Raw genomic sequence first — 144,179 nt, 5'->3', positions numbered from 1 at the left:
CTAGGAGGTTGGAAGAGCATTGCAGTTGTTAAGGTGTTCTGAGTGTGTTTTTAGCACACTGATATGCAGTTATAAGGGTGTTTTGAATGGTTACCAGGGAGTTGCTATGCAGTTGTTTAGATGGTCTGAGTGGATCATAACACATTGCAATGCTGTTAATGTGATGTGTGTGGTTGCCAGAGTGTTGCTAGGTCATTGTTTGGGTTTTTGGGGTTGCTAAGGTGTTCCGTTTTTGATATGAGACTGTTAGGGTGTTCTGGATGTTTGCCAGGGTGTTGCTATGTGGTTGCTAGGGTGTTCTGGGTGGTTGCTTGGGCAATGCTATGTGGTTGCTAAGTCAAATATATTTTAGTCAGTCAAGTCATCTTTATTTGTATTGCACTTTTTACAATACAGATTGTTTCAAAGCAGTTTTACAGTAATAACAGGAAAATAATGCAACAAAGTTTTTGTTGTACAGCAGATCTAGAGGAAAATAGTGGCATTGTTCAGATTAAGTAAGTTTAGTGTTGATACATTTCTAAAAAAGTTATTAATTTAGTTCATTTATCTATACAGCAACTATGGAGAAAACAATGATGTCAACATCCAGCTCAGTTCAGTTCTCATATGTGTCAATGCAGGCAGATCAATAATATTGTTGGATATTCTGCTCAGATCCTTCCTTCAGTGTAACTGAGTTTTATTGTTGCCAAGGCAAAAATTATATAAGTCTGATTGCTTAGAAAAGTAATAACACCCGCTTCAGCAAACCACATAATTTGAGGCATCATTGATGTCCGCAGCACAAACAGTGCAGGTTGAATGCTTAGGGGTTTGTTCAAATCCGTAACCATAAGTATGAGCAGTAATAATAGTTAAGCTTGCCTGAGTCCATGTTCTCCTAAGATTTCATGCATTCCAGAAGAATGTTAATGGTGACAGTAACTGTACTAAAATAAATACGTGTCATGCTAAAGAGTTGATTCCTGTCTCCATTAGCAGCTTAATGAGAGTCAGTCAGAATCACAAACTGTAACGCACTAATCCTAGCCAAATCCCATGCATACTTGAGGGGCACTAGCCTGCTGATTCCTGGGCTAATGGGTAGAATGAGGGTGAGGGTACATTCCAGTGGAAGGACGGCCATTGCTCTTGGTCATGGCCTTCTCCAATCACCACCCTTTGGTGGAGTGATGCACGGGATCTATGCACGAGATAAGTTAGGGGTTAAAAGGCCTATTATGTCCTGTAATGCCTTTTGCTCACGCCATGGCCTCCAGAGGAATGAACTAAAGCTAAATCACAAAGATCTATGTGGGAAAAACTTTCAAGTGGACTCATACACGCGTTCATTCACACACAGAGAAATAAACACCTGACTCACAGAGAGGTTAAGGTGCTTGTGTGAGCACTTGGACGTCACAGATTAACAAACACACCGTAAAGCAACAAGGTGGAGACAGGCTCCTCGTCGAGTGCACTTTTTTTTTTAACTCCCCCCACAACGAACCGAGAGGAGGTTTACACCTTCTGGTACAAGGGACGTGTTTACACTACTCTAAAGCCTCCGCATATTTATTACCAGCAGCACGATCCCAGGTACTTAAGTGTCTGCGGACGGAGGGAGATCGGGAGAGAAAACAGAGCCACCACTCTGTGCTCACCGCTAATCCTCAGGCATCCCGCTCTGTTATCGAATAAGAGGGTCTGGATCAGGATGAGAATATATATATATATATATATATATATATATACACTCTAGGAATACAGCTAAATTCGAAACATTATACAAGCTACTACTCTTAATATTTCTGCAATCTATACTGTAGATACGGTAGTATGCTAGCCGCATGTGTGCGAAATTTCAAGACTTTTACTATTGCGGTAATATACATGAGATTGTGATAAACAACATTTCCAAAAGGTTATTCAATGAATTAAACATGCATCATGTTGGGGTCCTCCTATGACAAACCATGCAGTATGTTAGCTGTGGTGTCGGGGCACGGAGGTTTTCCGAGTGATTTTCATGAAGACAAACAGCCCCCTCTCGCCTCACACACACTCACACGCCTCTTCTAAGTATGCTAAGGAGAGCGGGAGATGGAGTTAAATGGAGAGAGAGATTGAAAGCGAGGGATGAAGATAAGTGGGACAGGATTAAGTTGTCTTGAGTCTGTCTGAGGGTCTACATGGCAGAATGGCAGCTGCTGAAGTGTTTATCAACAGGAGTCCTGCTCCGACGCTCTGTTTGTTTTCATCTGTATGCAGACAGCTCAGCAGTTCACACGCAGAGACGATCAGGAGGGCGCGAGCTGTTTGACACAGTTATATTGTCACTGACGGTGATATTCACATGCTCAGATCTGCTGTTATGTGATGTGATGTACTGTAGCTGTAGGTACACTTTAAAGTCCCCATGGAATCAACATTTTTGTTTTTTGATGGTACAATTCACAATGATACAATTCACATTTAGAAGATATAACCATTCAAAATTTACAGTCTCTCACTTCTGCCAATAGAGGGTATGCATTGACGTCACATTCCCGCTGGAACACGCCCCCTCAGCCAGGACTGAGTGGCTGCATGACTGGAATTAATAGGGGAAACCGCGAAAACGTGAGTAAAACAAACAGTTAAACTAAAGTTGGGACTTCATATGGTGTTCCTTGTAATTTACCCAACATCCAGTGATCCATGAATATTGACACACAGCCAAGAATCCAGTTTTCCTGACATTTGAGACTGATTTCAACGCTGGGGAAATACATAAAGCAAATTTGCCAGTGAACGCTTTATATAAATACAGGTAGGTCTAAATCCGGGTGATCACTTATATCAATGTTATATCGACTCGTTCAGCCCTAAAACTTGTATGGCTTTTGTCAGTGTTTTTTTTAAACTAATAATAATTATAATATTATTTTATGATGTTTTGATTTATTTCTGTAATTTGCTAGTTCCTTTTTTTTTTTTGCTTTTTAATCACCCCCAGGGGTTGAGAAATGTATTCATTTTTGGGTTTATTATTCATTATTCCACAGCTGGTCATAAAATCATGACTTGGACATGGCAGACTAACCTAATGTAGAATAAAACAGCTTCATCTTCATTGTACAACATCCTGTATTTGTCAACGGATATTTATTCACTCCTTTATTCGTAAAGCTCTTAAGTACTTACATTGAGACGCAAGTCCACATTTTAAGCTGTCAGGCAGCACACTGAAGCTTCTTATCTAAGGTGCCCCTTGCAGTGGTTTCTGGTCCTGCGGTCAGCATGGACAGTGTCCATATAGTGGCATGCAGCGATCAGCATTGGCCCTGCTGGGATAAGAATGGCAGCAGTGAGGTGAGGGTTGAGGAAGGTGACAGGATCCTGTGTGAACTGGCTGATAGAGGAAGCTATTCCTGCCCATTCCCACGGACTGGCCCAAAAAACATACGCTAGAGTGTCAGGCACGCCGGCATCACTGCTGACAATGCAGAAAGTGACAAGTGTGTTTGCTGCCACCTCTCTGAAGAGACGCAGCAAGGCCCTCACGTGTGCGTTTACGTGTACATGCTCTAACAGACATGCACCACGTGCAGTGCTGAAGCTGTGGACTCAAATGGCTGTTCTATGTAACCTCTCAAACTAATTTAATTGAGGTGCTGATGGCCTTTTCTGCACACTTTGATCATAAAATCTGGAAGGAAACAGAACAAAGCACTGACAGGAAGACAGTCACCATGCGGCCAGTCGATTGTGTGTGTTTGTGTTTTGAGAGGTGGTTGATTCTAAGCATCAGCACCTTTGAACTCTGCAAATATAGCATTCAAAGGTTTGGGGTCGGTAAGATTTTTAAATGTTTTTGAAAAGTGTCATGCTCAGCAAGGCTGTGTTTATTTAACAGAAATGCAGTAAAAAAAATAGTAATATTGTGAAATATTAGACTCTAAGGACATTTCTGTATTGATTTTTCACAGGTGTTTTACCCACATTTTGCATTGTTTTTAGGGTTAAAAGAAATGTCTGTAAACTTAACAGATATTTTTGTTTTCTTTTCAATTGCTTTTTTTCTTAAAAGTGTATTACAATTTATGCAAAGTGTAACTGTTTTCTATGTTAATATATTTAAAAATTTAATTTATTCCTGTGATGGCAAAGCTGAATTTCCAGCATCATTACTCCAGTCTTCAGTGTCACATGATCCTTCAGAAATCATTCTAATATGCTGATTTGCTGCTCAAGAAACATTTCTTATTATAATTATCCATGTTGCAGTTGTTCTGCTTAATATTTTTGTGGAAACCATTTTTTAAGACTCTTTAATAAGCAGTGTAAAAAAAAAAACCAGCATTTATTTAAAATAGAAATAATGTATAACACTATAAATGTCTCTACTGTCACTTTTGTACATTTAATGAGTCCTTGCTGAATTAAGAGTATTTTTTGCACTGTATCTTGTTTTTAGGTAAAAAGGTTTATTCTAATGTATGATTTCTGCTCCAGTTGATGTTGTTTTCTATTTTTAGTTCTGCTATTGGCACTAGAAAAACAAGGAGTGACATGCTTTGTCTGGCATTGAACTCGTGGTACTGGAGAATGGATGCACTGGCAGTGCGGGAATGAGCTAAGTGATGTTTCACTCTTTGGCCTGCCTTTTTGCTTTCCGCTCCCAGTGTCAGCCGTGGATAGCGTCCTCTCATTCAGCTAGTCTGTGGACAGATCCTCAGCCTCCAGACAAAACATTGTCACCCATCACAATTGACTGCAGCGGCCATGCCTCTACGGCAGACCGGTGTTTCGGTCCCTCTTTGGCTCGGCTCAAACCCCCAGCTCCGCTGACAGCTCCTCCTTTTGTCCATCACTCAGACCGCCACAAGCCACCCCTGCACGCAGGCCAAAGCGCAAACAAGAGGACAAAAAGAGAAAGGATGACACAGATATAAAAGCCCTCCCCCTGGCTTCCTTTAATCCAATTAGAGGGCTGTAAATTTGATTGGGGCCCTGTGAGTGTGCCTTCAGCTGTCCGTCATTAGCGAGTGGTGAGAGGGGGCTCATACCTCATAGCAGAGGTAAAGACTGAGATCAGAGCACAAGGAGACACGCATGTGAAAATGGAACCGCAAAGGACATGTTTGGATATTGCACACCATAAGAAAAAAAATCTGTAGAAAAACCAAAAAGATGCCAGGACATTATAAAAGTTAAATGAAAATTAATGAAAAGTTTATGGACATTTTCATTTAACTCTAAAACACAATGCAATGCGAAATTACAAAATGTGGGTAAAACACCTGTGAAAAATCAATATGGAAAATTCCTAACACAATCCAGGTGTAAGGTGCTGAAAAAATATGATTGTGAAAGATAAATATGAAATGTGTTATGTTATGTTAATTACTCACAGTCGCTTATAAAACAGAAATTAATATAAAATCTAACTGCTAAACTAATCTTATTTGGGGGGGGGGTATTATTGTGATTATCATTATTATTAATACATGTAATTTTACAAAAAAACAAAGCAAAACAAACAACAAAGCAAAAAAACAAGCAAAAAACAACAACAACGCAAAACAAAAAACTAAACAATCAAAGCTAAAAAAACAAAACAACAAAGCAAAACAAAACTAAACAAAAACAAAGCTAAAAAACAAACAAAAACAAACAAAGCAAAACATAGCAAAGCAAAGCCAAACGAAACTAAAAAAAAACTAAACAAACCAAACCAAAACAAAGCAAAAAAACAAAAAACAAAGCAAAGCAAAAAACAAATCAAACCAAAAACAAAACAAAACAAAACAAAAAACTAAACAAAAGCAAAGCAAAAAAATAAGCAAAACAAAGCAACGCTAAACGAAACAAAAACAAAACAAAGCAAAAAACAAAAAGCAGACCAAAACAAAACAAAAACAAAACAAAGCAAAACAAAAAACTGAACAAAGGCAAAGCAAAAAACAGAACAAAAAGCAGAGCAAAGCAAAGCTAAACAAAACAAAAACAAAAGTAAAGCAAAATAAATAAATAAAGCAAAGCTAAATCTGGGTTCTTTATATACTCTATAATATTACTTGTTTGTGTGGGTAATAGTATAAACTATTAATAATTAAACAAATAACATCTGCAAATTCAATAGTTGTAAAACTGTTGATTAAAATTATTAAAATGTTTAATTATTAATTAAAATTATTAACTTCAATTAGTTGTAAACCTAGCTATATAAAATTGCTGCAAATATTTTTAGTGTTGAAAACGTGGACTTCAGTTATCAGTATGCTTTTGTAATTTTGCTTTGCATATTGGTTACATCCCTTTACTATGGTAAAAATCACTGAAACACAAGGCCTTCATTATCATAGACTTGCATCTTGTATCACTGAATTCGACTGATTCTCTGAACTAAAATATAAACATTATCAGAAACGAAAAGACAGAGGAAACAACTTTGAAAACATCAGATCTGCCATAGACGAGTATACTATAATAATACTGAGGTAATTTCAGCCATCTTGTTAGTAAAACAAGACGAATTGATCAACATACAACTGCATTTATCCTTTGTCACACAAACACACGCGTCTCAGAGCGGCTTTGTAGGAGCTGGTGGATTATGGGGGTGGCGGTGGTCAGAACCTTGGACGCTGTGGTAACCAGGTTTGCTTGCCGCGCATACAACGGGACAGCAGGGCCCTTTCTTTAGGTCATTGTGTAATTATTGTGTCAGAGCTGCATTAGTCTGATGGCTGTCACAGGCCTGTCCTCAAGCTCTTAGGGTCAGACTAATGGATGTAGTTACAGTGGTCGGTAAACAAATTGACTGTGGAATCCATACAGGAAAATAAAAAGAGAAAAAGAGAGAGAGAGACCGAATGAGCAGACAAGAGTTAGACAATAGAGAGAATGACAGAAGAATGAATAAAAGGAAAAGGTAAAAGAGGAATACGCAGGAGGCAAGATGAAACAAGAAAAGACTAAAATCAATAGAAGTCTGCGGGATCAATAAGAGCAACATTTTCATCTGTAACAGGATTGACTCGCTGCGACCTTATATAACTATTCCCAGTGCATATGTTGAATAGAGGGAGTCCTGCCCTGGGGACGTGACTGACAAGACTGAAACATTCGACTACAATATGATTTGAATTGTAAAGAACAAATGACAAAAACAACTGATTAGCAGAGCTGTGCAATCTATGGAACTAAATTGTCCTGTGTGTTTGTTATTTTCATATATTCGCCATAAAAAAAATAAAACAAAACCTTTTACACATTTTCAATGACTGCTCACAATCTTTTTAGAAGTGGCATACATGCAATCCCATAATCACCCTTATCTGGTTTAAATAAAAATATTAAAAATAAACTGTGGTAACATATTTCAGTCATTTGTTTTTATATGAACAACTTGCAGTAACTACACAAATTTAAAGGTATAGATCACCTAAACATGACAATTCTATCATCATTTATTCACCCTCATGTTGTTCCAACCCTATGACTTTCTTTCTTCTGTGGAACATGAAGGAAATATTTTGTAGAATGTTGGCAACCAAACAGTTTTGGTTCCCATTTACTTCCATTATATGTTTTGTCCATACAATGGAAGTCAATGGGAACCAAAACTGCCGATATTCTTCAAAATATTTTCTTTTTTGAAATATTATGACAGAATTTATTATTTTTTTGGTTGTACTATCCCTTTAAGTCTTACAGTTGTAAGCTACATGAGTTTGATTCACTAAAAATAACCAGCTCATAAGAGTCATTTGTTTTAGAATCTGATTTGTTTTGCTGTGCCGTATTAATTTGAACTCCTATGATTCATTTGTGCAGGAAACCATGATTGTAAGGTCTGTGTAACAAAACAAGCAATGGCCAATCAAAAATAGCCCAAAAGTAGCCAAATGACAATATCCCAAATATTAAAACAACTCAAAATATGCCACTCCCATAATTAAAATACATAATACATTAGAATCCACTATATCATACTTATCAACACAGCTCAAAGGCTCCCTAGTTTTGTGGCCCTCCTTCACAAAACTTAACAAGCAGTTTTATCATTGGTAGAACATAAAATATTACATTACAAGCATTGCAGTCATACAGTTACGCAATATGTCAAACCTTTAAACCAGGCTGGCGGCAACCGTTTAAAGGGTACATAACATACACAGTTTCTGCCAGTTTCATGTTAGTGCCTATAGAGTAGTATTGCATCCTTCATGTCTCCAAAGATTTTTTTTTTATAGTTATTTATAAAAGACAGATATGCTGTACAGATTCTTTCCGGAAACAGCCGAGCTCGTGCAGCCGTGCAGAGGGCGGAGCTAAAAAGTCTCACACACACACACGTCATTATCCCTGGATAACTTTCGATTCACTATACGTTCGTGTTGTTGACATTTATATGCACTTACACGCCGATTGCCAACAAAACACAGACATTTAATGAAGTTTCGCTCACCGCTTGCGGTTTTGACTCATGACCGGGAACAAACAAACACACTTGCAGAACTCCATTTCTGCTCTGGAAAAACAAACTGCATCCACCTGCATTCCTTAACACTGGGTTATTTGTGACGCTAAACAAGGTTATCTTTCCCTCACAACCAGAAACACACTTCTTTAGAGACATTGTTGATTTCATGGTCTAAAAACAAAATGACAGCGCTGCCGACGGCTTCTGTAACCCGAATGAAGCTCGTTGATGGGCACGCTCTTGTTATAGTTCGGGTTGATGTGCACACACGCGCATATCCGGGAGAAGTGCACATACAACGTCATACTCAGCCAAACTCGAAAAATAACTTTCCGAAACTTGTTTGAATCCTGAAGGAGCGTATTTGGCACAGAAATACTCTGTCATACGTCCAACTCGTTTTTTAACATTTAGGCCAGGTTTAGCATGAGAATCCAACTCTTTAACAGTGTAAATAGACTGGTTGCTTTTAAGCCAGCCAACAGAGCAACAAACCAGATGTTATGCCATCTTAAATCAGCAGGGTGGATGAGTTTTCCATTCAAAATCACTGTAAAATGCTTGATAAACACACTTGTGACTGCACATTAAATTCAATACTAACATCTATCACCACAGCTATGAACTATACAGCTTGGCTGACAAAAAATATTGCCTTTATTATACATTTTATTACTTGGGCATTGGTATTTTTTTATCATCTTGCAGGTGCTTTTCACAAATGTTAAATCAAGTGGTCTGTTTCACGCTATAGATTCAGTAGAGATGTCGCAGTGCAGTTTCCGCATCATGGAAAAATGCAAGCATGAGAACCGCTCACAGAAACAAACATTCCAAAATGGAAAGTATTCTGAATAACAACTGGTCCTTGGTTCCCAATTGTATGACATGTGCGACCTATTGGCACAGAGAGTATTTGTGCCATAATTAATATCTGCAGTGTACTCTCCACTAAGGAAATCGCAGATACACTCAATCTTATCTTTTATTGGCTGGCTCCTCTCAGTCTTATCTTTTATTGGCTGGCTGCTCCTGATGAGAACCTATAAGCTGAGGCAGGCCTGTCCAACTGTCCTGTAGCAGATAAGTCTATCGCCACAGTCTGGGAAAGCAAGCCTGTTTCCACTTTCTCTGTCTCCTGCGCTTTTCTTTCTCCTCTAGGCCTCTTTCTCCTTCAATGTAGGGTATTTGTGGGGACAGAGAGGCTGGACAGGGATTAGAGTCTGCAGCGCTCGTACATTCATCATCGCCCTATGTGCTCTTTTGATCTCGCTGCGGAGCGACAGTAAGGCAAGATGTTCAGAGTCAGGAAGGGTTCCACAAATTAAAGAGACATGTAAAGAGAGGTCGTTTTTAATGCACCACTTTGTCTGACATGACCTGCTGGTTTATGAAAATCTGCAGATGAAATGGCATGCATAACATACGTACAAGTTGTATGCATGCTATTTTAAGGGCTCAACAACAACGATTCTTTTCCTGTTACTTCAGATTATTTTTGCCCTGTCAACATTTTCATTGGCCCCGAAACAAAACACTTATACATTTTTATGCATTTAAATGTATAATTTGATATATACATTTATACTTGTAAATAATTAAATAATCTTAAAAGTATTATTTACATTTTTTAAAGCCACAATATGTTCTTTTTCGCTCACATTCAAAACAAAGGCGCAGCTTGATGACGCCTTGATTTCGCAGAGCTTTTATTATGCCGCAGGCGAACGCTTCAGCTTTTTTCGGTTATCTGCATCGCTCATATTAGATACATTATTTGAGTGTGTTGAAATATATGTTATAATGCTCCTCTGTGCGTTCGCTCAGTGGCTACTATGAGAAACTTGTTGAACACTGCAGTAAGCTAGACCGATATTAGACATGGTACCCACAGTAAATCAAGAAAACGAGGTTTAAAGACTAAGGCCCTGTCCACATGAAGCCAGAGCTTTCCCTATCCGCTCTTTTTTCCCCCTCATTTTAAGAAATATCTGCGTACAAACGAGAGCTATAAAAACGACTCTATACACTTGTTTCATACACGAGAAATACACTAAAAATGGAGAAGAAGAGTTGTGGCTAGAAGGGGTACAGCAATGGTCGGAAGTGAGGCAAAATCTCACAATAAAATAACAATAAATAAATGTACTTACCAGATGTGTTTTATTAACGCATACACCTACCCCAACCCTAAACCTACCCTTAAAATAATGCAAATACAGGAATTAAATTACGCAATATTGATGTGTGCATGCCCAGTGCCCGTAGTTGTATCCCTTTCTAGTCTTCCCATGCAGGACGTGGTGTGATGACATCACTGCTTCACAAAATATACGGATTGGCTGTACACACGAAAATGCAAGGGTGTTGTTTTCAGATTTATCCAATCTGGGAACGCTTTCAAAAAATATTGGATGCTCCCAAAACGCCGGATCCGTGTGGACGAAACGCTGTACAAAATGTTAACGTATACAGCTAAACGCGTCTCCGTGTGGACGGGGCCTAAATGTGTTGAGCTATATAACAATGATTCGTTTTCTGCAGATTAATGTATCCAAACAGTTGCTCACCTGTCTAATAAAACACATAATATATTAAACTCTGCGGACCCTGTACAGGACATGACATGACATCAAGTTTATACTTTTAAATGTCTGTGGAGGATCTCTGACCTCATGTGGTAACATTTGAAAGCTTAAAGTCTCTTCTTTCTGGAGACATGCATCACTCTGGCATTGTTTTACACAAAGTAACTTATTTACACTAAATTACTCTGGGACCATTTCCGCCTGGATTTGGCCAACTCAAATTGAAAAGCTTCCCATACCCACATACAGTGGTCTAAATACACAATTTTGGTGTCATTTTACAGGAAACTCTTTGAAGTTACATAAACCACAGCTAAAAGTGATAAACATGTAAGTATATGTTGTCTAAGCTGTAATAACCACCCCCCAAAAAAGAGGCGCTTTTTGATTTTTTCGGTTATAATTTCATTTTTGAAAGTGTGTAACTCAGGCCCTGTGTGCTCTAGCACCCTGCAGACAGTTTTGGCTGTTTCCACTAAATTCCAGAAAATACTGGAAACAATATTTTTGTCTGGATCATGTATGCAAGATTTATTCAAATGAATCTGAATGGAGGAATATGACCTTTTTTATGTAATTTCCATGAGACACACGGACACGGCCCATGTCCTGGTTAAAATTGCTTATTTCTCTGGATTTAAACATTATTGGAAACATTTGGGATAATGTTGTAAGTACACAAGTCAACAAAATATATAACATTGTTCTAAACAATGTTTAAATAATTATTATAGACACTTCAGGGCTCAATAATAAGTTTTTTTTATAGTTCAGATTTCTTCTTGCCCTGTCAAGAATAGCCGAAAATAATCAATTTTAAAATCTTTTAAAATAATTTTATGCATATTTTTCATCAAATGTTAAGTTTTTCCTTAAAATAGGTAGAAATGATACATTCTATATTATACATTATTCAGAAAACTAAAAGACAACCATATATTCATAAACACTTGCTGGGAAATGACAAGTAGCGAACCAAATTCACATAAAACAGCAGAAGTGATTGCAGTGAAAAGACAATAACTTAATAAAAAAAGATTTAGCACAGAGCCATTTCAGTGCATTTAGCGTCTAGCTAAACTGGATTGGCATTAAAGTGGTGTTTCGTGAATTCACCCTTTAGTGTTACCATGTCAGAGATCGGTCAAGAGCAGACACCAAGTCTCATCCAATCAGTCATTGACCCCAGACCCTCAAACCCCCAGCCAGTGGAATCTGGAGTCAGGAGCCAAAGTTAATCCCTGGCTCTCATCAGGATCTCTAAAGTTGAGCTGGGCAGAGGTAATGTACCATGGTTTTGTCTCTCTCTCTACACTCACTGACATATGACAGAGCAGTAAAGAGCATCCTCAGCACTCATCTCCATAGCCCTAAATCACCCTAAACCTAAACAAGACATTCCCAACTCAAAGCCTTTTCACCACAGTAGCACCACAGTGCAGAGGGAAAAATCATCACGTTGGCTTTTATCCATCATTCCCCCTGACACCAATGCATTCATCCCCTGTCAATGATTGAATCAGTCAACATTCATATGTTCTTTACAACAGGGATTTTTAAGTGTTTTGATGCCAAGATAGGACCCATAAATATGACAATCCCCTTGCAAGAAATACAAATAAAATACAAATGTGTATTATGTGTGAGACATATATAGACAACTAAATTAAAGGGGCTATGTGTAAGAATTGTCATGTTTTAATCGCTTTTTTATTGCCAATGTGTGAGCATCTTGTAACAAAACTTACAAGACCTTGCGGACTTGCTATGAAAGCCTGCATGTAGACTAATTTGTATGTGAAGGACTCAGGAAAATCCAAAGGGTGTGACGTTTATGCACGCTCTCGAGAGCCTTTCCTCTTGAAATGAATGCTTATACAATATTCAGGATAATGCTGAAAGAGCCATTCTGTACTGTAATGTCAATATGTCATGCATTCAATTCAGATATAGTCTTTAGTCTCAAATATTTATAATCAAACTATCCTAACAGTGTAATTTAATTATCATCTGATGCCGGTGAATTGCAGAGCATGGGCAGACAAATCCACATTCGCTTTCTTAAAGGAACTGTATGTAAGAAATGTATTTCAATTAATCATAAAATCGCCCTGATATGTCACTAGTAGGGCTGCTCGATTATGGAAAAAATCATAATCACGATTATTTTGGTCAATATTGAAATCACGATTATGTAACACGATTATTTCACATGACTTTGGGAATGTGTTGTATTTATTAAAAATACACCTTTCAACAATTCAATTGAAATTGTAACATTTGTTGTACTTTTTGAACTATTAAAATAAATAATATAACATATATTCAAATCAAAGTATAAAAGTATAAAAGTATTCACGTAAAAATGATAACCACAAATAAATAAGATAAACAATTTGGTTCGGCTAGATATGCTTTTCAGGTACGTCTAACATTAGTTTTTAGGTACAGAAATGTATCAAATGTAAAATAACATTGCATATTTGAGTGCATAAATTAAAGATTAATCCTATTAAACTTACAAAAGCTATTCAATCAAGTGCAGTGAATGATGTCCTTGTCTTTTGTTGTTTGACATTAAGCAGACAGCAGTAAAGGCTACTGCCCCTTTAAGACCTAATGCTCGGATATGCGTCGTCTTTATCGACTGTATAAAGTTCACTTAAGGCATATACAGACTATGTCTGCTAGGATACTCATCAAGATGGACGTTGACATACGCTTTGTGTGAGTTTGTCCGTTCAAGAGCAAGACTTGAAAGAGAACTCAATATGTGCGCGCTGAGAGACGTGTGCGCGCTCTCAGATGAGACACATTTTCTCACAGCGCGCGCGGCTTCTCATTCGCGTCTTCTGGCACTAAACCCGGGTGATGAGGGGGAAAACGACTGGTCATATTCGAAAATATGACAGCACTCGCATGCATTGAACAAAGTTTACAAAGAGAGAATTATTTGAAAAATATTAGGGGAAAAAAGGACGTTTACACGGCACCCCTGCTCTCGTCAGTTTTTGTTTCTTTATTAGATTGTCATAGGTCACTCTGTTTAATTTTCAAGTGGTTAAACAAATTCGTGGTGTTCCCTTGCGTTGCAGCCACTAACATGTAGCAAATCTTGCACGTAGCATGTTTCTGCTCGTCGTCTGATTCCTCGAAGCCAAACTGTTCCCAGACAACGGAGTTGGTTTTGCCTTTTTTGCTCACCAAACGCTGCTGTAACTGCCCTCCTTCTGCCATCTTTACTCGCGCCGAGTTTTTAAACTCCAGCGGATGAAATGCACACGAGACTCACGACCTGAGAGAGATTGGTGGCTTCGAGAGGGGCGGATGAGCGCGTACGCGTTTCATTCAGAACGCAAGACCAAAATCGCAAAATCGAAATCGAAATTCGATTAATTGCACAGCCCTAGTCACTAGACATTAAGAAATCATGTTAATTTCAAATACTTATATCACTGACAACAGTAGTCCGGCCAGAATATTGTCATTTAAAAGTGAAGTTGCAGCCCTCAACTGATGTTGATGTTGACATGTTGTGTTTTGGCCTGAAGCGCCACTCTCCACCTATCTACCAATCACAAAGTCAGTAGTGTTTTGGCATCCGGGTTGCCAGCTCTGCTCCAGTTACCACAGCTGCAGCTACAAACTTTTTGGATAAAAAATAAAACTTTACGAAACCTAAAAGACCTCGTTATGAATCAGAAAAACGGCGTGACAATGAAAAAAAAAAACTTGCTGTGTAGGATTCGTCACTTGCCATTGGAAGCTCCTTGTAGCAGCCTACGTTCCTGCTGGATCCTGCAGCCTATCTGGCAACCTCGGGTCAGGGGGGAGGGGGAGAGGGGATACACCGCTCTACAGTAATTTGAAAGTGATTGCAGTACCAGTTTTGGCCACAATCTTACATACATTTCCTTTAACTTCAGTTTTCTCACCACTGTCATTTTTTGTTGTGTGTTTATTTTGTTATTGAGGAAAGTGCACAGCACATATTCACATATTCCTCTAAACGTTGTTCGCAACAGCGTCGGATGTTTGTTAACAGTATATAGCTGCAAAGGTGTTTCCAAAGTCTTTTTACTTCCAAGCAAAGAATGAAAAATAACTTTGCCATGAGTATATTAGGGCTGGACTGGTAATCTGGCATATTGGGCATTTTCCCGGTGGGCCGACGCACTTTGGGGCCGATAGCCTACAAGGTTATTTATATATTTTTTGCCACGGACTGGCCCAGCATACAGGGACAGCGGCCCATTGGTTTGTCTTCTGCACTGACAGGTCAAAGCGAGAGAGACCTCCCCTCGTCCATATTAGGCGTTGTTATTTTTCTCTTTTTTTGAGCGCATGGAAAACTGCAAAAAGCGAATATCCACACAGTGCTACCGCTGACGAACGTGTGCTGCGTTTCTGCTGCTCTATGAAGTCATGAACGGCACTTTGACTCTGAATTTTGTTTTATACAGTCGTGTGATATGGGAACATTACAGGTTCTGTGGTGAATCTAGCTGAAAACAGCCGCGACCATGTAAAATACATGACGAGGTAAATTGGAAAACGTACACACAACCAGTGTTGGTCAGTGTTGGTCAGTGCTAGATTTTTTGTTTTTATTGGTAAAACTTTTTTTCTCCTGCATCCTATTCTACCATTATCCAGAATGGCAGCACAGCAGAGCTGCGCCCTCTACTGTTCATGCGTTAATTTGCATTTTTACCTCAGCCGGGGGCTTATTATTTCAATTTTGGTATATAGATGGTCTTTACCGTTGCACAAAAATATAACTTTTTTATTATAAACAAAAACAAAAACAAGCCCAGCCCAGCCCAGGTGAGAAAAAGTAACGCAAAAGTAACGTAACGCATTACTTTTCTTAAAAAGTAACTAAGTAACTGATTAGTTACTTTTTAAGGGAGTAACGCAATATTGTAATGCATTACTTTTCAAAGTAACTTTCCCCAACACTGCACACAACCACAAACTTGTCAATCTAGCACCACCACACCTTTATAATAATTTACCTTGCAGCTACTTACAGTGAAGAAATATGGCGTTTTGGCAGAAATGTATTTATTAAAAATTTTGCTTTTATTACTTACATTAAATATTGCAGAATATAGATCACTTTTATAGAGGCTGTTTTCGTATTTTCTACATGTGTTCACAATATTTTTTATTCCAAATTCAATAGTTTATTATTATTTATTTATTTTAGAAACCCATGGTAATGAGGAGTTGTACCTGTGACTACCATGATCTTACAGTTAAATGAAACTTCAGTTAAACTATAAATAAAATTTCATTATGGTAATTAAAGGCTAATTCAACTCAATGTAAAGCCTGGATCCCATTAATTAAGGACAAAACTTTTTTCTCTTTAAATGTTTTATGAACTTTTTTAATAGTTCTAATGAAATTTAATTAAATGTTATTTTAATGAGAGCCTCATGAAAGATATCAGTGTCTTACATAAATTAGGTGTAAACTCGAAAATATTATTGTTTTTAAAGGGGTAGTTCAACCTAAAATGTGATCATTTACTCACTCTAATGTCATTACAAACCTGGATGAATTTCTTGCTGTGTGTTACATAAAATCATTTGAGTCTTTTTTTTTGTCCAAAATGATTTGGTTGCCAACATTCTTTAAAATATCTTCTTTTGTGTTTCACAGAAGAGAGTAAGTCAAACAGGTTTGGAACAACTTGAGGGTGAGTAAATGATGACAGACTTTAATAGCAGTAAATTCACTTTAAAGGCATCCTAGCTCAAAATCAGTTATTTACTGTCAAGTGCAATTCTGTGACAAAAGTGCAATATTAAATTTGTTAACTGCATTTGCAGTAAATTCAATAATATGCATCATTATTTGACCCTGTCCTAGTATTATTTATTTACTCAAATTTAAGGCAAAAACATTCACGGGGGAACTCATGGGCCGGATGGGCTGGGTTTGTCCAGAGCCGAATTTTAGCCCCAGTCCTGCCTTGAATCATGTTCAGTTTCGTGTGCACAAGTGTGAGCACTGCTTGCTGGCAGCAGTTCCCTTTCGTTCAGTCACTACGACGTAACGTTAGTGACTAACGAATGGGGGTTTCGCTTAGAAGCCTATCAACTTCGAGTTTTGAGAAAACGCCCAATGGCGTGCCAATGCCATGGGGCATGCGGAATTTGCATACGTAGCTCCGCCTCACTGCGTGAGTATATAAGGAAGTACGAGGCAATATCGCATTATGTTTCTGCTTTCGGAGCCAAGAGTACCTACCTCTTCACTCCTACAGCCTTCTGAGACTCTGTCAGCTTCTTCGAGACGAGCAGCTTTCCAGTCGGTGTTGGTGTGACGGCGCGTTCCAGTGATCGCATACTTCCTGCCTGCTGATCTGTGCAGTGGTCCGCCTGACAGCTGGTGTGTGTTTCCCTGGGCGCTTCGGCATCGACTGCAAGGTTTTCCTCTCACAAAAAGAGCTTGCGCGTGGCACGTCTTTTTCAAGACGGCTCGCCCGTGCACTTCCGGGTGCGATCGATTTTCCGCTGCTGTCTGAGGACGCATTCACTGCTCGAGCGTGTTTGGGCTTCAGCGCGCACGGGCAGTGTTTGCGGATGTGTCACGTTTCCATTACGGGGGCGTGACCATCGCGATGTCACGGTCGAGACTCAATGATCTCCGTGAGGAGAGAGAGTCCCCTCTGCCACACCCCAATCTACCGTCCCCGAGTGAGATGGTACTTTGGCTGGTGGCCAGGGTGACCTGAGGGCGGTGCTGTGGTATTAAGAACCCCGACGTTCATTCCTCGGGCCACACCCCCCTCTTATACATCGCTTCCGCGAGTGTTGGATTGAATCTACGGCCCGTCTCTGACGCCCCGTTCGTTCAGTTCACGCTCCGGATAGCAGTGAGATGTCGATCGCCGCATCCCAAGGTGGGCTGGAGTCCTTTGGGGATGACGATTAGGTTGTGCTCCGCCTCCGGGTGTGTCAGCACTGCCTGATCTGACCTAAAGTTGACAGCCATGTTATCTCGGGCAGCCGCGAGTCTCGCGCTGGTGTGGAACTCCGCCCAGTCGCGGGTGCTCGTGGTTGCGCGATTGGTTTTTGGGGGCGGCACCCGACAGCTGTTGGGCCCCGCCCCCAATGCCTTTCGCTCCCGGGGTGCATGAGGAGATCACGCGGTCCCGGAAGTCCCCGTGCTTCTCGCGACCGTTTGGTGGCCTCCTCCGCCTTCTCTGCCCTTGATGGGGCCACGGCCTAGGGTACACTGGGGCCCCCTCCCCCCCCACTGTTGAACTCTCTGTTGCGCACTACGGTGTCCACAGAGGGCTTTGACGTGGCGTGGTGTGGCTGTCCTAAGCACCCCCCCCAAAGCCTGTGGGCTCGTCTACTTCGGTGGCGTGGTCCCGCAGTGCTACGGGCAGGCCGCCGCCCCTTTGCACATGCACAAGGGTGGAGCCGACCCAGGGCTCTTCATTGAGCTGCGTGCCGCAACTGACCCCGCCCCCGGGCGGTGAAGGTGGCCACACGCTCCCTGGGTCGGCCGATGTCCACAGCTGTGGTCCGGGAGAACACCAGGCCTTACCTGGTGATGTGGAGGACGTTGAGCGGGCCCGCCTCCTCAACTCACCCATATCCCAGGCTGGCCTCTTCGGCGGCGCGGCTGAGAACTGCGCCCAACAGTTCTCGGCCGCCCCAGAGCAGACTGAGGCTGCAACACGTACTGCCCCGGCGGCCAGCTGCTGCACCAGCCGCCGGCCCAGTCGCCTCAGTCCGCTCGCCGCCGAGGGCGCCCTCCCTCTTCCCGCCCGGCCCCAGCAGCAGCCTTCACCTGGGCCGCGCCGTGGAGGTGGTTGAGGATGTCGCCCAGTCCGCTCCCCAGACTGGTTAAACGCCAGGATGGAGGTGGACAACTCAGAGATGGGTTCCAGTTCTTCCCAGGGGATGGTAGCAGGGCCTCTCCTTCCCCCGGTGGAGGGCCGGGGGAAAATCCTTCCGCTGCTGGCCCCCGGGCTAGCAGCGCTTGGGAAGAACTCATGTTCCTGTCTCTGAGCACCCAGAGACCGGTGATGACAGTGCGCGCCACCCTCAGGTCTCGCCACTCGCATCCCTCTCTGTCGCCAGCCCCCTGGCAGAGCAGACCCCAGTGGAACGCGAGTCCTTCCCTGGTCTCCTCTGTCAGGGCGCAGCCGTTAACCGTGCTCCGACCCGGGGACGCCCAACAGCCTCCCCTGTCCGCGCCGGTAACGCTGCCTCGCTGCCCCACCCAGGGTACGTCTGTCGTCCGGATGACCCCGTTGGTGCAGTCTCTGGAAGCCTGGCTTCAGCTTCCGGGGCTGTCCCGCTGGGCTGCCCGGACCATCAGGCTCGGCTACGCGATTCAGTTCGCGCAGGCTCCTCCCCGTTACAGGGGAGTCCGCTATACCATGACCGGGGCCCATGCCCCCGTCATGCGTGCGGAGATTGCCACTCTACTGGCGAAGGGTGCGATCGAGCCTGTCCCTCCAGCCGAAATGAGGTCGGGGTTCTACAGCCCCTACTTCATTGTACCCAAGAAAACCGGTGGGTTACGGCCAATCCTGGACCTTCGCATCTTGAACCTATCCCTTCACCGGCTTCCGTTCAAGATGTTGACTGCGAAACGCCTTTTCGAATGCGTTCGTCCGGACGATTGGTTTGCAGCGTACCAGTACGCAGCATACCAGTACGCAGTTCTCCCATTCGGGTTATCTCTGTCCCCTCGCGTCTTCACGAAGATCGCCGAGGCAGCCCTTGCGCCCCTTTGGCAGCACGGGGTCCGCATCCTGAACTACCTCGACGACTGGCTCATACTAGGCCACTCTCGAGAGCAGGTTTGCGGACACAGAGATCTGGTTCTCCACCACTTAACCCGTCTGGGCCTTCGGGTCAACTGGGAGAAGAGCAAACTTTGCCCAGTGCAGAGGATCTCTTTTCTCGGTATGGAGATCGACTCGGTCGCCATGTACGCGCAGCTTTCGAGCGAGCGCGCGCAGTCTCTGCTGACTTGCCTCCGACAAATCGAGAGCAAGAATGCGGTTCCACTGAAACTTTTTCAGAGGCTCCTGGGGCATATGGCATCTGCAGCCGCGGTAACGCCGCTCGGATTGCTTCATATGAGACCGCTTCAGCACTGGCTTCGCGATCGAGTCCCGAGATGGGCATGGCAGTCTGGCACGCTCCGGATCCAAGTGACTCGGGCCTGCTTACAGACACTCACCCCGTGGTCGAACCTCAGCTTTCTACGGGCCGGTGTGCCCTTAGAACGAGTTTCCAGGCATGTTGTCGTATCGACGGATGCCTCTGCCACGGGCTGGGGTGCCATGTGCAATGGACAAGCAGCCGCGGGCTCCTGGACAGGACCCCAGCGCCTCCTGCATGTCAATTGCCTCGAGTTGCTGGCAGTACGGTTCGCCCTGCACCGCTTCCGAGCGTTGCTGAAGGGTCAACATGTGCTTGTCCGGACAGACAACACGGCCGTAGTAGCGTACATCAACCACCAGGGCGGTCTACGCTCCCGCCGCATGTCTCAACTCGCCCGCCATCTCGTCTTATGGAGTCAGAAGCGCCTGAGGTCCCTTCGTGCTGTCCATATTCCGGGAGTCCTGAACCATGCAGCCGACGAGCTCTCGCGGTTTCAGCCTCTCCCGGGAGAATGGAGACTCCATCCCCGGACGGTTCAGCTGATTTGGGAACAGTTCGGCGACGCACAGGTAGACCTGTTTGCCTCCCACGACTCTTCCCACTGCAGCCTGTATTATTCCCTGACCGAGGGCACGCTCGGCACGGATGCACTGGCGCACAGCTGGCCGCGGGGCCTACGCAAATATGCGTTTCCCCCAGTGAGCCTACTCGCACAGCTTCTGTGCAAGATCAGGGAGGACAAGGAGCAGGTCCTTTTGGTCGCCCCGTACTGGCACGGCCGGACCTGGTTCCCCGAACTCATTCTCCTTGCGACAGCCCCTCCCTGGCCTATTCCTCTGAGACCGGACCTCCTTACTCAGAGACGGGGCACCCATTGGCACCCGCGTCCCGACCTTTGGAACCTCCACGTGTGGCTCTTAGACGGGACCCGGCAGGTTTGAGTGGCCTACCACCTACGGTGGTCGCCACCATCACTTCCGCTAGGGCAGAGTCCACTCGGCATGCCTATGCGTTGAAGTGGAACCTCTTCGTCACCTGGTGCTCTTCCCGCCAAGAAGACCCCTGGAAATGTCCGATCGGGTCCGTGCTTGAGTTTCTCCAAGAGGGGCTGGAGCGAAGGCTGTCTCCCTCCACCCTCAAGGTATATGTGGCCGCAATATCTGCCCACCACGATCTCTTGGAGAACAAAAAGGTAAGTCAGCACGACCTGGTCATCAGGTTCCTGAGGGGAGCTAGGAGACTGAATCCTCCTCGCTCTCCTCTCGTACCCTCTTGGGACCTCGCAGTAGTACTAACTGCTCTGCAGAGACCTCCCTTTGAGCCTTTGCGGTCGGTTGATATTAAGTTTCTGTCTATGAAGACGGCTCTGCTGACCGCATTGGCCTCAGTCAAGAGGGTCGGGGACCTGCAGGCATTTTCGGTTGACGAAGCGTGCCTGGAGTTCGGGCCGGCTAACTCTCACGTGATCCTGAGACCCCGGCCTGGATATGTGCCCAAGGTTCCCACCACTCCGTTCAAGGACCAGGTGGTGAACCTGCAAGCGCTGCCTTTGGAGGAGGCAGACCCAGCCTTGGCATTGCTCTGTCCAGTACGCGCTCTCCGCGCCTACGTAGACATGACGCAGTGTTTCAGGACCTCAGACCAGCTCTTTGTCTGTTATGGTGGAGAGCGGAAGGGAAGTGCTCTCTCAAAGCAAAGGCTGTCTCACTGGATAGTGGACACCATTGCTTTGGCTTACCAGCAGCAAGGCCGACCATGTCCCCTTGGTGTGAGGGCACACTCCACCCGGAGTGTGGCCTCCTCTTGGGCTCTAGCGCATGGCGCCTCGCTAGCAGACATCTGCAGAGCTGCAGGCTGGGCGACACCCAACACATTCGCCAGATTCTACAATCTCCGAGTGGAGCCAGTGTCCGACTATGTACTCGCCCCCCCGAGGGGCCGGTGATGGGCCAGGCTCAGGTGTCTTCGCTTGCTCGCCACTCCACTCCACGGACTGGATACGTGCAATATTTTCCTCAGGTGAGCTCCCCGAGAGCCCTGAGCTCCTCCCGCACTGTCGACGCCGACATCAGTTCAGTCTGCCCTTTCGAGCCCAGACCCTCATGTCCGGCCAGGTGCCCCATGTGCATGGTTCCCTCCGGCGACCCCCACATGTGTATTTCACCGTAAGTCTCCGCAGTGAGCGGGTTTCTTCCCTTGGCGTGTCCCCGCCACCCCTAGGGTTAAAAATCCACCTTCGGCTGGTACCCTAGAGATCTTCCATATGCAACCCTCTCCGGGTCATATGTGTCTCTTAAGTCCTCCCCACGGGTAGGCATCTTTGGCATTCCCTCACTGGGATATGCAGAGGTGCTATATAGCACCTTAGTCAAAGAACCGGTGAAGAACCTCTGAAGAACCGCTGAAGAACCTCTGAAGAACCGCTGAAGAACCACTGAAGCACCAAAAATGGTGCTATATAGCACTAAAAAAGGTTCCCCTATGATTACGAGCCAAGAACTATTTTTGGTGCCATATAGAACCTTTTTTTTTTAGAGTGTAGGCTCCGCTATACAATCCGCTTTAACGCATTCTCTGTGATGGCCGAAAAACCACGTCATGAAATGGGCTGACGGCGAATATGGCTGGGTGCATTGTCCTATTTGCCAAGTTTAAGGGTCCATAAAACCAAGTTCAAGGGTCCAGGCAGACCTCTAATATCATATCACTGCCTTATGTCCGCTTTAACACAGTCTCTAAGGCAGCCCTGAAACCGCTCAGTGAAATGGGCTGATGGAGCAATACCGCTGTGTGCATTGGGCTGATAAAAAGTGCTCAAATTTTGATTTCATTAGAGCAGTTCGTCTGTGTTGAAGGAAGAAAATAAGCATTTATTTTTCATAAGCACAATAAGCAGGCCTAACAAAAGCCAAATTATAATTTTTTACTGTACCAATGTTTTTTCATGAACCATTCAACTTGGAATATGACAATGCACACTGATCCTATTTCGATGCGCGATTTCATGGCCCCCAGTTAAATTCGTTAAAGTGGGCATAAGGCCTTGAAATATGACGCACTGCCCTACCCATAAAAATGATGCCCCCTCCTAAAATATAAAAAACACATTTATTAAGTTCAGGAAAGACACATTTAAATAATTGTTTTTAGACGTAAATAACTTTTTTGCATTGTCATTTCACTGAAGTAAATTGTGAAAATATTATCTGAAAAAGTTCTCTCAACTTGAGTTTTAGCAGCTACACCACACCACCTGTCTGATTTTCACAATTCCTTTTAATAATGCATAGCTGTTTCCTTCATTGGCCAAAACCGTTATCTCTTCTCTTAACTGTTAGCAATTAGTGACTGGATAATGGGTCCACGACCGCACCAGACACTCCTGGTCCTCATACACACCAAGCCTGGTTCTGTCAATGACGCACAATCAGCAACCTCATCCTATGAGTTTATGCGGCTGCGGTGCAGGTTGGGTGAGCAGGTGCAGCTGTCGGTAAGAGTTCTGTAAGAACTGGGTCTGCTCGTTTGTTTTGGACAGACAGGGTGTCATGGCCCTTAGGGCTTCACTGTCCAATATCACAATCAACAGTTAAAGCCACGTCTGTTTTTAATGAAGATGTTAAAGGAGACTTATGGGTATTATGGGGTATTTCCCTGCTGAAAAGATCTGCAAATGGCTCTGTGTAATAACAAACGCTCAGTATATCACAGCAAGTTGATCTTTTTGTGTTTAAATTAAACCCATGTGCTGGAATAAGCTGGTCTTTTCAGTAGGGTTGCTCTAAAGCAGAGGTTTTCAAACTGGGTTCCAGGGAGCCACAAGGTGGTGACCCCACAAAACTTTTATGAAAAATAAATGACAAAATGTTGACAAACAATTACATTCCACTAAAACAAATAATTAACTGAAGCATAGTTAACAAAACATTTCAAAATGTTTACTTTTGGGCCATGTCAATTTCAGCATCTGTGATTTTTTCCAAATTGTATGATCAAAATATATGAGCTCCATATATACAGTGGGGACTGAGAACAAGTATTTGATACACTGCCGATTTTGCAGGTTTTCCTACTTACAAAGCATGTAGAAGTCTGTAATTTTTTTTCATAGGTACACTTCAACTGTGAGAGACGGAATCTAAAAAAAATCCAGAAAATCACATTGTATGATTTTTAAATAATTAATTTGCATTTTATTGCATGACATAAGTATTTGATCACCTACCAACCAGTAAGAATTCCGGCTCTCAGACCTGTTAGTTTTTCTTTAAGAAGCCCTCCTGTTCTCCACTCATTACCTGTATTAACTGCACCTATTTGAACTCGTTACCTGTATAAAAGACACCTGTCCACACACTCAATCAAACAAACAGACTCCAACCTCTCCACCATGGCCAAGACCAGAGAGCTGTGTAAGGACATCAGGGATAAAATTGTAGACCTGCACAAGGCTGGGATGGGCTACAGGACAATAGGCAAGCAGCTTGGTGAGAAGGCAACAACTGTTGGCACAATTATTAGAAAATGGAAGAAGTTCAAGATGACGGTCAATCTCCCTCGGTCTGGGGCACCATTCAAGATCTTACCTCGTGGGGCATCAATGATCATTAGGAAGGTGAGGGATCACCCCAGAACTACACAACAGGACCTGGTCAATGGCCTGAAGAGAGCTGGGACCACAGTCTCAAAGAAAACCATTAGTAACACACTACGTGTCATGGAATAAAATCCTGTAGCGCACGCAAGGTCCCCCTGCTCAAGCCAGCGCATGTCCTTGCCCGTCTGAAGTTTGCCAACTTTCTGCAATAGTCAATAGCTACAGACCTCCAAACTTCGTGTGGCATTCAGATTAGCTCAAGAAAAGTGCGTATGTAGAGAGCTTCAGGGAATGGGTTTCCATGGCCGAGCAGCTGCATCCAAGCCTTACATCACCAAGCTAGCGCATAGCATTCGATGCAGTGGTGTAAAGCACACCCCCACTGGACTCTAGAGCAGTATTCTCTGGAGTGACCAATCACTCTTCTCTGTCTGGCAATCTGATGGAAAAGATGGGTTTGATGGTGCGGGCTGTTTTACAGGGGCTGGGCTTGGCCCCTTAGTTCCAGTGAAAGGAACTCTTAATGCTTCAGCATACCAAAACATTTTGGACAATTTCATGCTCCCAACTTTGTGGGAACAGTTTGGCGATGACCCCTTCCTGATCCAACATGACTGCGTGCGCACCAGTGCACAAGCAAGGTCCATAAAACATGGATGAGCGAGTTTGGTCTGGAGGAACTTGACTGGCCACCACAGAGTCCTCATGTCATCATGAAATATGCGCACCTGCACTGCAAAGAATGCTTTTCTTACTTTGTATTTTTATCTTGTTGTTTCCAGTCAAAATATCTAAAGATTCTTAAATCAAGATGCATTTTTGGTGGTGCTTTGGTGGACATGTGGCCTAGGTCTTGTTTCCTGGGGGGGGGGGAATTATTTTTTCGATTATACGAAAAAATAATCGTTTCCGTTTGCATTAGGATTATTTTTCTTACCCCACTGGCAGATAATTTTACTTGTTTTAAGTAAAATGCGCTTACTTTAGATTTTAGATATAGATTAAATGTATAATTTTTTTTATAATATTTTTACTGAAATAAGACAAAAATAACCTGAAAAAAGCATTTCTGCAGCGTAAATGAAAGAAATGGAGCATTTAAACACCACTAATGCTTTAAAAAGGGGAAGGAGACCGAAATAAACTTTACCAAAGAAAACATGCTCTCGACCAACGACGTAACTCACTGCTTAACTACCATAGTACGATGTATCGTTGAAGAAATCAACTAGTTAGTCACGACTGTTTATGAAAAACTTAGTCGCAAATTTGTCAATCAACCACGTTGGTTAATGATGTCACACAGGTGGTGGAATATTAACTTCTTTTATTTAATTAGTTTGAGATCGAATTTATACTAGATTTTTTGCTATAAATTACAGACATGGCATCCGAGGAGTAAATCTTATTTTTCTCAGTCATTTTGTTTTATTTCCAGATTCAATCATAGGCTCATTTTTACGTACTAGAGCACGTATGCACATGCACACTCTTCAAAAACTGTGCTTTAAATCTCTTGACAAACTAAAAAGACATAAATGACATTTGTATGTATTCGAAATAAAAGATATAGATTGTACTAAATGTCAGCTTGCTCAAGATAAGGATTTATTGAGTCCACATGACATGCAAACAAGAAACGAAGCTTGTAACCACAGGTTGAGAGATGGTTTGTGGGAAACATTGACTCGTTGAAATATGTTGATAACGACGGAACTTGCGACCATAGTTGGCTAATGATGCTTTTGGGAAACACACCCCTGGTTAGGTTCACAGTGTAAGTTACCATGGTAACTGACTCTGAGTATAAGTTACCTCTCTTTCAAAAACAGCCTTGATTTACTGTGCTTTCACAGGTTTGACATACCTCCCATTCTGAAACGGAAAACCCAGAGTTTCTCTCATTTCAGGGTTAACATACTCAGAGTTTTCTCTTAACCTCCTTTCTGAAACGGGCCCCAGGTCATGGGAGCTTTTGGTAAAATACATAGGAACTTACATGTTTACAGGCCTAAATAAAAATTCGGTTAATTACTTAATATAACATCTATCTGTCAGTTACAAAAAAATTCAGACATAATATTGATCATTACGGTGCACAAAGCTGACAGTACACATCATATTTCCTATCTGGAGTAGCAAACTAATTTGGTGAATGAGAGCACTTGAAACCCCTTTCACTATGATGTCAGGAGATAAAGAGAAATTTGACTGACTTGACAGAAGACAGAGGATGATGGATATGAGACACTGAAGCTGAGATGAAACAAAAGTGAATGACCTTCACACTGCCTTTGAGAGCTTTGTGAAACTGCCACCATCAGTGGCATTTTTTTTTTTTTTAAGTTGAAAAGTCCAACACTGGAAGATGCTAAAATATACATTTTCACACTTTGTTTACTCTGAATAAGGCCAAACAAGACAGGAGCTTAAAAACTTTTGATGACAGACGCACAAATATGATGATAAAATTAAAAATGAAAAACAAAAATTATAAATATACTGTTCAAAGGTTTGTGGTCAGTAAGGTTTATGTTTTTTAAAAAAGCCTCTTATACTCACCTGCATTTATTTGATCAAATAAACAGTAATATTGTTAAATATTAATACATTTTAAAAGAACTGATTTCTATTTTAATATATTTTTAAGTGCAATTTATTTCTGTGATGGTAAAGCTGAATTTTCAGCATCATTACTCTAGTCTTCAGTGTCCTTCAGAAATCATTAACATGATGATTTGCTGCCCATTAAACATGTATTATTATTGTCAGTGTTTGAAAACAGGGGTGCTTAATATTTTTTGTTGAAACATTTTTTTTTATCAGGATTCTTTAATGAACAGAAAGTTCAAAAGAATAACATTTACTTGAAATATATTTTTCTTTGTAACAAATGTAAACATTTCACTAGTCACTTTTGATTAATATAATGCATTCTTGCTAAATAAAAATATGTAAAATATATTTCTTTAAAGAAAAAAAAACATTTGAACAATGGTGTATATGTAAGTCTAGTAAGTCTTTTCGGCAAGGAAATACATAATACGCAAAATCTCACCCATCATCTTTTTTAAAAACAGGCCTGGGTTGAACAAAAGCATTCTTGATCTTTATTTTTATTTTTAAAAAAGCGTGTACCATTATTATACTTTTATGAATCATGGAGTTAATATTTCCCTGTAATATAATGTGTTAAATCAAAGAAGGCTTGATCTTGCTTTATCTTGCCAATCACAAATGTTGAGCGTCACATTTGCATAAAAAGGATGCAAGACTGATGGGGACCCTGCATGAGATGAATAAATCGATAACTGATTAAAACTTCAGACAGTCTTTTATACAAATACACAGTAAATGTCCTTTTACAACATAACTTTTATAATTAATCACAAACTTTGTGTCTTTTGTTGTTATTTGTGACACTTTTAACAGACAGAACACAGAGAGGAGACCAGAAATCATTTGGGGAGGAAATGAGATCACAATGGAGACTATATTCAGACCTACATCTTCTGAATGATCACTATGGATTAACATGTCACATGCTCTAACCACTGTGACAAGAGTTTGCTCCGTTTTCTGATAAATTTATATCTGAATCTGACCTAAATGGTGCCCACACTGGCCAGGGTGTGAGAGCCTGATGAAGGAAAGTTTCCTTCTATCAGTGCTGCTGCTTCCCTCTCCAGCCTGCCTGTCTCCCTCTTATCAGAGCAGACCTCCCCCTGCCGGCTCCTATCAAACCCTGCTGCAGCCATTCTCTAACCGTCTACCACTCTGCATTCTCTCTCTCTCTCTCTCTCTCTCTCTCTCTCTCTGGAATATCTCTCTTTCTTTTGTCTGCTGCCCCTCTATAGTTCAGCATAACACTGCAGTAAAGCTCTCGTCCTCTCTTTGGCTTTTCATAGACTCTCTTGGGATTGGCCTGGTGTCCGTGCCGCACTATCAGAGTGTGAGGGAGCGCTGTGGCTCTGCACAGTGTCTCAGAGCTGGAAGTGTGCGCACATACACAAATATATACCGGTTAAAAGTTTGGGGTCAGTACTTTTTGTTCTTTTTTTGAGAGAAATTTATATTTTTAATTCAGCATTAAATTGACCAAAAGTGACATTAGTGATGTTACAAACGATTTCTATTTCAAATAAATGCTGTTCTTTTGAACTTTCTGTTGAATATTGTTAGTTCATGTTAACTAACCAGGTAGTGAAACCAAGTGTTGTCAAAAAATCTTACCAATCTTACCCCAAATTGTTGAAAGGTATAGTGAATATATAAAATATACACCAATCAATCATAACATTATGACCTACATGGGCAACAATGGGCATAACATAATAACACTGATCATCTCTTCATCACAGCACCTGTTAGTGACTGACTGGGATATATTAGGCAGCAAGTGAACATTTTGTCCTCAAAGTTGATGTGTAGAAGCAGGAAAAATGGGCAAGCGTAAGGATTTGAGCGAGTTTGACAAGGGCCAAATTGTGATGGTTAGACGACTTGGTCAGAGCATCTCCAAAACTGCAGCTCTTGTGGGATGTTCTCGGTCTGCAGTGGTCAGTATCTATCAAAAGCGGTCCAAGGAAGGAACAGTGGTAAACCGGCGACAGGGTCATGGGAGGTCAAGGCTTATTAATGCACGTGGGGAGTGAAGGCTGGCCCGTGTGGTCCGATCAAACAGACGAGCTACTGTTGCTCAAATTGCTCAAAAAGTTAATGCTGGTTCTGATAGAAAGGTGTCAGAATACACAGTGCATCGCATTCGCAGTTTGTTGTGTATGGAGCTGCATAGCCGCAGACCAGTCAGGGTGCCCATGCTGACCCCTTTCCACCGCCGAAAGCACCAACAGTGGGCACATGAGCATCAGAACTGGACCACGGAGCAATGGAAGAAGGTGGCCTGGTCTGATGAATCACTTTTATTTATTTTTTTTACATCACGTGGATGGCCGGGTGCATCGCTTACCTGGGGAACACATGGCACCAGGAGGCACTATGGGAGGAATGCAAGCTGGTGGAGGCAATGTGATGATTTGTGCAATGTTCTGCTGGGAAACCTTGGGTCCTGCCATCCATGTGAATGTTACTTTGACACGTAACACCTACCTAAGCATTGTTGCAGACCATGTACACCCTTTCAACGGTATTCCCTGGTGGCTTTGGCCTCTTTCAGCAGGATAATGCGCCCTACCACAAAGCAAAAATGGTTCAGGAATGTTTTGAGAAGCAAAACAACGAGTTTGAGGTGTTGAGTTGTCCTCCAAATTCCCCAGATCTCAATCCAATCGAGCATCTGTGGGATGTGCTGAACAAACAAGTCTGATCCATGGAGGCCCAACCTTGCAACTTACAGGACTTAATGGTACAGGTCATAATGTTATGCTTGATCGATGTATATATTTATGTATATACTGTTTATATAATATGATTTATTTATAAAATGATATATTATATAAAATATATTGAACATTGTTATGTTAACTAATGTAGTTTAAGTAGTGAAACCAATTGTTGTCAAAAAAAAAACTTATCCCCCCAAACTGTTAAACGGTGTAGTGTTTGCTCACATATGAACATACTATTATACAAGTATTCTGAGAAACATCAAACTAGTTTTTAAACCACTTGAGTCTAGTTATCCACATCTACAAACACAGGCGGTAGCATTATTTAACACATACATGTTTCATCCACATAAACGAAAGCAGGAGACTTTATCAGTAGGCTACTCTGTAACCAATCCAAAGCAATCTCACTTCTTGTCACTGAACAGACAAAACTGTTTTGGTCACCCTGACAGAATTGTGTGGTCTTCCACGGATACCTTCATAGTGACGTGACCCTTTTGAATTTCACCCAGTCTGGTTTGATTTTGCTTACACACACATAACACACAAACGTCCCTTTGACCACCCACATTCCCTCCCCGAAACATGCTCAGCCAACAGACGAGAGCTGCCATGCTTCACCTCAGTCAGCGTTGAGCTGTCATCTTCATGCGTTACGTCACGTCGTGACTGTGGGAGCTCTGTTCTGCTCTGCACTTCAAATGTGTGAGAAACAAACTGATGTACATGTCTGCGGACCACCCTGCTTCTGTTCAGATAGGGCCAAGATAGGATAGCAAACCTAAAGCGGAGACTAATCTGTTGTATATTTGTAGCTCATCATAGTTGATAGGGATCCATAATAATATATTAGTCACATATACAAAATCATATTGCACCCTATCATCCATACAGCACTGTAGTTGTGGGATACTATAAAAACAGTATATAATATACACTACCTTTCAATAGTCAGTAAGATTTTTTTAAAGAAATTAATACTTTTATTCAGCAAGGATGCATTAAATTGATGAAGTGACAGTAAATACGTATATAATGTTAATATTTTTTTTAAATAAATACTGTTCTTTTGAATTCTCTATTCATCAGAGATTCATGAAAAACTGTATCACGGTTTCAACAAAAATATTAAAGGGATAGCTCACCCAAAAATGAAAATTATCCCATAATTTGCTCACCCTCAAGCCATCCTAGGTGTATAAGACATTCTTCTCCGAACATGTTCTTACAAAAAACCCATCGATTCGCTTCAGAAGGCTGAACTATCCCTTTAAGCGGCACAACTGTTTTCAACATTACAAAATCAGAAAATTAGAATGATTTCTGAAGGATCATTAAGACTAGAGTAATGACTGCAGGAGTTGTAGCATACACTGTTTATATGATATCATATGTGGCATTTTTTTCTAAATGGTATCCAGGGACCCCCAGAGGGCCACAAGTGGGTACTCGGGGACAATTCCCTGAAAACAAATATATATTTACCATAAAAAGAGCTATACAAATAAATCAGAATTAAACTTAAAAATGTTTATCTTAATTTGTATACATTTAACACTACTGATAATATTTTCCAGATATTTTGATTACCAAAATTATGTAATTTATCCAACAGTATGCTGTCTCTATCATATCTTGTTTACTATTTTCACTCATGCTATAATGCATCTGCATACATTAAAATATATTTACATTTAGGGAGGGGGTCCTTCAAAAGAAGATCGTCATATTTGGAATCCTTGGCATCAAAAAGTCTGAAAACAGCTATAAAGTACAATAAATGTGGCATGCCATCTAAACAGAGTATATCATAACTGTAGTTAAAGTTTACTATATTACAAAATTGTTTATATGGTGTTTTGGTCTGGTTACACAAGATGTTTAAAGAGATAGTTCACTCAAAAATGAAAGTTCTGTCACATGTGATTCCACGAGTTTGACTTATTTCTTCTGTAGGAACCAAAAAATATATTTTGTTTGGACCCAACATTCTTCAAAATAGCATCTTTTGGATTCCAGAAAAGAAAGTCATACATAATTATGACAAACTATCCCTTTAATTATCAACACATGACTATTTGCCATTCTGCACATCTAATCAAATCAATAGAGTTTGGGGAAATTGCAGATTATTCCCAGCGGTGCTGACTATGGCTCTATCCTTATCCTCTCCTTCCTCTTCCTCATTGTGCAGTACCTTTGCCCTGTCTATCTTTCTGGGCCAAGGAAGAGCGTGTCACCCAGTCACTCAGGGGGCTCAGATAGGCCTGGCTCCCTGCTAGGCCTGGGACGCGGCTTATCAGCCAAGCCTGGCTCCATTTGAGGGGGAGTGGGCCGACAGCGTCTCCACACCAGGCCTGAGCGCCCCCACCCACCATCCCAAAAAAATACTGATAACACAAGCCAGGGAGTGTGAGAGTGAGTAGTTCGCTTATAGTTTCCACAAAAATATTAAGCACCACAACTGTTTTTAACAACCAAAATCAGCATATTAGTATGATTTCTAAAGGATCATGTGACTGCAGACTGATGCGGAAAATTCAGCTTTGCATCAAAGAATTATATTTTTTAAATTTAAATGTAATATTTCACAATTTTACCATTTTCACTGTATTTTAGATCAAATAAATGCAGCCTTGATGAACATAAGAGACTTCTTTCAAAAGCATTAAAATAATCTTACCAAGCCCAAACTTTTGAACAGTATATTGCATCATATACAGATTTTTTGGCATGCAATCGATATGCTAGAATTTAAGTTAGTTGTAGCATAATATCTATCTGGCATGTGGCATTGTGACATGACCAACAAAAAAGCAAGTGTGAGAGAGAGAAAAGTTCATGTTTCGTAGCATCTGCTTACAGTTTATATCATTTTAAGAATGTTTCGGAAATCCATCTAATATGACAGAGCTTCAGAAAAAGGAAAGTTTAACCAAAGGAAATGGGATTGGGAGTAAATAGGTTAACCAACCATTACAAAGTATTCCCGTATTCTGCTATTAATACACTGGTGAAGCCATTTCAGTGTTGTCATTTCTCCGTTATACCTTCGGGCCATTCAGCAAGCTCTAACTTTATGGTGGTGCTTTTCATAAAATTAGCATCGCGTAATGTATTTCCTGTCTGACTCATGACTAGAGAGAAAAGAGGGAGTTTATTAGCCAATAATGCTGCGCCACTGCAGAATGTCACTGTGTGCTGTCAGGCCTGATTTCATTACCTTACAGGATAAGAAATGCACCGTGATATTGAGGAGAAAGTCCATCATTCGTGGAGGGCATTGACAGGCAGGGAGGAGAGCCAAGGAGCCTCCGCATCTCCTGGGGGCCATTTCCTCCTGTAATCTGTGGGACCCAGGCCGTTAGAGCATCCTTCCACTGGTTCGCTGTCTCTGATCCTGTGGCGCTATCATCTGCTTGGGCGTCTGTGGGCTACATGTGACCCCATGTATCTCGCACACATACAGAGATGCAGCCAGTCAGCTCATCTCTTATCGCCTCGGCCTGACGGCATCTTGAGAAGCTAACTGTCTACAAATATAGTGATTGCAGGATTTGTCAGCACCAGCCTTGTGGCCTGATATCCCTACACTCACTTAGGAACCGTTCAGAAGCACAGCTCCAGCATTTTATCTGTACCTCTATTGGTCAAGCCAATGTAACAGGAGAAGACATCACATATCAAGATATAGCCTATAAGCCAGTCCAGGCCAATGTTAATCTTGTCAGTAGCAACTCAATATTATATATTGCACTAAAATCATAGCCACTTAACCATTTAAAAGTTTGGGATCGGTAAGAGATTTAAATATATTTAAAAATGTAATTTATTCTTGTGATGGCAAAGCTGAATATTTAGCATCTTTACTCCAGTCTTCAGTGTCACATGATCCTTCAGAAATCATTCTTATATGCTGATATGCTCAAGAAACATTTCTTATTATCATTGTTAAAACCATTTTTTTTTTTTGTGGAAACCATGACACTTTTCAGAATTCTTTGATGAATGTTTAAAAAAAAAAGTAATTATTTGACAAAATCTTTTGTAACATTATAAATGTCTTAAGTCTCACTTTTGTTTCAGTTTATACTATGGGGCTGTGAATGCTTGAATCTTATTGGTTGACGAACGTTCTATGGGGTGCAATTATTGGCAGGGAAACGCGGCACGGCCAAAGTAGGTCCAGGCCGGTCCGCATTACAGTTCGATATCACTTCGCCAAATGATTTCAGTTGTTATTTCAAAGGTCCTTACAGCTTACAACAGCAAAAGAACCAAACCCCACAACGACAGGCAACAAGCAAATAAATATAGTAAACAATATGATAAAAATGAAAAATTATATGTTTTTGCCACAAAATGATATTTTAATATTTTACAGAAACACATACTCTCTATCTTCCGCTCTCTCTCCCACTCAAACACACACATACAGTACGGAAACACACTCGCACAGAAATGTGTTGTCAGCGCTGCTCTGACGATTTGATCAGTAAAATAGTTTAGCAACTTAAAAGCTACATGACATTTCTCACTAGTGAGGTAATAACGTCTCTGTTCTTGGAGCAGATAAACTTACAGTTTCGCTATTAGTAGAGACAAACACCGTTGAGAGACGCAGTGATAATGATGCAGGTAACAATCTCTCTCTCTCTCTCTCTAATATATGCATTAGTTTGCTATCAATGGCTGATGCCTCCATTACTAGCCCTAAAATGCAGTTTTTTAATGAGCAACGGAGGCTTGCGATTATGCATAAGAAATTAGTCCTACACACAAGAGCGTTTTAAGGACAAAAACCTGACAAATGTCTTGAAATAAATCATCTGAACAATGTTTTGAGGTGTGGCAACTGTAGTATAGGCGGAATAATTGACTCTGGGCCCTTGAATTATTGAAAAACAATGCACACCCAAGGTGTAACAGGTGTGCATTATTTTTCTAATAATTCAAAGGCCTGTTGTCAATTACTCCGCCTAAATAGCCATAGTATCAAACAAGACTTTTGGGGATATGTAGCACTGTATTCTGTGGGTGCAAATTTCTGTTTTCACTATTTTCATGTGGTCAGTTGTTATGCTCTGGTGAGGGAGTAATTGGGGTTTTTTTCTGAAGGGTTAAGGAGAGCAGGATTAACCCCTTGACAGACTGCAAGCTTCTAGCCCTCCTCCCCCTGCCTGACCCCAACACATGTACGCTGGGTCTAAAGTTCAAGGTTCTGAGAAAAGAGTTCAAATCCAAAGTCTGATAACACTTCCAGTTCAGAGACACCGATGCTGCTGTATATAAGAACCCAAAGGTTAAGGTCTCAGACATCTATCTGTACATTCATCCTCAGACCTGGAAAGATAAGGAGAACCCTCACACGATGTCTCCAAGGAGGCCTGATGGGAAGCAGATGAAGGTCAGAATAACCACAGTGTCAGATCGGCGGACATCATACAACCTTCAGACTTCATCACAAATATGATTATAAAATACTTTATTTCACTACAAGACCAGGGATCAGCTTCGTCTTCCAAAAGCAAAAGGAACTAGATGAAATATTTGAAGGCTAGCGATCCACAATCTAGTTTCTGACTGATGCAGCCTGAATCATAATATCCCCATGTTCATTTGCTGGCCAGAGGAGAACTGCCCCCCCGCTTGAGCCTGTTTTCTCCCAAGGTTTTTTTTCTCCATTCAGTCACCTGATGGAGTTTGAGTTCCTTGCCACTGCTGCCTCTGGCTTGCTTAGTTGGGGACACTTAAAATACAACAATATTATTGATCTGACTGCACTGACACTATTGGATGAGAACTGGGGTCCGTTCTTCATACGTCGCTTACTCAGTTAGCCGGATTTGATTGTTGACGATTTGGCATGATCTTAGATTGTTTGGTTCTTCGAAGCTCATCCTGGACTTGCTGTCATAGTAACAGGTCAGTGAGCTTAAACCTGCTCGGGAGCAGGCTTATTTCATGTAAACAGGATTAGATTGCATCTTGAGGTGATACTTAAAATCTGTCCCAGCCACTGCTACTTTATTACAAGAGTTCCTTACTGAACCAGGGGCAATAATAATTTGAAATAATAATAATATAAAAATGTATTTGAAAATAAGATTATAATGTTGTGTGTATAATACTATAGACACTTGATTGAGAGATTTATTTGTGATGGAATAATTAATACTGCCACGTAACAAATCAGCTTTAAACTGAATTAAAAATTAAATTAATTTCTAATTACAACATTGATGTAAAGGGTGTACAAATACTATAAAATCGTGAATATAAATAATTGGTAATCATGTTTAAAAAAAACAGTGCACATTTAATTTATCTATTATAACTTTTATGTTGTTTTGGTTTCCTTATAAGGTCCAGAAATTTTGTAATTATATGATGTCATTACGTTGCTGTCTTGCCGCCAGCCAATCGCTATATGGCTGATCGTGGTTTTGAGTATTGATGCATCTGCCCTCTTGTCTGGCCATCACCAGACCAAGCTCAATTTAAGATTGAACATTGGTCTGGGGAGTCTGCTCTGTATTTTCTACTGCACAAGAGACGTGATAAATGAGCATAATTCAAATGACTCTGTACGCAATTGGATAGTCCTTCAACCAATCAGACCACAAGAGGCGTAATCAACGGGCAACGACCCATCGCTTCTCTATCCATCATCGTGTTAAACCCGCCAGGTGGATAAGCCAGTCTGTGATTGGTTCCTGCAAAAGTGTAACAGAAGCAGTAGAAATTAATGTAAAGTTTTCCATACTGAGCTGCAGGGCGAAATCAAATCGCCAGCAGATCAGGCTGGGTTTACCCAGTCTATCTGCCCTCTTCAGTGAACACAGGAACGCGCAGTAATATCAGACAACTTAATCCAGATATTTTGATCCAATCCGCAAATTCGTTTGAAGAACCAAATTAGCCAGAGATCAGTTATCACGATTAGAAGATCTGGGATCTGTCAAATCATCTCAGATCTAAAGCGAGGTACGAAGAACGGACCCCAGAACTGAGCTGGACGACGACATCACTATATTTCTGCAAATCTGCCTTATAGATGAAACAAAATAATTTAATAATTGATGAGCTTTACAAAGGAACTGAATCGATATTGAATTGACTTCAGCTGAGCAATGACACTATTTTTCTTTTAGAGCTGCTGTACAGCCGAAATGAACCATTTGCATCATTGAATAATTTTCCTGTTAAATCACTGTAAAAGATGCTTTGAAACAATCCCTAATGCATACAGTGCTATATAAACAAAGGTGACTTGGGTGGTTGCTAAGGCATTGCTATGGACTAATAAAAATGATGTCATCATTTACTGAACCTCATGTCATTGCAAACCTGTATAACTTTCTATAAGAATTTTATTATATTATTGAATATTTTATCTCAGTTTTACCCATACATTGAAAGATAATGGGGTCCAGTGCTGTTTTGTAGAAATACATACAGGTTTGAAACCTTTCTTATTGTTAACTAAAACTATTAAAGCAAAGCTGACTAATAACTGACATAAAACAAATTTAAGATGAAGTACTGACAAAATAAAAGTGACTAAAATGTAAACAAATTAAAAGGATATAAAAATAAAAGGCAATTCAAAATATTAATAAATATTCTAAAAAAATAAATCACACTGGTTTCAAATGACATGAAGGTGCAGTAAAAGGGTGAACGTTCCCTTTAGCAATAACTTACAGGTACAATTCACTGTGTCTAATGGTTCTTTGTTCCATCCTCCTCATGTGAGGTCCTAATCCCATTCACTTGAATACTTGAATATGTGAACAAGTTGTAAAAATGCAACTCACATAGACCTTGTTGCAAATCAGCGAACTTATTCTACTTTTATATTTTGTCAGAGAGCCACAGGACGAGCAAAGGAGACATCTAGCAGTTTGTAATGGTGTGAATGTCGCAGTCTGTGTTTACTTCACGCCTTTCATGGAGTGCTAATGCAACCGGAGCATTTGACAGCTAAATGAGCCACGCTTGGGACATCTAGGAAGCAGTGACACTCTCAGCCCCATATGCCTGACAAACAGCGGTGGTAATGGACGCTGCCCAGGGGGGCGGGGGGCACGTAAAGAGTGGGTGGGGATTTCGCGATGACCCCCTGACACGACAGATGAAGGCCGTCTGCACGTTAACCAATTTCAGAGAGATTTTCTGCTCCAGTGGAGGCACGAGGAAGCCCTCCTGTACCTCGGCCTCACCTCCCCTCCTCCCTGTCTTCACGTCCCCCTTGGCACCCTCTCTCCCACCACTTGTCTTATCCTCTAAGTTTTTGGTTCTGTCCCTCCTCACAAAAAAACTCAATCATTGACTAATCAGCAAGATTTCCCCTCCAGAGAGAGCGCCCAGCAGGTGCATTTCAGTGGGGAAACGGGTTCAACGCAGCGCTCCCCAACACCCTTCTAGCAGTATTTTAATTGAGCGTATATTTAAACTAAAGAGAACATTTCATCATGGTAACAGAAGCTTGACCTCAGATGTCAGTCATGGGATCCCAGTGCATTGTCTGTTTCACACCTTCACTCTTGGTCTCACACATACACTTGATAGACTACAAAGGAACTGAGGTTACGCTAACTGAAATGTACAAAAATGTAAAAATCACATTCAAAATGTTCAATTTTAAAGCAGTGTCATTTTGCCAGACAAATGACCCGAGGTTATGCTAACCGACAAAATGTATAAAAATCACATATTAAAAAAATCCCATTCAAAATTGCAACTTGAATTTTATATTATGTAAATATTATATATATATATATATATATATATATATATATATATATATATATATATATATATATATATATATATATATATATATATATATATATATATATATATATATATATATATATATATATATATATATATATATATATATATATATATATATATATATATATATATATATATATATATATATATATATATATTTATAAAAAAAATAAAGACTACAAAGGAACTGAGGTTATGCTAACACTGTACCTAAAGTTTTTATATATTCGAAATTTCTAATAAAAAAAAAATTGCTTTCTGTCATTCTCATGATATCAATAGCCTGGTTTCCATTACAGATGTGAGCAAAACTTTTGCGATATTTTCTAAATGTCGATAAAATACTAGTGTGAAACATAGACTGTAAAAAAAATATGGACGTAGTGTCATCATGAAGCTTCGAAGCGTTATGAATCAGTGAGTCGATTCAGCAGTTGGGATCGCCAAAGTCACGTATTTCAGCAGTTTGGCCGAATCATGATTCGACTCGCTGATTCATAACGCTTCGAAGCTTCATGATGCATTGTTTTGAAATCGGTCATCACTATATAAGTCGTTATTTAGGGTTTTTTTGCGCACAAAAACTATTCTCGTCGCTTTATAAAGTTATTGTAGAACCACTGTAGTGAGATGGACTTTGTAACAATGTCTTTAGTACCTTTTATGGGTCTTGAGAGTGTACAGTGCATTGTGCCAATGGAGGCCTTTCAGAGCCTTCAGATTTCAACATCACAGGCATTTCATTTTTGGGTGAACTAACCCTTTAAGGCTTTATATAATGTAAACAAATGAGTTATAAAAAAACAATCACCCCCCCTCACAGTTGTCATGAAGGGCAAAATTACCTATATAGACCAAAATCACAATTTGTTCCAGGCTGTAAACATGTTTTTTTCTGCTGTAAAGTTGGGCATTTTAACATGGGGCTCAATGAGATTCTGATCCCTTTTGGAGCCTGTCTCTAGCGGCCAGTCGATGTATTGCAGTTTAAGTCACTTCCGTATTGGCTTCAAGAGAAACTGGGGGAGGTTGCCGCTTGATGTGAAATGATGGCATTTCCATTAACCAATGTTATATGACCAATGTGGCCAATGTTATGTGTATCCTCTCGCGATAAGTCAAAACAAAGCCTGAGGCTAAATTAACGTCAATTCAACTTGCATTAGCCTGGTTTATATTAGCTTTACCAGTTAGCTCATGCCAAATAGAAAGAATCTTTGCCTTACCTATGCTGTTCAGAACTGTGAGACAATTGGTCTCTGGCCAAGTATTTCGTCCATTAGGTTGCCGCCACCAGCACCGCTTTTGCAGAGAAGCCCTTCTCCCTCATACCTGCTTCGAGGTCTTGACAAATGATGCAGGTTTCTGTTGAAAAAACACCTCATGTGAGCATAAAAACTCTTTTGTGATATATGGGAGTTTTTGCAAAATTGACTTGTTCCCATTGGGCGTATATTCAATTCTCAATTTCAATTTGTGCAATTTGAAGGGTAATGCTGTCATAATAAAAATGAACCAAGTTGTATAATATTTACTGAAGGTTAAAAATAAAACAACAGAAAGTATTATCATTTGTAGAAATCATTATTTGTAGTGCAATATCTTCCTCTGAACACCCTGAACAGAGTAGCAGGAGTTCACAAGCTGTGCTAATACCTTCAAAAGCCTGAAATAGTTTTTTGTCCCATCAACACTCACATTGTGCTGTATTTGACCCCGTAAAGTGTATTAGGGCAAATCTCTGAGAAAATCTCTGCTAAATACTTAAGGGCTTCTGCATGAGACTGACATTGGTTGGATTCTAGGGGTAACAACACAGGGAAACAATGGGCCTTTATCAGCATCTCACTGATATCTCACCAAACATTTTAAAATGTTATGTTAGTGTCATGACTAATTCCACTTGTGTTATGCGTATGGTGGCTACACTAGCGGACTCAATCCGACAGCCTGCAAAACCCTACATAAATCCAGACTGAGCTCGATTAAACCTCACAGCACTTAAAATTAAAACAGTTCATGTGTGAAATAGTGTGTGAAATCCGCACACATAAACAGAGCCTTTTTTTTTTGTATTTTCACTTTCCCTAGTTCACCCCAAAATGAAAATTGTGCGATCCTTTACTCACCATGCTGTTGCAAACATGTAATTCTTCTGTGAAACACAAAAGGAGATGTAAATTTCAGTCTGTTCAAAACACAAGACTACATATGGACTACTTGGGTCGTTTTTGGGCCAACAGCCTGGGCCCAGTTACATAAACTTCAGGCACCCAAAAACTACAGGATAATTGGGCCGATTTTGGCCCCATCTCCCCTTCAGACAATCCTAGGTAAAGTCCCGATTATCTTGATGGTTTTACATATTATTTTATCAGATTTTTCTGTGGTGTGATGTGTGTTAAAAGTGACTGAATCTGCTCCGAAGACCTCGGGCTGGACCGATCAAAAATCGTAAAATCTCCAACGTGTTGAATATTTACGGTCAGAAATCCTGTTGTGTGGGGGAAACCCTGAGGACAAACACGCACGCCCGCTGTAGATTGAAACGTGGACAAATATATACCAAATCAAAAAGAGAGCTGACGGAAGATGGAAGCATAACATCCAAATCTTTTTTTTCGTGAATTTTCTCTAAAAAGCAGTCCAAACACTATTATCGCCATTTCTTATTCCCAGTCGTCAGCCATGTTTGTTTACTCTAAAGTCAAATTTGACCATGAGAGATTTTGCTAGATTTCCCGTGTTCATATTCTGGACTCTGGAATCTGTTGGCTTTCCTGGTCATATAGTGGCACTCCACACACGGTAGGAACAAAACTGTTAAATCTAAAAAATAAATGTATCGTCATGTTTGTGGTCTCTCACATTTAGAAAATTCTAAAAAGATTTAAAAAAAAATAGATTTAGTGTGGGCCAGCCTTTAGCCACTATGTTAAGACTGCACTTAAAAACTAGACCAAAAAGCAATTGTAATGTAATTTGTGTCACTTTTCTGGTTCAAATTAGACAGATCTTCATTTTTATGTAACTGACTTTAAAGGTGCAGTGTGTAATATTTATGAGGATCTATTGACAGAAATGCAATATAATATACATAACTAAGTTTTCAGTGGTGTAAAAAGACCTTACATAATGAACCGTTATGTTTTTATTACCTTAGAATGAGCCATTTCTATCTACACACCGCTCCTTACAGTGTCTCCTTACAGTGAAGTCGCCATTATGCGCCGTCAAGTTTCTACAGTAGCCTAAACGGACAAACTGGTCTACAGAACGCTAGCTACTCTATGCTGTCTCAGACGACAACATCTTTGTCCTGTGTTGGCCACCGTAGCTTCTCTATGTGCTTTGAAAGGAAGGGGTGGGTGGTTGCAATACGCACAAAATTTACACAGTGCACCTTTAAAGGGTTAGTTCACCCAAAAATGAAAATTATCCCATACTTTGTTCACTCTCAAGCCATCCTAGATGTATATGACTCTTCTTTCAGCCAAAAACAAACAGATTTATATTTAGAAAAATATATTCTGGCTCTTCAAAGCTTTCAAAGCCCAAAAAAGCGCACCCATAAGAGTAATCCATGTGGCTCCATTGGTTAATAAAGGCCTTCTGAAGTGGCATGAAACATCCCCTGTATTTTTCATATATAATATGGATTTGAAATGACCTAGGTGTGTACATGATGACAGAATTTAACATTTTGGGTAAACTAAAAGATCAGAATGTAAACTACATTTGAGACAGTCAAAGACAAAAGTGACCACACACTGATTTAGTGCTCAAGAAACATTTGCTATTATTATCAATGTTAAAAATTAACATGCTGTTTAATTGGGGGGGGGGTATTTGATGAATAGTAAGTTCAGAATACAGCATGGATATGAAATGTAATTTTTTTGTAACAATGTATAAGTCTAGAGCCCTGAAGCAGTGCAACCAGCAGTTCCTGAACCACAGCAGAAGACTGTGAGGGATAGGAGGGAAAGGCCCAGGAGAGACACAGCAGGGGGGCCTAAACAGAGCAAAGGTTAAATTCAGAAATACTAACAGAAGCTCTTTGCACATGCAGCACCTTGGCCTGAGCTGGGTTGAATATTAGCACCATGGCCCCTGTTCACATGCACCTCACAAATACTCCTCCTTGCTCTCCATCTTCAGAATGAACTATCATATTGAGCAGGGCACATTTGAGAGAAATAATGTTCAGACTAATTCTGCCTCTAATCTGTTCTGTATTTCAATGAATGTCCCTGCGACGCAGAACTGAGCTTCTTCCATAAACTAACGTGATTTGAATATATCGGGACAGCAGATTTTTAAAAACATTCAAAGGATTATTCTAGTAAAAATGAAAATACTGTGATGATTTACTCACCCACATATCGTTCCAAACCTGTACGACTGACTGATTTCTGTGGAAAAAAGCATAGAAAACTGTTATACATAATAGTATACATAATATATTTTTCTTTTGGAGCTTGACAGGCTGTGGTCACTATATGACCACAGAATAAAGAAAGTATAAACTCTTCTGAAAGCATGCAATAGCTTTATGTGAGAAAAAATTTAATTTAAGTAATTATTCACTGAAAAACTTCCCCTCCACTATACCTCTCATATCTCATTTGCATTTTAAAACTTGTTGAAATCATATCGTTAACTAAAACTATAGCTATTAAAGACATTTTTGTTATTTGAAATAAAATAAAAGTATTAGATGAAAAAAATTTAACTAAACAAATTAGAAATGTTAACATAGCAACTTACTGAAATAAGTTTAACTTGAAGCATCTAACTGGAAATAAAAAAAATAAACTGAAAAAAAAAATAAAACTAAATGGCAATAATTAAAAATAAGTTTAAAAAAAAATGACAAAAGCACATAAAAAAATGCCAATTCAACAAAATAAAATGAAAGCTGAACATATAAAAATAAATGCCAATTCAAAATATTTATAAAATGTAAAAGAGTAAATAAATAATACTAAAATAACAAGAACCTGGTGTACGGCATCATTAACATCAAATATAAAAGATGGAATATGTAAATGAGATCTATGGAAGGAAGATTTTAGTCAATAATGACTTTTTTTATTTTTATTTTTTAAATTTTTAAAAAACACTGGGAATTTAGCACATTTCAAAAATGTTTCAATATTATTCCTGTTTGTGTTCCACAGAAGAAGAAGAAAGAAATTCAAACAATCTGAATGAATAAAAAATGAGAGAATATTCATTTTCGCATAAACTAACCCATTAAATACAGTTTGCACACTTATCCCAGTGGTAAAATGTTCTTCGGTTTGTGTTAGTGAAAATCTGTGGAAGTTAAGAGTGAAGATCAGAAGCAGAGGTCAAAGTAAAGAAAGGACACCAAGTCAACGCCCATAGTTTAGAGCGTCAAGTACGATTACCACTTCAGTCCTTTTTGGAAATGTGATCACCGCTGGAGAGGCACAAGGGGGATGGGATAAAAGTGGCCGAGCAGAAACACAATTAAAGTGCCCCTTAAAGAGATGTTCGTGGGCTCCGGTCCCTCTGCAGTTTGCAGTGTTGTAATACTGGAGACCTGCTACTCTTGGTGGCTTTTATCACTGCACGCTTGTCGCTAAAACCCCAACAACATCGGTGTGATGTTGCAAAAAGGCTTTCAGCATCACAGGCATCCTCTCTCCGCACCATTCTCTGTCACACCCTTTCCCCCCGTGGGATGGGCCACTCATATTCTTCCTTCGCAAGTGTGTTAAACCACATTAGTACAGTTTTTAACCACCAGGCTTCTCTATTATTCATGGCTTTGGCAAAGTCAAACATTCCCATTTAAAGATTTTACACTTGTTTGACCAGGAGAATGTCCGATAGTCATGTACGGACAGGAGAGTATCTCAGAGAAAATGAGCGGAGGGGAGGGGAAGGACAGGCGCCGTCTCCTTTTTTCCTGCAGCTTCCTATTGCCAATGCGAGAGAGGGAGGAAAAGAGATAAAGAGAGCTGAAAGACAGAGGCAGTGAGAGAGATCCAATCACATCTCTGATGGGGACCTTTGAAGGTTGTGGGGAGCACATGCTGACCGGTGTGACCATGGAGAGACTGGGCTGCCCATGCCAACGCTTTTATCACACACTCACTCTGTCCCATATCAAACAAACACTCTCTGGAAGGACAGTGACGTGGGCAGCTATAGGGCGGCTCACTCAGGCGTGATTACTATAGTGATATTGAAGGGTTAGTTCACCCAAAAACGAAAATTCTGTCATCAATTACTCACCCTCATGTCATTCAAAACCTGTAAGACTTTCGTTCCTCTTCGAAACACAAATGAAGATATTTTAATGAAATCTGAGAGATTTCTGTCCCTCCATTGAGAGCTGCGCAACTGACGCTTATAAATGTTTTTAAAGAGATCGTAAAACTAACCCAAATTTTCTGAAGAGACACGGTCACTTTATATGAGGCGCAAGAACAAACGTCATTGGTTCTTGCGGAAGCTCAAACGTGATGTGTAGCACGAGAATGAACCTCATTGGTTCTCGCACGTCAAGCGAACATGCTTGAGTTTCCGTTTACCACTGATGTTGATAAATGTTTATATGTGAATATAAGCCTAAAGCCTAAAATATAAGCCCATATAAAGCGATCATGTTTCTTCAGAAAATTTTCTGAATTCGTGTGGATTAGTTTTACGATCTCTTTATGAACTTTTTGAAGCAAGTGGTAGTTGCGTAATGCGTAGCTGTCAATGGAGGGACAGAAAGCTCAGATTTCATTAAAAAAATCGTAATTTGTGTTTCAAAAATGAACAAAAGTCTTTCGGGTTTGGAATGACATGAGGGTGAGTAAATGATGACAATTTTGTTGTTGTTGTTGTTGTTGAACTAACCGTTTAGATTAGTGAATAGCAGTTGTTCTAAAACTTTTTCAGGTGGATGACCACTTTTATACTAAAACTGTAATTTTTAAATTGTAATAAATTTTTTAATGTAATTTATTCCTGTGATGCAAACCTGAATTGTAATCCAGTCTTCAATGTCACATGATCCTTCAGAAATCATTCTTATATGCTGATTTGCTGAAATAAACATTTATTATTATTATCAATGTTTAAAACAGTTGTTCCCTAATATTTGTGCAAACAGTGATCATTTTTTTTCACAGCTCTTGAAATAGAAATCTTTTGTAAAATTATAAAAGTATTTACTAGCACTTTTGATCAATTCTTTTATTATTTAGTATTTATTTAATTATATATGTGTGTGTGTCTAAAATCAAATGAATTAATTAATTTAACAAAAGAAGCATTTATTATTGATTAATCAGTTCAATTACAACTTTAATTCAACAATTATTTTTAATAAATCAGCCAATCACCTTGCCAATCACAGTTGTAGACAGTGAGAACAACTGTATTATGGTAATCGAGAAAGATGAATAATGTTTTAGAAAATTAAATACAAATAAAATCCAATTTTCTCAATCAAAAATATAGTTATCCTCTAATAAATTATTTAGCCACTCAACGCAACTCAAAACTACAACAATGAGCACAGTAGAAAGTAAGGGTGGTGTAAACTGAAGACAAATCAGTGTTAAAGGTCGAAGCCACATCCATCAGTGTTATTGGCACCCTGTTTACTTGCGACGTTGCACCCAGCGTTAACCAAACTATGAGCAGCACTCTGACAAGTTCTCACTCACTCACACAAGACTAATGACTTTAAGCCATTTTCACTCTTACTTGGGGCCGCCGCCCCCCTCTGATGGGCCCTGATACAAGCTGGAAGTATAGAGGGGTCTGAGGTGATGAGAAGGCAAGAGGTCAGACTCAAACTTCCTGGGTTGATTTATCCCTGCCTGAGCAAAGACACCTCATTCGTTTTCAGTCCTTAATGAGCCTAATCTGAGATACGTCTAACACCCTCTCCGCATTACCCCTCCTTCTCCTCCGAACACTTATCCTCTACAGTCCGTGCTCCCTGCACACACACCGCCCGATCCCAGGCCTGTCCCTAACAGGCCTGTCCCGGCCCAGGTCAGGGCAAAAAAAGGGTAGAGGGAAGGGGCCGTTTAGACGGTGGGGTGGAGGAGTGCAGCGAGCCGGCACTGCATTTGAACTTAACCTCTATGTGCCCCAAGACGGACGTGGCAATTAGCACTAGGGCTCAGCATCAAAAAGAACAGCGCAGCGTGAAGCTTGTCTAATTAGTCATATGAACTGGAGGCACCGGCTCGGCCAATGCATGCCTGTCAGCCCGGGATAGCTTGGGAAGGGCATGCCTTCACTTGGAAGCGAAGGGGGAAACTGGAAAAGCTTCTCTTCTCTACTTTTCTTAGAACCAGCCTGATGCAACAGGACTTATTTTGCTGCCCTAGAATTTTAAGGTCATTACTAACCATGGCAACTTAGTACAGCTGACTGAATGTTTCACTTTTCCTGTTGAGGCCTCTGAATAGAAGATGATTGTTGCATTTCACGCCTCTGGATTAATCCACAATATAATTAATCCACTTAATATAGGCCTAACAGGAATTTTAATGCTGACAATACAATTCACACTTCATGAGATAATTATAAAAAGGACATATGCATAAACAAACAACATATTATGCCTATTTTTTTAACTCTATACAAACACCAACAAAATTAACACCAAATCTAAAATAATATGACAGCAAAATAAAAATCAAGGGATTTAACAAATGTCCCAAAATTATTTAAATATTGTATCTGGTAATTCAAAATACTATATTGTACAAATCAAAATGAGTCAGCAACATATATATCCTATCTGAAGAACATGACATGTTCCTATTAATTACTAATTTAAATCATGACACTTAATTTACATTGGAGAGCACTAACATAGGCCTTAGTTAAACTAGGACAATGAAGTAGCTTTTATACACGTGCCTTAGAAAAAAATATTACTGGTGTGCAAAAACAATGGCACTGACTAGATGTATGCTAGACATTGGCTAAATGGGATGGAATTAATACCCCTATGGGTTCCATTTAGATTGGACTCCATCAACATATTCATAACAACATTTACGCGATGACCTATGTATAAATAATCACGGGTAGCACTACTAGCACATTAGTTATAATTTAGGCCTATTCCAAAGTAATTGTAACGTTTGGCTCACCGCCGTTCCCGTGACCCCGTCTGGTGTACAGAAATTATTAAAACGTCGTTTGTTGAATGTATATCATGATACAGCAATCCTCGAAATGTAGGCTATCCGTCAGGTGTGTATTTCAAACACCGTTCCTGTACGGTTCCTACTATTTTTGCTAGTAGGCCTATGTAATACTAGGCTAGCTTACATGCTTGAACGGTGTTGCCAGGTCTCGCAAGAAAACAACCACAGTGGTTCGATAAAACAAAGCCATAATAAGAGGGTTGCGTCATCAAAAAATAAAGCATACAAAAGTTGCATAAAACATAAATTAAAAAATGCTAAATTGTAAATTACAACGCAATATTTTATTTCAATAACTAATAAATAATTAAAGTTCACAAAGTGTGTGTGTGTGTGTGTGTGTGTGTGTGTGTGTGTGTGTGTGTGTGTGTGTGTGTGTGTGTGTGTGTGTGTGTGTGTGTGTGTGTGTGTGTGTGTGTGTGTGTGTGTGTGTGTGTGTGTGTGTGTGTGTGTGTGTGTGTGTGTGTTAGGCTACACTTTATTTTAAGGTGTCATTGTTACAGTGTAATTAAGTATACTGAGTAATATTCATTAACAACATGTACTTTCTATAAAGTTAGGGTAGAATTAGGATTTGGTTGGTGGTAAGCTGCATATGTAACATATGCAATAAGGACACTGTAAAAATGTTACCATATGCCTATAGCTATATATAATTAAGAGTGGTAAACTACATCCATTAATAATGGCATAATATAGTGCAGTTTCAACAGCAGGTGGGGATATTTGGCAACTACGTTGGTCACTTTCTGCCAAGCGCTAGCAAAACCCTGACTGTGTAAGGCCAAAGTCGCTAATAATAGGCTATGCGGTCATGGTTACTCTGCACCTTACGGGCACGTTTCGGGGGTTTGCTGTATCTTTAAAAGTCGCCTTTGGCCGGCTGGCACATGGGCCCCGAAAGTGTGAATAATATTCAGTAAGAAGTTACGCTAAGTGGGAAAGCTTTTAGCACATTATCCGCTGGCAATTGCAGAGTAATCTAATTTTTCCAGCCAAGGTCCCTTATAATATATCTGCAGCATTGGATTTGCATTCGAGTGTCGCCTTAATGGGTTTAAACGCTGTAGATCTGGGGCTCTTGTGTCTCTCCAGGCTCTCCAGAGAGAGTGACATTGAGGATGAGGCGATTCCTCATGCGGAAAAAAACACAAGAGTCAGCGCTTCTAGGATATATATTTATATACAGACTACAAAAGCACAGATCGATGGCGAATTAACAGGGAATAATCAAAAATAGATATGTTTAATGTGTTATTTATATAGCCTATAGGATGTTGCAACAACAACAACAAAATCAACATGAATCTTTAAAATAAGAAGTGCAAAAATCTCACTGCTACGACCAGTTGAGCTCTGGTTAGGCATAATAACCCGAAAGACAAGTGCTATATTTGTGGGAAACATGTTAGTTTAAATTTGCAGTAATGATTTCACCGAGCTTGATTGGCATACGCTTACTAACGTTAAGTGTTTGACTCGACAAAGGGCCTGTGTCTGAATGTTGGCATCAAGGGAGAGCGGTGGCTTGAGGTGGCGTCTAGACAGGATTTGTTCTTATCAAAAGTTCAAAAGGATAACACAGAAGAAGAAAGAAAAAACAGAAACGTAACTGCTACTAATCAGATAAAGAATGTTACTGAATCTACGAAAATAACAACATAAAATATATACTAATAATAATAATAATAATAATAATAATATAGCCTATAGGCTACTTTTTTACTGTTATCTGGTCAAATTAATTTATCAATTAATAGCAGTATGAGTGTTATAATTTGATTTTTTTTTATTCTTACAGCTATTATTTTTTACTTTAACAGAAGATTATTATTTTAACGTTTTAAACCGTCTGGATTTAAAATAAATACAATTAGTTAAACTGTGATAACATTTGTCTTCTTTAATTTCCTCACAAGAATTTAGGTGTTCATGCATGATGGAAGCTAATAGGCCCACATAACCAGCCTTTTTGTGTAGACAGATGTGACGTGTAAAACTGTGATGAAGTTTATTTAGCATTTTGACGGCTCTCTCAGGTCTGCCCATGAGATTTCCCTGATTGAAATCATAATCATAGCGGCCGGAATAGGCGAAATCGCCTTCTGACGTTGCGTGGTAACCTTGAAGCATCCAGTCACAAACAGTTAATAAATATTCATAAGTCACGCCTTCATGATTCGCCAGCTCACTGACACCCTCTCCCTAACGTCACTCTTTCAGCCAATCAGGAAGACAAACGCCACGTAAAGAAATGAGTATTCACGAGCCAAGCCTTCACCATAGTAGGATTTGTAAACAAACTCACCGTAGACATTGGAGTGCGTTGAAGAGCCAATGACCTGGAAGCAACACAACGATTGGCCGTGGCTGTGTACGACGGAGGGGCTAGTGAAATTAAGGAGACTGCAAGTGTCCCAACACTTGCAATGAAAACCTTGCTTGTGCAAGAGAACTAGAAGGTGACTGGAGCACGAGACACACAATGTCCCAGCCGCTTTGGAAGTAACAGCCTGTTGCAATCTTCTTAATCCTGACTCAAATATCACCTCGTAATTTAAAGTAATTTCGGGGCTTAATCTGGACGTTTGTGCTGTTGAGAATAGTTTTGAGCACCCGCATCATGGAGTACACCTCTTCCCCAAAACCACAGCTCTCTTCCAGGGCGAATGCTTTCTCCATAGCCGCACTCATGTCAAGTGGGAAATCGAAGGACAAGGAGTCGGAGGAAAACACCATCAAGCCGCTGGGTAAGATCTGACTCTTTAACGACTGAAAGTTTGGATGACGAGTGTTTTGTGTTTTGTTTTTGCACGTGAGGCACACGGTAGCTAACATCAATGTCAAACTAGAGCAGTATTTAGGCTATATAAAGACAAATAGCCTATATGTACATCGGTCGAATAAATAATTACATAAATAAAATGCATACATATTTACACAGGCTTGCAGCGCTCCTGCGGTCGTAAAATTGTAAATATTCGGGGGAAATTGGTGTGACCTGTCAATATGAGAAGTAATTCTGTTAAGCTAAATAAAAAAAAAAGATATAAACAAACATGAGATTAAAAAAGTTCGATTTTGTATTAGACCATGGTTTTGTAAAGATTTGTATATAGGTGAACCAACAAACGACAAACCATCTCATGCGCCTACCAGTTTGTTTTACATTTAACTTACACATTATATCGAAATAAGAAATGTCTTAATTAGATAGTAATATAAGATTAAAAAACATGAATAGTTGTGTTTTAATGTCCACTGCATTAGAATATTTTGTTGGTGCGATCTGTACAATTTGTAGCTAATATTACATTTCAGACAAATTAATTAAAATATAACAATAAAAATACTTTAATAAATCTATAAATAAATATAGGCTAAGCAAATAAAACACATTCCAAAAAATTTAATTAGTTTGGGTCATTATTATCTTACTGTTTGTTTTTGCTGTTTTATAGAGAATAGATGCACGCAATAGCATGCATTTACATTTCATTGCCTATTGTATATATTAGAATATATTCTAATGTTAAAGCAAATAATGCAAATGGTATTATGTTGTTCCTGTAGGCCTAAATGATTATTCGACAGCATATTTTATTAGATCTGTATCCCAGACTTATTTTGTAACACCAACTGCAACAGGCTACATTTTATTATTCATTGTATTTTAATTCTAGAACAATTCGTGGAAAAGTCGTCGTGCCACCCAAACCTCGGCGACCTGCCTTCGCTGGAAACCCACGGCGACTTCAGCGGCAGCGGCACCGGCGGCGGAGCTCCGTTATGTACCGAGCCGCTCATTCCGACGACCCCCGGCGTGCCCAGCGAGGAGATGGCCAAGATCTCCTGCAGCCTCGAGACTAAAGAACTGTGGGACAAATTCCACGAACTCGGCACGGAAATGATTATCACAAAATCTGGAAGGTAAAAAAGGCTGATATGATTGGACTTTTTTGTTTTAAAACAAGACGAATTTAGGCTATTCGCTTTTTAGGCTATTATTTTTAATTGGTCGGTTGTCTGAACGTCTGTTGTCAGAACCAGCCTACTTCAGTACATTTTTTGCATTTCTGTTTCACATAGCCTACTTTAACCAGTTTACTCTTTAAAAACCTTGTTACTCACATAAATGCCACTTTATTCTGCTTCAACAGGCGAATGTTTCCGACAATTCGCGTGTCATTTTCCGGAGTGGACCCGGACGCCAAATATATTGTTCTCATGGACATCGTTCCAGTGGACAATAAAAGATATCGATACGCCTACCACAGATCCTCATGGCTTGTGGCGGGAAAGGCAGATCCACCTTTACCTGCTAGGTAAGCTTTTCACATTTCGTGTAGGCTATGCGTTATTTTGCTGTTATTAACTTTAATAGGCCTATTCGTTGCTTTATAGCCTAATTATTAAATTGTGAACGACCGCTGTAGCTAACTGAAAAGAGAATCAATCATTACGAAACAGATGTGGTAAATGTGAACGGATAATTCTAACAAATGTATATTTAGCACGTTCTATTCTTTGTTGTTTTGTTTTTACGTAGGCCTATAAAGCGTTTATTAGAGAGTCAAATGCAAATCAAATTTTGTGAAATGTAGGCTCAATATAAGGATATAAAGCCAGGCTAAATTAAAACAATCGAATAATGCACATAGCTTAAAATGCTATAGCACGAATAAATCTAAATAAACAAACGATTTTGTTCTGTTATTATTGTACAGGTTGTACGTGCATCCAGATTCGCCTTTTACAGGAGAACAGCTATTGAAACAGATGGTTTCCTTCGAAAAAGTGAAGCTTACAAACAACGAACTGGACCAACACGGACACGTAAGTCAATCACGTTTAAATAATCAGTGTCCAATTGCGGCTTTACATTTTTATTCTGTGTGTAGGCTATATAATGTAATGTAATAAATAAAAACAAAACAATGTTTATCTGTAAATGTAAAGTGGCTTACACATAAGAGATTTTGCCTGTGAAGTCGTTTTCTCAATTGTGTACAGATACAGATTTATCAGTCAAAACTATACATTTTCATTACAAAACATTAGATTTTCAAGAAGCCACCATAAAATATATAACACAACATTTTGAAATGTGACGCTGGACCACAAAACCAGTCATAAGGGTACATTTTTTGAAATTGAGATTTATACATCACCTGAAAGCTGAATAAATGAGATTTCTATTGATGTATGGTTTGTTAGGATACAATATTTGGCTGAGATACAACTATTTGAAAATCTGGAGTCTGAGGGTGCAAAACTCTAAGTATTATATAAATATATCTAAATAAAAATGGCCTTTAAAGTTGTCCAAATTAAGTCCTTAGCAACGCATATTACTACTAATAATACATTTTTGATATATTTATGGTAGGAAATTTATAAAAATATCTTCATGGAACATGATCTTTAATTAATATCCTAATGATTTTTGGCATAAAAGGAAAATGGATAATTTTCACTCATACAATGTATTGTTGGATATTGCCACAAATATACCCATGCGACTTATGACTGGTTTTGTGGTCCAGGGTCACATATTAGGCTGATGGATCATAATATTGTTTTTTTTCTATAAATATATAATAGTTTTTAATGGTTTAATATAATAATATTTGATATATAATGATAATATGAATAATGATAATAGATATTTAAAATATGTAATAATTTATTAAATGCATAATACACTCCGGTTTGGTAAGGATGATATTAAATATATTGCTTTTATATTTATCTATATCACAAACTGTGATTAGACAAGTTTCTTTACCTTTATAAGTGATGCAATATAATCAACACACAATTATTGCTGTATATAATATAATATAATCAATACTGTTCTTGGCCATTTATTGAAATACGCTCTATTATATAACATATAGAGTCAGGTAAATGTATGTATATAGCAAATCACAATTTGTTTCTCATATTCCTTTAACAGATCATCCTGAACTCCATGCACAAGTACCAACCCCGAGTTCATATCATCAAGAAGAAAGATCACACAGCGTCACTTCTTAACCTAAAGTCTGAGGAGTTTCGTACATTCGTCTTCACCGAGACCGTTTTCACTGCAGTCACTGCTTACCAAAACCAGCTGGTGAGTACAAATCAACTAGTTTACTGATGTAAGACAACTGGAATAAATATATATATATATATATATTTCCCCATTGGCTATTTTTATTCTGCTCTAAACTATAGTCCTAATATTTTGGCAACAGCTTAAAATACATTCTCTTTTAACAGAACAATGTACTGGAAGACATCAGTCATTCAATGCAGCCTTATGTTTAATTTAATGCTCATGGCATCATGTGGGAGAGGAAAAGATCTGCTGGATTAATTTAGTTGTTTCCTATTTTCGCTACAGATAACCAAACTGAAGATTGACAGCAACCCTTTTGCCAAAGGCTTCAGAGACTCCTCCAGACTCACGGATATTGAGAGGTATGAGGAATTCTGCTGCTTGATTTCTGACCTGGGTTCAGTGCAGTGAGGGATTGCAGAGGGAGGGGCAGCTGCTCTGCGGAGTGAAGTGTGTGTGTGTGTGTGTGTGTGTGTGTGTGTGGTGGGGGGAACGTTCAGCGAAACTCATTAACAAGTGCACAAGTGGCTTTTCATTAGACTCTCATTAGACCTAGACGTGTGTGGGTGGGTTGGTCCAATGAAAGAAAGAAAAAATAAGCTAAAAAAAAAGGTGTGGCTCATGTGGTAAAAATAATAAATTAATTAATGATAAAATAAATTTGATTCAGGTCAAAAATATTGTTTATCACAGAATCAATTGAACAAAACTAAATTTAAGTTTTAGATCAGCTAGAAACGGGTAACATTTGCAGGTTAGCATGCTTTTAATATGCTATTTATTGTCTTTTTTTGGGGTTTTTTGTTTAATGATCTCTACATACCATATATTTTATATTTCTATACCATTTTTTAATCAAATCAATATTAATACATTTATATGTAGTGCATTTTCTTGTATATATAATATATTACTACAAGAAAATGCAACAGAAAAGCTATTTTTGCACTAGAAAAGCACTAATTTTCTGACCCAAGATTTAGAAGCAAAAACAATTGAATGGCCTAAAAATTCTTTGATAAAACTAGAAGTGACACATTTTGGCAATGTTCTCTCAAATTACACCGATAAAAGCAAATATAATGTTTAGATCAGATGGAATTAGCATCTAAAAGTAATAGTTGTAGGTTGCCCCGTTTTACTGTCATTTTTTTTATTTTTATACGTTTATGAATAATGCAGTTTTTTGGCCACTAGTAAATGTGTGTTATATGATCTCTAAATACCATATATTTTAATTAAGTCAATATTAATATATATATATATACTACAAGAAAATGCACAAGAAAAATGGTCAGTATCACTGACTTTTCTAACAAGATTCACAAGCAAAGCAATTGAATGACCCAAAAATAATTTGATAAAGCTAGAAATGCTGGAAATGACCGATTTTGGCAATGTGCTCTCAAATTAGCATTCCAGTTAAACATTTGCCAGCAAGTTCCATTTCAGACCCCCAACGAAAGAACAAGCGAAAGTCAATGACTGCCAAAAATACCACACAAAAATGCATCCTGCTCTCTCTCTCTCTCTCTTTCTCCGTCTCTCTGTTTCTTTTTCTCTTTGGAAGGGCTGTGAATTAGATCTGATCAATTGATCTTCAGGGAGCTGCAGAAATCGCATTAGTCTGGAGTCGGGCACTGCACTAAAACACAGCGTAATTCAATTGGGCCCCGTGACTGATTGAAAACAGCCACCCAAGTTGTAGGGCTGCGAGGCCCCTCTCCTCGGGAGCGCATCGCAGATAAAAACACACATATTTGTATTGCGCTGCTGACAGATATTGCACTTTCCTAACCTAATTGGGAGGCTAATGTGGACGCATGGCTCTTGTGATGCAGACCATCTCAGCCTGTCTGAGGAGTCTAATCTAACAGGAGCTAATGCACTTACTGCAAGGCTAGCAGACACACTTCTCTCTGTGTGTTAACATATTTTTATGTGCATGTTGTTCTAGCTAGTTTGAACTGATGCAGGGAACGCAGAACCTGCAGAGAGACAAATTGGATGTGTGATTTGTACCAATAAATTAGCATATTCACACCATAATGCATGGTTTAAAAAATTATAATAGTAAATAAAAGTTTGCTCACTTTGTTTGTTGCTACAACTAAGGAGTGTGAAACCCCACTCTGAATGTTTTTTTAAAAAGCTCAAATACTTTATTGTATAGCATATACCTTTTAAAGGAATAGTTCACCCAAAAATGATTTACTCACTCTCATTGTTGTTCCAAACCTGTATGACTTTCTTTCTTCTGCAAAGAAGGTTTTTATTGTATGAACAAAAACAGTGAAAACTTTCTTTAAAATGTGCTCATTTGTGTTCATTTTCGGATGAACTATCGCTTTAAATGTGATGCTTTGAAAAATAATGGTTCAGTTTTATTGAAATGCAATATATTTAGGCTATTTAACCACATCACTTGATTTTGTGTAAGCGGTTGTGAATATAGAGATATATTTTGGGCTCTTGTCTTTTGGTTTTGTTGTAGGGAAAGTGTTGAGAGCTTGATCCACAAGCACTCTTACGCCCGGTCGCCCATTCGGACTTATGCTGGTGATGAGGAGACCTTGGGTGAAGATGTGCACTCGGCACACAGTAGAGGTAAGAAAATCTTCCTGTAACAGTAAACTGTACGCTGTAAATTTACTTGAACTGTGGACATTTACTGTAAAAATAAGGTTACAATGTTTCCAGTATTACAGGATGTCATATTGGTGCTTGTATATTTTACTTTTAACTTATAACCATATATTTCATCAAGTGATATAATTTTACTAAAATCTACTTTTTTAAAATCCAGTGATAACTACTATAATAATACAGGTATAAAATAGAAAGCCATATGATGAACATTGCAGTTAATTGTATAGACTGTACTCACACATGAAGACAAGGCACCATGCAGGGTAACACACATGACACTAAAATAAAGCAATAAACGTTAACTAAATAATATAAAATGTAACACAAAACACCCTAATGTACATTACTGATAACAAAAAAAAGAAAAAAAATTATAAAATGGAATAAGGTGTAATGTCACAGTTTCAATATTGTTTATTACCATAAATTATATGGCAATTCATAGTTTTATTTCCATTTACCATAAAACAAGTAAATTACATATAATGCAAATGTTTAACCATTTAAAAAACAAAATTCACCGTATATACACTCTTAAAATGAAGGTTCGGTATTGGCATTGATTGTTCCATGAAGAACCTTTCCATTCCACAAAAGGTTCATTTATAGTGGAAATATGTTCTTCACACTTCACGCAAAAATTGTTCTTTTAGGAACTGCTCACTGGGTTCTTTGGGGAACCAAAAAAAATGGTTCTTCTGGGGCATTGTTGCAAAAATGCCTTTTTGGAACCCTTAACTTTTTTCATGTTATGCTGTAAATATGCTCCTTTAATGGTACAAATTATGCATTCAATTCTTTCCCTGTATAGGTTCGGCGTTCACTGCATCGGACAACCTCTCTCTCAGCTCCTGGGTCACCACCACATCAGGTTTCTCTGGCTTTCAGCACCCTCAGTCTCTGTCTGCCATCGGAACCAGCACGGCGTCCCTGGCCAGTCCTCTTCCTCACCCCATCCAGGGCTCTCTACCCCCTTACAGTCGACTGGGCATGCCTCTCACCCCGTCCGCCCTGGCCGGCTCCATGCAGGGCAGCGGGCCTACCTTCCCCTCCTTCCACATGCCACGCTACCACCACTATTTCCAGCAAGGGCCCTACGCCGCCATCCAAGGACTGCGCCATTCTTCCACAGTCATGACCCCGTTCGTATGATTCCTGCCACTTCAGCCTGATAAGATTTCCCTATCGCCAGCATGCGAAGACATACGGCACCCTTACACGCGCAAAACACACGCTTACACGAAAGGAAGAACCACATGTAAATAACATTGACTGACAGGGCATTACCTGACGACCCGGACGTGCTGCTTCTCGCAGTTGTGCTGGAGAAAAACACGGATTCTTATCATTTCGAGGATGAGTTTTTAGCATCGATAAGAGACTCAGAGATCTGTCTGACATGTTTATGCTACCTGTAACGATTCATCTCGCGCCTTTATCGCCGCTCCGAGCCAAATGAGGGAGAATGTAACTCGCTGAATGTTACACTGGACAACTGCTGTTTCTCATTCCCCATGATCCATCACCTCTTAAAGATATGATACGATATCTGTGGAGCTGCCAACCACTCAGCCCTCCTGTTCAAATTGTCGACACTAGAGGGCGCTGTGCTTTCTGAAAATACAGCAATACTGGATGGAAACATCATATATGTGGACTCAAAAATGTTGGACAGGTTAGTTTGATCTTTCTGGTCAGATAAGCATCTTCTTTGAAAACTGTTTAAGGCATTTCATTGTATTTCATATTTAAGTTGCTATTCTGTTCTCAGCAAGAAAAACTATAAATGAACGTAATTCTGTTCAAATGAGGGTGAACTGCAACTGATGTGAACCAGCGGACACTGTACAAGTTCCAACCAGGAAATCCAGTTTTGGAACTGGCTAATAGAAGAGCGAACACTCAGAATACTGATCATAGCCACTCACGGCTGCTTGCCGACAGCCAGCTTGCAGGAAGTCTACACCTGTAAATAATGGGCTAATTTTTAAATGATAGGCTCGTCTTCTCCAGGGGAATGAGGGAAATTGGGTGATTTGTGGCTGAAGTGGTCCTATTTGTACAGTCACATCGACGACAATTCATCAACATCCTGTAACTAAATCACACAGAAACAGCACTAGCCGTAATAGCCAGATGAAGAGGAACTGGTGCGTGTGCGTGTGTGTGTGTGTGTGTGTGTGTGAGGAAGTTAATGATGATGGCACTGTCTTTTATTTATCCTTCAAATTTGACCAGGACAGATGAGCATAAATACACAACCATCCAAACAGAGCCACACATTGCAAATAACGAGTCTGTGCATTTTAGGGTTCAGGGTATTTTATTCAAAATCAGTGTGATGTCAAAGGTAAAGCTGATAAAAACATGTGCCCACCATTTTCAAGCCTTTGATTTGTTATGAACAGACTGTACAAACAGTTATGTAGTTGCAATATATTAGCAAATGTTTTCTCTTTATTTTTTGTTTGTTTGTTTGTGTGTATTTTTAAGTCAGATGTCTCCTACTCATAAGGAGATGCCTGATCATTTTTGTTTTGATGCCTTTTTTAAGTGCAATATATTTATTTCAGCTATGAAAAAGATATGGCTAATGTAATATTTGAAGCAATGATAGATGTTATTTGTAAACAAAAAGAAATATATATCACCCCAAAATAATGTTGTGAGAGTGTGATTTTTACGTTTGCATTTTTGTTATATGCTGCCTTCCGCGATCATTGTATTAAGTAATTATACAATATTGAAATAAGGTTTACACTATGAAATTTGCATTAAAAAAATTAAACTTTTAAATTTAGTGCATCTATAATACTGTAAAATGATATCTTATTGAAAGCTTATCTATTTTTTTATATGATTGAAATGTGAGGAACATTAATTTAAGCATCAATTTACATTATATAATCAAAAAATACCTTTTTATTTACTTTTTTTTATTTATGTATATAAGTATATTCATTTATCTTTTATAAATGAATATACTTCATTTTACTACATTTGACGTTGTGAAAATGAACTGATGGACAGCAAACATAAATATGTGGAATTATTTCACGTTCTTTTTATTTAACATTACACAAAATTGTACAAATAAAGAGTCATGCGGGTCATAATGATTGCACAGATCTTCCAGAGAGGTTTTCATTCTGTTTTATAAACTCTAAAGAGGTTCTGTTCCTCTCAAAGACCTAATATTCTCTTTCATGGGAGCAAATTATGTACAATTTCCTTCATGAACATTTTACGTTAAATTCAGTAAGTCGGGGAGAGAACTGTCTCTGTGGATGTCTGCTTGTATTCATTCATAAAATCATTTTTGACTGAATGATTTTATGATCATAAATTCTTTGAAACCTGGGAGAGTTTAGGCAGTTAAAGGAATCGTTCAAGAAATTGTCTTCATTTTCAATGTCATTACTCACCCGTTCCCAACCTGAAAGCCTTTCATTCATCTTTGAACACACAAATGAAGATACTTTAATAAAATATGAAAGATTTCTGTCCCTTCAGCTACGCTATCATTTTGTCGCTTCAAAAATTTCATAAAGAGATCAAGCGGTCAAATCCAAATTTTCTGAAGAGACTTGATCGCTTTATATGATGAACAGATTGAGGCTTTTATTCACATATAAACATTGATCAGTGAACATAAACAGAAGCTCAACTGTACTTGCTTGACATGCGAGAACAAACGTCATTGGTTCTTGCTGAAGCTCAAACGTGATGCGTAACACAGAATGAACCTCATTGGTTCTCGCACGTCAATCGAACATGCTTGAGCTTCCGTTTACCACAACTGATGTGTGAGTTGATGAATATTTATATGTGAATAAAAGCCTAAATTCAATCTGTTCATCATATAAAGCGATTGTGTCTCTTCAGAAAATGTGGACTATTGATTGTGTTTACTGTAAGTAATTAAAATGAAATCTGAAAGATTCTCGTAATTGCATTGTATTAGGTCAGCTTATCTCCAAAATAACATAAATGGCATTTTGATCGAAAAGTATGGCTTTAAAACTAATATTAAACATTTTAATTATTTGGTATTGTAATAAATTCATGAATTTAGAAACCAATTTTCTGTCATTTCAGAATTCTTTTTAACAGCGCATTTATTGATTCGTTCAAATAAATGGATTTGCGAGCTAAATCCCCAACAATTATCCGCCTGTTTCAGACTAATCATACACAGAGGTGACACCAATTACCATTTATTATTCTGCATGCGTTATTTGTTTGGCAGGACGCTGTACGGCTGTAAGGTATCTATAGCATAATTCTAAAAATAACGATGGCCTCTCTATCACACAGCCATCACTATCATGGCCAAACCAACAAATCGATAGCAGGTCGTTAGTCACCGTTTCACCAGGAAGAAAAGGCACTTCTATCCTCTGATAAAAATCAGTTACATCCTTTGAAAATAAATAAATAAGCAAATAAATAACATCCAGTGAGAGGGTGATTGGATTAAACAGATAGGGGAAGGGCGGTCTGAAGTCCGTGAGGTATGGCTAAAGAAATTGAAAGGAACAGTTCACCAGGGAGTCCATTTTAAGGAATAAGAGTGTAATTTACACAGCAAGGACTGCCAGCTTAATCGAATGTAATTTCATTCAATTTTGCATGTTTTTCCCCCTCCCCGCCATGTTCCTTTAATTTGTCCGCAAGACAAAAAGAGCACATTTCAATGATAGGCAGGAATGGAAAACTGTCTGCTGTCTTTGCCAGTGAATTAAGGTTAACCCACATCCCTGTCAATAGAGTCCACGTTGTTTATTGCCTCTATTAAACACTGGTTAACCGTGGCAGTTTTAGTAAGAGTTTCATAAATGCCTCGCTTACTTTTATGTGAAAAAAATACATAAATAATTAGATAGTAGATTCAATTTCAAGAGTCTGAGTCAAACAAAACACTTCTTGAATACTTGGAACATGCTTACATTCAACTATTCCCTATTTAAGAATTTGTAATAGGCATATATGTTATGTATGTAACCGGGGCAGGAATAGCCTGATATTTGATAAATTCTCCTGGTGATTTGCCCTTATGTTTGCTTTGATTCAGCCGTGCGCTGTCCCCTTTAAGGGTGTGTGCATGCGCAGATGAGTGGGAGCGCGTCAGACTGAAAGAGAGCGCAGTTTGAGACAGAGTCACACAGAGGGAGTTCACACAGTTTAAATAGTCGATTAAACTTTTAAAGAGAGAACATTTCCAGTTTGATATTGACTTGTGAATCTGTGGTGATAACAGTCGTGTGATATTGTCGAGTGTATGGTTGATTTCGCTGCTCATACGAGTGTGGTGTTCCTGCACGTGAGAGATCTTCCGTGTGAAAGGAAATACAGAGACGTTGGGGAAGATTGAGCGTGAGTTACTCTGTAATATGTTATAAAAAGTTGTTGAAAGGTTAAATAACACGGTTTATTTCATATATTAATGCAACTTTGAGTAATTATTGTTCTTTATGCCGTGTTAGAGGGGAGAACAACCACACGTGATATTGCACGTGCACCAGCTGCCACGTGAGCTTTTTCTGTGCTTCAAAGTCTCAATAAAAGTGAGTTTTGATTATTTTATTTTCCTAAAGTGTTAATGTATAAGTTATAAAGAATATTTGTGCCTTTGTTCAAGTGTATACTATTTTTCTTGAGTGTAATTACTGTTTGATTTGAACAGAAGGGGTCAAACTGTGGATTATAATGTATTAATGTGGTGAAATGTGCAGATTTCTCATGTATACTGTTTTATTTCTTTCATTAGGCACATACAGGCCACTACCGTTGTTTTTGGCACTCATTTTGTTTGTTTCTGAGATTATCAATGTGAAAACCACCTTTTCATTTGTTTTGTTTTGCAAGACTCTTATTATTTTGTTTTCTGCACTCATTGGAGTCACTTTGATAGTTTATTTTATGCCAATTTTACTTATTAATTGGAATGTTTTTCTAAAACTGCTTTTCTCTTGAACAAAACATACATTAACGCTGTGTCTCATTTGAGGCTCAGTCAGGAATAAAAGAACCCCTTTTCTTTAGATGTTATGGCTGTGTCTTATTTGCTGACATAACGTTTGAACGGCCACATCTAATTTGGTACCAGGAGTGGGGTTTCCGTTTTTTTTGTTTGGGGATTGGTTTATTTTTGTGATAAGAGTGCTAAAATAGTAGGGTGCAAACAACGGTAGTGGTTAAGGGCGGCTGAGTGCTATAAGGACCTGCAGAATATTGTGTGCCATCCTGAAAAGAGCTGCAGGAGGACCAAGGGCCAGCAAACCTGGACTGCTGCAACGGAGGAGATTGTGAAGGACGGTGCTTATTGAACTGTTTGAGAACTGAGACTTTCTGCAACTGTGAGTCATGGACGCTGAGGACAGGGACGATGCAGCCTCCCAGGGTGAGGACATTCAGGGTGCAGGTGCTGCAGCTCCGGAAATGGACATTGAGGGAGGTAACCCCATCTCGCAGCTACAGTCACAGATACTGGAGTTGGGACGTAGACATGACCAAGTAATGTCAACGCTTTCTAACATGACTAATGTACCTACTAGATCTTATGTGTATATCCCAAGAGAGAGACAGATTGTACCTTTCAGTGGGGATCCGGGTAAAGATTGCCAAAATGTTGATGAGTTCATCGAGGAACTTGAGAGAGTAATCAGAGTTAGGGGTTTAAATACAGAGGATCAGGTGGATTTTATCCTCTCTCACTTAAGGGGTTCCGCTCTAGATGAAGTCAGGTTGTGTATGGGAGGGGAGGATAAGTTACCTCAAGACATGTTCTCCTACTTGAGAGCAGCCTTCAGGGAAAAGCGAAGCACCCCCCAGTTGTTACATGCATTTTATGCACGGAAACAATTGGATGGTGAAGATTTCCGTGATTATTCACACGCCCTGTCCTTGCTGCTCAATGCTGCACTCCAGCAGTCACCCCATATTGTTCCGAACATGCAGATGGCATTGCGAGATCAGTTTATAGAGGGGGTGAGGGATTCAATTCTCCGTAGGGAACTGCGTAAGGTGATTAGAGAGCGACCTCACGCTACATTATTTGAAGTCCGTGAGGAGGCCCTTATGTGGTGTTTGGAAGAGAGACCCCGTGCAGCTAATCTTGCTAGAAACCGAAATCTAGTGGGTGTGGGGGAAAATGTAGAGCATGCGAGAATGTCTGCGACCGTACCAAGTGACTTGAGTGTAGCCCTGCAGGAAGTAATTAATGTAATTACACAACAAGGGAAAGCAATCGGGGAACTTACCAATGCTGTCCGTGACCTCACGATCCAGAGGTCTGACTCAAGTGGTGAGAAACCTAGTAAGGCCAGGTTTAAGCCAAAATATACCCGTGATGGCCAACCCATTTGTTTAAGATGCGAGGGTGTTGGACACATAGCCCGGCAATGCACTGTGCCACGCTTCCGTGAAAACCCTGTGCCAGCTACGCCAGAGTCTCAGAGTCTTCAGGGAAACTGTGCGCCTCCATTGCGAAGAGCCGAGCAATGAGAGGTGGCACTGATGGCTCAAACAGTGGCACCCTTACCAAAGAGCGATTCCTGGAGCGTGCAGTGGGCAAGTGCCCAGAAGTCGAAATTCACATTGGGGGGGTAGCTGTCAGGTGCCTATTGGACACTGGCAGCAATGTGAGTACTTTGACAGAGAGTTTCTTTAAAGAGCATCTTCATGGAGAAGATAAAGACATGCATTGTACGACCAAGTGGTTGAAGATTACCGCTGCCAACAGGTTGCCACTTCCCTACCTTGGGTATGTCGAACTTGATATCCAGGTAATGGGTTTGACTATACCTGGGTGTGGGTTCCTGGTGATTCGTGACCAAGAGGAAGGGGCAACCGACTCAGCGGCCCCAGGCATACTTGGCATGAACATAGCGCAGCGCTGTAAACAGTTGATTCTGGCTGAGTTTGACAATGCTTTGGAAGGGACGTTGGATGCTGACTGGAGAGCCGCCTTTAACAAGGTGCAAGAGGCTATCCCAGTGGAGGCGACCTCTATGGTTCGGACAATAGGCACACATAAGCTGTATGTACCTGCAGGCTCAGTTGCTACAATTCAGGCTAAAACACACAAGGAACTGATTGGAAATGGGGGCTTAGGATTGTTTGAACCAGGTAATACATCATTGCCAGGTGGCCTGGTCCTGGTTCCTACATTGGTGTCACCTGGTAGTCGAGTGTTCCCAGTGCAGGTAGTAAACTTGTCACCAGAGGATGTGTGGTTGCCGCCTAAGTTGAAACTCGGGATACTTACCCAGGGTCGTCGCTTTGAGGGTAGCTCCTGCGAGGTTACATTCCATCGTATCTCCGCAGATCATGAAGAAGTTACCGTCTACCAGAGATCAATGACAGGGGTTGGGAGTGACCTGCAGTGTCCATTGGATAAAGTGCGGATAGGTGGTACCCCTACACAGCAGGCAGAGCTGAAGGCACTCCTGATGAAATACTTGGATGTGTTTGCCACCTGTGACGAAGACCTTGGTTATGCTGACCTGGTAAAACATGAGATTCCCCTGAAAGATGACCTCCCTGTCTCACAGCCATACCGACGAATACCCCCAAACCAATTTGAGGAGGTAAAGGACCATATCTCCGGATTACTTAAGAAGGGTGTCATCCGAGAAAGCTCCAGTTCGTATGCTTCTCCGGTGGTGTTAGTTCGTAAGTCTGATGGGAGTCTCCGACTATGCGTGGATTACAGGAAGCTGAACTCTAAAACTAGACGTGACGCATTCCCATTGCCACGAATTGACGAGAGTCTGGATGCTTTGAGCAAGGCCAAGGTGTTCTCATCTATTGATCTTGCGAGTGGCTATCATCAGGTGGCAGTTCATGAGAAGGATCAGAACAAAACAGCCTTCATTACACCATTTGGGCTGTATGAGTACCAGCGAATGCCGTTTGGACTCTGTAATGCGCCTGCGACATTCCAGCGTCTCATGCAAAGCATAATGAGTGATCTGGTCTTTCAAATGGTACTTGTATACTTGGACGATTTGCTTATCTATTCAAGTACATTTGAGGGACACTTGGTGAGGCTCGAGACTGTGCTAAAAAGGTTGAGGGAGGCTGGTCTAAAGGTAAAGGTGGAAAAGTGCCATTTTCTGCAGTCCGAGGTAAAGTTCCTGGGGCATGTTGTATCAGCGCAGGGGGTGTCTACAGACCCAGACAAAGTGAGTGCAGTGAAGCAGTGGCCGATCCCTAACACTCTAAAGGAGCTGCGATCTTTTTTAGGGTTCTGCAGTTACTATCGAAGATTCATTGAGGGTTTCTCTAGAGTGGCGGGTCCGCTTCATGATGTGGTTAACACTTGTGTTCACCAGGGGAGTGTGGTTCAGGCCAATAAGTTGTTCAAGGGCTCCTGGACAACAGAATGCCAACAGGCCTTTGAGCACCTCAAGGAGAAGCTTACCTGTGCGCCAACGCTGGGCTATGCGGACTTTACCCTACCGTTTGTGCTGGAGACTGACGCCAGTAACCTGGGATTAGGCGCTGTGCTATACCAGCAGCAAGGAGGAAGGAAAACCGTGATAGCGTATGCAAGTCGGAGGTTGAGGGGTGCAGAGCGAAATGACAGGAACTACAGCAGTATGAAGCTGGAGCTCCTGGCACTTAAGTGGGCAGTGGGGGAGAAGTTCAGGAGTTACCTGCTGGGATCGAAGTTTACTGTCTTAACAGATAACAACCCTCTGTGTCATCTCAACACGGCCAGGCTGGGTGCAATTGAACAGAGGTGGGTTGCACAGCTTGCAGTCTTCGATTTTGACGTGCAGTACCGTCCTGGTCGGTGTAACACTGCAGCCGATGCTCTCTCTAGAAGACCAGGGCTAGAGGGAATGGAGGTGGTAACTGAAGATTCGGAATACGACGGCTGTGTGGCTATTTGCAGCGGGCTCCGCACCGGAACGGCAGTGGAGGCTGATCTGTCAGGGCTAATGGAAGGGCCTAGAAATGGAGGGACGATACAGCTACAATCAGCCATCGTTGATCAAGGGAATGAAGAGGGACAACTCCTGGAGAATACCCCAACGCTACCTGGATATACGAAAGATGAGCTCCGTCAGTTCCAAGAGGAAGATCCGACCATCAGCACGTTTAAGTGTTTCTGGGACAAGAAGAGGAAACCCACAAAGCAGGAGAGAAAAGGCTTGTCTCGATCTGTGCGCTTGTTGCTTAAGCAGTGGGATAGAATCCAAGAGAGAGAGGGGCTGTTGTTTAGAGTCATTGACGATGTGTTCAATGGGGAATGCCGGCAGTTGCTGCTCCCTGCATGTCTGGTCAAGCTGGTGTTGCAAAGTGTCCATGACCAGATGGGGCATCAGGGCATTGAGAGGACGCTGGGCCTGCTCAAGCAGCGTTGTTATTGGGTTGGGATGAGTGATGCTGTGGATAAGTGGGTGAAGGAGTGCCAGCGGTGCGTGTTAGCCAAAATGCCGCAGCCGAAGATACAAGCACCTTGGGCCCCGTTCTTGGCGTCACATCCATTAGAGGTGGTTGCGATGGATTTCACCACACTAGAGCCTGCATCGGATGGGCGGGAGAATGTCTTAGTTGTAACCGATGTATTTACTAAGTTCAGCCAGGCGTTCCCCACCCGCAATCAGAAGGCAGACACTACAGCTAAGGTCCTTCTGAAGGAATGGTTCCTTAAGTATGGTGTGCCACAGCGTCTTCACTCAGACCAGGGGAGGAACTTTGAGAGTGCCGTTATTGCAGAACTCTGTAAGCTGTACGGGGTAAGAAAATCCCGCACTACGCCACATCACCCCCAGGGAAATGCGCAGTGTGAGAGATTCAACCGCACTCTGCACGATCTCTTGCGTTCATTACCACCTGAGAAGAAACGGAGATGGCCAGAGTACTTACCTGAGCTGGTGTACGCCTACAATGTGACTCCCCATTCTTCCACCGGTTACTCTCCATATTACATGCTGTTTGGAATGCAGCCACACTTACCAGTAGATGCTTTGCTGGGTCAGGAGACAGGAGGGGAAATAGAGCCTACCTGGTTGTCTGTCCATAAGGAACGGCTTCAGGATGCACACTCCAGAGCACGAGAGTATGCTGAAAGAAAGGCAGTGGACCGTGTTGCCAAACGTGAGAATGTGGTGTATTGTCCAGAGGTAGCAGTGGGTCAGCATGTGTATTTACGATATCGTCCTCCAGGAAGGAACAAGATCCAGGATGCCTGGGCTCCCACGGTGTATACGGTAGTTGAGGTGCATGGAACAACCTACACCGTGGAACCGGTGGGAGGTGGTCCTGCAAAAAGAGTGCATAGGTCAGACATCAGGCCCTGTCCAAGATCAGTCCCAGTGCCGATGCCTAGGAAAAGAGTGACACCTGTAAAAGTTCCTACCTCGGAGTTGGTGGAAGGAATGCCTACACTGGATGCAGAATGTGTGCTGGTGGAGGAAACCAGATGGACTAAGGAGGATCCAGTGGACGAAGTGCTTGGGAGATTGCAGCAGCCAGTGGTGCAGCCAGAGGATGATGCTGAAATAAGAGAAGTGGAGGACAATGATGGAGTGCAAGTAGATGATGAGGCGAGTATTGTAAGACAGTTCCCTCAACCCAAAACAGAAAGAAAGGATTCAGCATTGGATGTGGTGGTGAATAAACCAGTTCCTGTTCCCCGAAAGCCCAGGGCAGAGAGTGCCCAGGTGGATGTACCCTGTCCTTCACCACGCAGGACCCAGCGGCCTACTGCTGGGGTTCATAGCAATCCAAACAGGCTGCCTAAATCGGCTTGCAATTCTGTGTCTTTTAGTCCCGATGTTCTTTCCCAAGTGTTAGCTGGGATAGTTTTGTATACATCTGGAAAACTACAAGGAGTAGTGGATGATTAAAGCATGTTTGAAGTCATCGAGGACGTTGACTGTAGGCAGGGGAGAGTGTAACCGGGGCAGGAATAGCCTGATATTTGATAAATTCTCCTGGTGATTTGCCCTTATGTTTGCTTTGATTCAGCCGTGCGCTGTCCCCTTTAAGGGTGTGTGCATGCGCAGATGAGTGGGAGCGCGTCAGACTGAAAGAGAGCGCAGTTTGAGACAGAGTCACACAGAGGGAGTTCACACAGTTTAAATAGTCGATTAAACTTTTAAAGAGAGAACATTTCCAGTTTGATATTGACTTGTGAATCTGTGGTGATAACAGTCGTGTGATATTGTCGAGTGTATGGTTGATTTCGCTGCTCATACGAGTGTGGTGTTCCTGCACGTGAGAGATCTTCCGTGTGAAAGGAAATACAGAGACGTTGGGGAAGATTGAGCGTGAGTTACTCTGTAATATGTTATAAAAAGTTGTTGAAAGGTTAAATAACACGGTTTATTTCATATATTAATGCAACTTTGAGTAATTATTGTTCTTTATGCCGTGTTAGAGGGGAGAACAACCACACGTGATATTGCACGTGCACCAGCTGCCACGTGAGCTTTTTCTGTGCTTCAAAGTCTCAATAAAAGTGAGTTTTGATTATTTTATTTTCCTAAAGTGTTAATGTATAAGTTATAAAGAATATTTGTGCCTTTGTTCAAGTGTATACTATTTTTCTTGAGTGTAATTACTGTTTGATTTGAACAGAAGGGGTCAAACTGTGGATTATAATGTATTAATGTGGTGAAATGTGCAGATTTCTCATGTATACTGTTTTATTTCTTTCATTAGGCACATACAGGCCACTACCGTTGTTTTTGGCACTCATTTTGTTTGTTTCTGAGATTATCAATGTGAAAACCACCTTTTCATTTGTTTTGTTTTGCAAGACTCTTATTATTTTGTTTTCTGCACTCATTGGAGTCACTTTGATAGTTTATTTTATGCCAATTTTACTTATTAATTGGAATGTTTTTCTAAAACTGCTTTTCTCTTGAACAAAAACATACATTAACGCTGTGTCTCATTTGAGGCTCAGTCAGGAATAAAAGAACCCCTTTTCTTTAGATGTTATGGCTGTGTCTTATTTGCTGACATAACGTTTGAACGGCCACATGTAAAAAATCGTTTGGTGCTAATTTAGGAGAGAATGGGGCTAGCTGTCACACCTTTTTGCTTCACTGAATATTTGTCAGAATGGTTTGTTTTAAGTCCAATTCTCTATCATCTATCTATCTATCTATCTATCTATCTATCTATCTATCTATCTATCTATCTGTCTGTCTGTCTGTCTGTCTGTCTGTCTGTCTGTCTGTCTGTCTGTCTGTCTGTCTGTCTGTCTGTCTGTCTGTCTGTCTGTCTGTCTGTCTGTCTGTCTGTCTGTCTGTCTGTCTGTCTGTCTGTCTGTCTATCTATCTATCTATCCTGTCTGTCTGTCTGTCTATCTACCTATCTACCTGTCTGTCTGTCTGTCTGTCTGTCTATCTATCTATCTATCCTGTCTGTCTGTCTGTCTGTCTGTCTGTCTGTCTGTCTGTCTGTCTGTCTGTCTGTCTGTCTGTCTATCTATCTATCTATCTATCCTGTCTGTCTGTCTGTCTGTCTGTCTATCTATCCTGTCTGTCTATCCTTTCTGTCTGTCTGTCTGTCTGTCTGTCTATCCTGTCTGTCTGTCTGTCTGTCTGTCTGTCTGTCTGTCTGTCTACCTGTCTGTCTGTCTGTCTGTCTGTCTGTCTGTCTATCTACCTACCTGTATGTCTGTTATCATGTCTGTCTGTCTATCTATCCTGTCTGTCTGTCTGTCTATTCAACATTGCCAAACATTAACTGAACGCATGTTTGTCACTATATGGGGTCAGTTGTCACAATTGAAACTGTTTGCAAATTGCAAAATTTGAACAGCAACAATTATGAAACACAAAACAGTTAATTAAACAGCAATATACTGTACACACACACACACACACACACACACACACACACACACACACACACACACACACACACACACACACACACACACAATTACAGTCTTAAAACTCTCTAAACTGCAATTGTCAACACCGTAATACGTAAAAACATTATGAACTTTTTAGTTTTTCATTTACTGAAATTTTTGCAGAAACTGAAAATTACTGTTGCTTGTTCATTCATTTTAATACTTGTTCACATTCATTTTACACAATATGTCTTCCCCAAACACCACCACACTTTGCCAATTTAGCAGACATTACAAACATTGCATGTCAGATATTTATGGAATAGGCCTTTACATGCATGTTTGACAGATTTTGATAACTGAATGGACTGTTTTGCATGTGATGGCACACACGATTAAATCATTTTTAGAAGTTGTGAAGAGTTTGACAATTCAGTTAGTTATAAGCAAAGCAACAAGTCATGCCTTTAGTTGTGCAAATTGCAGAAAATGACACTGACAAAACACATGCAATTCAAATCTGATGTGAACAAGAGATTACTGTTCGGAGATCTGAACTAATTGTTTTAAGAGGGGGGAAAAAATCAAGAATTGAGCCATTGAGAAAAACTGTAAAAAAATAAAGGTTCCCACAGGGGGACTTCACAGTGATGCCATAGATAGAAGAGTTGTTGTGAATTATAATATAATAAATATAATATAATACATTATTATAATACATATAATATATACACACACATCACATTATTTTGGTAAACAAATATTGTAATTATTGCATTTAAACCTACATTTCAGTTAATATCTTCCATCATTATGTTGAGTCTTATCTGAACGTATTTCATTGTGACTTTGTTTGCCTAACAAATATTTCAGGATTCACAAAATGATTTCTATTTAAGATAATTTGATTCATGGTGTTTGAAACCCACAAAAACCACCTTTAGGGAAACACTAAACCTTCTAGTTACTCAACAGCCTTTGTGACAACTGAGCCGTGTGACAACTAGCCCCCGTCTCCCCGTATTGATAAAGTTATCAATCACATTTTTAATCCTTTATGTATTCCTGGAGAAATCCGCTTCAATTCAAGTGAAATAATTTCAACAACTGCATTTGTCTAGGTCTATCCAACCAAGGATGGAGTCATGATGAAATCATCGTCTGACAGACAGAGCCCTCCTCAGAGATCTGTTCTCCTGATAAGAGTTGTCCTACCTTGGGAAGAGGGACTATAACCCGATTTGTCCAGTTACTTAGTGGAGTCCGGGTGAAATGAGCCCAATAAATGTCTCTGTCATGCATAATTAATTGTGTTGTTACAATGAACCGTACAAAATCCATCTTCATTTGATTAGAGGTTTTCTGAAGGCACTGAAGTGCATGATGGTCTACTTTGTCTCAATCTCACCTCAATGTCTGTATATGACTGGACGGAGGGATGTAAAGGCTGGCTCTGGCTTTCATTTCCAAATGTAAAACGTAAAAATTCAGATACTGATACAAAAACACTGTATTCTTACCAATGCCATCCAAGTGTGCTTATCATATGAACAGAGGTGTAAAAAGTACTGAAAAATGTTACTCAAGTGAAAGTACAAGTACTGAATGAAATTTTTACTCAATTAAAAGTAAAAGTATCTGGCCAGAATCATACTTGAGTAAAAGTATGCCACATTAAAATTGTACTTGAGTATTAAAAAAGTAAAAGTAGCGTAAAAGTAGCAGCAAGAATAAAAAAACTAGAGATTCTTCTTTAAGCTTTTAATCTCTAAAAACATGAAGTTAATGAACCACATACAAGGTTTTATCCTGCTTTAGAACTGTTTGAATTTAATGTTATTTAATTATCAAACTATAAGACTACTACCTAATGCCAGTATGCAACATGCTACTCAAAGTTGTAAAACCCCGGGTTTAACTTAAAAGGATAGTTCACCCAAAAATGGAAATTTGAAATAATCTGCTTATCTCCAGGGCATCCAAGATGTAGGTGTCTTTGTTTCTTCAATAGAACACAAATGAAGATTTTAAGAAGTCGTATAATGCATGTGAATGGAAACAAAATCTATGAGAGTAAAAAAAAACATGCACAGACAAATCCATATTAAACCCCGCAGCTCGTGACGACACATTGATGTCCTTAGTCTAAGACATGAAACGATCGGTTTGTGTGAGAAACCGAACAGTATTTTTAAAAGTTTTTTACCTCGAATACGTTCTATGTCCAAAACACCCGTTCAGCGTGCCATCACTTCCGGTAAGTGAGGTCAATGTACACAATCTGGCGTAGAGATATGTGCGAGAGATCACTTCCGGCCCTCTGTCTGATCATTTGCCAGCAGCCATATCACCCTTTTGCCCAAGACTTGTTTCCCACTGAAGCTAAGCAGGGCTGAGCATGGTCAGTACCTGGATGGGAGACCTTCTGGAAAAACCAGGTGTCTGCTGGTAGATGTGTTAGTCATGAAGCTTCGAAGCGTTATGAATCAGTGAGTTGAATCAGCGGTTTTAATCGTCAAATTTCAGCAGTTTGGCGGTTTTTACATGCGATCCGAATCATGATTCGGCTCACTGATTCATAACGCTTCGAAGCTTCATGATGCCTTGTTTTGAAATCGTCATCACTATGTAAGTCGTTATTTAGGGTTTTTTTGCGCACAAAAACTATTCTCGCCGATTCATAGTTATTTTAGAACTACTGTAGTGAGATGGACTTTGTAACGACGTCTTTAGCACCTTTTAAGGGTCTTGGGAATGTAAAGTGCCATTGTGCCAATGGAGGCCTTTCAGAGCCATCAGATTTCAACTAAAATATCTTCATTTCTGTTCCGAAGATGAACTGAGGTCTTACGGGCGTCGAACGGCATGAGGGTAAGTAATTAATGACAGAATTTTCATTTTTGGGTGAACTAACCCTTTAAAAAAAATCCTAGGATGTCCTTCGGAAAAAGAGTAGGGGTGTAACCCCGGCATCCTGGCCAAATTGGCCTCTGTCCATTATGGCCTCCGTCCATTATGGCCTCCTAATCATCCCCATATACCGATTGGCTTCATCACTCCGTCTCCTCTCCACCATAAGCTGGTGTGTGGTGGGCGTTCTGGGGCAATATGGCTGCTGTCGCATTATCCAGGTGGTGCTGCACATTGGTGTTGGTTGAGGATATTTCCCCCTTCTATATGTAAAGCGCTTTGAGTACCCAAAAAAGCGCTATATAAATTTAACTAATTATTATTATTATTATTATGTACATTGACCACACTTACCGGAAGTGATGGCGAGCTGAACGGTTGTCGGACATAGATCGTTTTTGAGGTAAAAATATTATATAAATACTGTTCGGTTTCTCGCACAAACCGATCGCTTCATGTCTTAGGACATCAATGTGTCGTCACGAGCTGCAGAGTTTAATATGGATTTGTCTGTGCAGCTTTTTTTACTTTCATAGATTATGCTAGTAGTCATGTACCATTCTTATGCATTATACGACTGATAGACTGCAACGTTTGGAGTTAAAAATCTTAATTTGTGTTCTACTGAAGAAACAAAGACACCTACATGTAAGCAGATAAACATCACATTTTCATTTTTGGGTGAACTACCATTTTAAGCAGAAGCTGATTTTCAAAATTGTGAGTGTCAAGCGTCTTTTGGGGCTGAAATGCTATCTTGCAGTGCTGAAAAGCCTCTCACTCTAATTTCCAGGGCTGCGTTTCCCAAAACCATCGTAAGCTTAAGTTGATCGTAGAACAATTGCCACCAATGGTCTCTACGATCAACGTAGGCTTACGATGGCTTTAGGAAACGCAGCCCAGGTCAAGGTGCTGCATTGTGGTAATTGATGCGACATGACGTCACTTCCAAAGGACCAATTAACATGTCTCGCCAATTTCATGGAATGTGAAATGAAAATGAATCTCATTGGCAGAATAAATACATTTAAATTAAACATTTAAATTAAACTGGGCAGCAGCGCAATTCAATTGGTTTGGTAATAGCAAGGGAAAATAGAATGAAGTGATCTCCAAAAAATAAGTACTTTTTGACTGTAAATAAAATTGTAAGGAGTAAAAAGTACTTTTTTTTCTTAAAAAATGTAATGAAGTTAAAGTATTGATTTTTAATTGTACTCAAGTAAAGTAAAAATCCCCAAAAATAATGCTTAAGTACAGTAATCAAGTAAAATTACTCAAGTACTTTACACCTCTGCATATGAATCACACGAATATATTAAACGCGATAAATTCTTCCTCAAGGAGGAATAAATTTCATTATTTAATTAGAAATTATTGGGCTAAATATAGTGTATATACTGTAAATCACAGGGAAGAAGCATCTTTAAAATCTGTGCATAGTATGTATGTAGATATGGCGCAGTTTTTAAACCAGTGGCGCCCACTAGTGGTGCATCAGTTGATCAGCTGAAGGAAATGAAAACCACGTATTACGATAAGAAACCAAAACCTGATTTTATTCCAAAACACACCTTATTTCAATGAGATGCATATATTCATATCTGTAAATATTTACTATTTATTTACACACAAGGAAGAGAAAAATAGTTATGCACTAAAGTAACTGCATGATTCACTAAGTCTTATGGTCTTATGAGTTTATCAACCAGTCTTGAGAAGAAAAGTCTTTTGTAACAACATGGACAGCACATCCATGAAACCTCACCCGACTTATTGATAAAGGCGGGAAGAGAAGCGTTAGGCGATGGCATGTGGGGGGGTGGGGGTGGAATTGAACACCATTGAAGCAGCATTACAGATTTGCCAGGACATGGCAGACCATGTTGTACTTGTTTTTGTATTTTATTATTATTATTTTTTAAGTCTATTGTCATTTTTTCTCTTTTTACTGTCCACAGAGAATGTGGAGACATCCGAGTTCAGTTGGCAGCGTTTGCAGGTCCCTCAGGGATGAGGGAGGTGAAGAAAGTGCTGATGAACGACCACGCGGCCGACAAGAAGCCCGGCTGATGCGGGCCTGCGTTCATGGGATCTTCAGGACCTTCCTCCCCGCTGTCCCCCTCATCATCCTCCATCCCCTCATCCATCATACGCTCCTACAGAAAAACAAAAAGAAAAGTGATGGCTAAGTTTATTATGTTTTGGTTCACAAGAAAGTGTATACGTCTCATACGTATGCGTGTGTGAATGATATGACCATTTTAAGATTGGTATCTGCTGATAATTGTGAAATGTGTCAGTTTCAAACTCCTGGCGGTATTAATATATAATGAGCATTTTATTTGATTTTTTATTCTATACTATACACCAAAAACACAAAAGTTTGAGGGTTTTTTTTCTAAAAAAAAAACTAATACTGCTGATAATTGTGAAATGTGTCAGTTTCAAACTCCTGGCGGTATTAATATATAATGAGCATTTTATTTTATTTTTTATTCTATACTATACACCAAAAACACAAAAGTTTGAGGGTTTTTTTTCTAAAAAAAAAACTAATACTTTTAAGCAAAGATGCATTCAATTGATCAAAAGTGACAGTAAAGACAATGTTATAAAAGATTTCCATTTTTAAAGAAATGCTGTTCTTCTGAACTTTCCATTCATCAAAGAATCCTGAAAAAGTTATCAATTTCCAGAAGAAAAAAAAATTAAGCAGTATAACTGTTTCCAACACTGTATAATAATAAGAAATGTTCATATCATCATATTAGAATGATTTCTGAAGGATCATGTGACACTGAAGACTGGAGTAATGATGCTGAAAATTCAGCTTTGCCATCACAGGAATAAGTCATATTTTAAAATATCATACAATTTAAAAACAGTATTTTTAATTGTAATAATATTTCACACTACTACTGTATTTGTTGGTGAGCATAAGAGTCTTCTTTCAAAAATTAAACATTGTACAATCCCCAAAATTTTGAATGGTAGTGTATGTATATAGTGTAAAAAAATTTGCCAATATAAAATTACATTATTGCATGAGATGTACAAATGCACATAAAAGTTTAGACACACCAAACCCATGATCATGGCGATTTTCCAAATTTTAGAATTGAAAATTTGTTTAAAATAAACACAAATGGAAGTACGGGGATTATATAGAGAGATCAAAATTACAAATAAATAAATAAGATTTTAGTTTCAAAGGGAAATTCATACATGGACACAATATCTATGTCTACAAAACTGTTTTCATCTTTTAGGGCAATACATTTTTAAAGGGATAGTTTACCCTGAAATGAAAATAAAGCCATCTTTTGCTCACCCTGCTGTTGTTCTAATGCCCTGTGTCCTTCTATCCTTTTCGGACCTCAAAAGCAGAAATTTTTAAAATAGTCCTGGACGCACTCCTTCCTATAATGGCAGTGGATAGCAACCAGGCTAAAACATTACAAAAAATGTACAAAAGTATCACGCAATGATACAGTGAGACGCGCGCCATATATGGAAAGTGTTCAGGAGGCACACTATAAGATTTTGCGAGAAAGAAACCGTATTATTCAGTCAAAACACAGAGCTCGGCTGTTACTCTGAGCATGCTCCTGTGAGAGTGTCAGCACTGACTCAGCCGCCCCTCACGCAATGTTGTCATGATAACGGGTACACAATATTCACTTCAGGAGGTTTTATTATTAGTGTTATTTCTTATCATATACCTTATAGAAAAGACGAGTTGCGTTTGTTTCTATTGAGCCTGATCTCTCAAAATGGTGCATGTGTGTTCTTATCATGGGTCCATGACAACAGTGCGAGTTACAGTAAGCAGGAGCGCCGGCGCCTGCTGACGACTCGCACCCTCACAGGAGCACGTGCAGAGTAACAGCCGAGCTCAGTGTTTTGACTGAATAATACGGTTTCTTTCATGCAAAATCTTATAGTGTGCCTCCTGAACACTTTCCATATTTGGTGCGCGTCTCACTGTATCATTGCGTGATACTTTTGTACATTTTTTGTAATGTTTTAGCCTGGTTGCTATCCACTGCCATTATAGGAAGGAGCGCGTGCAGGACTATTTTTAAAATTTCTGCTTTTGAGGTCCGAAAAGGATAGAAGGACACAGGGCACTGGGACAACAGCAGGGTGAGTAAAAGATGGCTTTATTTTCATTTCAGGGTGAACTATCACTTTAAGTAGGGCTGTACAATTAATTGAAAAATAATCAAAACCGAAATTCAGAACCTCTAACCGTTTTAGTCACGTGACTCCGCCCCGTCAGTCACATCAAGTGCAGTTTGCAGGCACACAGAGAGATGCAGGAGCAGTTATCTTTGTTTATAGATGCCCAGAATCACTATAGTAACTGCATGTTTTACACACAGGTAAGTTAATTGCCGTTCTCATAGCCTACGCGCTGCCACACACACACACACACGCGCGCGCAAGCCCCGAAGCCAGATCGCTTTCACTTTCGTCCTCATAAAGTTCGTCAAGTAAATGCGTTTAAAGGCTTGAACATTTAAAGCGATTGTGCACTATTCAAAAACAACAATACGGAAAACGTATCCTTTCAGTGCTCAGCTTTTTTCTGTGACACAGAGAGCCGAGCCGTGTCGCGTCTCTGACAACGCACTCGCGCCCTGAAGGCAGACCTCTTTCACCTGCGTCCTCACAAAGCTTTGTCATTTATATGTGTTTTAAGGCCTGCCAGTTTGAACATTAAAGCGATTTTAGACCATCAGATTATTAGTATTATGTTGAACTAATGCCTAATATATTGTGACAAACGAACACTCAGACAGTAGCTCGCACATCACATGAAGATCGCGCGCAGAAACGCAGTGTCAACGCTGTCCTGTGACTAAAGTCACTAAAGTAGCTTAGAAAATCAACCGTTATAGGCATATATTTGAATACCTTTGAAGTATGTACAAACCACAGCTTCATAATGAATAGAGACGGTATGAGAAATTCACACACAATCACTCTCTCATTAATGCATTCAAATAAATGTAATGTAGGCCTACGGTGTTCATTTATCTGTATCTGATGTACAACAAGCCGAAATCTGCCCCATAGACAATAACTGCTGAAAGTGAACCGTTTCCTTCAATTATTTTAAAATAAAAAATTGGAAAAGAGCAAAATAATCGTTCATTAATCGTAATCGAGGTAAAATGTTCACTTTATCAAGGTTTTTATTTTTGGTAAAATCCTTACAGCCCTGCCTTTAAGTCTAAACTTTTGAGTTCAGACAGTATGTCTGCAACCTTAAAAATATTGGCCACTCTTACGAACCATCTCTTGCAGATCCTGATTTTGCTCAGCCTCATCTTGTGGACCGTCTCCAGCTCTTGGATTCTGCAGTTCTGCTCTAAAGGGAAACCAGCCAGCCTGGTGCCTATAGTACACAAACAAAGACAACCTATAAAACAATGAAGTACAAATATTAAACTTCCTAAAAGAACAAGTCAACTTCTGCTCATCAGGAAGCTTCTGTTTAGTATGTGACCTACAGATAAACCAGCAGCATGGCACCGATCACCATGACGAAGCGGCCGAATGAGGAATAGAAATAGACGATGCTGAGCAGGATGGCGGCACGTGACACGGTGTACATCCAGTCGAGCCAGTCTCGGTTGAGCTCATCGTCGTTCAACATGGCTCCTCCCTGAGCGTTCATCTGGATGTTGGGGTTGGCAGGACGGTCCTCAGGGGCGGGGTTGGGCCCCATAGGGGCTGCAGGTTCGTTAGGCTGAACTGGCTGTGTGGCGGGGCCAGCGCTGGGAGCTGGAGAAGGGGCCGCGCTGGACGCCCGGGAGGCTGCCATGGCTGCTTGACTGAAAGACAGAAGATTGAGAATGAAAGATTAGGAATCAAATAATGCACAGTGATGAGTTGTGCACATTAAAATTGTACATTAATTAAGAAAGTATAGCGGATCAATTTTGATTTCATGTTGTTTTTATAGAAAAAAGTGCCCAACCTTGAAGTTATCTACATTGATAATAATAATAATAAAAAATATTTCTTGAGCAGCAAATCAGCATATTACAACAATTTCTGAATGGTCATGTGACACTGAAAAAATTACGCCTTGCCATCACAGGAATAAATTATATTTCAAAATATATACAGATAGAAAACTGTTGTTTTAAAGTGTAATAATATTTCACAAGAATACTGTTTTTACTGCATTTTTTAATCAAATTATTCTGTATTCTGCATGAGACCCCTTTCAAAAATGTACAATTATGAAAATTATTCCAAACTATTTCCTGAAATCACAGTCTGAGAGGACTGATATACATTTATTCAGGGTCACACCTCGTGTCTGATAACAACTGGGCTGTAATAACTTACTATTGCACATAATAATGGCGGGCATACATCTGCTGCCACCAAAACATTTGCATCGGCATATACATAGGGTGGGCGGGGAAGCCAGCAGCAGGACCACCTTGCATGGGAAGAGGCATTCCTTCCGGCCTAAGTGGGACAACAAAAGACCCTTAAAACTCAACTCAATTCAACAGGTTGTGTCTCGAGCGGGAGTGTGTTATTTGTGCGTTTACCTCTGCATCACACCAGTAGGGGCAGGATTGAGGCCATGTGTTTGCACTGGATTCCCCCGGTGCCGTAGACCATCAGTGTTGGCTAGGGTTTCCTGACTAGGGATAGAAGATGAGGAAGATGGACCAGCACTGTCTGACGTCTGGAAATAAGAAGGAATAAGGGACATAATAAACAGCAAGAAAAGAAACCGCTCTTCATGGAATTATCCATTACTTTTTCTTTTATTGAATGTATGCATTGCATTGCTCTTCTAAGCACTCACTGAAGAGCTGGAATCAGTGGTGCTAATGGGGCTGCTGAAAGTGGGGGATGACGGGGGGCTTCGGGAAGCACACACCAGGTGGACCATGTGATATTCATCTTGCTGTTGGGGTTGAAGAAATCCAGTGAGTAGAGCTCTGGTCAAATACTGTTATACAATAATACATTAAGAATAATACGATATAAACAGCACTTTCTGCGTTATATAAAAAAAAAATAACTATACAAGTTGTCACTTGTCACTATACAAGTGTTATTGCATTCAATTTGTGCTATTTTTAATGACTGGTTGATGTAGAAATGCATCAAATGAATGTCTTTGGCAACTGTGTCATAGCTCAGTGTTTTTAAAATGCCATGCCAAGTAACAGAGGTAGCGTCAGATCTTTTATTCTGCATTGTGACAGGTGAAACTGAAGAAAACTGTAGTGCAGGGACTTTTATCCAAATTGTTGATTGGATGGAGGCAGATTTGAATGCAAGTTTGCATGTGATTGTAAGAAAGGACCAGGGTTTAAGCGGACTAAATGACATAGGCAATGGGATTGTGATTAAAAATGACTTTTTTTTGTTAAAAGGAAACTTGCATGGATTAATCGATCACAATACAACCTATAAGATGCATTTAGAAAAAAAGATGAATTTTCTATTTCTTGCCGACTTTAAAACAATTTCTTAGGGCTGCCCCTGACTAAAGATTTTTAGTCGACTAGTAGTCGTTCATTTAAGCCAGTGGTTGGCAACTGGCGGCCTGCCAGCAATAATATCTGGCCCACGCCCGCAGCCAGATTATTTTGATAGCGGCTGGTGCTGAAATAGACCTGTCATGATAGTGTAACGGAGGCCAGCTAGTGACAGCTTTGCAGGTAAATCTCACTGCTGTGACTTTAACAGTGAATGACGCTAGAGGTCGCAGCATTTACCCTCCTTGATAGAGCGTCCATCTCCCATGCAGAAAGACCAGGGTTCGCGCACCGCTTGTAGAGGGATGTGCGAACCAGAGAGATTACAACAGCAACAGATGCTCATAATCAATTTCTCTTTAGTGATTTTGCCTTCAAAAAAAAGTGTGAGAACATTTTTGCAGCAATGTGGTTTATTTTGGGATGAATTGATAGCTTTTAATTTGAAAAGTTCTGAAAGACATTCAAAAGAGTTTGTGGAATGGATCGCTAGACACGCCTCTAAAATAGCCGTCATGAAATGTGTGGCATGATAAAACGAACAGTGAACCATTGAAACCTTTGCTTATAACGCAGGGCCTCAGCACCAACACATGAACAATAACTCAAATTCAGCTTCCTTTTTATCAAAAATTATTGACAAGACAACCAGCAAAAAAAGGTGCCATGCTTTGTCTCGTGGTGCCGTCTGATATTATATTCTTTACAAACAGCGACAACTTCGTTGCAGATGAGACACACCAGCTTTACATTCACAAAACCAGGTAGGATGAACGCAGTTGTCTTTCCATTCTTCTTTGTATGCCCTATTTTCGTTGTCGACTTTCCTCTTTAGACTCTTTGATAGTGTAATTTTCTATTAATGTTCTATTAATTTTCTATTAATGAAACTTAAATGTTAACATCACTTCACACGACGTAATCGCGTACCTCCAGCAGGCAAACAATAAAAAAAATGCAGTTTACTATGTGAGGATGACAAGGAGAAGTAATGTCAAATAATTCAATAAGTTAGGCTCCATTGTGTAACAAGCAAATTAAAATACACATTTATTATTCACAATATGGAAAGATACAATAAAACATAAATCGTTAAGAGCATAACTCAAACATGCCATTAATGTGCTTATTGAAGTCCTCTTGTTTTTTTTAGTTATTTTTATCCATTCCCCATCTCCCACATGTGTGTTTTAGCAAGGCGGTCTGTGTTGCAAGTTGGTGAATGAAGATACTTAGGTTACGTGTCACTACTATTTTTTAACAGCTCACTACCAGTTACAAAAGACACTGAAACAGTATGACAACTGGCAATTCTAGTTGCATTTTTTTTCATCAATTAATTTCTTAAATTAACCCTTGACTATGTTCTGACACGCCATCTAGTGGCAAAACATTTTTTTGACCCGATGCAGATTTAAGCCATTAATCGACTAATTGCACATTTATATTAATTTAATTAATTAAATATACTAAATATAATGAGCCTTTAACAGGATAAATAATTAGACATAACATATATAGCCAATTCCACGCTCAAGCGCACACATAAAGCTTAAAGCAAAGGTATATGCGCCTAATAAAAGCACACGTTAAGTTGCTACTACTTACATGTTTCAAATGATAAGCCATATTTGAGGTCTATGGATGATAGGCAAAGTTTTGGATTTCCTGCCCAAAATACTGTAATAACCACAAAGCTCCGCCGTTGATGATCTGTCCCTCATGGATTGCGTAACTTCTCCATTTCCTGTGGAGTTTTTTTTCCCCCCTGCAACTAACCGACTAACACAATTTTGGTCGACTAAGCCTCTAGTCGACTAATGTTTAGTCGACTATTAGGGAGCAGCCCTACAATTTCCAAGGGTAAAATAACCCCAAGATGATGGGAAATGGCCCAATAACTGTTCCATCAATATCAAGATTATGATGGTGAGATACAAAAGATTTGGGATCTATAAGTAAAAAGGCAGTTTCAAAATCATTCATTAACAGTTTGAAACACTTCTCTTTTCTTGACTTGTTTTTGTGCATTTGATTTGATGTTTAAACAGAAATCAGAGATTAGGAGCGTACCCTTCTTAGCACATCCCTCAGCTGCAAGTGATCCTGCAGAAGTCGCCCAGAATAGACAAGTCTCTGGTCCTTGGATAACTGAAAGAGGAAACATAAACATGGACTTTATTTTTATTAAGCTTGTCTAAATGCAAGAAAGGCATTGAGTTTCATGAGAAAGATGTGCAATGAAATCCCAGATTAAAATGTCAGAAAGGCATGTTGAAAGTTAATCAGTAAATGGCAGCAAAGTATAAGGAACTAGAATCTGAACTGCACATATCTGCATGGGGCTCGGAGGCAAAATACCAGTAATGCCACCTGTTCTACAGGAATGTTCGGCATCTAGCTGCAATCTCCTGAAGTTAATGCACAATGTCATAGGCTTCTTCTGTGTTTCATAACTCAAAACCTTGCCTAAAATGATAATGCTGTGATTTACCATTAGAAAGCTCTTTAACAGCCATAAACAAACCTTTCTTGAAGAAAGAGGAATTATGACACGCTCAACAGCTTATTTCAGTTCTTGTGTATGAAAATAAGCATTAGTCCTTCTCAAATCTATGGAAATACCTCAAATACTGCACTAATGATTAGTGAGACACTAAACACTTGGTCATAGAAATAAAATGCTATCCTAATATGAATGTTATCGTAAATATGTTTGTTTTTTTCTTGGGTGAATGGCAACAGACATATATATATATATATATATATATAAAAAGATTAATAATCTTGATAATAAACTCACCGGCTTGCTAGGATACACTTTGGAGATGTGTTTTTTCAATTTCTCTACTGTCCAATTCAAAAAACAATTGATGGTCTGGTCATCATATTTCTGGTTGGGTGCCTTGATGACAAGAGTAACTGGGCTGTCAACTGTACCCTGGTCCATATTTCATAATAAAGCAGCTCTTGAGCTTTGAATCGGGGGAATCACACAGAACCGGTTGTCCTGTTCAAGGGATATTTTCCTTCCTCAGACTTGATTCATGGCTGATAAACTGTGAAAGTATCCTTCATGTTGCTTTCAGGCAGTCTCAGCACTTAACATTAGACATACAACTTAATGAGAGGAATGTGGCAGAGACAGGTGGATGTACTCAGTCAGCCTATGAAGAAAAACAGAGGGAGAAGAAATGTTACTCGTAAATTAAAACATGACACTTCCTTTTATATAAAATACCAGTTTTACATGAAAACATGCCTGTTAAATCATACAGTACATACTGGCACGAAAGCACTATGTGCTAGATAGGAATCTTACATAAATGTGGCAATTACACTGACACAAAAATTGCCAAATATTCATTTTATGTTAGATTTGTTCAAAAGTAACATCAAAATATTAATTTGCCCAAATAATCCCAGCAGTTGGATAAAATCTACACCTTCATATAGTGAAACTATTCATTATTTTACATTTGCATATATGATGATGGCAGAAACCTTTCAGTAAATGATCAAATAGCATAAAACAATGCGATATAAACTAATTAAGAAGAGAGTAACGTTAAATGCATTATGTTCGTGACAGTTACCAAGCAAAGGTTACAGATACAAGACTAGTACTAGCTAACTGAACACAGCCCTGCATCACATATAATGACCTCAGAATAACTGTTGGTTTGCTTGATCAAATACATGTATATAAATTACTAAAGTGTTCTTTTAAATATGATTGTTTATCCGTATATTAACAGTAAATACATAGAAAACAAACAAACATCAGACGATAATGACCAGCAGCTAACTAGCCTGTGTGCTACAGACTTCACACTAATCCCACAGATAGCAAGAACCCTGAATATGAGTTCATATAAAAATAAAGATAGTCTCTTGAAGGCATTTGAAAAGCAAACAAAAATTATACGTACCCGGGTACAAAATATCTTGCCCTAAAATTGTTTTCTTGTAAAATGGAGTCGGGCGTAACTCCGGAAATGTCGTCATTAGCACAGCAGAACAGAGCGGACAGTTCCGTACATATGGAGATGTTTCCACATACATGAAAAGTGCACGTGTGCACTGACCCCAGATCAGCCTTTCGATTTCGTTTTCTTATCGAATAAAGCTAGTATGGGGTATTGTTGGCTGTTCCTAATTCAGCATGAAGGCGAGGCTTCTTCTCAAAATGCCTGTTCATGGGGAAAAAAATATACCACACACCTGCTGGGAAACAGGATTTTGGCGAATAAAATATTATATTGTCACTAATGACATTAAATGCAGCCAAACATTGCAGCTAAACAATGTAGATAAGCAGTATGCTTATGTTATTTTCAGTTACAGTACGCGTATGTTATTTTGTAGATTACAACAGAATAGGTTCTCAATCAACCAAAATTAGTAGCCTAAATCTTAGTTTCTGAAATCATACTACTTATAGTACATTTCTGATAAAGAAAGTATGTAATGACACTTTAAAAATTTTAATCTAATTCTAAAAAAAAGTGTGTGGAGTTAACTTAACATTAAAAATGTAATGTTAAATACACATTATTAATACAGAATACAGCAAATTCTAAATCAACGTTTAATTTACAAACAAAATATTAAAATTCTTTTTGAACGAGTATTTCCACCCAATTTGTTTATGTACATTGTTTAAAACAGACAAAAAACTTAACAATAAATCAAAATGAGTAGGCCTAAATCACACTAAATCTGCAATCATACTGCTTATAGTACATTTCTGATAATGAAAGTTTCTAATGACGCCTTTAGAATTTTAATCTAATTATAAAATGTTTATATGAAAAATGTGTGTGGTGTTAAATTAACATTAAAAATGTCATGTTAAATACACATTATTAATACAGAACACAACAAATTCTAAATCAACTGTTTGAAAAAAATTTCCCCACTAACTTTACATGCACATTGTTTAAAAGAGTTTTTTGTCAAATAAAATAAGTAATTAAAATGACCTGAAACCACATTCCTTGTACTGCATTAAAGGTTCTTAACTTCTTAATGATGCCATTATAATTTTAATCTAATTATAAAATATATGAAAGATGAGTGTGTGGGAATGCTTTAATATTAAAAACAAATATAGAAAACAAAAATTTAATAGAAATAAGTTTTTTATTCTCACAAACAAGGGTTTACATTCAGAATAAAGACAGTTCTGAAATAATCAACATCTTGCGGTTCACCCCTAAGGACTCTTTACACTCCAGTGTAATTTTAGCATAAAACTGTTTCAAATTGATTGAGATTGCTTCAGTTTGTGTAAAACCTCTTGAGTGAGTCTTTTGCTATACTTATTAATCTTGTGATGTCCTGGCATCCATCCAAGGAGAAAGCGATGGAAATCTGTCCAAGCGAAAGTGAACATGCTTCGCCATTCTTTCTCCAGCTCTAGAAAGTTGGTCTTCATGTCCAAGGATTTCTCTGATAGCTCTGAAAAATAGTGATCCAGAAAGCCAGGGACTCTCTTTTCACACTCTCTCTCATCCATACAGCTGCCCAAAAAGTAAATCACATCCTTCATCCCACACCCTCCACCAACATACTGAAAATCAACAGCTGCAACCTGTAAACCATCCTGGGAGAAGCAGAAATTTGCTAGTTTTGCATCACCATGCAGGATTGTCTTGAAGCGGCAGTTGTTGAGGATGCCGTCTATCTCTGCAGCAGCTGCTTTGAGTTTTTGATCTGACATGGCTTCTAGCTCTTCAGGTCTTGTTTCTAAATGCCAATATGTGCCTATAGGCCAAAGTCCTTCAGGGTCGACATGAAGGAAAAGGGCATGAAAGTTGGCAATCCAGCTGAGGCAGGCCTTTATTTCAGCATCATTAACATAGGTTTTCCTCACCGGGAATCCTGCAACATCAAGGTCCTCTAAAACAATCAACTGTTCATCACCAAATGACTTGGCAGCAAGACAAACGGGAATTCTGCAGCGTTCATTGGTAGCGTAGTTTTGGTACCAATAAGTTTCTACTTGATAGGACCGCACTTTGCGCTGGTGAGATACGTCTGTGTTCCAGCCCCCTGGATGCTTCTGGTCTTGGGGAAACATCACATGTTTGACCACCACAGAGGGACGATCACAACCCTCCAAGTGGACTCTTAATATTTCTCCATACCCGCTCCACAAAGTCTGAATCTTTGCACCAATCTGCAGAGACTTTGCTCCACATGCTTTCAAAACGAGATCTTTGTGTTCCTGCTTCATTCTAGAGATTCAAATGAGCAGAAAAGTTGCTTGTATTATAATGTGTCATCAGCAGTAGTGTCAAGCTAGCAGTGAAGAAGCATTTATTAGGCTAGACTAGTAATGGAAAAAACAGATGTTAAAATTTAATCACATACACATTTAATCACATATTTAAATTTTGGCCTGAACTGGACAACAGAGATGTGTAGATAACGAAATCTTATTTACAGCAGTGAATGCAAATCATTCAATGTTTTGTCAAGTATTAAATAGCAAGTGAATTTTCCGATACACCTTTGTTTACATTTACCTTATATATCTTGAAGCGAAACGTGTAGTTCGGCAAAAGGATTATGAGAATGTAGGTTGAACTTCCTGCATACGAGGCGATGCATTCTGGGAAATGTAGTCTTTAGCTGATTGAACGCAACCTCGCTGTTATTTTGACTATTTTGTTCTTCATATTATTTCTCAGAAAAGATAATTGGATACCACGAGGGATTCTGCTAAGTGTGGTGGATAGTTATTGAAGGGAGGAACAAAATATGTCTAACTAAATAAGTCTAACTATAATTTCATTAAGTCCCTGAGTGGCAATGATGAGTAGCAAAACGTCCATGTTGCTCCTAATTAACTTCTACACGGCATTTTACGATCTACGATGACCTGGAATGCTGGGAATCCTCTAAAAGCTGAGTAAGAAACCCATAATTGTTTTGAGAAATTCCGATTATTAATGAAGCTAAAATAACATAATAATATAATGGCTTTGTAGAGTCAACTTGATTAGCTCAAGAATATGATTAGCTCTCTTTGTATTTTTCTGTTTGGAAAAACAGTAAAAGATGGAGAGTCTAGTAGTGAAATCGAATGAGGTTAGCAGACAGAGAGAGTAGCCTACTATCCATATAACGTTAGCACAGTTTCAGTCCATCAAGGGAATATCACATTTTATCAGGTGAGCACGAGTGATAGCACATTTCAGTAGGTTCGCTGTTGGCATCATTTTATTGAGCTCAATCAATCATTTTTTTGGGCTTGATTGGCTGTGGCCATGATATTGTATGATCTTGATCTTCTGCAGGTTTAGCCTCCACTAGGGGTCAGTCTGGGCAAGACTAGGAGGGATAGAGCCACGGCCACTGGGCATGCGCGCATCAATAATTGTGTATTTGCATTATTGTAAGGTTAGGTTTAGGTATTTCTGTCCAGACAGTTAGCTAATTGGTTTCCATCCAGCTTTATACCCTTATATTTACATTGCATACATTAAAAACATATCAGGACACTGCAAAGTATTTGATTTTATTGACATATTAATTAAACATGTACACTCTAAACAGTACCAGATTATGGGTTATTTTGCTTGTAACAATAGCAGAACCATTTTTGGTTCTAAATATCCTTTATAATAATCCTTTTTATAAGGTTCCATAAAGAACCATGCTTTGAAAGTGTTATAAGGACCTTAATGGTGTTATAAATAGCCTTACCTTTTTAATAATAGTTTATTTTCATTAATATATGTATCTTCATATGATTAATGTTAGTATTATTAATAATATTTCTATATTATTATTAATATTGTTTTTTTTAGTCCTCTATCTGCCTGATCAAATAATATTTTGTTACCTCTATTTGGGTTTCATATATATATATTTTTTAAAAACAGCATGTTGAGTCAATTAGGCACTTTTATTTTTTATTGACATGACAGTCTAACAACATTTGTTTGCTGAATACATTAATAAATAAAAATTGACATTGAACATGAGATGTAACGAAAGCCAAGTTCCAGTGAAATATCTTCACAATCCTCTATAATATTATGATGTCCTTCGTTGTGTGTATTCTGAGTGGCAGTTTCTCTCTGCTGAGGTTCATGACAGCATCTAAAATACACAATTAAGTTTGGAGTTACAGTTTGTCTGTACATTAGATTATGTAAAAACAATGTTTACGAAGACCAAAATTAGCAAAAATGAACAGTATGTGAGCCCTTTAAATGTTAAAAGGAAAAATTGATATTTGGTCATGAGATAGCTTTAATGTTTTGTGACTGGATAGGTTTAGGCATAATGTAGTAATCTAAAAATCTAACTATATGGATGGATCATGAATTCAATATCTCTTTTACTTTGTGGAGAAGAGAAGATGAGTATCATTATCTGAGCAGAGCTGCTTACACTTACAGTACATGTTCTGTAACAAAAAAAAAAGACATGATTGGTAGGAAACCAGTTACAGTCATAAAGAAGAAATCATTTACCTGTTTAGAGTGTCTTGACAGTCTGTTTAGTTGTATAATGTATAGCTGAGCTCCAGAAAATCAGTAATGAGGTGGCTTTGACAGTTACAGATTTGAAAAACAAAAAGGCGGGAATAAGGAACCCTAAACTCTAAAGGCCATTACATAGCTGCTCCGCAAGAACAGAGAAAAAAAGTTCTCGCTCCCTGGGCTACGAGAACAAAATTATTTTGTTCTCACAGGCCTGGTTTGGGAGTTCTTGCAGCTTGTTCTCGACACATCATCTGAGTAGAACTTTTTTCTTGTGGGTGTCCGAGAACTATTGTGTGATTGGTCAGAAAACACCTGCTTTTCTCGTGAAGTATGGAATCTCCTGGCCAGAACCAACTTTGTTCTTGTTCTTACCACCTCGAGAAAACAAACAAATGTCTTTGTTCTTGCAGAGTATGATACCAAGCTTAAAGAACCATTTCAGCAAAGGGTCCTGTTACTACATGTGAAGAACCTTTAAAGAACAAGCTTTTTTAAGAATGTAGGATATGTTTTAATCTCTTTAAGCAGTTATTTTATTTATTACAGAAACATGTGGCTATATACACAACACATATACACACAATTTTAGTTTTCCCAGCTCTCTTGCAGTACAAAAAGTGTGGCCTATTTGTTCATTTTCAAGCTTTCTTTGATTAAAAATCCCCTACATCTGTTTTTAAATGTATTTCTTTCTTTGCAAGAACAAATATTAGAATAACAGCTAAGGAATAGTTTTGATTGAGTAACTTTTACAAGATAGTTAATAATTAGTAAAATGCTTCTCAATCCAGCGGTGATCCGTACACTTCAACCTCACACAGTATAAGATAATCTTTCCGTCCTGGAATAACAACATTAATGTAACGTCCTTCCATCCCATCACATTCAAAAGAGGTAGAAAAACCAGCAGGAATGGAAGAGATTGTAGCACACCTGAAGAAAGAGTGAGTTAAGCATCTTGAGAAATTCTGAACCACTGTCCCATTCAAAGCAAAACACAGGACTAGATCAAATCAAACTGCAGTAATTCTGAGATCTTCTCTAAATTCTCTAAAAAGCCATATTAAGATGAATTCATTTACCTGGGATTAGTATTGCCATTGTTGTCCAGACTGTTTCCAATTCTGATTTCTGCCCCATTTAGTCTTGTAGGATCGCTGTCTAAAATGTTTGCAATTACCACTGAAAACACTTTGTGCCTTTTCAGTAAGTCCAGTCTCCACCAGGGATTGAGGTCTACTGGAGTGTGGGTACAGGATCCATGACTGAAAACACCATCTTTGTTCCCATCAATGGCATTGGCTGCAAAGCCATTTCCATGGAGGGAACTCTGTGTAGCTACTCCTCCTAAAGCCACATTTTCACCTACAGATGAGTTTAGAAATGGACATTGTTAAGTATAAAGTATTGTTTTATTTCAATACAAAGATTAGTGAGTGTGCCTCTCTTTTGATTATTTATTTTTGTTAGTGCCAAACTGACCATAATTGTTCATATTCTTACCATCAGGAGCAGGATAACCGTAAACCTCAACCTCGCAGAGAGTAAGAAGCCGATCACGACCAGGTAAGACCACATTGATGTAACGGCCTGGAATGCCTTTTTTCCATTTGAAAGTGAGGGATCTCCCGCCTGGAATGGATGAAATCTTTCCAGCCCTGTATACAAATGACAGCATATGGACAATATTTGATTTCATGTATGTAACCTTATCACATCGTTCTTTAAGTGATCTTCTCTTGAAAGACTTACAATGGATTGCTGTTGCCGTTGTTCAGCAGAGAGTTTCCAATGTGTATCTCGGCTCCATCAAGCCTTTCAGGACAGCAGTCTTTTCTGTTTGTGATAGTTATGGAGGTCACTACATTCTTGTCTAGTAAATCTAACCTCCACCATGGGTCATCTTGCTCTTCAGTAGCAGTACAGGATCCATGTTCATAATTTGAGTCACGATTTCCATCAATAGCATTACTGGCATGGCCATCTGCTGACCAAGGATTCTTGATCAGGTCTGATTGTGTGGCCTTGCCATATAAAGCGAGATTTTTGGCTAAAATTGACAAAGCATGGTCAAAATGTGTAAAAAAAACAAACAAACAAGTAAATTAATCAATCATAATAATAATAATAATAATAATAATAATAATAAAAAAACACTTGAACATATAATATTTTACTTTTGACATCACTGATTATTTCTCATGGTTTATTTATTTATATATTTGACTGTAAATTTCTGTATAGATGTATCCGCTTACTCAGTCTATAGGCTACAAAAAGCAATTTTACACTGCACCTTTATTGCCAAGGAAACAAAATCTTTTCAAGACACAGTCCTTTTGGGACAATATGCTCTGATCTTGAGCATTTTTTGAAATATGAAATGCTATCTAAAACATCTTTCACATTGTAAGATTAGCATTTTCAGCCAAATGTAAACAATTATGATTTTATAAAACAACAATAAACAATTCCTAAAAAAAAAGTCAAAGGGAACATAGAAAATTATAAAACCATAGTCCTGAAGACATTTAATGAATTCCTCATCAACCAGTGTTTATAATGTATTGTGAGTGTGTCTGTACAATTGAAACCATTTGTGTAGTTTAAGCTGTACCTTTAGCTGTTGTTGTGTCTGTAAAATAAGGCATCACAAAAATCCAAAGTAGGAAAAACATGTGCATTTCCATTATCCTACATATGGGAAGAAAAATTTGTTCATAGTCTTTTATAATTGTATAATTGGTTTACTGTGAAAGTTTGTTTTAATATTTAACAGAATGTAATTGGACTTTCCTATACTTGAATTTGATAGGCAATTAACTAAATTATGTAATTCGAATGAATGATAGCATGCACACAAAAACATAATCTGACCTTCATTTTGATTATTTTAAATAAGCAATTCACTCACCTGTATTTTTATAATGTACAAAACAAGTTTTTCTCATAGACAAGATGAAGTTTACTCTATGGGCAAAGGGGGCTCATCACCCTTTAAATAACAAAGACATTAATGGGCCATTAATAAATACACGGCAACATTTAAAGGCCTGTATGTTTTATCTAAACAGGTCATCTGAGATAAATGTGTTTTACCACAATTGTGATAAAATATTTATGGTTTGTTTGTTGAGCTTGCAGTAACTTTACAGAAACAGACAAATAAATAGTAATGATTTTCAGTTATTTTTTTGGTAATTTCCACTAATCATTAATTCATAAAGGATTTGACCTAATATTTCTTTAAGTAAGTAAAATAAATGTTTTAATAGCCTATTAACCTCAGGCAAAGAATGCTGTGCTGTTTTTTTCCTGTGACTTTTTATTTTTTTTCCCATAAAATCATGTTAATTACTCATTTAATTTAATAATTACTGTTTTTTATTTCACATAAACATAAGACACTACATACTTAATAACAAAATGATCATTCATTTTACAACATACAATTTTCACAACTGCATTACATTACAAAAAAACTTGTCCAATTTGTCTATTTTCCAGCATTCTTTGATCAATAGTCACCAAAATCTGTCTATACTTCCTGCAGCATGCAGTGCATTAAAGCTTAAAATAATACATGCCCTGTTTTGCAAACTCTGATACAGTAAATGTCTGGTTAAAGTAAAGCCCTACAGCCATCAATATTTTGTTTTCATATCCTGTTGTTTCAGTGCTTCTCAATCCAGCGGTGATCCATACACTTCAACCTCACAAAGTGTAAGATATTCTTTCCGTCCTGGAATGACAATATTAATGTAACGTCCTTCCATCCCATTACATTCAAACGAGGTGGAAAAACCAGCAGGAATGGAAGCGATTGTAGCACACCTGGAGAGTGAGATAAGCATCTTGAGATACGATACGACACGCATCACGATATTAATCAATTTGGTACAGCAGTTTTACAAAATTGCTTTTTATTTATTTTTTATATTTAACAGTGGTTTACTGAAGAAGAAGAAAAGTGTCTGTCCTTGAATTAATTAAATTATATCTAAAAGTTTATTGAAGATATTTCCGTAAATTATATAGGGAGCCCTTACTTGCACATTAATAGTAAAGGTTAACAAAACAGAGCCCAAACTATTCGCCTATATTCAGTTGCTATTTATTTTTAGGTATAATAATCAACACTCAAATAACACATTGTATGCAAACATGTAAACTTCACATAAGGCAGTTTTTGCATTAACTTCTAAATCTAATTATAAAAGTTTTTTTTCTCCAATTCGTTGTTGAAATATAATAATTTATACATTTTCATGACAGGTTTATTTAACATGAATGAAATAATCAAGACCTCACTAATATAATGAATATATAGGCTAATATACACTCACCTAAAGGATTATCAGGAACACCATACTAATACTGTGTTTGACCCCCTTTCACCTTCAGAACTGCCTTAATTCTACGTGGCATTGATTCAACAAGGTACTGAAAGCATTCTTTAGAAATGTTGGCCCATATTGATAGGATAGCATCTTGCAGTTGATGGAGATTTGTGGGATGCACATCCAGGGCACGAAGCTCCCGTTCCACCACATCCCAAAGATGCTCTATTGGGTTGAGATCTGCTGACTGTGGGGGCCATTTTAGTACCGTGAACTCATTGTCATGTTCAAGAAACCAATTTGAAATGATTCAAGCTTTGTGACATGGTGCATTATCCTGCTGGAAGTAGCCATCAGAGGATGGGTACATGGTGGTCATAAAGGGATGGACATGGTCAGAAACAATGCTCAGGTAGGCCGTGGCATTTAAACGATGCCCAATTGGCACTAAAGGCCCATTTATACTTCTGCGTCGAGAGTACGCCGTAGTGTACGCCGTAGGCTACGCGCGTAGCCGACGGCGTCGTGAGCATTTATACTTCTGCGCTGTTGTCTGCGTCAATGTGCAATTACACATGCAGACGCTAGTAGGCAGTGTCCTCGGGCATGTTGGTGTAATCAAGACAACAGCCGAAGAAGAAGCAGTTTGTTGTGTAGAATGTGTGCATTCATGTCGGATTATCAGCAGCAGTGAGAGAGCGGCTTTTCTTGCAGCTTGAGTTGTTGTATCTAATACAAATTAAGTATCTCTAGTTGATTAGTAAAGTTAAATAAGGCGATCTGGCGCTGGAATGCGTTTGTGAAATCATGCAGTGCTCGTGGCCGCTGTTTTCAGTAGCGGTGGCTCGAGCAATCGATTGCTGTTATGGAGACTTCATTCACGAAATGTACCCTAATGTGTCCCTTTTCTTGATATGCAATCACTGATTAACATCTTTGGTTTTAATGCGAAAATAAATAAACTATACTCAGCGGATCTATGTATTTATTTACTACCATAAAGAATCGCTGGACTGCAAAATATTGTGTTATAGCAGACGTAAGGAACTATCATCCCATTTCTGGACACACTCCTATCGCAGATTTTTTATTTATTTATTTACCTGAGGGAGGGGTTCTGGCAGACCAATCACAGCGCTTGCGGTCCGCGTAGAATTGACGCGTTGTTACATTTTTGGAGAGGTGCGCGTCAGGGTACGGCGTAGGGTACGCCGTATCCAACGCGTCTATGCGTAGGGTACGCCGTACCCTCTGCGTGCACTCGACGCAGAAGTATAAATTGGCCTTAAGGGGCCTAAAGTGTGCCAAGAAAACATCCCCCACACCATTACACCACCACCACCAGCCTGCACAGTGGTAACAAGGCATGATGGATCCATGTTCCCATTCTGTTTACGCCAAATTCTGACTCTACCATCTGAATGTCTCAACAGAAATCGAGACTCATCAGACCAGGCAACATTTTTCCAGTCTTCAACTGTCCAATTTTGGTGAGCTCGTGCAAATTGGAGCCTCTTTTTCCTATTTGTACTGGAGATGAGTGGTACCCGGTGGGGTCTTCTGCTGTTGTAGCCCATCCGCCTCAAGGTTGTGCGTGTTGTGGCTTCACAAATGCTTTGCTGCATACCTCGGTTGTAATGAGTGGTTATTTCAGTCAAAGTTGCTCATCTATCAGCTTGAATCAGTCGACCCATTCTCCTCTGACCTCTAGCATCAACAAGGCATTTTCACCCACAGGACTGCCGCATACTGGATTTTTTTTCCCTTTTCACACCATTCTTTGTAAACCTTAGAAATGGTTGTGCGTGAAAATCCCAGTAACTGAGCAGATTGGGAAATACTCAGACCAGCCCGTCTGGCACCAACTGCCATGCTCAAAATTGCTTAAATCACCTTTCTTTCCCATTCTGACATTCAATTTGGAGTTCAGGAGATTGTCTTGATAAGGACCACACCCCTAAATGCATTGAAGCAACTGCCATATGATTGGTTGATAAGATAATTGCATTAATGAGAAATTTAACAGGTGTTCCTAATAATCCTTTAGGTGAGTGTATAGGTCTTAAAGTCCACAGACTGTGCCTTCGCCTCTCTAAACTCCCCAACCACTGTTTCAACAGATGTGCCAAAAAGTTCAGATGGCGAAGCTGCCGCATGGAGGCTAAAGTTTCAAGTTCACCCAGAGATGCCTCTTCGTGGCTAACATTGCCACCATCGATCGGCAAATTGTGGCAGCAGTTTGATTGGTGGCACGGAGAGAAAGCTCTGCTACCGCCTCAGGGGAAGTCCCTAGTCCAGGTCTTTCGGCAGATCGGCCTGGTAACCCTGCAACACAGCCATTGTGCAGAGTAGCCCCGGCCTTACCTGCTGCCACATACGCTCTGCCATTCAAACGTGATGTCTTACGCAGCGGTTAGGTTGGTAGAGTGGGAGCCTTCAACATCGATGTCATCCCCAATGAGAGATAGCTAGCCAGCATCTCTTCAACTAGTGGCATTGACATATCCATGCTCGCGCATCCCCTCAACTCTAGCATAAATCGCATGCTGGAATGGTTGAATACAGGCTGAATATGGTTTCCTCCATGATCTTTATACCTCAGCGTGCAGATCGGGAAGAAACGAAAGGCTCGCGGGTGCTAACTGATCCATGGGGCACAAATGATTGTCCCCAATCCCTCGAAAAAAGGGACAGACTTTGTTTCTTCATAGAGAAACTCTCACAATGCTCGCATTCAATCCCCTCAAGGACTGAGCGAGCATGCTCCTCGCCCAAGCATATCAAGCATAGCTCCTGCGAGCCATCAAGTGTCAGATAGCGCTGACATGGATGAATGCCCTTTCTGAAAGCTTTCGCTACCATACTGCCTTTGACAAGTCCCAACAAACAAACTGCTCCTGACGACAAGAAAAAAGATGATGTGTACTACAGGTGCCCTATTTATACTCTGGTCGCACCAGTGGTGACGTCATAGGCTGTTGCCGGCCAATATTATTGTCGTTTTGACATGTGCTTCAGACATCGCTTATGCCGGAGGCATTCCCCATTAGCGTCCTAGGACGCAATAGGAGTTCCCTTTCGAAAGGGAACTCTGAACCACCATCCATATTCAAAGTAAAACATCAAGTCAAACGCAAATGAAGAGAACAAAAAATTTACAAACTCCAAATCACATTGTACAAATTTGTCTATGTCACATTGCAGTAATTCTGAGATCTTCTCTAAAGTCTCTAAAAAGCCATATTAAGATGAATTAATTTACCTGGGATTAATATTGCCATTGTTGTCCAGACTGTTTCCAATTCTGATTTCTGCCCCATTTAGTCTTGTAGGAGAATTGTCTAATCTGTTTGTAATCACCACTGAAAACACTTTGTGCCTTTTCAGTAAATTCAGTCTCCACCAGGGATTGAGGTCTGCGGAAGTGAAAGAACAGGATCCACGACTGTAAACACCATCTTTGTTCCCATCAATGGCATTGGATGCAATGCCATTTCCATAGAGGGAACTCTGTGCAGCTACTCCTCCTAAAGCCACATTTTCACCTACAACAACAGAATTCACAGTTTTGAATAAACTTGTCTTACAGACTAGAAATAAAATGTGTCTACAACATTACTAAATCTAAAATATCTGCTTATTTTTTTATTAGTGCCACACTGATCAAATCTTGACCATTTTTATTAGTGCCACACTGATCAAATCGTGATCATAAATGTTCATATTCTCACCATCAGGAGCTGGATAACCGTAAACCTCAACCTCGCAGAGAGTAAGAACCCGATTATGACCAGGTAAGACCACATTGATGTAACGCCCTGCAATGCCTTTTTCCCATTTGAAAGTGAGGGATCTCCCGCCTGGAATGGATGAAATCTCTCCAGCCCTGTATAAGAATGACAGCATAGACACTATTTGATTGCTTGTTCAAATGTAACCTCATTGCATCGTTCTTTAAGATAATCTTCTCTTGAAAGACTCACAATGGATTGTCGTTGTTCAGCAGAGAGTTTCCAATGTGTATCTCGGCTCCATCAAGCCTTTCAGGACAGCAGTCTTTTCTGTTTGTGATAGTTATGGAGGTCACTACGTACTTGTCTAGTAAATCTAACCTCCACCATGGGTCATCTTGCTCTTCAGTAGCAGTACAGGATCCATGTTCATAATTTGAGTCACGATTTCCATCAATAGCATTACTGGCATGGCCATTTGCCGCCCAAGGATTCTTGATCAGGTCTGATTGTGTGGCCTTGCCATATAAAGCGAGATTTTTGGCTAAAATTGATAAAGCATAGTCAAAATGTGTTTTAAAAACAAGTAAATAAAAACAGTCCTTTTGGGACAATATGCTCTGATCTTGAGCATTTTTTGAAATATGAAATGCTATCTAAAACATCTTTCACATTATATGATTAGCATTTTCAGCTAAATGTAAACAATTATTTCATAAAACAAAAATTTACAATAAACACTTTATAAAAGGTCAAAAAGGAACATACAAAAATATAAAACCAAAGTCCTGAAGACATTTAATGAATTGTATAAAAGTACAACATATAAATCTTAGGTGACAACTTGCCCTGATAAAAATATGATGCCATGACCAGTGCTTATAATGTATTGTGAGTGTGTCTGTACAATTGAAACCATTTGTGTAATTTTGAGCTGTACCTTTAGCTGTTGTTGTGTCTGTAAAATAAGGCATCACAAAAATCCAAAGTAGGAAAAACATGTGCATTTCCATTATCCTGCACATGGGAAGGAAAATATGTATATAAGATTATACAAAATCTGATAAATATTGTTTTATGTTTATAATCTGAATTTATAATGGATTTGTTATGAGAGTTTGTTTTAATATTTAACAGAATGTTATTGGACTTTCTTATAATTTAATTTGATAGGCAATTAACTAAATTATGTCATTCAAATGATAGCATGCACATGAAAACATAATCTGAACTTCATTTTGATTCTTTTAAATAAGCAATTCACTCACCTGTATTTTATAATGTACAAAAGTTTTCTCATAGACAAGATGAAGTTTACTCTAATGGGTTCATCACAAAAACATCAATGGGCCAGCTATAAATACACAGCAACTTTTAAAGCTGTTTTTTTTTTTTTTTTTTTTTTAATCTAAACAGGTCATCTGAGATAAATGTGTTTTACAGTTGTGATAAAATATTGTTTGTTAAGTTTCCAGTATCTTTACGGAAACAGACTATGTTTTTCAACTCTTTCTTTTGGTCATTTAATTTAAGTCATAAAGGTGATGTGCATTTTATTGCAGTGCACGAATCCACCACCTTTCCCTTGCATAGAGTATATGTATATAGAACTTCTGGCTCTGTGTGTCACACTCTGAGTCTTGATTTGAGCAGTTTATTACATGTGACCTTTAAGCAATCTGTAAAAATGCATGAAAAACTGAGCAAACCAACAGATTTACAGAAGGCTTTCAAAATGCCAAATTACAAACAATGTTGAAACCGTAAAGTCTACTTTAATGTGACATACAGTTTATATGGACGAATAATTGTTTACACTCATGTGTAGTGTTATTCTATTTTGTGCTCAAGTATAGGCTAGTGTTTTATTCAGTCACCATCATGAAGAAAAGTGTCTTCTGCACAGCATGCAGGTAATATTGCTGCAAGACTCTGTGGTTCTGTACATTTTTATATTTCATATATAAATTATCAATAATGTTACAGCATGTAATTGGACTTTCCTAATTGAATTTGATAGAGGCAATTAACTAAATTATGTCATTCGAATGAATGATAGCATGCACACGAAAACATAATCTGACCTTCATTTTGATTCTTTTAAATAAGTAATTCACTCGCCTAGATTTTATAATGTACAAAAAAAAAAGGTTTTCTCATAGACAAGATGAAGTTTACTCAATGGGCAAATGGGGCTCATCACCCTTTAAATAACAAATACATAAATGGACCAGCGATAAATACACGGCAACATTTAAAGGCCTGTATGTTTTATCTAAACAGGTCATCTGAGATAAATGTGTTTTACCACAATTGTGATAAAATATTTATGGTTTGTTTGTTGAGCTTGCAGTAACTTTACGGAAACAGACACATAAATAGAAATGTTTTTCAATAATATTTTGGTAATTTCCGCTAATCATAAAGTCATAAAAGATTTGACCTAATATTTCTTAAAGTAAGTAAAATATATATTTTTAAAAGCCCATTAACCTCAAGCAAAGAATGCTATGCTGTTTTTGCTGGATATTCCCAGGTTTGTATGTTTTCTGTGCCCAGCGTCCTTTGATCAACAGTCACCCAAATCTGTCTAGTATTTTCTGCAGCATGCAGTGCATTAAAGTATACAAAGGCTTAAAATAATACATGCCCTGTTTTTCAAACTCTGATACAAATGTCTGGTTAAAGTAAAGCCCTACGGCCACCAATATTTTGTTTTCATATCCTGTTGTTTCAGTGCTTCTCAATCCAGTGGTGATCCATACACTTCAACCTCACTCAGTGAAAGATATTCTTTCCGTCCTGGAATAACAACATTAATGTAATGTCCTTCCATCCCATTACATTCAAAAGAGGTGGAAAAACCAGGAGGAATGGAAGAGATTGTAGCACACCTGAAGAAAGAGTGAGTTAAGCATCTTGAGAAATTCTGAACCACCGTCACATTCAAAGCAAAACACGTCTGCATCAAGTAAAAGTAGTTCAATACAAATGACCAGAATAAACAAAAATGTACAAAATCCAAATCACAATGGCCCTCATTTATCAATCTTGCGTAGAAACGGGCGTATATATTGGCGTAAGATTATCCTTACACTCCTCTCACCGCCTGATTTATGAAGCTGTGCGCACCTCTGAAATCCAGGCGTACGCAAAACCTGCCCTTTTTTTTATTTTTTTTTTTTTTATTTTTTTTTTATTAAATGCATAAAGGAACAATAACAACAATTTTCATCATTGTCATACCACAATAAAGGAATAATACACCAAGGTACTTCAGTCAAGATTAATCTTCAAGTCCTTAAACACAGCCATTGTTCTCGTAGCTTTTACGTTTTTAGAAAACTCAATAGATTCAAAATACATTTTCACCTCAAGTTTAAATCTTAAAAAACTAGGTTTACCGTTAGAAAATTTACATTTATGAATGTGATATTTGGCTAACAGAAAAATAAGATTTATAAAATAAATATAATTTTTCTCTTCACCTTCATGAAAACCAAAAATTACATTTTTATAAGTAAATTCAAAATTTGGATTAACATAGCCTTTGATAAAGTCACACACATCACACCAAAATGTCACTGTGTGAGAGCAATTCCAAAATAAATGTAAAGTAGATTCAGGTTTCTCTAAACAGAAAGAACAGAGGGTATTAATGTCATTTTTAAGTCTTTTGAGATAGCACTTATCTGGATAAAACCTATGAATTAACTTAAAGTTAATTTCTCTCATTTTGTTGGTTATCAAATATTTGTGAGGCAATGTCCAAACTTTTTTCCAGGGAATATTATTTACAAAACCATTCCAGTAAGAAATGACATAAGGCACAGAAACAATCTCCTCCTGAAACAAGACTCTAATTTTCTTATTGTTTTTTGATTTAGATGTAGAAAGGCACTGTTTACCAACAAATGTTTTGCACAGATCCACCGAGTGATAAGAGGATGAAAAAGAAAATCCTTTATAAAGCATAAGAACTCCTTGTGGCACTGCATCAGCAACAATTGCAAACTCTTTTGGAGTAACAGGAATCCCATGCTTTACTAAGAACTCAGAATAATTACAGATTGAACCATTTTGATTAAAAAGTTGAGATACAAAAATAATACCATTTTTAAACCAACTATCAAAGAAAAGAGATTTATGTTTATACAGTAGGTTCTTATTATTCCAAATTATATATGAGTGAGGTGTAAAATTGTGTTTAAAAATGAGGGACCACGCTAATAACATTTGCCTATGAAAAAGGGATAATTTGATCGGGATTTTAATTATGTTATAATTACAGGTTAATAAAAATTTTAAACCACCTAGTTTGGAGAAAATAAAATTAGGGATCAGATTCCAGATAGAAGAGGGCTTATTAATACAATTCTTTATCCAATTTATTTTGAAGGTGTTGTTTAAAGTGGTAAAATCAAGAAAGTTTAAACCCCCCTTCTCAACAGTGTTCATAAGTACAGATTTTCGAACAAAATGAGTTTTATTCTTCCAAACAAAGTTGAGGAGCAATGTATCAATTTTTCTTAGAATGGCAGTGTCGACACTCAAAGAAAGAGCAGCGTATGTTAACCTGGACAAGCCCTCAGCTTTGGCTAGTAAAATTCTGCCCTTTAACGACAGATCTCGTTGGAGCCACATATTAAGTTTCTTTTGTGTACTTTCAATTAGTGAATTAAAATTTAATGGGCATCTTTCTAATTCATTCTTTGTTATAACAACACCTAAATATGAAACCTGATCTTTAATTTGAATATTACAAATTTCTGACAAATTACACACTTTGATGGACATCAATTCGCATTTTGAAAGGTTCAAAAATAAGCCTGACGCTTTGGAGAATTGCTGGATATACTCTAGTGCTAACGGAACTTGGTTGGCATCGTGCAAGAAAAGTGTGGTATCATCAGCCAACTGACTGATGAGTATTTGTTTGTCAGCAATAGAGATACCACGAAGACCACTATTAGAAATATAAGAACAAAATATCTGGGAAACTAGTAAAAACAAATAAGGGGATATTGGACATCCCTGTCTGATACCACGTGACAAGTTAAACCTCGGAGAAGTACCATATTTTAATTTGATTGTACTATTACAGTTGTAATACAAAGTTCTTATAGCCTTACAAAAATATTCACCAAAACCAAATTTTTGCAATGATTTAAAAATAAAATGATGTTCTACTGAATCAAAAGCTTTATAAAAATCCAGGAAAAGAATATAACTATTATGTTCCACAAAATCAGCATAATCAAATAAATCTAAAACTAATCTAATGTTATTTGTTATGTGTCGGTCCCTCATAAATCCAGATTGAGTCTCATCTATAACGCTGTCCAAACATTCTTTAAGTCTATTGGCAAATATTATGGCAAAGATTTTATAATCATTGTTAAGGAGTGTGATGGGTCGCCAATTGTCCAAATTGGTAAGATCTTTCTTTGGTTTAGGAATTAGTGTGATGACACCCTGCGTTAATGTAGGAGGTAAAGCTTCTTTATCAATACTCTCTTTAAAAACATTAGTTAGAAAAGGAGCAAGTTCATCAGCAAATAATTTGTACAGCTCCGCTGTAAGCCCATCACATCCTGGGGATTTATTGTTTTTCAAGCTCTTAATTGCACTTTGTACTTCCCCATAAGTAATAACGTCATCACAACACATTCTGTCACTTTCAGAGATAACTTTAATATAACTAACTGAATCTAGAAACAAATTTGTTATCTGCTCTGAACATATTGAACTATATAGATTTTTATAAAAGTTGGCACTAAAATTCGCTATATCCTTCGGATCTTTCACAATTTTTCCATCAACACATAACTGCTCAATTGTTGAGAGAGTAAAATTCCGTTTTTCAAGCTTAAAGAAATATGCAGAATTAAGTTCTCCTTCTTCAAGCCATCTTTTTCTAGATCTTATATAAGCACCCCTAGCCTTCGATAAGTATAAATCATCTAATTTAGTTTGCAAAACTGCAATTTCAGATTTTTCCTCCAAAGACATACAATTAAAGTTACGGGCTTGAGATAATTTCATGATCAGGCTGTCCTCAAGAACTCTTCTTTTTTTGGCTAATGTTGTTCCAACTTTCCTTAAATAAACACCAATCTCAAATTTTAGAAGCTCCCAATTGGCACAAAAGGAATTTTGAATTGTGGCTACTTTCCAATAGTTAGCAATTAATTCTTTAATTTTTTCCTTTACATCTGGTAATTCTAATAGCGAACTGTTAAGTTTCCACAAAGAAGCTTTGCTGTGGCCTGGTACACAATCTGCCGTTAAAGGGGTATTAATAAAAATAGTTTTGTGGTCAGTCAAAGGGGTACATTGAATGCCAACATTTAGATCAAAATTGGACATACATTTTGAAATGAGCCAATAATCAATTCGAGATTGCCTTGATCCATTTTTGTTGGACCAGGTAAACTCTAAATTGTTAGGGTATCTGTCTCGCCAAATGTCCACCAATTCAAATTTATCTATTAGCCCTAACAGTGCATGGCTAAAACATGCTGTCCTCTTTGGAGGATATCTATCCAAAGAATTATTAATTGATACATTAAAATCTCCTCCTAGTATGAAAAATGCATTAGGGAATTTATTTGACCAATATGTGAGTTTCTCATCTAACATTTCAAAGAAAATGTTATTATCCCGAGAAGTGTTGTACCCATATATATTTCCCAGAATTACTGTTTGTTGGTTAAGTGAAATCACTAATAAATGAAAGTGACCCAAACTATCTGAATCTGATCCTAATATATCCCCATTAAATGTATTTCTCAAAATGCTTACTCCAGCAGAGTGTTCAGTGCCATGTGAACTCCAAATATCGTTACCCCACTGAGATTTCCACCATTTGTAATCGTCTTTAGTAGAATGACATTCCTGAAGGAAACAGAAATCTGACTTGTGTTTTTTGGCGAACAGAAAAAGAGCTTTTCGTTTAACACTATCCCTGAGCCCCCTGGCGTTAAAAGATATTAATGACAATGACATGAACAACGAACGGTATAAAAGCAAAGAGAAAGAAAAAAAGAACACTAAAACAAAGTAACTGAGTGAACCAAAAGAGTACACCCGCTCAACGCACTTTCCTCAAAAGGAGCAAATACAACCACAAAAATGCTCACCCGGTACTAAAGTGCTCAAATTTAAGTTCAGAAAACAGAGCTATTTAAATTTCTGCTTTCACGTAGGAACCATTTCAAAGCCCAAATTAAAAAATAAAATAATAATAAATTCAACTAATGAAATCACAGCTTTTCAATAAGGATAACAGTGAGGGAGGCTAGTTGTTAGTACCGTTATGACGTAAATATGTTTAATATCATTAGGGCAAATAATTCCTAGAGTTATCGATAAGCATTCATCCCTCTTTTCCCCTTTCTTTAAGAGAGAAGGGGGAAAAAATACAGCAATGTAACAGAAATCCTAAGCAGATAGCTCACTAAACACTGAAAGAAACAGTTGGTTATGATTATACATTACTAGTGTTTTAAATAGGTCTGTTGGCAACATCTTTAGCGGTCAGTCTTTTACCCTCAATTACTGCAAAGGGACCATGAAAGCCAGCCCTCTTCCCTTCCTTTCTCGCTTTCTCTACAGTCGGCCATAGAAGAGTCCTTGCATCCTTGTCTTTTTGCGAAAGGTCCTCGAAGACCTTAATCTTCTTCTCCCTGAGTAAGTCGGAGGTTTTGGCGTCTTTCCAAACTTTGTCCCGCTGGGAGCGCGATGAGAACAGGACTATTATGCGACGGGAGGATTTTTCCGCAGCAGAGCGAGGCCCCAGCCGATGAGCGATGTCAATTCCGCTGTGCAGATCAGCAGCGATGCTTGGGGAAACCTGGCTAAAGACGTCGATGATAATCTGCTTTACGTTCTCTCCTGATTTCTCCGGGATACCAGCGACACGCAAATTCCACCTCCTCTTGTAAGCATCCAAGTCGTTACATCTGTCACGAAGTTCGACATTTTCTTTCTCCAATTTTCCGATTTTCTTCTCCATTTCGTCAGTTTTTTTCGTTCAAACACTTCACCTGTTCACTGTGGAATTCGAGAGAATTTATTATCTGTTTAATAGAGTTCGAGTTCTCAATTACCGTCTTTTCAACTCCTTGAATTCGGCGCAAAGTCTCTTCGTGCATGGCCTCCATTCTCTGCATGAATCTCATTAGCATAGTATCACTCACCGCCGGACTATCAGAACTCGGTTTGCTTTTTTTGGCAGGGTTAGGTTCAGGAGTATCGGGTAGAGGCACGAAACCACCAGACTGTCCAGCAACTGCATCCATTTCATTGTTTAGCATTCTCCTTGCATAACTGTGCATAGCAAGATGAGTTTCTTCTTTTTCTTCCATATTTGCAAGTCAGCACAGCAATTGTAGCAAAAGCACGTGGATTATGACTAGCTACTAGTTAGTAAAAAGTGTGCGTCTGCAAAGCTTAACTAAACTGTACAAAAAAGAAAAACAACTGATAAAGTGCGACTATTTAACTCATAAATAAAATGGCACCTTCAAATCAGTTCTGAACATGAACAGTTCTAAGTTAAACCGGGATTTGAGCAAAGTTTTTAAGAGCTACATCAAAACCGTCTTCTCACGACGCCATCTTGGCCCCGCCCCCCAAAACCTGCCCTTGATAAATGCCGCGGCTGAAAACGATCGTCATTAGATTAACACGCCCCTATATATTCAAGTCTCCGCCTCCCCCACGCCCTCATTTTACGCCATGGACACACGGAAGACGGCAATGAAGCAAAACTTCTCTGACGTGGAGATCGAGACCATCACCAGGGAAGTGGAAAAAAAAACAAAATTGTTTTATTTGGGAGTTTAAAGAGTGGGATTAAAGGCGCCCACAAAAAGGTGTACGGTGGAAATCCAGTTTAAATAGCTTTTTGGATGAGAAATTACCTATCACAATTCATTATTTTACAGCACGTGTTTTGAAATAATATGTGTACAATAGTGATGATGATGTGATGTGGAGTACCATTCATTCACATTAATATAATTGCATGACAATTTGTAAGATTCTTATTATTATTATTATGATTTGTATTATTAATGACGCTTATTGTTATTTAGAAGAAGAATGTCATTATTATTATTATTATTATTATTATTTATTTATTTTATTATTATTTAAAAGAAGAAGAATGTCATTTTTATTATTTTGTCAGTCTGAATTATTTTCAGTCCAGTCCGTGCGCAGCTGCCTGGCCTAACCAACATCAGGTAAAGCGCACAGGCTCGCAACTGGACGAATACATGCCTACAAATCAAATGCTTTGGTAAAGTCACACAAATTGAAGTTCATGTTGCACAAAAATAAACACTGAAGTTTATAATTAGGCCTACTTATTCGCACGGGATTAGTAGCCTATATGCGGGGACATCTGGTGATTTGTAATAATTGCAGAGAATGTCTGTGATCTTAATCCCGTGCGAATCGGCCATGTCTGTAATATGTAAAGTAAAAATTCCCCCGCAAATTACCATATTTCGCCGAACACCGAGGTGATAATATTAGTCCCGTGCGAATCGGCATCTATTTGGCCGGGATTAGGCCGATCGTATATAATTTTTGCAAGGTTTTCGTGTCCTGTGAGCATTTCTATCTTTATCTCTCACGAAGAATGGCGCTAGACTGCATATGTGCACCGTTATGAATTCATGAGCGGCCGCGCGGATTATAGGCTACTACTTTCACTTTAGAATGAGCACAATTTGGGAGTAAATTGCTTGAATGGTGTGTTTAATATTATTCTTAATGAAAAACACAAAAACAGAACAGTACAATGACAACTCGCTTAAATGGGCACTTTTACATTTAGCTTTGAAACTGAATCTTCCGCCGTGTTATTATAGGCTATTGCTTAGTTACGTTTTTAATTGCGTCTGTTCTCTAACTGAACGAAATTATTTGTATTACAATAAAACAATCAAAATGATATCGATACGACTGTTTATAATTTCATACAGCTATATAACGAAAAAACATTTTCAAGTAACATCATATCCAGGAGATAAGTCAGTAAATTCGAGTAAAATCACAGCATATCCCGTGCGAATGCGCCACGCAAAATTCAGATGTGGGGGAGTAATTTCTAAATCACACGAGGTCCCCAGATAATAGCCTACTTATCCCGTGCAAATAGGGCTTTATTTGTTGTTGTTGTTGTTGTTGTTTTTGTTTTTTTACAGTGGGTCATAATATAGCATATCTTTGTCAGTGCGTTTTGTGGTGTTAGGAATTGTTTTTCTGCGCATTTTCGCACTAACTCAAAACGTGCGTACACCACCTCCTGAGCTGGCGTAGGATTTGAGCGTGCCGTACGCCAACGTCCATATTGATAAATCTCAAAGTCACCGTGGTTTTGGGTGTACGCCAGGTGTACGCTGGAAAATTGGTGTACGCACTTTTGATAAATGAGGGCCATTGTATACCATTTTGTAGCCAAGTTAGCTATGTCACATTGCAGTAATTCTGAGAACTCTCTAAAAAGACACATTAATTAATTAATTTACCTGGGATTATTATTGCCATTGTTGTCCAGACTGTTTCCAATTCTGATTTCTTCCCATTTAGTCTTGAAGGAACATTGTCTAATCTGTTTGTAATTACCACTGAAAACACTTTGTGCCTTTTCAGTAAGTTCAGTCTCCACCAGGGATTGAGTTCTGCGGAAGTGCAAGAACAGGATCCACGACTGTAAACACCATCTTTGTTCCCATCAATGGCATTGGATGCAAAGCCATTTCCATAGAGGGAACTCTGTGCAGCTACACCTCCTAAAGCCACATTTTCACCTACAACAACAGAATTCACAGTTTTGAATAAACTTGTCTTACTGACTAGAAATAAAATGTGTCTACAACATTACTAAATCTATGATATCTGCTTATTTTTATTAGTGCCACACTGATGAAATCCTGATCATAAATGTTCATATTCTCACCATCAGGAGCTGGATAACCGTAAACCTCAACCTCGCAGAGAGTAAGAAGCCGATCACGACCAGGTAAGACCACATTGATGTAACGGCCTGCAATGCCTTTTTTCCATTTGAAAGTGAGGGATCTCCCGCCTGGAATGGATTAAATCTTTCCAGCCCTGAATAAGCATGACAGCATAGACACTATTTGATTGCTTGTTCAAATGTAACCTCATTGCATCGTTCTTTAAGATAATCTCCTATTGAAAGACTTACAATGGATTGCTGTTGCCGTTGTTCAGCAGAGAGTTTCCAATGTGTATCTCGGCTCCATCAAGCCTTTCAGGACAGCAGTCTTTTCTGTTTGTGATAGTTATGGAGGTCACTACATACTTGTCTAGTAAATCTAACCTCCACCATGGGTCATCTTGCTCTTCAGTACACTCTAAAAAAAAAGTCTCGTAATCATAAGGGAACCTTTTTTAGTGCTATATAGCACCAATTTTGGTGCTTCAGTGGTTCTTCAGAGGTGCTATATAGCACCTTAGTCAAAGAACCGGTGAAGAACCTCTGAAGAACCGGTGAAGAACCGCTGAAGAACCACTGAAGCACCACTGAAGCACCAAAAATGGTGCTATATAGTACTAAAAAAGGTTCCCCTATGATTACAAGCCAAGAACTATTTTTGGTGCCATTTAGAACCTTTTTTTTTTTAGAGTGTAGCAGTACAGGATCCATGTTCATAATTTGAGTCACGATTTCCATCAATAGCATTACTGGCATGGCCATTTGCCGCCAAAGGATTCTTGATCAGGTCTGATTGTGTGGCCTTGCCATATAAAGCGAGATTTTTGGCTAAAATTGATAAAGCATATAGTCAAAATGTGTATTAAAAACAAGTAAATAAAAACAGTCATTTTGGGACAATATGCTCTGATCATGAGTATTTTTTGAAATATGAAATGCTATCTAAAACATGTTTCACAATATAAGATTAACATTTTCAGCTAAATGTAAACAATTATGATTTCATAAAACAAAAATGTACAATAAACACTTCCTAAAAGGTCAAAAAGGAACATACAAAAATATAAAACCAAAGTCCTGAAGACATTTAATGATTTGTATAAAAGTACAAATAAATCATATGTGACAACTTGCCCTGATAAAAATATGATGCCATGACCAGTGCTTATAATGTATTGTGAGTGTGTCTGTACAATTGAAACCATTTGTGTAATTTTGAGCTGTACCTTTAGCTGTTGTTGTGTCTGTAAAATAAGGCATCACAAAAATCCAAAGTAGGAAAAACATGTGCATTTCCATTATCCTGCACATGGGAAGGAAAATATGTACAGTGAGGATAATAAGTATTTGAACACCCTGCTATTTTGCAAGTTCTCCCACTTAGAAATCATGTAGGGGTCTGAAATTGTCATTGCAGGTGCATATCCACTGTGAGACATAATGTAAAAAAAAAAAAAATTCCAGAAATCACAATGTATGATTTTTTAACTACTTATTTGTATGATACAGCTGCAAATAAGTATTTGAACACCTGTCTATCAGCTAGAATTCTGACCCTCAAAGACCTGTTAGTCTGCCTTTAAAATGTCCACCTCCACTCCATTTATTATCCTAAATTAGATGCACCTGTTTGAGGTCGTTAGCTGCATAAAGACACCTGTCCACTCCAAAAAATCGGATACATTTTTTTAATACGGTTTATGTTTATAATCTGAATTTATAATGGATTTGTTATGAGAGTTTGTTTTAATATTTAACAGAATGTAATTGGACTTTCTTATCATTTAATTTGATAGGCAATTAACTAAATTATGTCATTCAAATGATAGCATGCACATGAAAACATAATCTGACTTTCATTTTTATTCTTTTAAATAAGCAATTCACTCACCTGTATTTTATAATGTACAACAAAAGGTTTTCTCATAAACAAGATGCAGTTTACTCTATGGGTAAAAGGGGCTCATCACCCTTTAAATAACAAAAACATCAATGGGCCAGCTATAAATACACGGCAACTTTTAAAGCTATTTGTTTTTATCTAAACAGGTCATCTGAGATAAATGGGTTTTACCACAATTGTGATAAAATATTGTTTGTTGAGTTTCCAGTATCTTTACGGAAACAGACTATGTTTTTCAACTCTTTCTTTTGGTCATTTAATTTAAGTCATAAAGGTGATGTGCATTTTATTGCAGTGCACGAATCCACCACCTTTCCCTTCCATAGAGTATATGTATATAGAACTTCTGGCTCTGTGTGTCACACTCTGAGTCTTGATTTGAGCAGTTTATTACATGTGACCTTTAAGCAATCTGTAAAAATGCATGAAAAACTGAACAAACCAACAGATTTACAGAAGGCTTTCAAAATGCCAAATTACAAACAATGTTGAAACCACAAAGTCTACTTTAATGTGACATACAGTTTATATGGACGAATAATTGTGTTTACACTCATGTGTAGTGGTATTCTATTTTTGTGCTCAAGTATAGGCTAGTGTTTTATTCAGTCACCATAATGAAGAAAAGTGTCTTCTGCACAATATGCAGGTAATATTGCTGCAAGACTCAGTGGTTCTGTTCAGTTTTATATTTCATATATAAATGATCAATAATTTTACAACATACAATTTTAACAGCTGCATTACATTACACAAAACAGTGTTTTTCCATTTCCCACTATTCTTTGATAGCCACCCAAATCTGTCTATACTTCCTGCAGCATGCAGTGCATTTAAGTATACCGAAGCTTAAAATAATACCTGTTTTGCAAACTCTGATACAGTAAATATCTGGTTAAAGTAAAGCCCTACAGCCATCAATATTTTGTTTTCATATCCTGTTATTTAGGTGCTTCTCAATCCAGCGGTGATCCGTACACTTCAACCTCACACAGTGTAAGATATTCTTTCCGTCCTGGAATAACAACATTAATGTAATGTCCTTCCATCCCATCACATTCAAAAGAGGTGGAAAAACCAGGAGGAATGGAAGAGATTGTAGCACATCTGAAGAAAGAGTGAGTTAAGCATCTTTAGAAATTCTGAACCACCGTCCCATTCAAAGCAAAACACAGGACTAGATCAAATCAAACTGCAGTAATTCTGAGATCTTCTCTAAAAAGCCATATCAAGATGAATTCATTTACCTGGGGTTATCATTGCCATTGTTGTCCAGACTGTTTCCAATTCTGATTTCTGCCCCATTTAGTCTTGAAGGAACACTGTCTAATGTGTTTGTAATTACCACTGAAAACACTTTGTGCCTTTTCAGTAAGTTCAGTCTCCACCAGGGATTGAGGTCTGGGGAAGTGTGGGTACAGGATCCATGACCGTAAACACCATCTTTGTTCCCATCAATGGCATTGGCTGCAAAGCCATTTCCATGGAGGGAACTCTGGGTAGCTACTCCTCCTAAAGCCACATTTTCACCTACAACAACAGATGGTTTCCCATAAATTCATAGTTTTGAATAAACTAATTTCACACTGATGAAATCCTGATCATAAATGTTCATATTCTCACCATCAGGAGCTGGATAACCGTAAACCTCAACCTCGCAGAGAGTAAGAAGCCGATCACGACCAGGTAAGACCACATTGATGTAACGGCCTGGAATGCCTTTTTTCCATTTGAAAGTGAGGGATCTCCCGCCTGGAATGGAGGAAATCTTTCCAGCCCTGAATAAAAATGACAGCATATGGACAATATTTGATTTCATGTATGTAACCTCATCACATCGTTCTTTAAGATAATCTCCTATTGAAAGACTTACAATGGATTGCTGTTGCCGTTGTTCAGCAGAGAGTTTCCAATGTGTATCTCGGCTCCATCAAGCCTTTCAGGACAGCAGTCTTTTCTGTTTGTGATAGTAATGGAGGTCACTATGTACTTGTCTAGTAAATCTAACCGCCACCATGGGTCTTCTTGAGTTGTAGTAGCAGTACAGGATCCATGTTCATAATTTGAGTCACGATTGCCATCGATAGCATTACTGGCATGGCCATTTGCCGCCCAAGGATTCTCAACCAGGTCAGACTGTGTGGCCTTGCCATATAAAGCGAGATTTTTGGCTGAAATTGAAAAAGCACTATAATCAAACCGTAAGCTTTATGCGCATGTAATATCTATAGACACATAATAAGTGAGTAGGTAATAAAAGCTTGAACTTTTACATCATTATTAGCAAGGAGAAAACAGTTCAAAACGATGTCTTTTTTGGATAATATTACCAAAGACCCTTTAAGACAAATCATTTCACTCAGCGGCCATCTTTGAAACACCTCGGGCACTCAAGTGCAGCTCCTATCTCTTTGAACGGGGAAACATCAAATTCTCCAAAAATGTTTGCCAGGCTTAAACTAAATTTTGTTTTTAAACACTGGAATAATGACAAAAAAAAAGGGAATTTTCAGCCAGCCCGGAAAAAAACACTGCCACTTTCTATAGCAACCGGAACAGAAGCTGCAGTGATGCAATGACTTAAGTAATCAACGATTGGCTCTTTAATTTAGAAGAAGGGGCTTATTCGCCATATTGGGCGTTGCACTCTCCTATAATCGGAGTGCACAGTCTTCCAAAAAAGTAACTTTGAATATACTCTTATGTTATCAAACTTTATTTATAATAAAACTATGAAAAATGTAACATTTATGCAAGACAAAGCAATTCACCAAAAAGTTTGAAGGCAACACAAAAATGTGAAACCAGTGTCTACAATGTATTGTGAAGCATGTCTGCATTGTTGAACTTTACCTTTAGCTGTCGTCGTGTCTGTAATATAAGGCATCGCTAAAATACAAATCAGGAAAAACACATGCATTTCCATTGTTCTGCAGGTGAGAAGTAAAGAAGTTCAGAAACACAAAATTAAGCTTAAATTAAGCAAAATGACGAACAAAAACAAATAAACAAAGTTTCATTGACTCACCTTTGTTTTAAAAGCTACGGAAAAGGTTCTCCCAAAGACAAGATAAATGGACAAAGAGTGCTCATCACCCTTTATATAGGCCTATCAAAAAAACAAAAACCAAGGGGTCAGCTAACAATCAAAATCAACATATAAACGTGTGGATGCTTTATCTAAATCATCTGAGATAAATGTGAATTTTACAACTTTGGTCAATTTTATGAGATATGTTAAACAATGTATGAGCTTTCAGAAATGCTAAAGGGACTACGTGTTTTGTGGCTACTTAAGTGTTTCTTTGTCTGTTAAGATCTATCATTTAAGTTAAGAACGGTTAATTGAGAACAATTAACAAGATGAATTACAAGTTTTAAATGAACATAACCTAACTTACTTGAGACAAACAAAATCATAACAATTAAATATATTTTATATACCAAGAAATATTGCGGAAAAGGAATGAAACTGGAACTTGCAAAGATAGCAATTAAATAATGGTAATGGATTGCTGTTGTTGTTTTTAACTGAAAAGAAGAAGACTAATTTAAATGTTATGCAAATAGTGGCACTATACCATTTGCAGGGTTTAGAAACACTGAAATCTTAAAGAAATATTACACAACAACCAGTTTTACAGACATTGGAACTGAACCTTCAAACTTTGTCTGTCTCCATCCCCATATCTTATCTAAAGCTACATCTCAAATTGCCCATTGGCACATGTTTTATGAGTTTATGTGAGTTATGTGCACTGATAAAATTGCCCTTATTTTAGCATCAGCAGATTTTGCTCTTTTTATTTCATTTAGCTAAATAAATATCTTTGCATTCTCTGTTTTGAACAAACGCATAAATCAGAAAAATGTAATTAGTTTCAGCTGAGGTTCTGTGTGTTCATCTGTGCATTGTGTTTGCAAATAAACATTATTAGTTGGTTATGTACATTCCACTTGTTTTAAATTATTGTATTTTGAATCAATTTCAAATTTTTGATCACTTATTGCAAAATACTTCTTTCTTCAATCAATCAATCAATATTTTTTTTCTCAAATGATTAACTGATTATTATTTTAAGGAGGAAATAGCTCTAAAACTGAAAGCCTATATTAAAACTCAACAGTCACTACAGAGAGCTTGATTCGTCAGTATGACCTTGTATTGTCAGTCGATAGACAAGAGTCATAACTTGACAGAACATAGGGCAGGCAGTTAAGATAATACTTGTTTCATAATAACATTTAATGGTGATGTATTTTATGCTTACACTGCCATACACAGGCAGAACAAAGTAATTACACCTTTTGCCAAAAATGAGTTGATTGAATGACTGAAAACCGGGTCTCTTCTATAAAATGGCTTGTTTGTTGAGTTTATTGTCACAAATTATTATGTTTACTATGATGAATAAACAACCCTGATGCTTCTGATTAAGTTCCGCAAGACCTTTTACTATCTACGATAACCTAGAATGTTGGGAATCTTCTGAAAGCTGCGTAAGAAAACATTTTCAGAAATTCAGTTTAAATAAAGTATAACATAATAATATAATGGCTCTGTCCAGTTAATATGATTAGCTCAAGACTAACAGAATGCTGCCCTGTTGCCTTTTGTAATATCTTAACAAATACCTTTTGTATTATTCTGTTTGGAAAAAGAATAGACGATAGAGTTATGCCTAATAACACAAGTCTATATCAAACAAGCTTGAACAGACTTATATTTGTAATACTTTTTTTGTTGCATGAATGTTTTTTTGTTTGTTTTTTTCAAATCGACTTAATGTCAAATTTACAGGGATTGGAATGTTGGCCTACAGTTTGTTACATTTTAAAGGTAGCTCACTATCAGTATGTTTCAGTTCATTCATGGAGCATCACATTTTTTCAGTGATAACATATTACAATTGATTGCTCTATAGTTATTTTCTTGAGCTCCATCAATCATCTCATGTTTTCCATTCTCTTGGTTGGTGATGGTCATGATATAGTCTTCTGCAGGTCCACCCTCCAAAACAAGCAAATAGTACAATATTGTGTGGGTGGAAGTGGTGATGTAAATAGGCTACATAAAAACATATGATGTGTTATATGCATAGAGGATCCAAAGGGAACACTATAAAAAAAACGTAAAGGGGCACTTCAGTGCTGGGAAGATGAATGTATATTTAAACGGTGTCATTTATGTAGTAGAAATGGGAAATTATTTTTGAATTTGATGCCTTCTAGACTGAGAAAAGACAGAAAATGTATTTTTGTCTCATATGGATGAAAGACAACAACTCCCAGAATGCACTTGCTTCGCTGCCCTACGAGGCCACTCCCTACACCGTCGTTTTGATATTCATAATAATACAATAATTTCGTTAATTTAGAGAATAAACACTACAATTAAAAAATGAACGTGTCTTTTCAATAAAACGCTGCAGGAGTCAGCAGGAGACGAAGTAAGATCTGAGCAGAGCTGAGGTAAGCGCGACAGTCATTCTCAGCGCGTGTCCAGTCTGGCGCGTTTTCTGATCGCATATGGAAAGCTAAACTTTCATAGGAATTCATTGAAAAGTTGAAACACTCACTTTGCTCTGCAACGCTCCGGTTATGAATGCCCGAGGCAGAACCGAGCGCATTTACATTCTGTGCGTGTGATCTCTCCCCTGTGATAACATGCGGAATAGCTTCATCTACTGGCTGTAGTTTTTAGCCTCTGGCCAAAACAACCCTCCGATGACGCAAAATGACGATATTTGCGTCATCGGAGGATTTTTTTCCCCCAGAAATAAAATGCATTATTCTCTCGTCTCAGGGGGATATGAGGGGGGAAAGTACCACCATTCAAATATACTACGGGGTTTCTACTGATACAAAGCTTAATGCTAAATCACAAAGTGACCCTTTAAGTATGTGTAGGATCACATTGTAATCACTAGATGGCACTACTTTCTTGTACTGGACTGACAAAAATGATTGCTGGCTCTAATTTCACTCGCATAATGCGCATTAAACTTTGATTTATATTATAATATTTTAAATTTAAAATGTTTTATATCAGAATTCTCTGATTAGGAATAAACATTCTGCCCAAAACATATTTTAATTTAACTATTATAAATTGGAGAACAAAATAGAATGTAGTCTTATAATTGTATATCCTCTGATATGCCAAAGAAATATGTTTTTGTTCTTACATCTCGTCTAGCTTGTTACACTCATGAGGTCTCGCGAGATTTCCCCCAAGCAAGCAACTACTCCAGCGTCGGCCGTTGCGCAGGCGCAGTGTTGTTTTAAAACAGTTTCCACAGACTAGCCTCTATCGCTAATAAAGAAACAATGGCGACAGCGGCGACTGCAGCGGGCGGAACGGGCTCCGGAGGACCATCGGCCGGCCAAGCGGGAGCCGGTTCTTCAATCGGACGGAAAAAAGACGGAGGGCCGTCTTCCAAATATTGGGAGAGCTCGGAAACGGTGTCTCAGTTGGAGACAGTTCGGCTCTGGATCGGGAAACATTATAAGAAGGTCTGCGGCTCATGAGGCGCCCGTTGAATGGGGGCGCGCGCGCATCACACAATAGCTACAGAAGCGGCACGCGCGCTTGATATAGTTTATTCGCTATTATAGTCGGTTATTCGAATAGGTCGAAACAGAGTGGTGGTGCAGATGTTGTTTAGGTTCCGGGCTGGATTTGTAGTCAGCGAGTATTGTTCTTGTGTAGTTTTAAACGGCAGTGTTGTGGACTGTTGAGTTAGCTCGCGTGCTAACGTTGGAGACTGGGATGCGCGATCTGCTATAAGGATGGCTCTGTTTTAAAATCTGGTAAAATACTGTCTTAGTTTTCAACATTTTGGGGACACGCTCTGCAGTAAGATCCACTGGTCAACATCTTAAAAGTCAGAGGACATTTAGTCCGCATCACGGACCCTCGGCTGTTTATGTTGAAGTTTGTTTACTGACTCTTCAATGTTGATTAATTAGAAGTATTGTTGGTACTATGGTGTAAGATTAGTTGCCTACATATGGTACTAAATTACCATTGTTATTAATTATGTCATTTGCATGGTACTCTGTTATGTCAAGAATACCATGGCATTAGTAATGGTAACGTACTGCGTCTCTTTAAACCATGACATTTTGTTAGTGTGCTATTTAAATCAACTAATTGTTATCCTTTGCATATATGATTCACTTCAATCTCTTTATTGTCCAGCAATAGTGTTGTGTAATGCCAGTTTGTGGCTGAAGTTTATATATTTTGCTTGTTTAGAATTGTTTTCTCAGATATGTGACCCTGGACCACAAGACCAGTCAGAAGGGTCTTTTTTTTTAAATTGAGATATAAATATCATCTGAAAGCTGAATGAAGCTTTCTATAGATGTATGGTTTGTAAGGATAATATTTGGCCGAGATACAACTATTTGAAAATCTGGAATCCGAGGGTGCAATCAAATCTAAATATTGAGAAAATCGCCTTTAAAGTTGTCCAAATTAAGTCCATAGCAATGCATATTGCTACTAATAAATCTGATATATTTACGGTAGTAAATTTACTAAGTATCTTCATGGAACATGATCTTTACTTAATATCCTAAAGATTTTTGGCGATAATTTTGACCCATACAATGTATTGTTGGCTATTGCCACAAATATACCCCTGCGACTTATGACTGGTTTTGTGGTCCATCCATGGTTACATATTTGTATGATTGCTTAAGATCTAAATAGTTTTTGTCCTTGTATGTTTATAAAATAAAGCAACATGACTGTTGAATACTTGGATGTTTCCAATTGAATTGCTGGTATTTATTTTGTCCTTTTTTTCTGCAGTATGTCCAAACCGACTCTCCTACAAGCAAAACTTTGGCTGCGCTGGTGGTGCAGTTGCTACAGTTTCAGGAGGATGCATTTGGACGTAGGGTCAGCAATCCTGCCCTTACCAAACTACCCGTGAGTCTGGATTTGCACCATTTACACTTAATGTTGTTCATGTTTCAAGTCTATAAGACACTTTGTTAATCTTCATAACACAAATTAATAGGGGTGTAACGGTACACAAAACTGACGGTTCGGTACAGCAGTTTTAAAAAATGGCTGTTTATTTATTTTTTTATTAGAAAAAATTGTCTGTCCTTAAATGAATTAAATTATAACTAAAAGTTTCTTAAAGATAATGCTGTAAACTATATAGGGAGCCCTTACTTGCACATTATTACTATAATATTAAAGGTTAACAACAGAGCCCAAACTATGAGCCTATATTCAGCTGATATTCATGTTCAGTTATAGGATAATCAACACTCAAACAACACATTGTGTGCAAACATGTAAACTTCACATAAGGCAGTTTTTGCATTAACTCCTAAATCTAATTATAAAATTATGTTTTTTCTCCAATTCGTTGTTGAAATATAATCTTAGTGTCTGTCATTGTCATGACAGATTTATCTAAACATAGCATTAAATAATCAAGACAGCACTGTGGACACTGAATGACTTCTGAGGTAAATGATGCTGCGTGACATTGTTTACAAGCTGTTTGACGTCTTCCGCGATTGAAACACTGAGCGATTAGATGACATATGATATGTTTCAGTAAGTGTTATCCTCAACATACCGTAAGATATTAATTCATGTTGCATGCCGCGGCCCCTTGAATTGACGCGCCTATACAGTGATCAGTCGTCACATTAAAGAGTGTCAAAATGGCATTTATCGTTTGAATTTTGTGATAAAATGGACTACTTGAATACTTAATTTAAGTAGTCTACTGGAATAGTTAATATGTTCGTGTGGGAACTCGGATTGAAGTGTGTTCCGCACTTAAAACAAGCCGACTGTTAACTGTTAAAGATTACATTCAGAACCGTTCGGTACACATGCGCACCGAACCGAAAGCCCTGTACAGAAACGGTTCGGTACGAATACGTGTATCGTTACATCCCTACAAATTAAGATATTCTTTGTGAAATCGGAGCGATTTCTGTCTCTGCATTGACAGTCCATTCATCATAGTTCTTAAAATGTAAACAAACGTAAGCCATATTAATCGTGCGATTAAATCAAAGTATTCTGAATAGGTATATAAAACAATCTGATGAACGGATTTAATTTCGGCTTTTATTCACATATAAACTGTGATCAAAGCACATACAGCTCTGGAAAAAATTAAGAGACCACTTAACATTGAGAAATCTATGTTAAGTGGTCTCTTCATTTTTTCCAGAGCTGTACATAGAGCACATTAAATATGGTAAAAAGAAGCTGAAATATTATCACTTGAAGCACAAGAACCAATGAGGTTTGTTTTTGCATGTCACACAAGCCTGTTTGAGCTTCCACGAAAACCAGTGAGGTTTATCATGCATCAGTCAAGTCTGATTGAGCTGCCGTTGACCATATTGTGTTGATCAATGTTTACATATGAATAAAATTAAATCTGTAAAGTCTCTTCAGAAGACTTGGATTAAATCGCTCAATTCATATTCAAAAGATTTATTTTAGGATCTTTATGAACCTTTTGAAACCTCAATTTTGTTGGAATGGACTTTCAGTTGAGAGACCGAAATCTCTCAGGTTTCATCAAGGTTAATATCATCATCTTGTCTTGTGAGTTTGGAACAACATGAGGGACAGTAATTGATGAAAGTATTTTCATTTTTGCTTGAACAATTTCTTTTAAAATGGTCTTGATCACACTTCTACGGAGCCCCTAAAGGGACGTGGTGATGGAAAAAATTTAGGATGGGAGGAATTTTTTTTGCGTTCCCCCGAGAAACTTTGCGTTCCCTCGCGATATTTGCTAATAATGTCCCGCTGTCAGTGTTTCAAACAGCGTATGTTAACAATTAAGCGGTTAGAGTTTTATTTTGAATTTGGGCTTAATAAATAAAGTATAAATAAATAAATACAGTCAGTGCTTAGTTCGTAGTTCAGTAAAGTTGGCAATGTATTCACAGATTTGAACTTCCCGGATCAATAACTTGAGCTAAAAACGTTGATAAAACACAAATGACACCTCTTTAACGTACGAGCTGCAACCTAATTTTCCTCAAAACGAGCCTAATATGAGACCAGTACAAAGGGACCGTCTGCAAAGTGTAAAATCCGAAAAGCGTTACTAAAAAATGGGCAATAACAATGTTACACATTGTGTCTCCAAATTCAGTTTACACATCAATGCTCTCCTACTACAATATACTAATACAGTATACAGTGTAATACAGTATACAGTCAAAATCAGTAAGCAATTATCATACAAAAGCTATGGTTTCAACCACTGTATTTTAACTGGGTACCAACATAATTTGTGTAAAGAATAGGCCTATAGCTATGTGCTATTACTTTTATTATTTTTGTGCTATTACTTGCCAAACTAAGCGTTGCAGTATAACCAGCAGGAGAGTGTGATGTGTGAACTGAATTTGGTGACAGTAGGCTACAGTGCATTTCAGTGAAGTAAGCTGAATATTTTACATAATAAAAAAAATCCTAACAATTATGCAAAAGCAAATTTTATCAAACTAAGTGTTTTTATCAAACTAAGTGACCATTGATGTGTAAACTGAATTTGGAGACACAGTGTGTAACAATGAAGTTAATGACTTGTAGTAGGCTAACGCTTTTCGGGTTTTGCACTTTGCAGACAGTCCCTTCGGACTTGTTTCTCAGCCGCCTTCTCATTTAGAACAATTTATATTATAAGGCTCGTTTTGAGGAAAATTAGGTTGCAGCTTGTTGTCTACGTTAAAGAGACATTGTGTTTTAACAACGTTTAGCTCACCGAACACATTGAAATAAGTACTGACTGTATTATAGCCTAGCCTACTTAAGTCCAAGTTCAAAATAACTTTAACCGCTCCATTGTTAACGTACTGAGCTGTTTGAAATAGCCCGCGGGACATCTATCTTTGCGAGGGAACGCAAAGATTCTTGGGGGAATGCTAAAGATTTGGGGGGGGGGGGGGGGGGATCCACCACCATGTCTCTTTTAGGGGCTCTGTATACTTCTTCTATACCATCCATTATTTGACGCGAGACACGGTTAACGTGCAATGCCACATTTTATGGTCCAATTCTGCAGAAAGGGCAAACTAATTGTATTGCTGTTGAATTTTGTTTCTGTCATTCTAGGCAAAGATCTTTCTGGACTTCAAACCTGGAGGAGCCCTTTGCCATATTCTGGGTTCTGCATACAAGTTCAAAAGCGAGCAGGGCTGGTAAGTAGAACCTCAGAAAAGGTGAACAACAGGGTGGGGATAATGAATCACAGTATGTGATTCTCAGTGTAATGCTAACAAGATAATGCTAATATGTTTAATATTAATGTGCCTGTATTTCTTCAGGAGGAGGTTTGATCTGCAGAACCCATCCAGAATGGATAGAAATGTGGAGATGTTCATGACTATTGAGAAGACTCTTGTTCAGGTAGATATCCTTGTCTGTGTGTCTAAATATATAGGCTAATTGCGCTCAATGAAAATGTACTTCTTTGTGTGATTTTTGTTATTTTTGTTCTTCCCAATCCTGAATATGTGGTTACAATCGTGGTTCTCATTCTTGCCTGCAGAACAACTCTTTGACCCGACCAATTGTGTACATTGTGTCTGACGTGGAGCAAAAACAAGCCAATAAGCTCAAAGACATCATTAAGAGACATCAGGTAAAAAAAAAAGATCAATTAGGTCATTTTTTAAATTCCATTGTTTGTTCTGCACTTCTCTGATCTGTTTTGTTTTACTTGCACATCTAGGGAACCATCACTGAAGATAAGTCAAAGGCCACTCATATCATTTACCCCTCCCCAGCCCAGCTGGAAGAAGGTTGGTGTTTAAATTTTTTAAAAATGGTATTCAACCTGGTTTTATTCACATCCTTCTTCAATCATTTTGTTTAATTTGACACTATAATTGGTGTTTCATGAGATTACCTTGTGAATTCTGCTTTTCAGAGGAATGGCTGCGTCCCGTCATGCGCAAAGACAAGCAGGTGCTGGTTCACTGGGGCAATTACCCTGACAGGTTAGTAGGACTGCAAATTATAGTGATCAGGGGATGGATCAGCCAAAAATGTATATTCTCATTTTCTCACCCTCATGCCATCCGTGATGTATGTGACATTCTTTTTTCAGATAAACGAAATTTTTTTTTTTTTTAGGCAAATATTCCATCTCTTTGAGTCCATATAACGCCACTGAATGAAGCGAAAAGATAGGTGTGTGCAAGGCAAATACTATGAGGGTTTAGGGGGTGATTTCGGTTTCAGCCCATGTCGTTTCAAAGAATATCACAACGGTGAGCGAGCGTGTCGTGTATAAACTCCTCCCCAAACGAACGAGGCGCGCACGCTGTCAGCGGAGGCGTGCGTTGCGGAGCCAGACGAAAGTATAAACAAGGCTTAAGGCCCTTTCACACCGGACACGTAACGAAAAAGCGAAGCAGAAAAAGCGAATATTTCGTGTGCGAATAGTTCGCGTCAAAACCATTCACATCAGCCGCAACGCAAGTTTGCAACGTTTCAGAGCTCCAACATTCCAAAACATTCGCGCCGAAAGCTGAGAAAACACGGACACTTCCTCATTCAGTGGAGACGAGCTTTTCATTTTCTTTAAAAGACTGAAAAGAAGGTTTTGGGAGCACCCAGTCTAAAGAACAGAGAGTCTGAAGGAGAGTATGCTAATCTTGTACAGGAGCTAAAACTTTATCTCGGCCGGTTCCGCACTTACTTTCAAATGTCCGAGGGACAATTTGAGGAGCTCCTCCAGAGACAGTAGCACCGCATCTGACGGGACACACACACACTTCAGGAACCAATCGATCCGGAGCAGCTGTTTCCAGCTATGCTTCCAGTTGAGTCACAATGTAAACATTTAAGTGCCACAATCGTACTGACGGAAACACATTCACTTTCTATAGTCGCGGACACAATTAGGTTAGAAAAAAATCAACGTATTGATTATAATATCGTAATCTGTAGCCTATAGTGGGCAAACACAGCTGCATCTGTACAGCTGTAAACACAACTACAGCTGTAATCTCGTGAGAAATGTGATACCTGGCAAAGGTTAATGTTGATTGAATGGCTAGTGACATCAACTGGACATTTCGTCACCTTTGTTTCCTTGTATGTGATTGGTTTAAGCCTTTTCTATCGCTGCGAGTGTTAAAAAAAATCGACATAGAAACGAAAAAAATAAACGTCGTTTTTTCGCCGCAGCACATTCGCGTTCAGTGTGGAAGCTCTCATTACACCAACAGCTGATCAAAAAATAAAACCATTGCGCGTATTATTCGCGTGTCCAGTGTGTAAGGACATTTAAGGTGGTAAAACCAACATTATGAAGCTGCAGACTCGGAGCCTGCTGCATCTACAGTCCCGCACCCAGAGTCCCGCATTCTCAGGCCCCTCGTTTTTCGAGACAGCGCCTCCTGCTGTTTGGAAGATCGTATAACACCTTCACACAGAGTCCCGCATTCTCGGACTCCGGATGCAATATAACGGTCTCGCTTCTTTTAAAGTTTTTCACATAAATAAACACAAAATAATAACAAAATAACATTTGCGTTCCCTGCTCAGTGCATGTTCCAAAAAACACACTGTGTTCTCTGAATAACAAATTACCCAGTAGTTATTTTTTGAGTGTGGGTGGTAGGCTAGCCTAATCGAAAGAAAATTACTGATGGAAGAGATACAATTACAGATTGAACTATCTTATTATCAATATTAATATTGTGTGATTATTATATTGCCTCAATGTTTTTCAAATTCCAATGTTTCTTTCAGTTCAACCTAATGGTCTAATTAACATATACCATGCCATTACAAACGTTTTTTTTTTGATATTTTGAATGCAATGCAAAGCTCAAAACTCAAATAAGAATAGACAAAACACCAATAATAAACAATTCTGTACTTTATTTAACGATCACCTAAACATCATGTTGCTGTAAAAAGGACAAAGAAAAGAAAAAAGTAAGAGAGAATTTTGTTAGTGACTTTACTTTTCATCTTCAATTGCATAAGGTAAAATAATAACTTTACTTTCTGGTAGGTGACTGTTTTTTCATTCGTTTGGCAATCGCTCTGTCAAATTCCTCGACTTCACTAAAATAATTGCCATTGTCAAAAATATTGTGTAATAATAAATTATATATTTTTTGCAAATGCAAATTACAAGCATATCTAGGGTTATAAGTAAGGCCACTGAGGAACACCTCCTCAGCCTCCTGCCAGGACAATGCCTGCATCTCACATAGGCCATGAATGATGGCCTGTCCATATAAATTAATTAATTAATTAATTAACATATAAAACATTGCATATATGGCAATAATAGAAACAATCCAATTGACAAACATGTTTGGGCCCACCTCAGGAAAAGAAAACTACAAATTAACTCCACTTCATCTGTGAAGTTCAGTTGAGTTTTAGACTTAACCAGCAGAGCTTTGAGGGGTTCAGAACGAATGTCTGCTGTTGCTTATTGTCCTTGTAGACTGGCACACGTGGCTTTGGAGGAAACCACTTTGGTTTCCCATTGAGAACATCCTGTGGGGCAAACAAAGTGTTATTTTATATACATAATTTCATATTCATATTATATACATTTATATTTATATTCATTATATATATGTGTGTGTATATATATATATATATATATATATATATATATATATAATTTCACATATTTATATATTCAGATACAGTTATTTCACCATTTGCAGGAACCTTCATATCAACAACTTCATATCACAGTTTAATTAACATGGATTAATTTTAATATGTAAGTTTTATAAGTATAGGCTACTCATTTAAGTAGGCTACATAAATTATATAAAGTAAAAAATTACTCCATTTGACATTAATTAATTCAATTTATAGTTTTAAGATAAAAGGTAATAAAAAAAAAGGTCAAACTGTAAATCTGATTAAATAATGAATGATGACGTTCTTTGATATTAATACACTCACACTCAATGTATTTAATTGGTCTACCTTAATTTTAATCGGATTTTACAATGGCTTGTCTACAAAAAGTCTGCTAAGCTATAAAAAGTATTTTCGGGAAAAAACTATCTTTACAAATATTAAATGAGCTATTCATGTTGGTGTCGATGAGCTATAAAGTGGTTTGATTAAAAAATAAATGTGTTAAATAAAATTGATACTCACGTTTCGGCCTAAATCCTTCACATTGCAATTGCATTGTTTACACGATCCAATTTGATAGAAGGCGCTGTCTCGAAAAACGAGGGGCCTGAGAATGCGGGACTCTGGGTGCGGGACTGTAGATGCAGCAGGCTCCGAGTCTGCAGCTTCATACTACTCGGTAAAACAAGTTTCTGATGGGGACGACGGTTTTGCAAATTGTGCAGATGACCTTGGTTTGTCAACGGTCAGACTTATAAAATCCCCAAAAACTGCCTTACTGGCGAGCTGACTTGTTTTCCTGATTTATCAACAATTTCCTCGCTTGCTGCGGCACTCACTTCACGCTGGTTCTGTTACTGAAGAATCCAGCACGAGACCACGATATGACGCAACAAAACATGATACTGTTACATGATTGGCTGTTAGCGTGTCACTCCCTACGTCGCTAGGTTACCAGTGTCACTCGTGCCTTTGTTCATGAAACCAACTTGCTTCTTCCAACGAAAAAAAAAAAAAAGATTGAACGTTTTATTGAATGCATTTTTTATTGATATCGATGCATCTATCGCGATACATATCGTTATCGTTTTATCGCCCAGCCTTATTCTCACGTGAAATTCACACGTCACAAAGTCCCCCTCAAGAACGCTCGTCAACAGTAGACCAGAAGCGGTGGTTTAAAGTTAAGTTTTGAAAATATTTGAAATATTAGTATTTTTCTTACGTCCATCTACGGTTTTGGTTCATTCAGTGGCATTATATGGACTCACAGAGATGGATTGTTTGGATCGTAAAACATTGGGGATGGTGTGAGGGTAAATGAATGGAGAGAATTTTCATTTAGGGGTGAACTATCCTTTGAGCCCAAAATATAAATGATCATGTTGTGGACTAATATTGCTCAAACAGAAAAGGAGATATTTACATTTCAAGTCATCTTATAACTTTTTGTTTGTTTCAATCTGCAGTTATGACACATGGGTATCAACAAGTGATGTGGATGGAGATGTTGAGGATCCGCCAAGTTCTGAGAAACCATGGAGGGTAAGACCGTTACACCATGTCTACACCGGATGCAAGCTGTACAATCCGATGTGACGAAAGACAACATAACCCATTATAATTAGTGATGTTGTCTACACTTGATGTGGCGCGACGCAACAAATCCCAGACTGTAAACTGATGCCTCGTTCTGTTTATGACGTACTGACATGAAGGACAAATGCTTTGCAACAGTCGCTTTGTCGCATCCAGTGTAGACCGCTTCGAGCTGTTGCGGCGTGACGTGTCGCGTCCGGTGTAGACACACACACACAGTGTTATAAGTTCCAAATTCACAGTTTCAAAAGCCTTACACTATGAAGCCTGCTCATATTGTAAGCTATACAGTCAGATTAAATTTTCCGGCTTTTTCTCAGTAAGCTCTGTGATTCCCTCAGGTGCATGCTAAATGGGTCATCGACACAGATGCTTTCAACGAGTGGATGAATGAGGAAGATTACGAAGTGGATGAGAACAAGAAGCCTGTGAGTTTCCGCCAGCGGATCTTTCCAGGGGAAGAAGTGGTAAGAGACCCTTAGACATGTGCTAAAGTGCTAAAGAAATAGATATGGTACACATTTAGATTTGTGTTGTGTGCTAAGCCAGACCTTTGAGGTCTTTGCAGGGTTTGTTCTGTCACTGTCTGTCAATCATCCTCTAAAGCTTTTCCTCGCTGCCTCACCCTCACGTACCTCACCTGCCCACCCACCCAAATATCCCCTCAGCAACCCCCTCCCCTTTGTGTGTAAGACCGTTCCATTCTCTCATTCTCTCGCTCTTTCTCTCATCCTTCACACCTCCATGGTTCTGATCAGTCTTCCCGTACACCCGATCGTAAGGACCGCAAGTCCCTGGTTGGCGGCAAGAAGAGGAGACGCTCTCCATCCCCACCCAGCACCCCTGCGGAGTCTCGCAAAAAGGGCAAGAAAGGGTAATTATCTGCTAAAGTAATAAATGTATTACTATGCCGTTTATTACTCTCTTTCAAAAGTTTGGGGTTGGTAAGATTTTTTTTATGTTTCTGAATGATGTCTCGTATTAAGGCTGCATTTATTTGATCGAATATGCAGTAAAACTTACATTGTGAAATTATTACAATTTAAAATAAGTTTATATTTGAATACATTTCAAAATTTAATTTATTCCTGTGAAGGTAAAGCTGAATCAATCTTCAGTGTCACATGATCCTCCAGAAATCATTGTAATTTGCTGATTTGGTCCTCAAAAAAACTTTATCATCATTGAAACCAGTTGTGCTGCTTACTATTTTTGTGGAAATTATGTATTTAAAAACAAAAAAATTTAAATAGAAACTTCAGAAGAACAGCATTTCTTCGATATAGAAATTTTGTAACAATGTAAAAGTCTTTACTGTCCCATTTGAGCAGTTTACTGCATCCATTTGTCTCAAAGTTTAGATTATGCAAGTACAAACTATATTTAGTCATGATCACTTTAAGTGTAGCATAGTCTCATTCATTCATTTACATAAAAAAACAGGAATCCTGGAGCACAGTGGAGGCGCCGTGGACATCAAAATGATGACGAGCAGGATGAAGACCTCACAAAGGACCTGGAAGATCCCTCCCCTGTGCCAGGAATGGAGGAAGTTACATTGCCAAAAAATGGTCATTCTTCTTTATTAATAATAAACTTATCTGAACCGGTGGTGTTTATTTCTTGAACTGTGCAAGAGGCAATTGAAGAACTACCACCATTGTACTCTTGATCTTAACCCCAGGTTACCTGAGGTGACCTTTCCCTAATATCAGTAGTATGCTTAGTCATTTTAGAAAGGCGTCTGGTTGATGAGCATTTACTTGACATAATTTGCTGAACTACCCTTTTTTTGTCATGTTTCAATGCAACTATTTTAAAAGCCCTCTGGATACATGGCAATTCATTGCATGGCTAAAATAGACACTCTGGATATTACATGCTGCAGCCCTACTTTCATTGTCCTACTTTACACTGAAAGCTTTTAAATTGTATTGTATTGGAATTGTTTGATTCTTCATCTGCTCTGCTTGATGTCCTCTGCTTTTCTGTCTGCAGTCAATCAGAAAAAGGACAGCGAGAACACACCAGTGAAGGGTGGAACTGTTGCAGATTTGGGTGAGTATTTTGCTTCTGATTTGTTGCAGGAATAAATGTGATTGCTGCTTAAATATACATTGTCAAAGGAAATGCAAATGGTCACGTTCATTTTGTTTGCTGTCTTAGATGACCATGAAGATGATTCGGTAGCGTCTGGTGGCAAGGTAGGTTCTCTTCATACTTTAATCCAGATATAGTCCATCGTCTCTCTATTATTATATCAGATGCACAGCATTTGGGGACAACAACCCTTTTTTTTAACCTATAAATTCTTCTTTTTTTATATATATAGACTCAATATATGACTTAAGTGCCAAGCCATTTATAGTGAGCCAAATTGTTCTGAGAGTGTTTACAAACTGTAATTGACAGGAGGATGATGAACAGAGCAAAACCGAGATCAATCGTCTGATCGACTCTGAGGACAACGTGACTGAGCAAACACATCACATCATTATCCCCAGCTATGCTGCCTGGTTTGACTACAACAGGTATTGAATTCCTCCTTCCATGTGCTGAAATGTTGTCTGGAGAAATGTGTTGAAATTGTTATAGAGCAATGGTTCTCAACCTTTTTTTACTTGAAGACCCTGCATTGTCCAAAACAATATTCAAAGACCCTTCATATAAGCAATGATATTTCCTCCAGTATGATTTGCTGTAATTATGATGCTGCTTGTTTTCAAACGTTTATTAAGCTGGGAGTGTCAGTTTCAAGGACTGAATATATTTTAATTTAAACAGTTCATACATTTAATTAGCTTAAATTCAAAATTCAATCCTTGGAATCCTGAAAAATCCCCCTCCACGTTCTCCACATTTTGGATGTTAAATGAGTTGTGAATGTCTTTGCATATTCACATATTTTTTTGTTCTTTTTCCTAGTATACATGAAATTGAGAGACGTGCCCTGCCAGAGTTCTTCAATGGCAAAAACAAATCTAAGACTCCAGAGATGTAAGTTCCTACCAGTCAATTTGTCATGCACACAAGCCTTTTAATTCACATTAATATCTTACATTGTTACCTCAAGCTCCCATGTTTTTCTGTGGTTCTTCTGCGATGCATGCATGTTTTACTCTTCCGACTGTCATGCTCCGTTTATTACCTCTTCCTTAGATATCTGGCTTATCGTAACTTCATGATTGACACATACCGGCTGAATCCTCAGGAGTACCTGACCTCCACCTCCTGCAGGAGGAACCTCACTGGAGATGTGTGTGCGGTCATGAGGTCAGAATTCTCATTTATTCTCTCTGTGTACCATCTTTATATTATGCAGAGAACGCCTTGCATAAAATTAATTGGGTTAATTTATTTTATTATATCGATTTTAATCAATATCCGTTCTTAAATCCTTATAATCTTTTTGTCTGTGCTGCTTTCAGTTGATGCGTAACACATTAAATCCTGAGTTTTGTTTATTTTAATCAATCTGTAATGAAAACCATTATATTATAGCCACGGTTTATACTTCAAAAAGCTATCTGGAGTAAAAATGTTATATATTATTAAAAATGTAATTTGTTTAATTAAATGTTATTTGAATGTTTTGTATTTGTTTTACCTTTTTTAATATCAATGTACCAACTGGGTTCCCTATAATTTACAGTAGATTATTTTATTAATATTTTTAGAAATATTGACGTACTGTACCTGATTATATCCAGAAGAATTGATATTGAATGAGATATCGAATCACTAGCTTGTGAATTGAATCAAATTTGTGTAACTACACAGGCCTGTTGTATATTTATCTATTATTTCTCTCAGAGTGCATGCCTTCTTGGAGCAGTGGGGGCTGGTGAACTACCAGGTTGATGCTGAGAGCAGACCCCTCCCAATGGGCCCTCCACCAACCCCACATTTCAACGTTCTAGCTGATACTCCCTCTGGTTTGGTGCCGCTGCACCACCGCCCCCCACAGGTCAGACTGGGGCGACTTTCCTATTAATTCCCAGAAGGCACAAGCTTTCTTGTGAGATAGTTGCAATAAAGTGTCTGCTATTCTTTTCAGGTTCCCCCTGCTCAACAGATGCTGAACTTCCCAGAAAAGGGCAAAGACAAGCCAAGTGACCTGCAAAACTTTGGCCTCCGTACAGATATTTACTCAAAGAAGAATCCCAAGGCAAGTCACAATCCCTGTGCCTGCTGCCTAATACTTTCTTTTACTTCATAGTTTCTTGATGTGATCCATTTTACTCTTTTGCCTTGCAGGGTAAAGGGGCTGCAGGTGGCAGAGACTGGACTGAGCAAGAAACGTTGCTTCTGTTGGAGGTGAGATTTTGAATAGTCTAAACCAAATCATGGGCACCATAAACCTCTCAATATTCTCCTTTCTTAAACATTTTCTTGTTAATAACATTATTTAAACTGATTATTCCAGGCTCTGGAGATGTATAAGGATGACTGGAATAAGGTTTCGGAGCATGTAGGAAGCCGTACACAAGATGAGTGCATCTTGCACTTCCTGCGGCTACCTATAGAAGATCAATACCTGGAGAGCTCTGAAGCCTCGCTAGGCCCTCTGGCTTACCAGCCGATCCCCTTCAGCCAATCAGGAAATCCTGTCATGAGCACAGTTGCGTTCCTTGCCTCTGTGGTCGACCCACGTGTGGCGGCAGCTGCTGCCAAAGCTGCTCTGGGTATGTCAAGTTTTGACCCATATGGAGCATTTAATAGATATGTTTCTGAGGGGCAAGATTGAGTTCGTAGTATATTTTGTGATGTTTTCATCCACTGTGGCCAATTTAACTTGTGTGAGAAAATGGATCTCCATCCCATGTGTTCAAGAGAACTGAATCGGAAAACCTGGGAAATGTGCGTAAAATATAAAAAAAAAATATATTGGGGCTGCAATTGGGGAAGGCACTGTGGCTCTTACTTGTAGGCATAAATTACTCTGAGCACGCAGATTAAATGCCATAAACGCTGTTATGTTATCTTGCGTTCAGAGGCAGATGCCTGGTGTTTGGGAACGCAATCGTGAGAGACATGTCTAGGTGGTAATTCTACCCTACCATTCTGATGACAGACATTGGCTCAGGAATTTTAGAAAGACCAAACCAACATTTGAGATGCTGTGCAAATTGGTCTGCTGGATAGTCTGGTTATGCCATATCAAAGTCCCATTTTTCTGATCACATGATCTGTTTAGGCAAAGTTTTTTTTGTTGTTACATGTAGAGGGATTTATTGAGTAAATGTTTCCATTTATAGTTTATGCGCATGTAGTCTTATCACATAAAAATCGGCTCAATTGAGCTCATAAGTTGTTTTTTTCATGAGCTGCTTGGTGTTTTCATCTAGAATTTTTAATGATATCCCAAAGATGGCATAAAAATAGGTGGATAGAAACGGCCTTTGTCAATGCTTGTATTTTAAGATTGTATTTCTGACCATTGCATTTGTAGAGGAGTTCTCCCGTGTGCGTGAGGAGGTTCCCACGGAGCTGGTGGAGGCTCATGTGAAGAAAGTGCAGGAGGCCGCACGCAGCACAGGAAAAGTGGACCCTGCGTTCGGCCTGGAGAGCAGTGGCATTGCTGGCACAGCCCCTGAGGAGCCAGAGAAAACAGGTAGGAAATTAGGTTTGGGTGGGGTAACAATATTTTTGCAATATTGTTTTTATTGCGGTATGTAAATGTGTCCGCAGAGCACAGTATGTTCAAATTGTCACTTTAGATTGATTGAAAAAATTCATGAATGAGAGAGAAAGGCGTGCATGATGTAAAAAAGAGTTAAGTGCAGTAAGCCGTGAAATACATTGACACCTGAAGTGCGTGCACTGAAAACCGCCTCTTTCAGACAGCATGTGATCCCAAATTCAGTTCTCTCTCGTGGCTTTTTGCTACTACTGCCTGCATCACGTCGGAAAGGTCACACTAGATAACGTAATCCGTATCGCGCCGCAGCGCAAGATGAGCTATTTAGTTTAAAAAGTATATACATTTTTATTTGAAAATGACCAATCGGTTTGCTAGATAAGACCCTATTCCTCAGCTGGGATCTTGCAGAGCCTCTGAAGCCCCTCGATGCCCTTTGAAACTGCATTGATTTGGACCTTCAACCCGTTGGTTGCCATTGAAGTCCATTTATATGGAGAAAAATCCTGGAATGTTTTCCTAAAAAAAAAAAGTAAAAGATGGTAAATTATCAGGAAATCTTCATTTTTAAGTTTTAAAGTCACAGGAAATCACTCACTGTTCATGATGAAATAACTTCTGTCAATCAATAAGAATTTATTCATACTTTTAAAGGTTTTGCTGTTTTTTTACATTTCTGTGGAATTTCATAAAACGTGTTAAATAAACCTACTGTACTTGAAAAACCTAAAAAAAATTATCTTTGCTGTATTTTTATTAAAAAAAAATCTATTTGTTTAGGACAGGGGTGCTCCCTTTCCTGCAAAGTTCAGCTCAAAGAACATCACTGAACCTGCTAATTGAGATCCTCTGGAGCGCTTGATAATTACAGACAGGTGTGTTTGCATCAGGGCTGGATCTGAACTTTGCAGGAAGGTAGATCTCCAGGATTGGGCACCCCTGGTTCAGGACATTGTTTGCTGCTTTGTTTTTTTTGTTTTTAAATAACGAAAATAACTAACTATATTATGATGTATTTACATTTTTCATTTTGTGAAATAAAATGTTGGTCATATTGCCCACCTCTAGTAGGATTCGGGAAGCTCTGATAGGCAGGCTTTCAATCTTACCTAATTGTGCCAGTGTAGTTGTAGCTCCTTCCACCAGGTGGCATTAAATCAGTACTTATGAACAAACCAAGTCCTGTCAAACCCAGTGACCCTGATCAGCTGTGCGTAGATTGGTCATGATCATTTAGACATGATTTGAGTTGAGGAAAAAAAAAAAAAAGATGCACTCCTTTCTGAAAATTTAAGAAGCAGTACGAGAGCACATTTACTGTGCGCGTCATAACAGTACTGGAGGCTGCATGTGCGACTGCATACAATGGTAGCCGATGGCTTTAATGCAGCGCTGGCAGATGGGGCACAGACATGGGAGGGGTTGAAACTGGGTCAGTGGAGTGACCTAATGCTACATGGTTTGCCACTGCAGGCTTTGCCACACGTACCTTATTAAAGGCTCCAACGTCATATGTGCCATAACATTTTTCAGCTGTGATGATCGAATACCTCATAAGGTCATTTTTTTTCACCCAGTTTCTTTTACTTGTCTTCTGTGTGCTGTCAGGCTCTTTAGTTTGGATTATGGAATGTGTGGGTTCGACAAAGAAATCGCTATGACCATTCACATGCATTGAATGCATTGGTGCAAAGTGACAGAGATAACTCTTATATTGTTACATTTGGATTTTAAAGAAATGCTGTTCTTTTGAACTTCCTATTCATCAAAAAATCTTGAAAAAATCTATCGTAATTTCCACAAAAATATTGGGCAGTACAACGGTTTTCAACATTGACAATAAGAAATGTTTCTTGATCAACAAATCAGCATATTAGAATGATTTCTGAAGGATCACGTGACACTGAAGACTGGAGTAATGATGCTGAAAATTCAGTTATGCCATCATAGGAATAATTACATTTTTATAATGTCTAAAACTGTTTTACTGTATTTGATCAAATAAATGCCTGTTGATCTAATATTTGGATCAAAAACAAAGTAAATGTGCATTAACTTTCTAATGTCTGCATTTATAAAATAAAAATGTATCAATTGTGAACTCTTTGTAGGCTGATATGGGCCACATTAAAAAGGTCATATCAGTTTGAACAGAAAATAGTGTTTTACTTCATCTGAAGTACTTTTTAGGTTATATTTCTTTGTCTTTATGTTCCTTTTTTTTGTCCATTGCACTCCTCCATCTGGCATTTGATGTTTTAAGCAATGTTTGTTTTCCTTTACTCACAGAACCTATAGAAACTGAGAAGATGGACACAGACTCTGACTCCCAGCAGCCTGATAAGGTCAGATTTAGCTCTGCCACCAGTATTCAGATGTCTACTACAGTGTCATGTTTACTGGTTGATTGGATTCATATCAGAAGGGATAATCATTTACTGCACTATTTAGATTCCTCACAATGCACCCTTTTTATAGTCTGTCTCTCCATATAGTTCTTCCAAGTTTGCGTTCTATACGGTCGTCTGTACCTGTACTTCATTTGCATTTCACCAGTCTCATGCTGTCTGACTCATGTCTCGCCATTTCCTGTCTCATCTGTTGCAGGCAGAGGCGAAGGATGAAGCGGAGAAGCCCAGCGAGTCTGCAGAAAAGCCTACAGAGGCAGAGAAGGAAAAGAATGAGACCACAGAGAAATCTGAGCCACAGGAAGAGGAAGAGAGTGAGGGAGTAGAATCCAAGACAGCAGGTACAGACACTGACTGCCACAGCGGCACCGAATGCTCATGGGCTTGCCTGAAATCTGAGACAAGCCTACTTCATGCCTTTTAAATTGAGCTGTGATGCTTGTGCATGCGATGGAAGATTGAGTGCAGTTGCAACAACACCCCTTTCAATGGAAGACTTAACATGTTATTTATGCAGATGTTATAGTACTAGAGATGCACCGATACTAAATTTCCTGACTATTCAGAATATCTGATGATACAGATAGTTGGATTTTCTTAAGGGAAAAAAATCTCTCCCAAATAATGCTGCAAACTATACAGGGAACCCTCTAACTTGGTACTTTACTATAATATTAGAGGTTAGAATGAACAACAGAGCTATTAAATTCAACTGCTATTTATTTTCAGATATAGTAATTACACTCAAATAAAAACTGAAATGTTTGTGCGCAACTCTATTACACATAAGGGAGTCTTCATAAATACTTGTCTTCATGGCAAATTTATTCAAACATGCATGTATAATTAACAGTAAATAAGCTTCTCTAGTGTTTTTTTATTTTTTATTTTATTTTTACAAACTAACAAACTTTAAACATTGTGAGGTAAATGCAAAATCAAGTGACATTTGTTCACAAGCTGTTTGTCATCTTTCCTCGCGCACATGGCATCCCCCTCGACACGGTTCTCATTCGTGCCTGCAAATGTTTGCACTATAAAATCCTTTTTTCCCCCTTTTTTTTTAACTATTATTTTATAGCCTAGCAGTTTTTCATAGGATGGGCAGTTGAATAGGAACCCAACCTCGTTATACTTAATAATAAATATATTTGCTTCTACTTAGTGTTCCCTGCAAAAGTATTCTCTGGGTGCATTCACACTTGTCATGTTTGGTTCGATTAAAATGAACCCAGGTGCGATTGCTCGGTTAGGGCGGTTCATTTGAACATATGTGAACGCTGCTATCCGAACCCTGGTGCACACCAAACAAGTGGACTGAGACCGCTAAAAAGATTGCTCTCTGTCCGCTTCCAAACAAACTCTGGTACAGTTCGATTGATATATGAACACAACACGGACCAAAGACATGTTAACAAACCAAAGACATGTTAACAAACCAAAGACAGGACGTGCAGTCACAAGATGCGACGATACAAGTCAGCTGATTTGACGACGGTGAAAGATCGGTGTATCCAAAATGAGTAGAGGGCAAACGTGGAGCAACGAGGAAGTAAAGTGCCTCATCAATATATGCAGATCTTCGTTTCTGCAAACAACGGAGGAAATCCTGTTTCTGCTTTGAATGTTTTGAACATTTTATGAGCTCTTCGTGAGTTCTCAGCTGGTAAAAATAAAACTATGTACACGCATAAAATGATGGCGTTTAATCCAGCACACAGCATTGTTTTGAATGTTCGGTAAAGAAGCTCCGTCGTGAAATATACGTCATAAAAGCCGACCAATCAGGTTGTGACCGTATTCCTATGCCTTTGGTTCTGTAACTTTAGGTTTGCTGTTAAAAATGTCTGTGTGAACGCTAAGCGGACCAGGACTATGTTTTGTTTTTGTTTTTTGGTCCGGACCAAACGAACCAAATTACAAGTTTGAACGCACTCTGTCTAGAGCGCACAAAGTTGCACAAGCTTATATGGAAGAAGTGCATGCCTGAGCTTGCATTTTGGGTTAAGCTGCGTTGGTTTGACATTGTGGAAAATAGAATAATAGAATCAAAATGTATTAGCCTTTTTACCCGTTAGGGATGTGACAGTGAGAGAATTTTCCCTCACCGGCACATTGCAGTGCTTGTGAACGAATGCAGCCGTGCGCAGTTTGCTTTCGGTTTGACAATTTGGGGACGGGTTGCTTGAATTTTGGGTTCATTAGCCTATTATTCTTAATGAAGAACACAACAACAAAACAGTAGCTACAATGACAAACTCCCTTAAATAGGTGCTTTTACATTTCGCTCTTTAAAAAAAAATATGATTGAGCTTGGTCTGGTGTTAGCCAGACAATATTTAAATGTCTTTTTAGACCCTGGTTTCCTGGAAATATATTAACAAAGCAATTTGAAAAATAAAGTATTTGGGAATTTAATTATTTTCCTGCAATTGTCATGGAAATAAACTATAAAATATCTAATTATATAGTCTGTTTCATTCTCAGCTGTTAGGCCTGTTGGACTAATGACCCTGTACATTTTTATGTTTCAGAGAAAGAGAAAGAGGAGGACATGGAGACCACAGAAGAAGGGAAGGAGGGCGAGGAGGAGCAGGAGGAAGGAAAGAAAAAGCTTGAGTTGGATATCGGAGAGGGCAACATCGCCACTGCTGCTGCTGCTGCCCTGGCTTCTGCCGCCACCAAGGCAAAGGTAATGCATCCCAGAGATGTTAATGTTTATAAATTTTTAACTTCCTCTGTTGGCACCAACACAAACTGTGTGCTTTGTGCAGCTGTTTCCAATCAAAGTGTTGGTGGTCAACTTGATTTTGTGCATTCTCTTACTTGGTTTTTCTGTGTCTCAGCACCTGGCTGCAGTGGAAGAGAGGAAGATCAAATCTCTTGTGGCCCTGCTGGTAGAAACTCAGATGAAGAAGCTGGAGATCAAACTCCGACACTTTGAGGAGCTTGAGACCATCATGGACCGAGAGAAGGAAGCCGTAAGTATTGCTGACTATTTGGGTAAATCTGGCTGTCATGAACATGTCACTCCAAAATCCGAAATATTAATAAAAAAATTGACAATTAAGTGACCTATCTCCCCCAATTCTCCTTAAAATTCACTGTATTAAACTATATATTATGTTTGAAATAGCATTTTTTTTCCGTCTGTCTATCTCCACCATTAAATGATGACTGACGCTTTGTTGTAATTTAATCCTCTGCTAAATATAGTCAGTACATTTGTAACTTTCTTCCCTCATGTGAAGCAGTGTTGCAGATTTTTAATTAGTTGTACTGAGGCTGTGATTTACACTCCCGTTTACACATTATTTTGATAGTTTTGTCTTTTGTGTAAGAAAAGGGCATTCTTGGAAATATATTTACAACTACTAATTTGCATAGTTAACGCATCCTCTGAATTGTGCTGTGCATTGTTCTTTTTTTGTCCTGTAATCTTTTGTCTGCACACCAGAGGCACTCTACACAAGAGACTTGAAGAGCTCTGCAAAATGCTTAAGCAAATGTAGCTGAAGATAGTAACCCAATTTAGCTGCTGTAAATAGTGTATGAAGGATGTCTTTATATAGCCCAGCGGTACTTACAGCGTTCATAAATTCACTGAATATACCTCTGACTTTAGTTAAAAATCATGTTGGTAATGTTTGCCTATGCAAGCTCGGTTCTGGGAGGGCCACAGCCCTGAAGAGTTTAGCTTCAACCCTAATTAAACGCACCTGATCCAGCTAATTAAGTTCTTCAGGCTCATTTGAAAACTACAGGTATGTGTGTTGAAGCAGGGTTGGAACTACACTCTACAGGACTGTGGCCCTCCTGGAACTGTTCTACACCAGTAGCTTTCTATTCTTTTATTTGGCATTATGCTCACATTTATATAAAACAACCAGGTTTAGATATACCAGATGTTGGCTACATCACTCAAACAAATAGATCCGATTAGAGTGCTTGCGAAATAAGTGCAGGCATTCCGTTCTAATGATTGGATCTGAAAAACAAATCGAAATTGATTTCTGAGGGTTTACTCACACGTACACAATTTAAACTTTCCCTCATGTGCCATCAAGCTAGGAGTTGATTTTACAGGAGTTATTCTCTTTTTAGCTGGAGCTCCAGAGGCAGCAGCTCTTGACAGAGCGACAGGCATTCCACATGGAGCAGTTGAAGTATGCCGAGATGAAGGCTCGTCAGCAGATGGAGCAGCAGGCAGCCGCACAGCAGAACGCTGGAGGACATCATGGACCTCCTACACACGGCCCACCTCCAGGCATGCACCCTGGACACCCAGGGCATCCCGGACACCCCGGCCCTGGATATCCCCCCATGCACCATACCATTGGTCCCCACCATGCCACTCCTACAGGTCAGAACTTAGCCTCATCCTCTGATTTATGGTGTAGTAATGTAGTATTTAGCAGGACATATGGCTGCGTAACATACAATTTTAGATATCAGTGAAATTTCACAATTCTCAATGCCAAATCTGTCTTAAACATGTGCACAACGCAAATTCTTTTTTGCAGCTTAATGCCCAGTACACAACATTTCACGGCAATCACATAACATGTTTGACTGATTTGGGTGTTAAATTTGGGCTTTTAATAAGGGGCATAAGCACACTGCTGAAGGTGCAGCACAATAATAGCTTTATCTCGATTAACTAAAATTAAATTAATCTCACAGCCCTAATTATTCTCAAAGCAGTTTTGTAGCACATCAATACGTCTCTTTAAGTGTCTTTTGTTGCTTCATACAGGACCAATGGTTGGACCAGGCCAGCCCATGCCAAGTCAGCCTATGCCAGGCCGAATGATGCCTGGACCACCCCCTGTTGGACCCCCACAAGGTGGCATGCCGCCCATGATGGGACCTCGACACCCTGGACCACCCAACGGCATGTGTGAGTATCCGTTCTGTCACTAGCTCCAGTCCTCTTGTTCCTCTGTATGGCACATTTATCCTGGGCTGTGTTTTTGAAACTGCATAATTTTCTCCTTTATAGACCCAGGTCCTCCTCCTCCAACCGCACAGCCTGATGGGATGCCCCCTGGCCCAGTGGGAACTCCTGCATCTGCGCCCCCTCCTCGTGCTGCTGAAAACTAAATATTCCCGTCCCTGTCCCCGCACACATGTACACATCTACACGCAGATACACATGCGCATTCAACTCAGATTAATCCGGGATACCTGCAGACCTGCTGTTGTCGCCCTCTGTAGTTTTGCCTTGCTGATGGGTGGGTCATCTCTAAATCCTCTCTTTTTCCCCGATGGAGCTGAGCACTCGCCACCTCACCTGTAAACATTCACACGCTCAGGGCACAAAGTCAAGGGTGCTGTCGTTCCAGCATCTCTTGGCTAGTAATAGCACTGGCTTCTGTTCTTTCTCTCCTCTGTGTTTGTGTTAGAAAGCGTGCTGCAGGCTCCTACGTTTGAGGAACATCGCTGCTGGCGTCCGGCTTCTCCCTATAATGTGACCGATAGAATCATATGTGTATATTGTGCTAATCCACGTAAGCTAAATGCTCCAAGATCGAAATCACACTGTAGCTACGAGCCGTCTCCTCCATAGATTCGGAGCCTGTGGCGCGCAGAGAACCTTTCCACTGCCTTACGCGTTTGTGGTACAGTATCCATTTCAGCAGGGTTTCCGGTGGCTTCCTTGAGCTTCCTTTTAGTATTTACATCATCATCTAGTTGATAATCTACCTCGCCGGTGAAATTGTATTTAATCTGTGCACAGTGTGTAAAGCAGACTTGCTTTATGGTGCTCTGCTTGGTCAGTCACGCTGTGTAACTGCGTAACTCACACCGACCGAGTGCTCCACTGTCCAAAATGTGCCCCGAGTACTGTATCGTCGAACGAGAGCACACCAAACTGCTGTTTTTAGAGATGTACCCACACATGCATTAACCTTTTTTGCTTCAAATACTGTGCAGATGTAGAAACACAGACAGACAGACACACACACACACACATACGAAAACCTCCGTTTTTGTTCTCTCTGAGAATGCTAATGGAGGTGTATATGGTATCACACTGAAGTGATGGAGGAACTTTGCTTATCTTAGGTGTAGCTGGCCTTTTGTGCTCCTCCCTTAGGTGCTGACAGAGTAGCTGCCCTGCCTCGCTCTACCTCTCTCACTTTACTACCTCTCTTCTCTCCTTCTCTCTTTCTGTTTTGGCTGTTCTCTCTTTTTTTCATTGTGTGTGCGCCCATGTGACTGCTGCATTACTGCTGTGTGGAGGCTGTCGTCCTCCTCCTCCTCAGGTGAACCAAGCCCTCACTTCAACATGGCCCGCCCCGCTACACTACACACACACACACACACACACACACACACACACACACACGCGCGCTGATACACGCATTTCCTCTTCCAAAAAATTCCAGGCTGTATATCACAGGAAAACACATCCCGATCCCCATATATATCTTTTATTGCTTTTTATTTTATGGTAATGTATTTTTAAGAAAATAAAGTTTGTGTAGACTCAGTTATCGCTGTTCTTGGAAGTTTGTAGCTTTCTCTTTTAATTTTTACCCGGCACATTGATACTGAGACCTGAACACTGTCTAAATAAAGTGGGTTTTTGTTTTTCTAAGACTGCTTTGTTTCAGTTCTAGCGTTTTTCGTTATGATGTAGAGGTTTCTAGGAGTTCGGTTTAAGTGTATGAGAATCTCAAAATCAAAAGGAAAAAATACTGCATTTTAAAGTGTTTTTTAGGACCATTTATATTTTTTTGCATTGTGATGTATTCATGGCTTTATTTCTAATAACTGTACGATTAATGTTAATTGTACTAGTTTCAATCCTCATGAATGGTTCAGTAGTCGGTTTACAATTGCTCATCATTTGCTCCTAAATGCACTTTGGCAAATCCTGCTCTGTGAGGGAAAAACATGTAGGAATTATAACAGCCTCATGAAATGTAATCTCTAACCCGTATAATCCGACATGTGGAGGGCTGGAACGTGTAAGGGCCGGGTCACACAAAATGTGTTTTTGCTGGTAAAAACACAAGATGCAAGTCGGTGAAACGAAAAAAGCGAAAGGTCAAGAGATTTATATATTAAAAAAAGGTTTAACTTATTTTAACTTGAGCACCGTATTTTTAGAATGTTGTCATGCGCGAGATGATGTCTGTCTAGCGCGTGTTTGCGTTGAAAAACCGTGGCAAAAGTAGAATAGAAAAACGTGTTCTGTGTGAACGGCCTGATAAAATGGCTGTGGTGGATTTATTAAAGATTGCCTATTTAAAATAATTACCCATTAGTGGTTTGACCCCTAAGGAAAGGGATGTTTGCAATGACTAAATGTAGTTGATTTTTTTTTGTTGTAAAACTACAGGAATGACAACACAAGATTGCTTTTAATAGTTGTTAAAATCTGGCAAGTAGAATTCATTAGACTAATTGTAGCCTGTTTGCAGTTCTTACGTAACAACTTGGCACAATAATACAAAAAGTGTTTTCATACATGCTTCTATCTTACATGATTCTGTTTGGATTTGGATAATCTGATTGTGGTGGCAGTTTCAGAGGTTTTACTACATTTATCCTTGATCTGAAAAAAAGAAAAGAAGTCATCATTATAGACCCTTGTGCTTTGGGATGGGAACTGCAATTATATTGTTTTTGAATTAGTGATGTTTGGTTCAGAACAACCAATTTTGATTGAGATTATATAATTTTTTACAAGGGAGCAGATCCAACCTAATCTTGTTTCAAAATGAAAAGCTGATTATGATGTTTTCTTATATAGATTGGATTTTGTCACCTTGGTGTTTGAGCACCTCACTGCCTCCATGTGGAAAATTTACAGCTGTTATTTACGTTTGGTGTAATGATACCAGATGTGGCCCAGGTCATAAAATTGTGCTTGAGGTGTACCTAAATGCCCAGTGATTTTGGGGGATATCAAACACCTCCACTACGATACAGACTGGTCTTGCTGCCCTCTTTGAGAGGCCTTATGCTTTGGTAAAGAATAAAGATGAGTACAAGGCACAGATTTCCCTATTTGTTGTGACAAGGTGTGGCTTCTTCACTAGTTTTCACTATCATTTGTTTCATACTGCCTGAATGAGAGTAAATGGTGGGAAATTGTATTTTCAAAGAATGTTAATGCTTAAGTGAATGTTAGAGCAAATTGGTGATAGACTGATTAATTGATCAATATCAGGCCACTTTGAGATTATCGGCATCAGCCAAGCTGGAGAAATGGTCATTTTGAAATTTGGTCAAATACAATAAAAACAGTAATAGTATTACAGTTTAACTTAACTCTTCTGTTTTAATATATTTTAATATGTAGTTTATTCCTGTGATGACACAGCTGAATTTTCATCATCATTACTCCAGTCTTCAGTGTCACATGATCCTTCAGAAATCGTTCTAATATGATGATTTGGTGATCAAGAAACATTTATCAATGTTGAAAATAGTGCTGCTTCATATTTTTGTGAAAAAAGTGATAGTTTGTTTCAGGATTCTCTGATGAATAGAAAGTTAAAAAGAACTTGAATTGTATTAACCTCAATTTATCTATTTAGGGGCCGTTTACACCATTTTAAATTTAAAACCGAAAACGTATGCGTTTTGACCGCTCATTTACACAGCAACGACGTTTGAAAACTGGTTTCACAGTGCAAGTTTTTGAAAACTTTACCTTTTATAGTCGCCGTGTACACTAGAAGAACGTGAATTTGTGAAAACGGTGATGTCATGCGCAAGCGTATTATGCGTGTGGTGTTTCTTTAAAAAGTGACATCGCCAACTACTGGCCTTGCATGATTAATACAGCGTTTTTAATAATTTTTGCAGCTCCGTGTGAATGGGGATCGTTTTGACAATGTTGTCATCCGTATGCGGAAAAATGTTTCCATTTCGTTGTCCTGTAAACATACCCTTAATGTGTCCTGGGGCCCGTTTCAGAAAGGAGGTTAAGTGAAAACTCTGAGTATGTTAACCCTGAAATAAGGGAAACTGGGTTTTCTGTTTCAGAATGGGAGGTATGTCAAACCCCGAAAAAGCAGGGTAATTCAAGCCCGTTTCTTACCATGGTAACCTAACCTGGTCAGGGGCAGGTTTTCATTGGTAAACCCAGAGTTTCTTTCAGTCTCCTCCCCTTTTTAAAGCGTCACCGGTGTTTAAATACTTAATTCATTTATTCAAACCCCACAAATGCTTTTCTTACTGAGTATTTTGGTTGTATTCCAAGTACAAATAGCAAAAAAAAAAAAATTTAATCTAAAGTAAGCAAAGTTTACT

At 38.9% G+C, this 144,179-nt stretch overlaps 7 protein-coding genes and 1 pseudogene across 11 annotated transcripts; 2 read left to right on the top strand and 6 right to left on the bottom strand.

Annotated features, from left to right (window-relative positions):
• The first annotated feature begins 50,481 nt into the window (after window positions 1–50,481).
• On the top strand, window positions 50,482–60,403 carry tbx20 (T-box transcription factor 20). Of its 2 annotated transcripts, none has more exons than XM_079836212.1 (8): window positions 50,482–50,892; window positions 51,826–52,072; window positions 52,303–52,467; window positions 52,870–52,978; window positions 54,102–54,260; window positions 54,534–54,610; window positions 56,743–56,855; window positions 57,709–60,403. In XM_079836212.1, exons 1-8 carry the CDS (start codon window positions 50,766–50,768, stop codon window positions 58,047–58,049), a joined length of 1,338 nt encoding a protein of 445 aa, XP_079692338.1. In that variant the 5' UTR covers window positions 50,482–50,765; the 3' UTR covers window positions 58,050–60,403. The 2 variants fall into 2 exon arrangements, with proteins under 2 accessions (XP_079692338.1, XP_079692337.1); XM_079836211.1 differs by having other exon boundaries at window positions 50,571–50,892; window positions 56,740–56,855.
• A 14,772-nt stretch (window positions 60,404–75,175) lies between these two features.
• On the bottom strand, window positions 75,176–85,334 carry herpud2 (HERPUD family member 2). Of its 2 annotated transcripts, none has more exons than XM_079836210.1 (9): window positions 85,094–85,334; window positions 83,965–84,328; window positions 83,235–83,312; window positions 80,480–80,581; window positions 80,217–80,356; window positions 80,005–80,130; window positions 79,158–79,481; window positions 78,940–79,042; window positions 75,176–75,794 (listed from the first exon to the last, which is right to left on the bottom strand). In XM_079836210.1, exons 2-9 carry the CDS (start codon window positions 84,109–84,111, stop codon window positions 75,618–75,620), a joined length of 1,197 nt encoding a protein of 398 aa, XP_079692336.1. In that variant the 5' UTR covers window positions 84,112–84,328; window positions 85,094–85,334; the 3' UTR covers window positions 75,176–75,617. The 2 variants fall into 2 exon arrangements, with proteins under 2 accessions (XP_079692336.1, XP_079692335.1); XM_079836209.1 differs by having other exon boundaries at window positions 78,940–79,066; window positions 85,094–85,182.
• A 956-nt stretch (window positions 85,335–86,290) lies between these two features.
• Window positions 86,291–87,761, bottom strand: pkdc (protein kinase-like domain containing). The gene is made up of 2 exons (XM_079836225.1): window positions 87,695–87,761; window positions 86,291–87,403 (listed from the first exon to the last, which is right to left on the bottom strand). Exon 2 carries the CDS (start codon window positions 87,400–87,402, stop codon window positions 86,425–86,427), a length of 978 nt encoding a protein of 325 aa, XP_079692351.1. The 5' UTR covers window position 87,403; window positions 87,695–87,761; the 3' UTR covers window positions 86,291–86,424.
• Window positions 87,762–90,447: 2,686 nt separating this feature from the next.
• LOC307139235 (uncharacterized protein) lies at window positions 90,448–92,355 on the bottom strand (the record flags this gene model as incomplete). Its single annotated transcript, XM_079838124.1, has 5 exons — window positions 90,448–90,598; window positions 90,748–91,030; window positions 91,169–91,323; window positions 91,418–91,715; window positions 92,283–92,355. The coding sequence occupies 5 exons, from the start codon at window positions 92,353–92,355 to the stop codon at window positions 90,448–90,450; spliced, it is 960 nt and encodes a 319-aa protein (XP_079694250.1).
• A 993-nt stretch (window positions 92,356–93,348) lies between these two features.
• LOC307139234 (uncharacterized protein) lies at window positions 93,349–98,710 on the bottom strand (the record flags this gene model as incomplete). Its single annotated transcript, XM_079838123.1, has 5 exons — window positions 93,349–93,499; window positions 97,268–97,550; window positions 97,737–97,891; window positions 97,989–98,280; window positions 98,677–98,710. The coding sequence occupies 5 exons, from the start codon at window positions 98,708–98,710 to the stop codon at window positions 93,349–93,351; spliced, it is 915 nt and encodes a 304-aa protein (XP_079694249.1).
• Window positions 98,711–100,479: 1,769 nt separating this feature from the next.
• On the bottom strand, window positions 100,480–108,886 carry LOC307139233 (fucolectin-like; annotated as a pseudogene). Its single transcript has 3 exons — window positions 108,712–108,886; window positions 108,281–108,562; window positions 100,480–100,630 (listed from the first exon to the last, which is right to left on the bottom strand). The product of its transcript is annotated as a fucolectin-like (transcript).
• A 2,106-nt stretch (window positions 108,887–110,992) lies between these two features.
• On the bottom strand, window positions 110,993–116,326 carry LOC307138471 (uncharacterized protein). The gene is made up of 7 exons (XM_079836786.1): window positions 116,197–116,326; window positions 113,646–113,726; window positions 113,471–113,547; window positions 112,491–112,788; window positions 112,241–112,395; window positions 111,865–112,147; window positions 110,993–111,724 (listed from the first exon to the last, which is right to left on the bottom strand). Exons 3-7 carry the CDS (start codon window positions 113,541–113,543, stop codon window positions 111,574–111,576), a joined length of 960 nt encoding a protein of 319 aa, XP_079692912.1. The 5' UTR covers window positions 113,544–113,547; window positions 113,646–113,726; window positions 116,197–116,326; the 3' UTR covers window positions 110,993–111,573.
• A 564-nt stretch (window positions 116,327–116,890) lies between these two features.
• smarcc1a (SWI/SNF related BAF chromatin remodeling complex subunit C1a) lies at window positions 116,891–141,590 on the top strand. 2 transcript variants are annotated; one of them, XM_079837838.1, is made up of 28 exons: window positions 116,891–117,133; window positions 118,440–118,559; window positions 121,743–121,828; window positions 121,955–122,036; window positions 122,179–122,271; window positions 122,362–122,431; window positions 122,560–122,629; window positions 126,728–126,803; window positions 127,199–127,324; window positions 127,616–127,731; window positions 128,301–128,428; window positions 128,856–128,915; window positions 129,024–129,061; window positions 129,270–129,388; window positions 129,783–129,854; window positions 130,017–130,130; window positions 130,671–130,824; window positions 130,915–131,025; window positions 131,115–131,174; window positions 131,284–131,542; window positions 132,310–132,471; window positions 134,788–134,843; window positions 135,106–135,247; window positions 137,441–137,598; window positions 137,753–137,887; window positions 139,011–139,269; window positions 139,663–139,806; window positions 139,909–141,590. In XM_079837838.1, exons 1-28 carry the CDS (start codon window positions 116,948–116,950, stop codon window positions 140,007–140,009), a joined length of 3,297 nt encoding a protein of 1,098 aa, XP_079693964.1. In that variant the 5' UTR covers window positions 116,891–116,947; the 3' UTR covers window positions 140,010–141,590. The 2 variants fall into 2 exon arrangements, with proteins under 2 accessions (XP_079693964.1, XP_079693965.1); XM_079837839.1 differs by having other exon boundaries at window positions 116,945–117,133; window positions 127,640–127,731; window positions 139,909–141,508.
• Window positions 141,591–144,179: the final 2,589 nt, after the last annotated feature.

Source organism: Gobio gobio (assembly GCF_949357685.1).
Source record: "Gobio gobio genome assembly, chromosome: 15".
Lineage (NCBI taxonomy): Eukaryota > Metazoa > Chordata > Actinopteri > Cypriniformes > Gobionidae > Gobio > Gobio gobio.
Note: the sequence above shows the minus strand (reverse complement) of the source record. Positions and strands in the feature narration are given on the sequence as shown.

Bases quoted from the DNA above. Each gene is read 5' to 3' on its own strand.
- LOC307138471 (XM_079836786.1), bottom strand. From the start codon at position 113,543: ATGGAAATGCATGTGTTTTTCCTGATTTGTATTTTAGCGATGCCTTAT. The intron at 112,789-113,470 runs GTAAAGTTCAAC...TTTCAATTTCAG, and splicing joins AGACACGACGACAGCTAAAG to CCAAAAATCTCGCTTTATAT. The intron at 112,148-112,240 runs GTGAGAATATGA...CTGTTGTTGTAG, and splicing joins CGGTTATCCAGCTCCTGATG to GTGAAAATGTGGCTTTAGGA.
- tbx20 (XM_079836211.1), top strand. From the start codon at position 50,766: ATGGAGTACACCTCTTCCCCAAAACCACAGCTCTCTTCCAGGGCGAAT. The intron at 50,893-51,825 runs GTAAGATCTGAC...TTTTAATTCTAG, and splicing joins AAACACCATCAAGCCGCTGG to AACAATTCGTGGAAAAGTCG. The intron at 52,073-52,302 runs GTAAAAAAGGCT...CTGCTTCAACAG, and splicing joins ATTATCACAAAATCTGGAAG to GCGAATGTTTCCGACAATTC.
- pkdc (XM_079836225.1), bottom strand. From the start codon at position 87,402: ATGAAGCAGGAACACAAAGATCTCGTTTTGAAAGCATGTGGAGCAAAG.
- smarcc1a (XM_079837838.1), top strand. From the start codon at position 116,948: ATGGCGACAGCGGCGACTGCAGCGGGCGGAACGGGCTCCGGAGGACCA. The intron at 127,732-128,300 runs GTAATTATCTGC...ATAAAAAAACAG, and splicing joins CGCAAAAAGGGCAAGAAAGG to GAATCCTGGAGCACAGTGGA. The intron at 129,855-130,016 runs GTAAGTTCCTAC...CCTCTTCCTTAG, and splicing joins AAATCTAAGACTCCAGAGAT to ATATCTGGCTTATCGTAACT.
- herpud2 (XM_079836209.1), bottom strand. From the start codon at position 84,111: ATGGACCAGGGTACAGTTGACAGCCCAGTTACTCTTGTCATCAAGGCA. The intron at 83,313-83,964 runs GTGAGTTTATTA...TTCCTCTTTCAG, and splicing joins AAGTGTATCCTAGCAAGCCG to TTATCCAAGGACCAGAGACT. The intron at 80,357-80,479 runs GTGAGTGCTTAG...TCTTATTTCCAG, and splicing joins CCACTGATTCCAGCTCTTCA to ACGTCAGACAGTGCTGGTCC.